At 39.7% G+C, this 144,179-nt stretch overlaps 3 protein-coding genes across 4 annotated transcripts in view; 1 reads left to right on the top strand and 2 right to left on the bottom strand.

The window, feature by feature from the left end:
- MRPL42 (mitochondrial ribosomal protein L42) overlaps nucleotides 1-12,267 on the bottom strand; it is a gene marked incomplete at both ends in the record, with an annotated part of 21,341 nt that extends 9,074 nt beyond the window's left edge. The window contains 4 exons of the mRNA XM_084255188.1: nucleotides 1,321-1,484; nucleotides 4,993-5,077; nucleotides 6,900-6,963; nucleotides 12,198-12,267. Of these exons, the coding sequence (XP_084111314.1) occupies nucleotides 1,321-1,484; nucleotides 4,993-5,077; nucleotides 6,900-6,963; nucleotides 12,198-12,267 (383 nt within the window). The remainder of the gene's footprint in view (nucleotides 1-1,320; nucleotides 1,485-4,992; nucleotides 5,078-6,899; nucleotides 6,964-12,197) is intronic.
- A 10,975-nt stretch (nucleotides 12,268-23,242) lies between these two features.
- On the top strand, nucleotides 23,243-51,307 carry UBE2N (ubiquitin conjugating enzyme E2 N; the record flags this gene model as incomplete). The annotated part of the gene is made up of 4 exons (XM_084255893.1): nucleotides 23,243-23,272; nucleotides 50,017-50,263; nucleotides 50,455-50,595; nucleotides 51,267-51,307. 4 exons carry the CDS (start codon nucleotides 23,243-23,245, stop codon nucleotides 51,305-51,307), a joined length of 459 nt encoding a protein of 152 aa, XP_084112019.1.
- Nucleotides 51,308-60,855: 9,548 nt separating this feature from the next.
- Nucleotides 60,856-72,374, bottom strand: NUDT4 (nudix hydrolase 4; the record flags this gene model as incomplete). Of its 2 annotated transcripts, none has more annotated exons than XM_084255096.1 (5): nucleotides 60,856-61,058; nucleotides 61,279-61,363; nucleotides 62,405-62,449; nucleotides 63,481-63,591; nucleotides 72,276-72,374. In XM_084255096.1, 5 exons carry the CDS (start codon nucleotides 72,372-72,374, stop codon nucleotides 60,856-60,858), a joined length of 543 nt encoding a protein of 180 aa, XP_084111222.1. The 2 variants fall into 2 exon arrangements, with proteins under 2 accessions (XP_084111222.1, XP_084111221.1); XM_084255095.1 differs by having other exon boundaries at nucleotides 61,279-61,366.
- Nucleotides 72,375-144,179: the final 71,805 nt, after the last annotated feature.

Raw genomic sequence — 144,179 nt, forward strand, 5'->3', positions numbered from 1 at the left:
TTTATTTTTAAGTTATATACATTTATACATATTCTGTATATATAGATAAAAGAAATTATTGAGGTAACACAAAAATAAATACAAAGTTCAAAAAAATATTTTAAAAATAAAGTCTCAGAATGAAATTCTGAATGTGATGTATGGACTGTGAAGCCGACCTCTGAGTAATGTCTTTTATAATTAAGGGAAAAATAACCTTCTAAAGGAAAACAATCGAGTTCCAGATCCAACTACCTACCTGCTTTCAGAACTGCATCCCACCAGATGATTCACAGATCTTCGGACTCAAAATAACCAACAATAGATTCACTTACCTTACTCCCAAACCTGTTTCCCCACTTGCATGAACAACACCATCCACCCAAACACCTGTCAGAAACTTGAGGAGCTTCATATGTCTTCCTATTAATACCCAGGCAGGTTACCTACTACTGCCTATTAAACACAGTCCCTACTTTTATATTTCCCTTTTCTATTCCTTCTGCTGATCCTTTCATTTTTCATCTGGATAGTCATAATAGTTTCCAGCATGTCTTCCTGACTGGAATCTTTCCATGTATGTATGACCTTATCCCAGATACAGGGTCTACTTGGTTTTCTTCTTGGCATTTTGCTTCTTAAAACTTGGTAAAATGAAAACAAAATCTAAACTCAACACAACATAAAACCCTCTGAAGACCCTTCCTACATCCCCACCTTTTATTCTGGGTTCTATCCAATCTGAACTAACTTTCTTCAGCATAATCTGTCTCAAATACTCTTCTACCTGGGGAGCCTTTTTGTCATCCCCATGGGTACCTCCTAACCATTCTTCAAACTTCAGTCATTTGATTTTGTTTTTTTACTCTATCTTTCTTCCTTAACTATTACCAACTTGCAAACAAGGATTATGCTTTTGATTGCCCAGCAGTTAATAAAGCAGCTTGATGAATGTATAGTCATTAATTCCATAAACATGTCCTACCACAAATGTACCAACCCAATGCAAGTTACTAGGTGACTAAGTGAATAAGAACAATGCATGCTCAAACATAAACAATTTTAAAAAGTTACCTCTTAGTTTTGATAAGGAAGTTATGAAAGAAAAGAATCAAAAGAAGAAAACAGCTTTGGTTAACTTCTGCCATTAAAACAAAGGAAAAGAGAAGTACTATTTCATTTTTGCTACATTATAAGTAGACTTCTACATACAATTTAGTAGATGACCATACTGGATATTAATTTCCCCATACAGAATATAACCTCAGAAGTTTGTTAATGCAAGAAAAGTTATGTGTTCTTCTACAATGTTTAGTGGGAGTTGAAGAAAAGAAAACTTACTGTCCACGAGGATACCAACGGTGCTTAGTAGTAAAGAACATTTTGCTAAGTTGTTCTATCATGGGTCCTTGCTCAAAGTGTTCACCTTTTTCTTCTAATCTGGTTTTTAGCACTTGATCATGTGTTTCTTCATTATTATGTACAGGGTCTGGTCGAGGGATAGGCTACAAAATAATCATCAATGAAAGGCATCAAAATGTAGGAATGTTGATCAGCCTTTGACTGAGTTTACATAATCATTACACGCAGTAATTGATTATGGTTCCTCAGGGTAGGTAAATGATCAGAGTTTCACTTAGTTATATTATTCATTAAAATCTCAGTAATATTTCCTTCTCATATCAAGTTTTGGGCTTCTTTTCCAACAATAAAGTTCTATTTAAAGGTATTTTCCCCCAATAATAAAGTATTTATTATTATAGTTTCTATTTCTCAAAATGATAAATTTTGCCCATTATTTTTTTCTAGTCTCTACCTTATATATCATTAAAGTTGAGATATAATGAAAAACCTTTTATTGAAAATGACATTTCTTACATTCAAGGAAGCAGGAAAAATTTCATTGTTTTCATTAAGTGAATGAAATGCCATCAAACGATAATTTTTTATAATTTCAGTAGTTTTTTTTCCCCCAACGACATTAATCTCATCTCTTCCCCAACACAGTGATATGGTATATTCCAATCAGTAACAGTAGCTCACGAAGCACTTGAAATCTGAATTTATAATCAGACTTTACATTCATATACTACTAATGATAATTACCACCTTCTACCACTATATTAAATGTTATAGTATATACTTCAGCTTATTACATGAAATAAAGACATCAGTTTTAAGAACAGCAGCTAAGTCACAGCCTTGTTAGAGTGCAGAAATGTGCTCTACAAGGATAACAAACATTGTGAGTAAAGAAGAAAACGTCAGATAACACAATAAAGAGGAATGGCGCAAAGGGTTAAGTCTCAGCACTATGAAGCTATTGGTAGCCACTGCAGCATGAGTTTGATCCCCAGCCAGGAAGCTAACCCACATGGCGCAGCAGACCTCTCCTGTCTCTCCTGTCTCGCCTGCTGCGCCCCTCAGCAGTGTATTTCAGTAGATCCGCCTGCTGTGTTTCCCACTGTCTCTGGTAAATCCTCTCACCTCCTCCATAGCTCTGGCCTACACCACAGCTCTTGGGATGCATAAATAAATAAATCTTTTTTAAAAAAATGGATCTTGAGAAACCAGATTATGAAAGGCCCTCAAAGTGAGAAGTAACAATTTGACATAAGTAAAAATAAGGAACCACTTACTGAGTATGGAAGAAGTAGAAGTATAATGAAGCATTTAAAAACTTAAATATTGACCTCTGATTCCAGCACTTACTCTGTATGCCCTTGGATAAGTTATATAAGTTTTTAATTTCCCTTTTTATAAAATGAGAGAAGTAATATCTACCTAATAGGGTAGGAAAAGGTTTGAGTGAAAGAATAATACACAGTTTGCTTAGCTACTTCTCATACTGCATGAGTTCAACAATGGTAGCTAGTTATTAATATTTCTTTTAAGGCGTCAAACAGGAAAAAAGTGATGTGAATTTATCTTAAAGAATAAATACTCCTTAGACATTTAAGTACTGTTAAAAGAACATCTCTGGTATGTAAGGTGAAATATTAATAAGTATCTTTGCAAGTTATTATTAGACCCTGAAGGGTGCCAGAAAATACAAGATTAGAGTCTATAGTTTTTTCTCTTTTATGTTAAAGATATGTTAAAGATCAAATGTTAAAGATCAAATGTTTTAAATATTATTTCAAAAGTTAATATTGTTAAAGATCAAATGTTTTAAATATTATTTCAAAAGTTAATATTGTCAAGTGTCTCTTGATTCTCTTCCCATTCCCAAGCAGACTCAATTCTAGTATATTACAAATTCTCCCTGTTTTTGTATGATTAAAAACATTATTCTTCCAGGCACATAGATAAAGACACTGGAATTAATGGATTCTTCAAATTCTGTACCAAGAATCTCTGGCGGACTCAAAATTGGTATTTAGATAGTATTTGATCTCCTTGATCAAACTTCAAAGAAAAGGTACATGAATGTAAAAGTTAAAAAGAAAAACTAAAATAAAACTAAAAAGTCAACTTTATAAAACATTAATAAACATCAGCCTAAATTGTATGCCATATGCTTAGTGTCTAGACAATCAAAAAGATCCATTAGAGACAGGACCTAATTCCAAATTGAGAAAAGAGGAAAGTCAAGTCTAAATTTTAAGTTATATTTGAGAATATTTATTTAATGCTATATACTATCTTCACAAGATTTATAAATTTGGTCAAAAAGAATGTTCTAACACTAACATGAGTTCAAGAATGTTGTTATGCAGCCCAATTTGTAATGTATTACTTGAGAAATAAAAAATCCTCTGCTTTCCCACATCAATGTCTCTTAGCCTTAAAACAGACTGAAACCAGTAAGCATGAAGCACAAGGAATAAACGTACTCATTTAATCAACAAATATTTACTGAGCACCTACCAAGAGCAATGTGTTCCAGATGCTATAGAAATAGCGGGGAACAAAACAGACAACAGAAGTGGTTTTTCCCTTTTTTCTATCTCCTACCACTAAAATATAAGCTTCATGAGGTTAAGGCTCTGTCTGTTTTGAGTAATATTTTTATGACACTGCCTCAAAATATTAAATCAAAGAGCACTGGATTATTGCCTGTGATACCTGGCTAGAACACAAAGCAGGAAGACAAAATGGTGAGGTTAAAAAGTGAGTAAAGATTAGCAAAATAACATTAATCTACTTTGACAAAGCAACCAGGACTCTGGCCTTAATGGTGATCTTTAAAAATGGTAATTCTAAATGCACTATATGATGACTTGATTCACTGAATAACTTTCTGTGCAAAAAACAAATCAAACATTACCAAATATATCAAAAGAAGGCTTAGAGAATAGAAGAAAGTATTTCAAATATAAAACAATAAACAAATTTAGGTAAAGCTAAAATAAATTAAAAAACCCTCCTTGATCTGGTACCTGGCTTTTGAAGAAATATGGAAAAAATTAAACGAGGACACTTAAAACCTATGCCCATATAGGCCCATTAGAAAAAGACTGACCTAAAAAAAAGAAAAAGAAAAAGAAAAATTTACTGAAGATTGAAAGGTTATCAGAACCAATATAACATAAAAGTTATAAAACAACACCTTAAGCAAAAGTTTTTCATTATTTATCAGATTATAAGAGAGTCTGAGACAATGTATTTGTAAGTTTATACTAGGTGTGTTTGATTCCCAAACAGAAATCTACCTAATTTTAGAACAGGAAAGTGACACTGTAATTGTGTTTAAATGGTTCATTTTGTATACTGAGAAAAGCCTTCAAAGAAAAACGATGAAAAAGAATTAAAAAAAATCAAAACAGTAACGGGCCTCCCCTGGTGGTGCAGCGGTTGAGCACTGGGTTGTGAGGCTGCCCGCAACCTCTGCAGCACCAGTTCGGTCCCCGGCAGCCGGCAAGGGTCCCACAAAAAAAAAATCAAAACAGTAAAATTCAAAAGTCAAAATAAGATCCAAAGCAAAAAGAGAAAACCAAACAAACCCCTCTTTGAAAACGGTAAGGAAGCACAAATATGTCTAACAACATTGTAAGATTTTCTCATACATACTTTTGTGTGTTCATATGGAATGTCCACAGATGGGTGGTAGCATACTATTGTCCTGTTGTCAGATGTCAAAGCCAGCTCTACTTTGCTATATTAAAAAAAGAAAGAAAGAAAAAACCTTTAGAAATGGTTATATTCAAGGCAAAATAATTATTCTTAGAGCTAAGATTAATTAATCATGAATCCCTGAAGAACAGATGCCACCTCATAGGGGACAACTCAGACCACCCCACAAAAAATGTCAGTTTAACCATCACAAAAAAACCCTACTGCACTACTCAGCATTTTATCTAAATTATTCTTCAAATTATTTGTTTTTAGACTACCCAAATATTTGGAAGAGACATTTATGCTTGCTTACCACTATTCTTAGAACTTCTTTTCCTTATCTAAAAACTACCTTCGAAAGTTGTACGGAGGGCATTGCTTGATTAAATTATTAAAGTTGAAGATCAAAGTACATAATCTTCTAGGTTAAGGATCACTTGAATTTCTAATCATGAAGATTGTGCTTGAGTACATTTTCTAGATCAGAATTTCTCCAAGTACCTTTGGCAGAACAGTACAACTATAAGCCTCCCATAAAAAGGGTTCTGTGTGGTGCACTTAGGAATTACTGAACATTATTCCTCCCTGCTCCCATTAATATTCCTCAGAAGAAGATATTTTGGGCAATATTGCTCTAAATACTTTTTCTAGGAATGCTCCAGCTGGATCTCATTTCTGTGGATATACTAAGCAAGCCTGTTTTTCAAATACTCTGTCAACTCCTATTGTTCTTAGATCCACATACATTCTAAGAAGCATGACTTTCAGATTTTATTAAATGTATATATTCTCCAGACGTCTAAAAACCTCACTTTCCAGGATTTTAACACCAACCACATTTGAATCAGACCAGCAATTAAACTATAAAGAATATTTAATCTAATACTGGATTACAGATTAGGTTGTTTCACCACAATTTTAAGCTTGACTACCATAACATGGCTATAATAAACATGTTATCAAATGATTTTTGATGAAGAATGGCACTTTACATATGCAAAACAGGTACAAGAATCAACCTTCTCAGGTTCCAAAGTGTTACCTATTACCTAGTCTAGTTTCATCACTCTCTTAGTACTTACTAAAGTACAACTAAAACTAGTGTCCAGAGGGAAGAATATATTATTTACTAAAATCTGCAATAAAAACAATGTAGCTTAAGAAGTTACATTGCAGTGTCTGCATATCAGACTCCACTACAGAGAAAAAAGAACATAATATTCATAAGCTGTTCTTAGTATAGTGATTAGACTTAAACAAGTATCAAATAAATTGTGGCTAAATTAAGTATTTGTAATTTAGGACTATTCAACATCAAACAAAAGATAAGTATGTAAGCAATAGATATGAACCCCAAGAGAAGACTATAAAAGCTAATTAACTTTCCCCAAAAAAACTAAAGAATGCTTTGGGAAGAAAACATGTACATTTCTATTAGTATATCTATCTTACAACAAATTAAATATTCACTGATTCACAATCACATTTTTTATTTTTATTTTTTGAAATTTTATGTTTATATTACCCATACAATTGCAACCCCCTTATTTTGACCCCAGTACCTCCTTCCCTATGCCCCCCCCCCCCAGTGTGTCTCTGGTTCATAGTTGTTTGTTGATTTTGATTTTTTCTTTCTTATAGTTATTCTTTTTCCTGGTCTCTTATTTAGGTTTTCTAGATTCCTGCTATGAGTTAGTTAAAACATTTACAAGCCCAGAACTGGGTAAATAATAACATTGAAATAATTCTTTAAAATTAAATTAAGAATAATCAGGGGGAAAAAGTAGAAAACATCAAAAAATAAAACATTTCAGATACAGCTAATAAAGTGTTACTTTTTTCAACCAAATTTTAATACATACCAATTATAGTCATCTGGAAGAGAAGAATATGTAGACTTACGACAAATACAATATAAAGCTCCATCTGCAAAAATCCCAAGCAGTAAAATAGATTTAGTTAATTTAAGCATAAGTTGTCACATAAATGTAAAGCTAGCTTCACACATTCAAACAATATTTAGAGCTTCTTCATTACTATGTTCCCTATTGCCTATTAACAAGAAAAATAATTACCAACCTGCCTTTAAAATGTTAATTTCTACAGAATTAATATTTTAAAAATATCTGACATTTTAGCAAGAGAAAGTTCTGGATATGAAAAGTATCAGAGATTCAAAACACGTTTTATTGCACTTTATTTTTTTTAAAGATTTATTTACTTAAGCATACAAGAATTGGGGTATAGGCCAAAGGTGAGGGGGGTGAGATGATTCACCAGAGACAAAGGAGGGAGCAGAACAGGCAGATCTACTGAAAAACACTGCTGAAGCGAGCAGTGGGCAAGACAGGAGAGATCTGATGTACCATGTGGGTTAGCTCTCTGGCAGGGGATTGAACTCAAGCTGCAGTGGGTGGCGATAACTTGACAGTGCTGAGACTTTAACCCCTGTGCCACCAGGTAGGCCCGCACTTTTTTTTTTTGTTGTTTAAGATTTATTTATTTATACAAGCACTGGGTACAGTCAGAAGCGCGGGAGGGTGAGAGAATTCATCAGAGCCAGAGCGGGGAACAGAACAGACAGACCGACAAAATACACTGCTGAGGGGAGCAGCGGGCGCGGCAGGAGGGTTCTGTGCGCCTTGTGGGACCCTTGCTGGTGGCCAGGGATAGAAAAGGCGCTGCAGAGGCTGCAGACGGCTTCGTAGCCCAGCACTCAACCGCTGCACCACCGAGGGAGGCCCACACTTTTTTTTTAATTGCCCTTCACAGATAATGTGTTTTTTACAAACTGAGGATTATGACAATTCTACTTCAAGCAAGTTTATCGGTGCCATTTTTCCCAACAATATATGCTTACTTCATGTCTCTGTGTCGCATTTTGGTAATTCTCATGATATTTCTAAGTTTTTCATTATTACATTAATATCTACTATGGAGGCCATATAAAACAAAAAATTTAACTGATAAATGTGTGTTCTGACCAGTCATTCCCCTGTCTCTCTTTCCCTTTGCCCAGGCTTCCTGGTTTCCCAAGACACAACAATACTGAAATTAGGCCACTTAATGCCTGACAATGGTTTCTAAGTATTTAATTTAGAGGAAGTCTCTCAAATTAAATCAAAAGTTGATTAAGCGTAGTGTGGAAGCCATGTCAAGAGCCAAAATAGGTGAAAAGTTAGACCTCTTGCATCTAACAGCTAACCATGTTTTAAATGCAAAGAAAAAGTTCTTGAAAAAAGAAAAATATAAAACAAACAATAAAAAATAACAACAAAAGGGGAAACGTTCTTGAAAGAAATTATAAGTGCTACTACAATGAACACATAAATGATAAAAAAGTGAAAGCTGTATTGCTGATATGGAGGAAAAGTTACTGGTTTGAATAGAAGATGAAACTAGCCTGAACATTACCTTAAGCTGAAGCCTAAGCCGCAGTAAGGCTGTAACTCTCTTCAATTCTATAGACTGAGAAAGGTGAAGAAACTGCTAAAGAAAAATTTGAGGTTGGTTCTTGAAGTTTAAGGAAAGAAGTGGCCTCCACAACATAAAAGTGCAAGATGAAGCAGCAAGTGCTAATGTAGAAGCTGCAGTGAGTTATTCAAAAAATCTAGTTAAGATAATTGATGAAGGTAGCTACACTGAATAAGAGATTTTCAATGCAGACATAATAGCCTTATATTGGATAAAGGTGCCATCCAGAACTGTCATAATTACAAAAAAGTCAGTGACTGGCTTCAAAGAACAGGCAGACTCTACTGTTAGAGGAGCTGATGCAGCTGGTGAACTCAACGCTTATTTATATTCCAAAAATCCTAGGGCCCTCAAGAATTATGCTAAATCTACTCTGTCCATGTTCTATAAAAGGAACAAAGTCTGAGTGACAGCTCATCTGTTTACAACATGGTTTCCTGAATATTTAAAGCCCACTATTAGGACCAACTATACAGAAAAAGAGATTCCTTTCAAAATACTGCTGCTTCTGGACAATGCATGTGGTCACAAAGGAGTTCTGATGGAGATGTGTAAATAGATTAAAGCTGTTTTCATGCCTGCTAACACAACATTCAACCTGCAGCCCATGGATCAAGGAGTAAACTTCCACTTACAAGTCTTATTATTTAAGAAATAGAATTTGTGGGAGTCCCCTGATGGCGCAGGCAGTTGAGCTCAACGCTGTGTAGCTGTCCGCAGCCTCTGCAACACTGGCTCGATCCCAGCTGGCTGGCGAGGGTCCCACATGGCATGGCAGACCTTTCCTGTCGCACCCGCTGCTCCCCTCAGCAATGTATTTCGTCAGTCTGCCTGTTCTGTTCCCCGCTCTGTCTCTGGTGAATCCTCTCACCCTCCCATGAATCTGGCCTGTACAATGGTTCTTATATAAATAAGTCTTTAAAAGAAATAGAATTTGTAAGGTTATAGCTGCCATAAAATAGAGGTTCCCCTGATGGATCTGGGCACAATCAATTAAAAATCTTCTGGAAAGGATTCACCATTCAAGATTCCATTAAGATCACACATGATTCATGGAAGGAGTCAAAATATCAACATTAACACAAAGTTGGAAAAAGTTGATTCCAACCATCACGGATAACTTTAAGGATTCAAGACTTAAGTAGAGGAAGTAATTGCAGAGGTAGTAGAAACAGCAAGAGAATAGAATTAGAAGTGGAGCATGCAAATGTGAATGAATTGCTGTAAGTTTATGATAAACCTCTGGTAAGGAGTTGCTTCTTATGGATGAGCAATGAAAGTCATTTCCTGAAATAGAACCTGCTCCTGATGAAGATGCTGTCAACACTGCTGAAATTATAAGAAAAGATTTAGAATATTATATAACTTTAGCTGATAAAGCAGCAGCAGCAGCGTTTCAGAGCACTGACTGATTTTGAAAATTCTACTATGAGTAAAAATGCTATCAAACATCACACGCTACAGAAAAAATTTCATGAAAGAGTTAGTCGATGTGTCAAACTTCATTGTGGTCTTATTTTCAGAAACTGCCATAGCCCCCAACCTTCAGCAACTACCAAGCATAACTTTTACATGACTCGCTTTATTTGCAATAGTCGCTTTACTGCGGCGGTATGGAACCAAATCTTCAATATCTCTAAAGTGTATCTGCAATTAGGACTGTTGCCAAAGTTAACATCGATCAATCCAAGGCAATTCAATCTGCCAAAAAGAATTTCAAAGCAGTTAGCTCTCCGTAACTAGTAAGCTACTCTTGTAACATATTTATATATGTACAGCCTGTAAGTTTTATGTATGTACGTATGTGTGTGTATATATATATGATTGCATTTTGATAAGATCTATAAAAGCTGATAGTCCCACTTAACTTTCAAATGCTCAGTATTTTAAGTTACTACATGAAAGGAGGTAAAAGAGAAAGTATATTGGACTAATTAACATGCAGAGCATCAGGTTCTGATCACAGCTCTCATTTACCAGATTTGCTACTTTGGGTAAGTTTCTAAGAGCCTGAGAACTCAAGTTCTTTCATCTTCAGAAAGAAATAATACCACATGGCTTACCACATATATTAATCAAAGTTATAAATATCAAATGGTTTAATATGCTTAAAAAACCACAATGTTCTACAATGCTAAGTTGACTATATGGAAAGTTTTAAATGCCTCTTCTGGAATATAGGCCTTTTTATTTTTGCTCAATGAACTCTCTCACTTAATCATGGTTTTAATTTGCCTCTAATCATGTCCTCCTTTTTCATTAAAAATAACAATAATGCTTTGCCTTCAATGAGAGGACTGACTAAATAAAAGAATAAGGGACGTCAGAATGCAAGAAGTTAGGTAGTTAGGAGAATTAAGTGATCATGTGATAATATAATAATTTTCTGGGATAATCTAAATTAATCCTTAGTTAACTAGATAGTTTGAAAACTATAATTCACTCAGATCATTTCAATAAACATTTATTTAGGGCCTCCCTGGTGGCACAGGGGTTAAAGACACAGCACTATCAAGCTATCACCAGCCACTGCAACATGAGTTCAATGCTCAGTCAGGGGGATAACACACATGATGCAAGAGACTTCTTTTGTCTTCTTCAATGCATGCCTCAGAAGGGAATTTCAGTACATTTGCCTGTTCTGCTCCCCACTCTATATCTCTGTTGAATCCTCTCCAACCCTAAGACCTCTGACCTATACCCCAGTTCTTGTATGCACAAATAAATATTTTTTAAAAAATTTATTTATAACCTCTCATATATGGGAATCACTGAAGAAACCAAAATAAGACACTGTAAAATTTGCAATTTCAAGGTAAAGTACATATAGACAATTTTTACTTATCCAGGGACAGATTAACAGATTTTCAAATTAACTTGAGGGAGAACTAATGGTTGTTTCAGGACACAGACTAGGTAAATGCTGATTAAGTCTGATTTCCCATCAGTCTTTGGGTTGGGTTCCTGCCAAGGCAAAGCGGAAGATAAGCAGCAGGGGTATCTCTCCTAAGTCTCAACAAAAATGCTCCTAGATAATCAAAAGCTGACTATAGTTTATTTTCACTCTGATTTCTTGTTTATATCTAAAGTCTCTTAGCAATCTCTTCTTCTCTTAGAAAATACTTTCACTTATATTCTTTACTTTAGTCTTCAAACACTTTCCCCCTTAAACAAACATTCAATTACAAATGGATAAACAGGAAACACGAAGGAAGAGATTAAGGTCACAAGCAGAGAAAGTTCATTATCACACACCTGCTCTCAGCTAAATCCCAGTTAGTCTACACAAATAAACTGTTTGATCCATACCACCTACCCTATATTTATACATATAAATACACACACACACACACACACACACACACACACACACGGTTGATCATCTTTTAAATGCATAAATGGAATCTTACAATAGATACTGTGCTGTGACATGCTTTTTACCACCTTCAATGTGAAGATTTTTGCATGTTGGTAATAGCTGTGAAAGTCATAGTAAAAATGTATCAAATTTATTCATTTTCTTGATAGACAGTGTAGTTTTCTCTCCTTTCCATAACTGCGAACATTCTTGCTATTAAGTATATACAATAATGAAATGCTTTACATTTTCTACAATAGACATGTACTTCTATAATATTTGAAAAACTTAAGTCTTATAAACATTTAAAAAAAAAAAACCCACTTACTTTGAATTGGAAATAAATGTTTCAAAATAGTTCTGTTTGATATGGCCCATTTTACTGCTGCTAGTGCCATGGTGAATCAAGAACCTATTTTCATCCCTGCTTAAGAGATAAAGAAACAAAAAATGACACCTCTGGTAAGTTAAAATGACACAATATATTGAATATTAAAAGAACACGATAGGAATTCTTACCTAGAACTACAGTCACATAAGTAAGACTTTTAAACAACTTTCCATTTTCATGCAATATAGGACAAAGAGCCAGCCCCATCGTCAACATACAAGATTACCAACAGGTCCTTTACCATTTCTCTTAAATGCAAACTTCTCAGCACCTAGCGCAGTTCTTTGCACCTAGAGTACTCACTCAGGGCCTCCCTGGTGGCACAAGGGGTTAAGACACAACCTGTGAAGCTTGCTGCAGCCACTGTAGCACAAGTTTGACCCTGGCTGGAGAGATACCCCACATGGCGCAGCAGACCTCTCCTGCTTCGCCTGCTGCTCCCCTGGCAGTGTACTTCGGTCCATCTGCCTGTTCTGCTCCCCACTCTGTCTCTGGTGGATCCTCTCATCCCCCGCATCTCTGGCCTATACCCCAGCTCTTGTATGCATAAATAAATAAATCTTAAAAAAAAAAAAAGAGTACTCAGTAAATATATAACTACCCTTAGAAATTGTTAGGCACACATATAGTACACAGAGTAACCTTCCATGTTAATATGTCTATGTACAAGCTCCCAGATACCAAACAAATCTTTCCACTGGAAACAAATCTTTCCAATGTACTTCACTTGAAGTACATTCTGTTTCTGATTAAACAAACATTCAACACGGTCATTCTTGGCCTATTAAATACAAATTTAGAGGACTGCATACAAACACTCTTAAGTCCCAAATAATATTTTACCACCTTATATAACTTTTAGATTTTTAACTTTCCAAGGTGCTTTCACTACCACTTCATTTTACTTTCATATTAACAATGTGAGGTATCTTTCATTCATGATGAAAGCAAAGTACAAAATTTCAAAGACTTGCTTCCAATAACTTCAGAGCCAGTCATTCACAAAATGCTCGGGGAAGTCAAACGATTTACTTGTCCACTAATAACAGCAAGGGTGGAACACAAGCCCATGCCTTCTGACCACAAGCTCAGGAACAAAACATTATGCACTCCTGGGAGAGAATTTCGGAGGGTTAAGTCCCTTGGCCTGGAATTCAACCTTGAAGCAAAAGCTGTGGCGAGCTTCGGAGGGCCTGAGGTTGAGGAACCTGGTACCAGAAGCACCAATCTAATAACCATGGGGAGACCTGAAAGACCCACCAAGAGCGGTCTCTGAGCCACAAGCTCCTTTAAGCTCTACTGGGCGTATGGCCGGAGCACGACGAGTCCCAAAGGAAGCGTGCGGCCAGGCGCCCGCCCTTCAGTTGGACACCAGCGGATTTCTCCGGGCGCGAAGGACAAATACATAACCTTAACACCTGCCGATAAACCTTCTGAGCCAACCCAACTTCTAAGGACTCCCTGACCGGAGGAAGAGAGGGTAGCGGTTACCTTGACAGCTGGTCACCGCGAGGCCGCCATCTTGCCCCAATCCGGGTGCTCCGAGACGCCTCTCTACGCGCCTTCCGGGCCCGGGAGGCACCCTGGGAAATGTAGTCTCCTCGGGGAAGAGCCCAGGGTGCAGCGCGGCCGTGAGGGTGTAGTCTATGCATTGGGGTGTTTAGTTTCTGCTCTCCGCTGCAAGTTTGCCGCGTTACTGCGTAACAAAATCACTGCCTCGCGCACACAAGCTTGGAAAGTAGCAAATGCATTTTAATTTTATACTAAAAAATAGAAGAGGGCCTCCCTGGTGGCGCAAGGGGTTAAGCACCGCACTATGAAGCTATCCGAGGTCACTGCAGCACGAGTTCGAGCCCCCACCAGGGAGATACCCACATGGCGCAGCAGACCTCTCCTGACTCCCCCGCTGCTCCCCTCAGCAGTGTATTTCAGTCATTCTGCCTGTTCTGTTCCCCACTGTGTCTCTGGTAAATCCTCTCACCCCATGCATCTCTGGCCTGTATCCCAGCTCTTGTATGCATAAATAAATAAATCTTTAAAAAAATTAAATTAAATTAAAAATAGAAGAACTCCCGATCTCTCCCTCCGTGGGTGAGTTAAGTTTTATTAAGGATAGAGGCATTTCAGAGAAGCACTGAAGGGTGTGGGGGTGGATTTGATGTTAGAAATGGGGAAGTGTGGATGCCCTCCAACCGGAAAGCCGGGCGTTGCATTCCCAGAACTGCGTTGGCTACTCATTATAGAAGGGAGAATTTGCAAAATTGGAGACCTTGACTTATTATCTTATGGGAAAGAAAAGGTCTCTGGGCTGTTGCACTCTCTTCTAGTTGTCATCAATACTTTTCTCTCACCTGTTGTGATCACTGCCTTACTTTTTACAGGTCTTGAGCAAATATCAACTATCATCTCAGAGAGGATTACATCATTAAAATAGTCTCTCAATGCCCTTCTTTATTTTTCTTCATAACATGTTCCATTACACGACATTATATTTTCATTCGTTTCCTTGGTTAATGTACAAATGTGTTGCTTTTTTACACTAAGAGGCAAGCTCCGCAGGAGCAGGGAACAAGTATCTACCATACTATATTCTTGACACAAACTCAACATCTGGAACTGTGCTTGTTTTTATTATAGGCCTTCAATAGTTATTGAATGAAATGCTTTAGATAGCTACAGACATCCAAGACAGTAGGTCCAGTAGGTCTAGAATACCTGGAAGGTGAGTTCCTGGCTCCCTTCAGTGCCCAGCTCCTGAATGTCAGCATCCTTCTGTGTTCAGAGCCTGGTGGGTAGCCTTTCCTGTGATCAGATGAACAGCCCCCCCCGCCCCCCCCAAAAAAAATTCCTTTTCCTTTTAAGTTAATCTCAGTTTCTAGGCCTGCAACCAGGAAACCTGACTAAAATAACATTCCTCATTTACAATAATTTTATTAATGTTTCTATCCACTCTTCTTGAGGATGATTCAATGTCTGATTTTGCTTCAGTTTTTACCAGCAGAATCTAGTATGGTGCTTGATGTGTAGAAGTCAATCATTAAATTGAATAATTGTGCAAAGCCTTTCCTGTATCTTATATTCTTCACGGTATCTTCTACACACCTACAGAATTTATCACATCAAATTATATACATTTGTTTAAATGTATGTTTCCCTTATTAGAAAGTAAGTTCAAGATCAGACATCCTACCTTGCTCATATTTAAAAGCCAGCTCCTATGGGGGATCTGGCATATAATAGGCAGACAATGAGTGAAGGCAGGAAGACAGGAAAGAGGGAATAGGTGCTAGGCATTATGTTATGAGTGAACACACAGCAAAGAACATGGTACTCCATGCCTTAGAGGGGGACACATGTGGTGAGGCCAATAGATAAACAGATCATTACTGTGAACATTTGTTAGAACATAATGTATAGGATGTTTTGAGAAATACAGAGAAAACTTCCCAGAGGATGGTGAAGACTTCCTGGATGAGAGAGAGTGACCAACAGGCAGACAAAGTAGGGAACCAAGGGTTAAAAAGCAACAAGAAGTGACTGAAAGGCAATAAGTTGTGAAAATGATGGTGTTAGAGAGTGTGGATGGGATCCATCATAGGCTACTCAAAGTAGCAATAAAATTGTCAGACTGTTGTCTGAGGTTGACTTTGGCAAGTTGTGATGGGAAGTAAGCAGTAGGTTAAAAAAATATATCAAGTGGTTTGGAATGAGAAAATAAGAGGAGGGCCTCCCTTGTGGTGCAAGGGGTTAAGTGTCAGCACTATGAAGCTATCTGCAGCCACTGCAGCACAAGTTCGAGCTCCGGCCAGGGAGCTAACCCACATGGCTGGCCGCCCTCTCCTGTCTCACCCGCTGATCCCCTTGGCAGTGTTTTTCAGTCAATCAAGCAGATTAGATAATATGGAAAAGCAACTCTCAAGCTTTGGGCCCTTCAATGGTCCTTAAGGACTTATTTCTTAAAGACACAGGCATGAGACTTGAACTCACAATATGTTGATGGTGAGTGGTTGTGGGATGAGGTTGGGGGTTGACCCTGCATCTTAAGTAGCCTCTGAAATGAGTTTTGAAAACTTTGCTCTAGAGTATGCTGGATGTCAAATCATCATACTCAGCAGAAAAACAAAGTTTTCAAAACATTCCTACTAGTGCCAGAACCAGGTGGACAGTTGTCTACAGAAACCAAGTGACACAACTAAGAGGCATATGAGAAATCAACAGGACTTGAGCTACATAGCTGATGGTGGGGGAAGAAGCAAGATGATGGGAGTGGAATGAAAAGAGTTCTGGGTGGGGTGCCCAGATGGAAAGAAATGGGGAAACCCTTTAGGCTGAGTAGGTCAAGTGAGCAATCACAGGCAGAGTCACAGCAATTGGAGGCGGAGGACATGGAATGCAATCAGTTCTCTTGGGAACCTGTAAGGGTGGCACACTGAGGCAGAGAGAAGAGCCTGGCTTCCAGAGTTCCTGTTCCAGCCAGGCATCTTGCCAAATGTCCTGAGTCACCATCTGCTGGAATCCTGCTTCCATTGGGAAATGGTCCAGTGAAAAGAATGTCCCCTCCTTTACCTTCATAGAAACAGCGTGGAGTCAATGAGGGCTGTCCAGAACCACTCAGTGGAGTGGTATATGCACTTAAGGGAGCGATAAGATTCCAAAATGCCTTGGAAAGCATAAATCATGAAACAAAGTAAACCTTACCACTCAAATTCCCTTGGGCTTCATCTTTTCCAAAGTCTTCTACCTGGAGAGAGTGTTCTTTGGCCCTGGATGATCGTACTCAGATCTACTTACGGCTGGGGTTGTGTTGGCAAAGTTTGTACATACTCAGCTATTTCTGTTGAAGACATGAATATGAGACAGCAGGCGTTTTTGCTTTCTTTTTAAAATCAGTGTACAGCCTTTTCTTCCTTCTCCACCCACTTCCTCCCTGAGTCAGTGTTCATGAACCCTCTTTGCACAGATACCTCTGTCTTGATCGCCCACGAAACAGTTTTCCTAGGCTCTAAAAAACAATAAGGGTACTTGCAAACAAATACTTCTGTCTGATGAGTGTTGCTCATGAATTGAAACAGGGCCCTTATTAAAGATGACTGATACACCTTTTTCAAACTGACTTACTCTGTTTTATCTCTGCAAAGACATTTTGTAGAAAAGCTTTGTTGCTCTCCAAGAAGTCAAGATGAAAAGTTTAGGGATGAATATAAACATACTGTGTTTTCTGGAAACACTCATGTATGGGGGAATTGGGCCAGACCATCCACAAACAGGTGTTTATTCCAGCCTGTGGTCACCGATTCATTCCCCTGACAAAAATATTTGAGAGCACTAATCTAGCAGACAATATGGTAGGCCCCACTGATACAGGGTGGCAAAGATGGAGGAGAGCCCTGACTTGGAGGAATTAATAAATGTCCTAAGATGGTAGCCACAAGATAAATCATACTTATGCATTTGCCGTTATAGCACCAAAGTAGCAAACCTGAAATATTTGGGTGTGGGGGTGGAGAAGGAGAAGGAGGCAATTAAATAGTGTTCTGAGAAGTGGAAGGTTCTCACAGAACAGGCATCCTCTAATTTCTCCAACATGATTTTGCTTGTTCTTTCCATATATCATAATGCAAAGGCACTGCAGCTTGAGTTCCAGAAGGAACAGATACTGGAAAAAAAACATGAATAAGAGCTTGATGAAGAGCCAAAGATTAATTAGGTCAGACTTCTGTGAGTGCCTTGCACTCACTGTTCAGCTTAGTGGAGCTATCTGGTCACTATAATAATTTTTTCAATAGCAAGGACCAACAACTTTTTGCTGAGTTTTGAGTATATGACATCATTCTTGGACAGCATTTAAAGAACTTTGAATGTTTCTTAGACTGTCGAAATTAGCAAATTGAATTCATATTTTATATTTTGCTTAAAGATTTATTCATGTATGCATACAAGAACTGGGTACAGGCCAGAAGTGCAGTGAGTGAGAGGATTTACAAGAGACAGTGTGGGGACAGAAAAGGAAGATTTACTGAAATGCTCTGCTGAGGGGAGCAGTGGGCGAGACAAGAGAGGTCTGCTGCGCCACGTGGGTCACCTCCCTGGCTGGGGATCGAACTCATGCTGCAGTTGCTGTGGATAGCTTCATAGTGCTGAGACTTAACCCCTTGTGCCACCAGGGAGGCCTTGGATTCTTATTTTATGTTTTGAATAGATAACATTTATACAGCTCAAAATCCAATAGATACAAGATTATGGAGTAAAAACTCTTCCTTTAATTTTTGTCCTCCAACTGCCTAATACTCCTCCCTGAAGGAAAGGATTCAATTAGTTTTGTGGATCCATATTTTATGGGTAGAGTAAGTAGAATTCTTAACTAGCTTTCTAACTTGAGAATAAGCCTTGTCTCAGCCTTGTAACAACCTGTCCTTCTAGAATATATCCTGTTCTACAAGACTTAGAGTGAATCAGAAGTTCAGGTTTTATTTTCCAGATGAGTATAGTATGAGCTGTTCACAAGGGGGGAAAGGATGAAAAAATAAAAACAAACAACTAGAAGAGACATGAAATGTATAATTTAATGTGTTACTATTCTGAGAATTTCATACTGGTTAACCAATCTTTGCTAAAAGTTAAATTGTCAATTTTTAAAATTTTGGTTTCCTAACGAGAGCTATGTCTGGTTCTATCAAGGTTACAAAAATAATAACCCTTGCTAACTGCTATATAGTGTTCTAAATAATTAATATATATATCATTGAAGCTTGAAAATAACCACACAGTGAAGAAAATAAACAACAGACAAGTCAAGTATATCACAAGTTTCCAAATCTAAATTAAAGCTCCAGAGTCCTCACCTGCCATCTGCCTGACATTAGCTACCCATCTGATAAAGAACCAAAAGAAGGTGTAATCCAGGCCAAATGGATAAATTGCTTTCAGGTCTTAAAGCATCCATAAGGGGGGAAAAACTTGTCTTTCTCTTTGAGACTTGTATTTACAGAGGAGTAACAACAACAACAACCTTGAGCTGAGCTCCAAGGCTCCCTAGGAATTGAAAATGCAGAGAAAAAGGGGGCTACCCAGAGGCAAGGCACCTGAAAAAAATGGCACCCTGCCACTAGGCTCCTGTTATAAACAGTGCTTTTATTGGTTTGGATGAATGAGACCCTTTCTCAGTCTCTGGTTACCGTTAACTATGTTTCTTTTGACCTATCACCCTTCTCTACTGAGTTATTTAGTTCCTCCTTATCTCTGAAAGACTGAAGTCATTAAAACTTCCAAATAATTTGAATTCAAAGGAATAAAGAATGGGATTATAACCCTGTGACATGACTATGTCTCAAGTTAACCAGGGGAAGATTTTGCACCTCTCTAGGTCCCCAGACCTTTTCCTATTCAGCTGGGAGTAGTTCCAGAAGACGGACATCTGCCGATTGCCTACCAAGAATGAGCCAGGAGGATGGAGACAGAGGAGGGAATTGCGGCAGCCTGGTAACCATAAATTCTTTGTCTTGTCCTGCTTCTCCTTGCTCTGCTCCTGTTTATCTTTTCTTGCAGACAAAACCAGAAAACCAGGTAAAACCCAGCTGAAAAACTAAGATGATGTTGAAAGTAAGACAAGGCTTAAGCCACAACCTCATGACGGTGGTAAAAAGTATGCCCACTGGCATCTTGACAGATCTGGTCAAGACCAAACTTGGAAGAAAAAGTGGTGTGAATGCAGTTGCTGGAAAACCCTACCTATTCCTCTGAAATCCTGCTGTTGCACACCCTTTTGCCTCTCCCATCCTTAGTTCTCCCCTATAAAAGTCCTGGCTTTTCCTCGGTGAAGGGAGATGGCCTTTTGGACAGTAGTCTGCCATGTCCTCATATTTGCTTGCACCTGATTAAACCTGGTGTCTTTTCACCAACCTTGTCTCTTGAGTTTTGCCTTCTGAGTAAGTAGAAGCCAGACACCCAAGAAGCTCCTATAACAAAGACACACAGTAACTTTTTAAAATACATTTTTGTTCTTAATTATTCAAATGTTTTTCAAATTTTATGATGTAACAAAATTATCCATTATGTTTAAAATGCAGATTCTCAGGCCTTGGAGACCTAGAAAATTAGAATCTCTGAGGGAAGGGTTTAGGAATCCTTACTTTACTCAGCCCGAGAAGTGATTCTAAAGCAGGTGACTTATAAGCATAATTGGACTAATATACCTGTAATACTTTGTGTTTTCCAAAGTTAGCACAATCATACCTTTCATCATACATACTCTGCAAGTTTCTTGAATCCTGATATTCCCCTATCAAGAGGTGGAGTCCAGGACTCCTACTTTTGTCACTAGGAGGGCTTTTTGTGACTAGTGGCCAATTGATTTTCAAGGCTAAGTCAAAAGAGGGGATTAAGCTTTTGCTTGCTAGAACATTCACTCTTGGAACCCAGGCACCATGCAGCAAGGAAGCCCAAGCTGCCCCAGGGACGCCCACTTGCAGAGGAACTAACAGTACCAACTTGTTAACTATGTGAACCATCTTTGAAGTTGATCTGGCCTCAGTCAAGCTGCTCAGGCTGACATAGCATGAAGCAGAGAGTGCTTCTTGTCAAAATTGCAGGTTAAAGAGCTAAATAAATGGCTTATTATGTTAAGCACTAAGTTTGAACTTGTTTGTTATGCAATATTAGATAACTTGACCAGTATTCTTCTAACCAATTGTCACTCTCTGCCTTCCTATAAGAGTGAATATCCTTGGGCCCTCTCTAAAATATTCTGAAAGTATCCCTGTCCAATGTCATTTACTTTCTCAGATTTTTCTAGTCATCAACTGCTCATTTCATATTTCTGGTTATTTTAAGTTCTCATTATTTATGCTAAGGTTGGTTTCTCATCTAAAAAAGGACTGGTTACAAGAGTTTACCCTATATACTTTATAATTATACCGCAATAACCCATGTGATCATTTAGCACTGTGCCCAGAACACTTTTTTAATTGTGCTTAGTAGGTTTCTTGCTCTCATAGTTTCTATTTCTTTCTTTCTTTCTTTTTTTTTTTAAAGATTTATTTATGCATACAAGAACTGGGGTGTAAGCCAGAGCGGGGTGTGTGTAGGGTGAAAGGATTCACCAGAGACAGAGTAGGGGGCAGAATAGGTGGATCTACTGAAATACACTGCTGAGGGGAGCAGCTGTGGAGGCAGGAGAGGTCTGCTGTGCCATGTGGGTGGAACTCTTGCTGCAGTGGTCAGCGGTGACAGTTTGATAGCGCTGTCTTTAACCCCTGCACCACCAGGGAGTCCCATGTAGTTTCTTTTTCTTTAATGCTCTTTCTTTTTCTTTTATAGCTCAATGCTATTTCCTATGCCTGGTGTGTTCTTCCTTGAAGAGTTAGTTTTACTCATTCTTTAGGACTCCACTTCTCTTTTGGAAAACCTTCTCTGACTTAAGCTATTTATGCCTCTTCCCTCAAAAGCACATTATAAGAATCTATGATCGTGCGTAACACACTGGATTGCAATTAATTGTCTCCATTTTTCACTAGACTTCCTGGAAGGGTGTCAACCTCTTTGTAATCTCACTCACTAACCTAGCACATGGAACACCTTCGTTCAATTCACCACATAGGAAACACTGTGGTTAAGCAGTTAAGGGGTCCATGTTTTGGCAGAACTACCTGGGGACAAAACAGTTCCACTTCCGCACAACTTTGAAAAAAGTCTCATTCGTAAAGTGGAGGCTAAAACCTTTCTATGATGAATGTGAAAACGAAGTAAAACAGTATCTGCAAGAAGCCTATCCCACAGCAGTCAAGCCTCAGGATGTCATGTAAAGCTCCCCCAACAACCTCACTTTTGCGCATCCTCACTGTAATCCTCCTTCAGGTAGGATAAGGTAGGGTAATTTTTCTTTCAAGGATGATTCTGGACTCCCTAGTTCTTTCTTAGGTCAATCCTCCAGCTAGCATCTCTGTGTCTTAACTACTAGGTTCTGACTTTCAAAAGTCACTTTTTTTTTTTTTTTAAAGATTTCTTCATTTATGCATACAAGAGCTGGGGTACAGGCCAGAGATGGGGTGGTGGTGGTGGTGAGAGGATTCACCAGAGACAGAGTGGGGAGCAGAAGTAGACTGACTGAAATACACCGTTGAGGGGAGCAGCGGGCGAGACAGGAGAGGTCTGCTGCGCCATGTGGGTATCTCCCTGGCGGGCCTGGGATCAAACTCGTGCTGCAGGCTTCGGATTGCTTCCTCGTGCGGTGCTTCTTCACCCCTTGAGCCACCAGGGAGCCCTCAAAAGTCATTCTTTTCCCTCGCCCCCAACATGCTACAAGTTCTTGAGTTTCTCGGGGTCTGTGGGGTGTGTCAAAGGCCCGATTCAAGCGAAATTTAAACATGGCAACTCTCAGGCTAGTGCTTTCCGGGGTAACTTTCGAGACCCCCAGTCAGGAGTTTTGCTACCCAGTCTCCGTCCTCCCCTCCCTCAGAGGAAGAAGTCGGCGCGTTCACCCGCCGAAGCCGTTCGCTGCCGCGCCCGGCCCGCGCGCAACGCGGTCAAGCAGCGCGAACGCCCGCCGCAACAAACGAACGGGCCGCGTCGGCGCCTGGGCCTCTGTTACGTCGCCCACCGGCGCGGGCGTGGCGCCCATAAGGGGCCCGCGAGGCGCCGGCCGGCCGCCCGGTCCCTCCCTCGCGCGGCAGGCTCGGCCACGGGCGCCGGAGCCCCCCGCCGCCCCGCGCCACCTCCCCCAAGTCCCTGCCCCGCCGCGGCGCGTCACTTCCGCCACCCCTGAGCGGGGCTGGGGCGGGGAGCGCGGGGGAGGGGGCCAGGTCCGAGGGAAGCCCGCCCGCGCCCGCGCCCGAGCAGGGACTACATTTCCCGAGGGGCCTCCGCGGCAGCAGCAGCAGCGGCGGGCGCGGCAACGTCCCCCGGAAGTGGAGCCCGGGACTTCCACTCGTGCGTGAGGCGAGCGGAGCCGGAGACAAGACCACAGGCCGAACTCGGGAGCTGACAAGATGGCCGGGCTGCCCCGCAGGATCATCAAGGTAACCGCCCAGGCCGGCCTCCCGCTCCCCGCTCTGCTCCGGCCCGGCCGGCGGCCCGGGCAGCGCGGCCTCTCGCTTCCTCCTCCCCCGCGGCCCGCGCTGGGAGGCCCGAGGCGGCGCGGAGAGGGTCTGGCCGCCGCGGCGAGGGAAGTCGGGCGCTGGGGAGGGGGCGCCGGGGAGACTTCCGGCCGCGGCGGGGCAGCCGGGCGGCGGGGACCCGGGGCTTCGCGGCGGCCGCCCGGCGCGCGGGCGGGCCTGGCCTGCGTTCTGTGGCGGGGTCGGGGCTGCGGGGCTGCGGGCTCTGGTCTTGGGCGCGGGCCAAGGCGGCCTCGCCGACCACCCTCGGGCGAAGGCCGCGGGCGCGCGGGAATCACGGGGCGACTCCGTCCCCGGCCCGGGGTAGTGGCCGGACGCGGCCCCTGCACCCCGGAGCCCCCCTTCTTGGCCCCGGCGGGAGCGCGGGGGTGCGACAGCCCTGCGATCAGAATGAATGAACCGGGAGGGTGAGGCCGGGCGGGGCCCTGGGGCCCGGGAGGGCCGCGAGCCCTGCGGCTGCCGGGGCAGCTTCAGCCCCTGAGCCCGGGGTGCAGGGACGTGGGGGGCGCAGGAACGTGGGGGGCTCCGCGCCCCGCTGCGCCCGCTTCCGCGACCTCCGATAAAGACGCTTCCGCTTGTTATCTGCGCGAAGTGATTTTAACTCTGGTCGGTAAACTCTTTCGGAACAGTTTCTGTTGGAAGGAAATAGTTTAGCACCCGACGAGGGTGGGAGGGCGCAGGTATGGGGTGTCTTGTGAAATCTTTTTGCCTCTAGATTTTGTGCGCTTTAATTATTAAACCGTCCTCTGGCTATGAATACTTTGGCGGGTACATATGGAACTCAGGAAAAAACTTAATTTTTTTAAACTGCTCCGATGTGAAGTTTGTTGCAGTCCACACCCCTCCCCCCAAAAAAACCTTGAGGGTTTTTGTCAGTTTTAGTGAAGGAAATAAGTGGAACCGCTGTTGCTCAATATGCGAGTTGAAGTCATTAAATTGCAGCATCGTTTTGTTTGCTATAAGCTGATGCACGTGTAATTAATAAAGTTCTGAAGTTTTGGTGGAGATGCATGCTAAGTGGAAGACTTGTTGGAGGATGATGTATTTTGCTTTTGTACAGTTGCTATTAAATAAGTATGAAACGGGAGGTGTCACTTACCTAAAGGTGCTGGATTTAGAGGAATAAGGCGTTTCATGAGGTAGAAATTCTTAGAAATTAGAAAAGTGGACCAGGTTTTCATTGTGTGCTGGAGTCTCTAATATGAAAGTTCACAGTGTGAAATTGGTGTTATGGGTTTGTCTCAGATTCTAAGGCTAAAGGCCTTGGAAGGCAGCCTTACAGTGTGGTTTTGTTATGATGCAGTCATGTGGCCTGGATGGTCATGTTTATTGAGGTCCCATTTGAAAATGAGGGGTGGATGAAAGGAGCTGGTCATCAGGTAGCCACAAATTTTTATTTACTCTTAGGTTATCAACATAACTACAAATTGATAATCGAGATAAGTCTAAATACGCAGAAAACGAAGATTTTAACTTTTTTTCTTGATTCTGGGATACTCTGCAGTAATATGAAAGCCTTGGGTGACCAATTTCTTGTGGAACCTTGTTTATAAACTTACAGAAATGATAGAGGGCAATAAATTGAAGTCCTCATAACACAATTCATATGGCGAACAGTAATTTAGTTTAAGTGTTTACTTTTTACCATTTAAACTAATATAGTGGTAACTCACAGAACTTGACAGTATCTCGATAGCATCTCTGTAATCAACAGTGCCTTGATTTGGGTTTTATCTGTAGAAAGTTAGGTGGTTTTACTTTAACACCATTTATAGCCTAAAAGAGCTATTTCTTCCACTAGGAATGAGAAGATTGTTTTTTTCTAGTGTCCCTGCTTTTGTATCATTTAGGTTTTTCCATAACAAGTGAAAATGAAGTGTGTCTCTTCTCTGTCAACCACAGTGCAAGTTCTGTGTGGAATGTCTTGGTAACTGACTCTACTGTGCTGAGTGATGGGAACATATCCTTCATTGAGCAACTATTGATATGGTTCTACCTCTAAATGGTCATCATTTACATTGCAAAATCTTCAACATTAGAGGCCTACAGTAATCTCGTGAAATAGAAAATATGTTTTATGATCTAAAACCCCACCAAACTACTTTCCTATTCCTAGGGTCTTAAAATTGGCAAGAGGCAGAACTTGGATCTTGACTCAGTGTGACCTTTCCCTGCCTCTTGTCATGAAAATGACGTGTATGTAAACGTGCCAGTGAACTGGAAAGAATTATAGTAGCATAAAATGATTTTTAAGACTTAGTATTCAACTAGCTGTCCCATTCAGGTAATTATGTACAATCCGGTAGCAAATTCTGTAGACTCGACTTAAAAGATAACCAGATAAGAATCAGACATATCCTTGCCTCCCCCTGTGCCCCAACCATTGTTCCATTCCATCATTTATTGCCAGTCCCACTGTCCTGCTTAGAAGGAAACTAATAGCAGCAGTGTTATGGGTTTGATATGATGTAGATCATATCACTCCCCTGCACAGAACTGTGCAAAGTTCTCCTTTACACTTAGGATAAAATTTTGACCTTTTCTCCTTTAGCTGCAAGACCTGGGATCTCCCTACCCTAGAGGTCAGCTCCTGCTCTTCTTGCTGTAACCTATAAGAGACTAACCTTATTCCAGCCATAGGGCTTCCTGCTGTGTATAGGATTACTTGCTTTGGCTTATTGTTCAGTTTTTGGCTCACATGTATTCTCAGAGTCTGTCTTAACTTTCCTAAAACACAAATTTCCCTTTCCTTGGCCTCCATAGTTTCTCTTTTTCTCCACGTTCCTTGCATTTTTATATAGGACTTATCACTACTCAGAGTGTATTATTTACTGTTTATCTCTTCTCTCACTAAAGTTCCATGAAGGCAAGGACTTTTGGAGTACTTGGACATTGTTCTAATTCCTAGAATGCATAGTAGGTACTGAAATATTGATTGAATGAATGAATGCGCTTTGGAAGAAAGCTTTAGGAGAGTTAGTTATTCTATGTCATATCTTCACTTTGTTTTTGCCCTGTAGAGTCATTTTGAACCCATGTCTGAGATGGAAGTTAGTCTTAATTCTACCCATAAATTCACTAAAAACCAAATCAATTTTATAGGTGAGGAGGAAAACCTTTGAAAGATTTTAAAGCTTACATAAAGAAAATTAATGGGCCTCCCCGGTGGCTCAGCGGGTTGAGCACAGTGCTGTGACGCTGCCCACAGCCTCTGTAGAGGGGGTTCGATCCCGGCTGGCCAGGCGAGACTCCTACAGGGCGCAGCAGACCTCTCTTGTCGTGCCCACTGCTCCCCTCAGCAGTGTATTTCGGTTGTCTGCCTGTTCTGTTCCCCACTCTGTCTCTGGTGAATCCTCTCACCCTCCCATGCCTCTGGCCTGTACCCCAGCTCTTGTATAAAAATAAATAAATCTTTTTAAAAAAAGAAGGGCCTCCCCTGGTGGCACAGGCGGTTGAGCACCACGCTGTGAAGCTGTTCACAGCCTCTGCAGCGCCGGTTTGATCCTGGCCCGCTGGCGAGGGTCCCACATGGTGCGCCCCCGCTGCTCCCCTCAGTGTATTTCGTCAGTCTGCCTGTTCTGTTCCCCGCTCTGTCTATGGTGAATCCTCTCACCCTCCCTCGCATCTGGCCTGTACCCCAGTTCTTGTACAAAAATAAATAAATAAATCTTTTAAAAAAGAAGAAGAAAATTAAGACCCATCTCTCCTTCTGCATTCCAGTTCCCTTCCCCCGACAACCATTATTTCTATAGAGTATCCTTCCAGAAAAGCCAGAGACTGGTGCGTGTATGTTAGGCCTATTCCTTTCTTCTCCATGCAAATACTGTGATTCCCCCACCCCACTCAACCTACAGTATATCTTTCAGGTGGCTCATTTTTTTTAGAAAGGTCTGTCTTGTGGAACCTGTGGTAGACCTTAATTTAACTAGTTGCTTATTGATGACTTAGATTGCTCCCACCATTTTGCTATATAAACAATGCTGTAATGAATAGTCACACACACACACATATATATATAGTAGTATACATGTGCAAGTTATACTGAATCTGTGCAGTCCAGATTTTTCCTTTTTCTCTCTTTCCTAGGCCAGAACTATTGTCTGAAAGTGACTGAGCAATTAGAGCTTAAAGTCACCTAGGTAAAAAGAATCTAAAATAGGAGGTCCTCCCTAATCCTCTGTAATAAAGAAGCAGCAGCTATTTTGGGAACAAATATAATGATATGGGTAACTGTGGCACTGGTCAAAATAAATTTATTTCAGCTTTATATGTTACATTGACAGTGATAATTGCTTTGCCTTCTCAAAATTAATAATGAAAACAATAAAATAAAGCCTTATCACACAGCACTTACCACAGGAATTGACTTACTTGATTAAAACCTAGCAGACCAATATGCTAAGATGAGAATTTTACCACTTTTTCCTAAATTTATTTTTCTATTTGGAAAGGCTTAACTTTAAATTCTTATAACATGACATGATCTGACTTTGCATTGAAACTTGAGTTATTTATTTTTCACTTTAATAATTTTGATTATTAAAAATACAGATACCACTTTTTCCCTATCATTATTTGAAAGTCACTCATTTAATGTATTCTAATAGATAAGGTAGTGTTTTTCCCCCTCATCAGAGCATGGCATTTTTATTAAGGAAAAGGGAAAGATACAGATGGGAAGTCTTAAAAGACATGATCTGCAGATAAGCTAGTTTTTAGGAAGAAAAGTGATTCAGAAAATTGGCCCATTTTTAGGTGCTGAAAATCTTTGACTAATGATTTTTTCCCCTATTTTTTGAAAAAAGGTATGAAAACGCCCATGATGAAGATGAACTTGTTATGGCTTTCATTTAAAACATCCTTAGGAAACAGATGAGCTTCTATAGTAAAAATTTGACTGGCAATAATGTGGTTCTTAACGCTTTTGTTTGTTCCAATTCAACAATTTTCTCACTTTCCTAGGACAGTAAGCCATAATTTTTGTTTATGACTTCTGGGTATTCAGGTTCTTGATGTAGCTTATATGTAAATTCCCTTCCTGTCTATGGATTCTGGGATAAGAATCCCTGGATTGCTTTGAGAGGTGATTAAACTTTGATGCTATAAAGATACTGTTTAATATGCTACCTAATGTTTTAATTTTGAAGTGTGGGCATAATTGAAAGTAAGTTAAAAATAGCAGTGAGTGTAGTGTTATTTTTTAAAGTTCCTGTGTCAGCCATTTTGTCCAGTCTAGATTGATTGACTCACAAAATAGAAACTTTTATCAAATTACCCAGCACTTTCTGAGTATCCCCCATGCTAGGTGATAATGATATTCATTTGCTTTGTGAATACCTGAGTCTTTTCCACACTTGTTACCACTTACAGCCATAGAGTTCTACTCTTTGGAAACACCATCATTTCCTCCTCTGATGAGACCATAGTTCAAAGAAGTTGGGTTATTAAAATTTCTGACTTGTAACTCAGTACCTTTGCCTTTCCCCCATATTGTGTAGATGGATTTTAAAAATAACTTAGCAGATTCAAGTAGTATGGATTCTGAACATACATTTAAATCTTTTATGAGGTATGATTGCATATGCACTTATAGTAATAAATTGTAGAAACATATTGATGAGCATCCAGCTTGGGGCTTTAAATGTTACAATTGTGCTCCTTAAGTTCTGATGTAGGTGATTAATCACTGTGTTACATAATTTTACTTTCTAAAAGCAAAAGGTATCTGAAAGGCATAGCATATGTAGTAATGTTATATCAAGAAATATTTTTTTTGTATGAAAAGTGAGTTGAACTGGTAATATTTTTATATGGTTGAAATTTTCTTTGCAAATATAGTACATTAGGGACATCATAGATATGTGGATTAGATGGACTAATAGGGAATCAGTTAATTCCAGCCAAAATCTTAGCAACTTTTAAAATGCTTACCAAGTGAAGTGTATTGGTTTTTTTTTTTTTGGTTAAATACAGTCATCTTTAATTTGTAGATTAGAGGCATGTAGTAGCATCACCGTAGTCTGAGAACGCAAGAGTAAGAACTGTGGTCCTTGTGGCTCCGGGGGCAGAAACCATTATTGTGTGGTTGGAAGAGCTGGATAACTGGTTAAGAGCCCTCAGAGAATAAACAGAAAGAATTCTTTATCCGGTCTTTCAAGAGCTACACCACACCATTCAGACACTTTATATTTGTTACAATCCTGGATGTAACTATTGTAAAATCCCCCAAGGGCACTTAGGAATAGAAAGTTTTATAGTTCTAAATTGGCCTGTAACTCAGAGGTTTCTAAATAGGATTTCAGTTATAATAAATATAAAGTATTTTTAGACATTGGTTTCAGAAATCTAGCGTTGACATGTTTTGCCTTTTTTAATTGGTTTTTTCCATCTTCAGATTTTCAAACTCCTTTAAATGCTATCATATTATTCATGACCCTTAAGGATAGTTGAGATTACATCTTCATCTCCTTCACCACCTTACTATGTGGCATAGGCAAAAGTGAGTTAGTTATGCTGATAAGAGCCCAAGACCAACTTTCAGTCTTCTATAACATTTTTTCTATTAAACATTCACGACATTTTTTTCCATTCAATTAAATGGACATTTATTGAATACGTGGTAAATAAGGGCTAAGCCACGTGCAACCTGATAGGCATCCCTGTCTAATGGAAAACATAGTAATAAAAGAGGAAAGTGCATTGAGATGTGCTATGAAAGAAGAGTTGTGTGGGATTTACCATAGACCAAGGATGAAGGAAAGGTTGAAGGAAACACATGTTGAAGGAAATTATTTTAAACTTAAAAGATGGACATTGGAATTGGGACAAATGGAATAGCAGGTATGAAAGCTGTAAGGGGAGAGAAAAGTAGCACCTATTCTGGAAATCCAGTGAGATGGATAGATAGTATCTTTTATTACTAGTGTTCTGTCAAGGACTGCGGTTAATTTTAAATTCAGAGAGTTGGCATCAAGAACTGTTGTTCAAATAAAACACTGTTAAATTTTGCATTGTTAAATCCAGGCTTAGTCTCTGAATCATAATTTACCACAATATGATGTGGCAGCCATTCTTCAGGTGTATTTTTAATTATCATACAATTTTTATACAGTTCCTATTACCTGAATATGGCATCTTATTGTGCACTTACTATGTACAAGTTAGTGTTTTAAGCTTGTTACATGTGCTAATTTGCTTAATTCTAGCAGCAATCCTGTGATGTGGATATTAGTATTTTCCTTAATCCTTGCACGGAGGGATTAAGTAGTTGGTGGAGCTGTTATAAACCCAGGCAGTGTGATTCTCTGAACGGAGGGCACTGTAGATGACATTCACCCAGGACATACCTGCCCTATATAATAGCTGACTGTGCATGTATTTTGTGTTTCATCATTTGGACAAAGAAGTGGAAACAGGTTCGTTTGTGGAGTAAATACTTAACTTTCTTGTTTTGTTTTATCAGTTCTCCTTATTGTAGTTTAATTAGAAGTTTTTGCACAAGTGAGTCCCTATTTAGTAATATAGTTTGCCCTAAAATGGAATGCCTCTGATCTGGGGTGGCATATAGCTCTTCTGCTCACCTGGGTCTCTGAATTGGGGAAATTTGGAGTTCTGGTAGAAGGGATTGATGATTAGCTATTTCTCTTTTTCTTAGTTATTAACAGCACAATACATTCGAGGTGTCACTGCATGAGACTATAATCTCTCTGTTAATTTTAAACAATACTTTAAAAAATTCTGTAAGCCACAAAGTAGATTTAGTCTTCCATTCATTTATATATGAAGTTGAATTTTGTGGTTTTTATTCGAGGAGGATATCTGTACCTGACTTAATATTCTCCCATTTGAACAGAAGGAAAGTGCTTTTCCAGTGTGACTCTTAGACCTGCCCATGTTATAATTCTTGGTTTGGCTTTAAGGAAAAACAAACAAACAAACCACCAAGCAGTCATTTCTTTTCATAGTTGAAGTCACAGTGATTTACAGCTATGTAGCTTGAAGTTTCTTACCTTTACCTGTAAAAAAGCCATTTCCTTTAAGTAACATCAAAACAAAACAAAAACACTGTCCACCCAGTTTTTGTTGTTGCTTTTGTCATCTTTGTTCAGGTAGAGTTTAAATTACAAGTGTGGCAAGCTCTTCTGTTCCTGCTACTGTGATTAGAGATCTGTGAATACTTGGTCAAACCATGCTTATTTCTTATGAGAACCTCCTTCCATGTAATTTTTTATTTTGGAGAATAGAACATACAGATTTATTCTGTAGTGGGCAAGACAGAGTTCTGCTGCCTCTCCTTCCATTTTAATTGGGAGGGCTAGTGATGTGTTGCCTGAGAGAGGTAGCAACTAGAAGATATTTTTGTGAACGGTTGTGCACCACAATTATCTGGAGTGTTTATACATCTGACATTTTAACAATTGTTAATCCCAACTTTCTAAAAAAAATTTTTACCATCTCCAGATGATTTTAGTGTGCACATTGCGGAAATACTGCCTTTGTGTGTACTTGACTTCAGTGCAAAGGCACATGGAATATCGAGGATGCAAGTAAAATCCTAACAACCAGCGCCTTGTGTAGAAAACAGTATCCAGTGGAAACACCAAAGATAGGACAGTCTCGGTGGGGAAACTCTCAAGATTGGTTTAGGGAAAGAATTTTTGAGGGGAGACATCTGAGCTGAACTTTGAAGGAGATAAGTAGAAGAATGGGGTCGGAGAAGAGGAATGTCAGTCACTGCAGGTTAGACTCATGGAACGAGGAAGATGCTGGAGCAGGGCGAGACCACTCCGTGAGTCAGCACTTCTTTGCTGGGCCATAAATACTGCAGACGTAGTCTATTAATTTGAAACTTTTTTTTTCAGAAGTGTAGTTCATGTATATATGTATTTGTTAGTAGAAATTCAATTATTATATTAAATACATGTAAAAACAAGTTATAGACAGTTTCCCCTTCTCTTTGTTTTGTTATTCCAGTCTTCAATTTATAGATACAATTTGAAAGTCTTAGCAAATGTGGAAGGGAAACCTAAATATTTTTTTTTGAAATATAATTCATGTATCATAAAATCTCCCCTTTAAAAATGTACGATTTATTGGGGCCTCCCTGATGGTGCAGGGATTAAATTATCAGCACTATGAATCTGTCATCAGCCACTGCAGCGTGAGTTCTATCCCCAGCCAGGGAGCTGACCCACAAGGTGTATCAGACCTCTCCTGTCTCGCCTGCTGCTCCCCTCAGCAGTGTATTTCAGTGGATCTGCCTGTTCTGCTCCCTACTCTCTCTGGTGAATCCTCTCACTCCCTGTACCTCTGGCCTACACCCCATTTCTTGTATGCATAAATAAATCTTTTTTAAAAAAGGTAGAGTACAACTTTGTTCAACCATCACCGCTGATTCCACAACATTTTTATCATCTCAGAAAAGAAACTACCCATTAACAGTTACTCTTCACCCCTGCTCCCTCAAATCCCTGGCATCCACTTAATTCCTTGCTGTCTTTATGGATATTCACCTACTCAGGACACCTCATATCAATGAAATCATATGACTTATTGTGTCTTATTTAACATGTATTCAAGGTTCATCTATACTGTAGCATGTGTCAGTACTTTGTTCCCATTTAACATTTCATTTGAAGTTGTTTAAGTAAATGCTTTTGAGAAATGAAAATGCCAAATGAAACAAAGTGGAAGTTTTAGCTGGTTAATAATCTGTATTGCTTCCCATAAAGCTAGTCACTTTTGAAACTTGCACTGCTTTAGACCATTTAAGAAATACGTTTCAGTCTTGTAAATTTTTTTTTAATTGTCAGAAATAGTAAATCTTTAAAAATAAAATTTGATTGCTGAACACTATGAGAAATTTGAACCAATTCTGGTGAATAGTTGGTAGGAATCAACCTTGACTTTTATCTAAAGGATTGAGAAACTTTGTTACCTTTGCCAAATCACTTTCCTTGGGCTTCATTTATTTCTCATTTTTAAAGGTTGATTATATGATCCCTCTGGGCAGAATTTAAAACAAGAAGTTTTAATCATATAATCCTTGAACTGATTTTTCCTTTTGGCTTTTAAACTGACTCTTAGGTAATTAAAAAAAAAAAGTGCTGATGTGAGTAGTAGCAGTATTCTGGAATATGCTTTCCAGTGTAACTGATACAAACATCTATATTCTATCTGCTATGATATTTTTAAAATTCATGTTCTCCTTGGGCCCAGACCTTGGTCCTCTTGTCACTGTGTATTCTTCTGAACACATTTATTCACTTAACATATTCAGTCCGTATTGATCAGGAATTCCGAAATCTAGCAGTTGATTTCAGCTCTCTCTGGTTGCCTGCCTTTCATCTCCACTTAGGTGTCTTGCGTTTAAGGTCAGCCTTTTTTTAAACAGTGGAATGTAGTCATTTACATCAGCTCTTGTAGTGTTTCTTCTTTTAACTAACACCAAGCACATCAGCGTTAACTGAGTTGCCTGAAATGTCTTCCGGCACCTCCTCCCCAGTGCCCTCATGCACCTTCAGTTTGTTAATAACCAGGTTCTCCTCTAGAAATGACTCTTTTCCTAACTCATTCCTGTCTTCCCTCTTCCCAATAACCTTTGTCGTGGTGGCTCTTACCCGCCTAGATTTTTTGGGTGATAATCTCAGAATGCGTCTCCCTGTCTTCATGGTTTTATATGCATTCTCTTTCCCACCGTTTCCCACATGACCACATTATCCTAAAAACACAGATGTGGTCTTATGTGACTCCACTGTATACCGAATGGATTTCAAACTACTTAATTGGGCATACGAGGTTTTTTAAAAACCTGACCTTTTCATCTTGGGTATTTCATTGACACCTCCTTCCTTGACTCCCCTCTCCTGTACAACCTCTGAAACTGATACTGCTTACCAGTGAAAATGATGTGTTTCCCAGCCTCTCAGTTATACCATTGACCGTGAGAGACCATCCCCATGTGACTGCCCAGCAGTCTGCTACTTAGGTTAGTTTTCTCTGTGTCCTTGGGAGAACCTTCACTGATTCTTGACTGTCGTCATCTTATTTAGATCCCTGATAGCAAGTAGATTGCGGTTTAGGAACTCTATTTCTGGATGTACCATGAAAAGGAATAAAATTTGAGTCACTTTATTTTCTGGGATTCTGTTAAGGCACTCTGGGAAACAAATGTTGATCCCGTTGTTAATTGAATCAGTGGAAAAATTCCTTTCTAAAAAAATTATTTCGGTAAATAAAAATTACGTATATTAAAAGTGTATAATGCACTGTTTCTGATGTATGTACACATTATGAAGTGATTACCAGAAACTAACAGCCATCATTTCCCATAGTTTAACTTTTTGTTGAGGTGGTCAGAAGCTTAAGATTTACTTGTCAGCATGTGAATAGCTGTAATCACTGTGCTGTACATTATTGGGTTTCTCGAATGTATTCACCTTTTAATTGAAAGTTTCTACCCTTTGACCGGTATTTTCCCTTTCCTTTTACCTCCCAGCTACTAGTAATTACCCTTCTACTCTTACTGTGAGTTTGACTATTTTTTTAGATTCCACAGACACATGAGATAATGCATATTTAAGTGTCTTTCTATGTCTTGTATACTTCACTTAGCATAATTTTCTTGAAGTTTCCTTTTAAAGCTTATGAAAAAATAAGTTTGCTCTTTGTAGACATTGGAAAATATAAAATACAATTAACCTTTGAGAAACTGAGCTAGTCTACGTATACATGGATTTTTTTCTTTTCTTTCTTTCTTTTTTTAAAAGGATTTATTTATTTATGCATACAAGAGCTGGGGTACAGGCCAGTGGCTGGTGAGAGGATTCACTAGAGACAGAGTGGGGAACAAAACAGACAGATTGACTAAAATACACTGCTGAGGGGAATAGCAGGCGAGACGGGAGAGGTCTGCTGTGCCAAGTAAGTAGCTCCTTGGCCAGGGATCGAACTCTTGCTTCAATGGCTGTGGGTAGCTTCATAAGGCTGGGTCTTAACCCCTTGCGCCACCAGGGAGGCCCTACATGGATTTTTTTCTACCTCGGTTTTGCATTCATGGATTCAGTCAACCGAGGACCATATGTAATTCGTGTGTGTGTGTTTTTTAAGATTTATTTATTTATGCATACAAGAGCTGGGGTATAAGCCAGAGATGTGGGAGGTGAGAGGATTCACCAGAGAAAGCGTGGGGAACAGAACAGGCAGATCGACTAAAGTTCACTGCTAAGGGGAGCAGCCAGCGAGACAGGAGATGTCTGCTGTGCCATGTGGGTTGCTCTCTGGCAGACTGGGGATCGAACTCGTGCTGCAGAGTCTGAGGCTTGCTTCATAGTGTGGTGCTTAACCCCCTGCGCCACCAGGGAGGCCCCCATATGTAATTTGAACATTTGTGAATTTTGGTATAAAAGTGTGAATGTTCCTGAAAGCAATTCCTGGTGTTTTATGGGGATTTTCTACTCTATGAATGTCAGCCCACCTTACCCTGCCCCTTATTCAAGGGTCAAGTGCTTTTGACAAGGTCAAATACACATATATACTTGTTCTCATGGTTTACACATATAACAGCCTTTTGTTTTCTACTGTTTGATTGATAATATTAGATTAGTCATAATGGGTCCATGAACAAAGGTGTTGGAGGACTCCTAGTGTCATCCTCCTTTGCTGTAGACATTGTATCAGCAAATTTTCCTGTACCACGTTGCAACAGACTCTGACAGCCAGAAACCCAGTCCTGGTTGTTAGTGAGCAGGCATTTACTTGCTGTGCCTCACAGGGTGTGTATTAAGGAATATTTAGGTCTACTCTCAATGAAAAGGAAGAAAATCAAGCATGTTCCCTTTTATGAGTAGCCAAATTACAGCAATGTTAATATGCTCAGAATGCACACAAGTACCTCTTCACTTCAAAGTGCTACTTTATTTTTTGAATTGACTCATCAGGCCAATTATGGTTTAAGAAAAAATGTTGTATCTTCTTAAAGCACCAACAAATGATGCATTTCAATTCCAAAGATGCGCTTTACAATTATAAAATTATACATGTCGTTCCTTTTTTTATATTAGTCATACAACTGATGTTGGGTAGCAAGTGCTTTGAAAAATGTGGTAACTTGTCAACAACAGAAATATTGCCCATTTTGCTCCTCAATTCTTGTCACATTTCTATTGAAAAAATTTTGTAGTGGAAGTAAGAAAGAAGATTTCTATATTCTGGAGGGATGATCCCAGATAATGTCTTCTTCCTTAATCTTGATTTTTCCAGCCTACATTTTAGATTTATTGACTTCCAGCTATGGGAAGGTATTACCTCAAAGTATTACCTAAGTTGTGTGAAGAATTGCTGGACCCTAAATCTTTCATCAAGGATACTAGAGAAGGGTGATTGGGAGAAATTGTTTGTATGATGGTTGGGAGTCTCAAAAATTTTCCTGGATTATGAAATTCTATTTGTGTTATTTACACTTGGGTGTCGCTTAATTGAAGCATATTATCTGTTCTAGCTGAAGTTTGCTGCTTTGATAGGTGAAGAAAGAGTGGTATTGGGTTAGGCCTGACTTCTGTGAAATTTACTGATACCAATAAACTACCTTTGAGGTTCTGAATTTGCTTATTTTCTAGTTTTGGATAAGGTCAGTATGGCTTTGCCTATTTCAAGTAAAGGGATTTCCAGACAGTTGGGGACCCTTGTGTACTTGCATGGCAACCTCTAGGGTTGGCATTTTCTTAACTGGCACATCTGCCTTTCCACTACCCAACAGTCCTTTGTATCCTCTACTGAATGGAGGCCAAGAGGAAAGTAAGGTAGTAGGTGGTGTGCAGGCAGCTGGGCTTATCCTTACTCTGGCAGCTTTTTGAACAGAACGGAGCTGTCATGTACAAAGTTGTACTTAGGTGACCGAAGGGGTAAAAACAGAACTTTGAATTATTGTGGACATGTAACTCTGAGAAGAAACTACAACTCCTAATTCGGGGCCAGTGGGCGGGGAGGACAGATTAAAATTACTAAATATTAGACACTGGGGAGGATTCCCAGATGGGATATAGACTTTTTTTTTTTTAAAGCATTTTTTTTATGCACACAAGAACTGGGGTACAGGCCAGAGGTATGGGGGGTGAGAGGATTCACCAGAGACAGAGTGGGGAGCAGAACAGGTGGATTTACTGAAATATACTGCTGAGGGGAGCAGTGGGCAAGTCAGGAGAGGTCTGCTGCGCTATGTAGGTAGCTCTCTGACTGGAGATTGAACTCACGCTGCAGTGGCTGTGGGTAGCTTCATAGGTTGTGTGTGTTTTTTTTAAAAATATTTATTTATGCAAGCACTGGGTACAATCAGAAGCGGGGGAGGTGAGAGAATTCACCAGAGCCAGAGCGGGGAGCAGAACAGGCAGAAGGACCGAAGTACACTGCTGAGGGGAGCAGCGGGCGGCAGGAGAGGTCTGCGCGCCATGTGGGACCCTCCCCAGCAGCCGGGGATCCAACCAGCGCTGCAGAGGCTGCTGGCAGCTTCGCAGCCCAGCACTCAACCGCTGTGCCACCAGGGAGGCCTCATAGGTTGTGTCTTAACTCCTTGAGCCACCAGGGCGGCCCTGGGATATAGACTTTGGAAGAGAGTCTGGCTCTCCCTGGAAAGATGTGATTGAGCTGCTTCTTTCAGTGTTGGCTAAATTGCAGATTGGAAGAATGTGCTATCGGAAGCTGGGATGCTCATAGGCACCTTAAATAGACTAGAATACCAGGAAGAGGCCGGTCCTCTCTTGAAGTTTCCCATTAGCACCCCGACATCTGCAGAGTTTTAACAGGAAATCTCTGGGAAAGAAGAAATGTGGTTTGCAGCATCCCACCTCCAGAGTCACAGAGTATAAAAGGGCTGAGTGAGAGACTATATCTGGCATACCAGTTTTCCGGTGTAGAGACTTTAAAGATAGAAAGCTGCCTCACCTCTGGCCCAGCCTAGGATAGATAGGGAAGGGCAAGAAGCCCTTGAGATGTGGCAGTACTTGACTTCAGTCCTGTAGAATGAGGGATTTTATAAGGTCTTTAAAAAAATGTTTTTGATTTGATTAAGCTCAGGGACAGGACTCCCATTCCTCTTTTTGACTGTCAGGTTATTTTTTAAGTAAGCATTCCATACTGTGGCGAATACTTGTGCCCCACGTCAGTTGATTTTTTCCGGTTTTATTGTGCCATCCCTTCCCTCCAGTGCTCAGGGAAATCAGAACTGTGCCAGGTTTGCTAGGGGACAGATTCGAGCGAGAACATGCCCAGGAAGACAGGCAAATGGTAACTGAAGAGTTTACTTTTTCCCTTATCCTTGGAGCCTCTCTTTGCATCAGCTTTGAGGACACCTTCAGATCTTCATATATTATGGGAACAAATTCAGAAACGTTTTCCATTTTTAACTCTGATACACCTTTGGTTAGAACTCTTTGTCATTTGTCTAACATGAATGCATAGGTGTAAAGTGCTGCAGGACGCTGAGGATTCCAAGTTCTAGCTGTGAGGTGTGAAAGAGCCCTTGACTGGAGAGTGGGCTCCTATGTTCTGGCACTTGATAGGTTTCTCTGCACGTTTCTGTAAAATGTTTTCAGATGTGGTTCTGGGGATTAAATGGAACAGTGATGTGAAAATCCAAGGCAGCTTTAAGGATTCAGTGTTGATCCCTGTATCTTGAAGTTCTAATTAAATTTATCATAACTTTCCAATCCCTTAACTTCTGAAAGTTCAATGTCTTGCCCAGGGTTCAGCCATTTATCACTTTAAAGTGTTGGGGTTTCCTTTTGTCTGGGCTTCCAGGTTGTCATGCTGTTTATAGCTCGGCCCTTTGAAGAGTTTCCACAAAAGAACCCCACTAATTGAAGCATTTTGCAAGCTTAAGTGATTTTTATCAGGAGTTTACTGCCAATTCTTACTTCTTTATTCCTGTTTTGCTCCATTTCTCACATTCTCTGATGCCTGGTCAACCAGTGTAACTCCTGGCCCCAAATTTCAAGTACCCAAGGTGAATAAAGTGTCCTGACTCTGGAAATTGACTCAATTCCTGACTCGAGTAAGCTCAAGATGTGCATTATACATTTTTTTTAACCTTTTAATTTTATAAGGTTTATGGCTTATGTACTGTCAAGTACAGCATTTTAAGTGTACAATTTAAATTTTGGTAGATGTATACAATGGCTTATGTACTGTCAAGTACAGCATTTTAAGTGTACAATTTAAATTTTGGTAGATGTATACAGCTGTGAAAATACCATCTCAGTTTTAGAACATTCCATCTCCTCAGCCCAACACTTAATTAAAATATACTGGTGTTTTTGCTTTATATAGAAGAAATATTTTTCTATGGTGTTTTTTCCCCCTGTAGACCGATGTGATCATCTACTTTTGAGCACATCCACAGTTTTTCCTTAGGATGAATTCCAGGAGGTGGAATTGTTAGAGGTTGGACGAGTTTGTAGTTCCCCCAGCCAAATATGAGAGCCAGTTTTCTCTACCACACTTAATACCTTTTTTTTTTTTTTAAAGATTTGTTTATTTATTTATTTATACATGCACTGGGTACAGTCAGAAGCGCGGGAGGGCGAGAGAATTCACCAGAGCCAGAGCGGGGAGCAGAGCAGGCAGAAGGACCGAAGTACACTGCTGAGGGGAGCAGCGGGCGACAGGAGAGGTCTGCGCGCCATGTGGGACCCTCCGTCGGTGGCCGGGGAGCAGCCGGGGATCGAACCGGCGCTGCAGAGGCTGCGGGCACTTCGCAACCCAGCGCTCAACTGCTGCGCCACTGGGGAGGCCCCACACTTAATACCTTTTTTAAAAATCTTTGTCTCTTCTAAATTTTAAGGAATGTCTTAAAAGTAAGATACTGTCACTTTTAAAATTGGGTTTTCCTAATGTTTATTCAGTTTCCTTTAGTGATTTTATTTAAAACACATTTTTTCTTCTATTTTGGTTAAATGCTACTTGCAAATGTTATAAATTCAGCAAAAGCATACTCACTGACAAATGTCATACAAATATAGAGATTTATTTTTATTAATTCATGCACACAAGAACTAGGGTATAGGTCAGAGGTGCAGGGGGTGAGGATTCACCAGAGGCAGAGTGGGGAACAGAACAGGCAGACTGACTGAAACACACTGCTGAGGGGAGCAGCAGGCAAGAAGGAGAGGTCTGCTGCGCCATGTGGGTTAGCTCCCTGACCTGGGATAAAACTCATGCTGTAGTGGCTGGTGATAGCTTCATAGTGCTGAGATCTTAATCCCTGTGCCACCAGGGAGTCCCCAAAATAAATATATTAAAAAAAAAAAAAAAGTGAGGCCTGCTACCACTGTGGTTAGTACTTACTTGATCCTTGTAGAGAAAGTTTGAGCCTACATATGAGTGTGAAAATTTTGGGCTTGGAATTTTAAAAGGCCTATTTATCCTGCCATGTACCGCCATTATCTGACTCCTGAAAGCCTTAAGCCTAACATTTGGAAGTTCTCAGTGTATTTCTTTCCTCTGTGGAGTTGAACTCAGTAGAAGTTAGATCTGTTTGTTAACTGGTTTGGAATGTGAGACACTCGGTGGTGCTCAGTGTTAAGGCTGCAAACATTAGACTGGGGCCTTGACCTCTAGGATCCACTGTGGTTGGAAAGATAGGTGGTGAGTGCCTCCCTACTTTCTAACAATCTTCAGTAGCATCTAGTCAGTTGCTTACCTCTAAATTGACTTAACTTTCATCGTAGTAGCAATTCTCCTTTTAGGACCAAAATAATGTTTGTTGCTTAAATGACTTAGCTCTGCTTTCTAGTTCTCAAGATCAAAATGATGTGATCTTTCAATGAGGCATGTGTGGTATAAGCATAGAATCTGTGACCAGGTTCTCTGGACTTCATTGCTAACTCTGGCAATACTAGCTTGACAACCTCATTTGGCCTCTTTGCCTGTTTATCTGCTTCATATACTAGCTCTAGGGTTGTTGGGAGGGTCAGAGTGCAGAGAACAGAGCTAAACATAATACCGAGCCTTATTTTGTGTTAATACTGTTTTTTCATTTTTGTGAGAAAACATACTTCATACTCATTCACCATAAATCTAAAAAGAATGAATGTCTTTCCAGTAAGAAACTATTTTCATTTATGTATTAGTCCCACAAAATAGATAACATTAAATGTAATCCTCTGAAGTGGGGGATATTTTAAAGCACATTAGGAAAATGGATGGAATGTTCTGACTAGGTCACTCGCATGTACTAGAGTGCATGGCTGCTCGCCATAACTAGAGTTATGACTGCTAACCTCTTGTTCTTTAATCCAAATTACTTGGGGTCTTGCATTACATAATTTCCAGGGATGCCATTCAGACCAAAGATGATGTCAGTAATCATCTCCTAGAGTTGTGGAATGTGGCAGACTTGTTCAAGGATGCTTATTGCGGGCAGGGGACGAGAACGGCTGTCTGTGAGTGTATATACAATATGTGAAAAAAACTAATTTTTCCTTTCCGGTGTTGCAGATTTTGGGCAAAATTATGTCAGTGGCACAATTTGGTTGAAAACGCAAATCTGAACCAACTGTAGCTTGTTTTTATTTGTGCCTCATCAAAAATTTCAGCTGCTGTGCTTCCATCTGTCTCGTCTGTTTCTGTAAGCATGGGCCTTCCCTATGAGAATGGGGTCCTTGGGCATTTAACACTTACATTTCTTGTGATTGCCTCATTCGGAATTTGAAGAAACTGGTGATCTAGGAAAACAGTTGAGTAAGTCACATATAGTAGTGGCCGACACTCTAGCTTGCAGGTTAGGACTGTTTGATGGATCTTTGTAAACAGTGCTCTAAGGATCATGGCACAACAGCAGTTTCAGTAAAGTGTTGCTAAGCCAGATCTTCATCCTGGGTTCTGAGGCATAACTATCAGATCATACAAGATTCAGAATTCATTAGGACAGAAAGACAGTGACATTATTCTAATAACTATAGACTTGTTTTTTTAAGTTTTGTGAGTCTGTGCTGAGGAAAGTCCAGGCAGTGAGGTATTAATTCATCCACGAAATCAGAAACCGAGAGAAAATGGAGTCTTAGCTGCCGTGACCCTGCTAATTACAGCCCTAGGTATTCAGAGGACATTTTTACCCCTAAGAACTTTAGGAGTGTTTTATGAAGGTGTAGTTGACACTGTCTTGAACTGTGATGCCAACATTTAGAAATCTTTCCAAAAACAGAGGGAAAAAAATGGAGACATAAAGCTCTCATCTTTCCAATGAACCTTTAAAATGTCTTCGGAAATGAACATATCATGCCCGCATTCTAATTTCATTGTTCAGGTGGTATCCTTGACTCAACACCTGTCTTCTGTAAGACCTAGACAGACCTGTTCTCAAATACATCTTTCAAAAACAGACTTTTTTAATGTTTTATATTCAAAGTAAGTTCCTAGCAGGGCACTCTGTTTTACTCTTCCTCTTAGTTGGTTGATACCATGATGCCATGTACAAAATAAGCAAACCATTGCTAGTATATTCATATTTCTAAGTTACAACATTTCAGAGTGATAGTTTCATGCACTATCAACAATAGGCAGAAGGGTTTATAGTGTAATAGGTAATTCCAGGTTTACTATACAGCAAGTTTTCAATCCAGTAAAGCAGGTTTTTCCTACTTTATTTAGCAACTAAGACTATACTTATTCAGATGTCAGTCCCCCCCCCCAAAAAAAAAAAGACATTATGGCTTACATTTGTCTTGTTCTTGAAGCATTTTTTTATGAATATGGTGGACTGAAGATAGCCCTTCTTTAACTTCTGTACTATTTACTGTTCTGCCAAACACTTGACATTTACTGCTCATATTGTTAATTGTCTTTCTATATACTATTGAGATTAAGTAAACAAATTCTGCAGCTAGACTGATTAGGGAGCCCAGCAGCCTGGATTTATATTTTGACTTTACCACTTACTGGCTTTGGTTATACTGTAAGTGGTCACCGTTGGTCCCTTTTCCTTACTTGTAAAATGGGTCTGAAGATTAAATGAGCTAATAGACCTAGAGCACTTACATCAGTATTTGATGATTATTGATAATTTTTAATTTTACTCGACCTTTTCTTGGTTCTTTGCCTATCTGGGAACAGTGGTCGATAATTGCATAAAGTCCTTGCTTTATGGGGCTTACAGGCCTGCTGTGATTAATGAAGCAAAGGAATGGTGATAAACAAGGAAATCATAGCATTCAGCCTAACAGTTTCCTCGATGGAGGGGACAGTTTGTTGTTAGGGTTTTAAGATTTTTGTCTATTGTCAGTGAGAAGAATAATCTTAAATGCTGTTCCTGAGAGTGGAAGTTGCTAACACAGCAGGTATAGTAATCCTTATCGGCTTTGTGTGGTACATGTATTAGATTAATTCACTAAACAAGCATGTTTTTAGCACTTACCACCACCACTTGCTAGCTGGAATGCCTATCTTCAAATAGTTTAAGATCTGAGAAGTAAAACCAACAGTTAACTGCTAATAATAGTAGAGAAGTGGTGGGTAGTACACAGGGGACTTTCAGATTAATTCAGACCTAGAGAAAGTTTGGTCAAGTACATTTGACCTTTTAGAAGTCCCTCTCTGGCTCCCAAGTTTCCATTCTTTTCACCAAATTTACAGAAGTATTGATCTGGTCTTGGGTTGTGGGGGAAAATTAGAATTTTAGGGATTTCCATCCCAGATCATCCCATCTCATCTCTTGCAGATTATTTGAAATGGAGTACAGAGTGCTTTTTCTGTTATCAGTCTAACTGGAAATAAAACTTTTTAGGCTGAAATCTTCTAAGATTTAGTCGTTGATATTTGGAGCCTTTGAAACAGCTTCCTCTATTTTTCCTTCTCTGAATCTGACCCCTAAGAAATCTTGAGGGTTAAGTGTGTGGGCAGTAGAGGGAGGAAAAGAGGAAGGAATCTGCTTCGAGAGTCGGTTTTCTCATCTGACTTTACAATAAGCAATCTTTTTAAAACTTAGCAAATTAGGATAAAATTAATAACTTTTTGTGAGTGACTAGTTTTTCATTTGTAAAGGAAAAGGAATTAAAATAAGTGGATATTTCTCTTGTCCACTAGGGGGTGTTGTAGACTGTAAAGGTCATAATCTTGTGACTTGCAAACAACACTTCCTGTCATTGAGTCCAGGTATCTCATGTTACTTTTTGTATAGAATTCTAAAAGGGGAAAATAATGATGTTGTAAAGTTTCTCTATCAAATTTAACTCACATTATAAAATAAGTTAGATTCTTTTTTTTTGCCAGAGGTGCAGTGGGAGGAGGGGAGAAGATGAGAGGATTCATCAGAGACAGAGTGGGGAGCAGAACAGGTGGATTGACTGAAATACACTGCTGAGCGGAGCAGCCAGCAAGACAGGAGAGGTCTGCTGCACCATGTGGGTTAGCTTCCTGTCTGGGATCGAGGTCATGCTGCAGTGGCTGCTGACAGCTTCATAGTGCTGACTTAACCCCTTTTGTAATTGGGAGGCTCCAAGTTGGATTATTCTTTAATGACCTGTAAATAACATCATTATAGCAGGGTTGTTTTGTGTTACAGCATCCCATGTGGTTGGTACTGGCCTCACATGGCTGTCAAAAGCAGTTGAAATGTGACTAGTTTGAATAGCTGTCAATGTAAATTACACACTGGATTTTGAGGACTTAGTATGAAAAAAAATTGTGAATAATTTTTATATTGGCCACATGATGAAATGATACTAGCTCAGTTAAATATTGAAATTAATCTGACCTGTTTCTTTTTACATTTTACTGTAGCTACTAGAAAGTTTAAAATTACGTATGTGCCACAAATAGCACTAGCATAGTTAGGAAGAAGAGCATTCATTGATCATTTTTGTCATGGTCTACCTTTAGCTGACCTTATGATTTCTAAGGTTTAGTAGTAAGGACATTGAGTACAACTTCAATTCTGTTTCTAACCACAGCTAGAATACATACAGTCAGGCCTGTGAGAAATATATACATTCCTAAAATTCATTGTTATGCAAAATTGTATAGTAAAAACCACATAGTTCTTGGATAAAATGGTTTTGGGGTATGACACTCAAATTTCATTGGTAATATTTTGAAAAAGAATTGATACTTGCTTTTTTACTAATAGAAAGGAAGGAATATTTTGTTAATATTTTAAAATCACTTAAAGATGTGAGGGGTAGGTGTAGCTGGCATATACATCTTTGAGGCATCTATCAATTTCATGACTTATTTTTGTGATAGCAAAACTGATGAGATTTGAGTATAACCAGATAGGCAACTCTTGGGAAGATGAGCTAAAAAATCCATCCTGGCATTATTATTCACTGTAATTTCATATTTCAGAGAGGATTCTAAGTGGGGAAAACCTAATGGCTATAGGTATGATGCGTTAAGATAAGTATATATATATATATATATGTCGATAATTACTAGTTGGACTAACTTTTCTCACATACAAATTGCCACTCGTTTGCTGAGAGTACTGTTTATTATTTAAATTGTTGCTGTATACAGTATAATCATTACTTCATAGAATGTGTATATCGTCTTAGCTTGCTTCATAGTGAGCACAGGTGATTATTAAAATTACAAATGGGGAAAGTCCTGATTGATAGAGTTAAGTTCTCAGAATTTTTTTTTTTATTTTAAAGATTTATTTATTTATACAAGAACTAGGGTACAGTCAAGAGGCATGGGAGGGTGAGAGAATTCACCAGAGCCGGGAGCAGAACAGGCAGACGGTCCGACGACACTGCTGAAGGGAGCAGTGGGTGAGGCAGGAGAGGTCTGCCACGCCATGTGGGTTTCTCCCTGGCTGGCTGGGAATTGAACCCATGCTACAAAGTCTTCAGACAGCTTCACAGCACTGCGCTCAACCCGCTGCGCCACCGGGGAGGCCCAACTTCACAGAATGTTAAGTGTTACAGTTTACCTTGGTGTAATTCTGGGATGTGCTGAAGTCCCAGTAGCTCTTTTGAGGATCACAACAAATCATTGTGTTCATGTAGCATGAACTATTACACACATTCTGTAAAATAAGTTTCCTTGACACCTAAATTTCTTGCAGTGTAAATATCTATATTCATTTTGAGTTGACTGTATATGACTATGGCCTCAGACAATGTTTTTTCTCAAGTCTTTTCACAATGCTATGTGATGTTCAGAGTAACTCTAGTGAGAAATAATATTAACTATATAGAGGAGGAAACAGGCTCAGCACAATGTAAGTTACTTCCTCAAACAGCATGGTTAACTGAGTAATGCAGTGGGAATTTGAACCTACTTTACTTCTAGACTTGAAGAAATCACACTTTACTTTTCTGTCTGCGAAAGAGTAGTAGAAAATATAAAACTGGAAGGTGTTTGTTTTACAGTTAACCATGTTAGTGGTAGCAGGATTTTATTTCCTACACAGATTTTGCCTTTTTAGGGAAAGGAATTAACACAAACTTTTGTGACTAAGACTTTTACTCGCTAATATCAGAGACTTGTTCATGGCTTTTATTTTTTACTTCATAATTGTCTAACACAGTGTAGTTAGACGTTTAGCATATGTTCATTGTCTCAAAACCCATTAAAACTTGAAAACATGTAAAAATTATTTCAAAAAAGTTTCTACACCTAGAGGCTTTTTCTAGAGTGTGTTCTGATTAAGTCTTTCAATTGATCAGGCCACATGTACATTCTTTAACATGTACATTCAATTTAACATGTACATTCTTGGTTTTGAGGATGAATTGAAGAATGAGAAAATACATTATCTGTCTCACTAGGAGTGGCTTTGCAGCTGCTTGGGGATATGATCTTGGAGGCCCTTCTGGAAGCTTTTTATAGCTTTGGATAGAGCTGCTACTGTTTTGTGTAACTAGGGTGTTTGTTTGTGGCTGTTGGACCCCAGCATTCTCTCCCTCCCCTTCTCCCTCTTTATGGCTTTCTAAAAATATGAAGACCTTTCTAAAAATATGAAGGAAAAGGAGGATAGAGGTGAGGAGAGGTCAGAGTTCAGGGAATATTACCTTTCAGTACATTTCTCATTCCTTTACTCTTACCTTTTCATCCTTAATTTCTCTTCTTTTCCCTCTAAAGGGGAGGACCAACCTCTTTTGTCCTAATTACATTTTGAAGGACTTTCTATGACGGAAGACTTCATTGTTACTCATGAGCACACTAAACTCTAAAAATGTTTTTATTTTGAACCTAAAGAAGTTTGCTAAGAGAAGTTTACAGCATTTCAATTTCTTATTTGTCCTCTTGCACTGCCACTGTTAAAACAAAGCAAAAGTGAACCTCACAGTGTTGAAGGCATTTCAGTGGCTATGGTTTTAACACATAAACTTATTGACTAAGCAGTGCTTACTTAAAATGTTGAACATGTGTTACTAATATATAAAACTACGCATACTATCATCAGTTTGTATATTGAATATTAACTTTTTTTCTGGTTAAAAATAAATTATTTATAGATATAAGTTAGATCATTCTTTCCCAAACCTGAATGGATCCTTTTATTTTCTGCTTCTAATGTGCACATCCTAACTCTGAATAACATTGCTTTAATGATGTTGAAGATGAAATTCTTATAGTTCTTGTTTTTTATAACATCAGATGGATTCATAATTCCATGAGTAGTGAATATCTACTGTAGTACCCGACATAGTTCCAAATGCTGAGGACATGGCACACTCAAATCGATCCTTTATGGATCTTCCATTCTGCAAATTGCAAATCAAATAAGTGAGATTTGCCATACTTTAGTGCTGTAGAGAGAAGTCAGTGAGGAATATGGAGTTTGTGGGGTAGAATGGAAATGGGATTTGCAGTTTCAAGTTGTGGAGGCTTCACTTAGAAAACAAAATTGAATAAATGTTTTAGGAACTGAGGAAGAGAGCCATATAGAAATTTGGAGAAAGAAGAGCCGGTGCAAAACCCCTGAGGTAGAAATATGTCTCTCAGGTGGAGGAACTACAGACAAATTACTTTGACAGGAACAAAGTGGTCAGGGTGGGGTATGGTGATAGGAATTTAGGGAGGCTTCAGCATATACAGAGTATATTTATTTGCGGCAGGGGTAAGAGGGCTCACCAGAGAAGGGAGCACAACAGGCAGATCTACTGAAATACACTGCAGAGGGGAGCGACGGGTGAGACAGGAGAGGTCTGCTGCCCCATGTGGTTTGCTCCTGGCCGGGGAGAGAACTCCTGCTGCAGTGGCTGGTGATAGGTTGATAGTGCTGAGACTTTAACCCCTGTGCCACTAGGAAGGCCCCAGGGTATATTTAGTACTTAAATTCATTGAACTGGATGAGATCACTGTGGAGGTGTGGAGACAGAGACAAGAGTCCTGGTACTGGGGAAGAGGGAACTCGCAAGGAGACTGCTGCCAGGCAAGTAGGAAGAGAGCCAGAGAGTGTGGCTATAGGAAGCTGGATGAGGCCTTGTAAGGAAGGCAGACCAGCTGCATTTAGGTCAAGTAAGATGAAGATGAAGCGCTGGCCGTTTGATTTAATAATGTGGAAATCATTGGTGACCTCCACAGACAGGTTAGTGGTGAGGGCTTGATTGAACAGTTTTGTTCAAGATAGGAAGGGGGGAGGAGACATTGGCGGTAAGGAAGCATAGATAACTTTCAAAGAGGAGGCAAGTTTGGGAGCAGTAGCTCATTGGAGAGAGTGAGTTCAAAGTCTATTTCTCCCCTTACTAGGAATACTTAAAGCAAGTTTGGACAGTTTGGGGAGAGGCTCAGTAAGGGGAGGAAACTGATGATTCAGGAGAGGAAAGAAATTTGACGGCCGTGCCCTTGAGTGGGTGAGGAGCAGATGAGATCTAGTGCTGAAGAGGAGAGCTTAGTCTTGAGCAAAGGAGGACATTTCATCCGTAGTAACAGCAGAGAAGGCAGACAGATGCGGGCGTGGGAGCTTCCTCCCATGGGAGCTTATGAAGTTTCTGTTTCCTCAAGGAATAGGAAGCAGAGTCATCAGCCAAGCGTGAGGATAGAGATGTTGGTGGTTGGAAGAGAGAGAAGAGGAAGAATGTTATTTGGAAGAGAAGGAGACTCTTTCCTAAAGAGAACTAGTGAAATGATCATTGGGGAGCATCAGTAAAGGTCTTCGAGATTTACTGTCAATTTTAGAAACTAATCCTAATCAGCGTGGTTAGATGTTTCTCTAGCCCTGTTTTAGTGTTTAAGCATTTGTTATTTGTCCTTCATGCCATTGTATTTTTCAGAGGGGAGATTTTCAGTGAATTTAAGAACTATCAATAGTTAATTTTACTTTCTAAACAGTCTGAATAGAAGAGTTTAAATTAGCAAGTTGATTTACTGAGGTGCTGATCCTAGTGTTGTTTTCTTTCTTTCTTCCTTCGCTACCTTGTCATTTTTTCTTTAATGGAGTGTAGAATCAATTTCATTACCCTTATTTTATCATACCATTTAGAGATATTTGTGCCTGGAATGGGTGTAAGTCATCAGTATTTGCCTGTAGTCGCACTTAGCTGATTGTGATTAAATGGTCGTCTTTGAGCTCTGCATTTTTAAAATAAAAACACATTAAGAAATTAGAGGTTCTCTTATGTCCAGTTTCAGGAGATGAAATTTGTAATTATTTAGTGTTTTAACAAAATGACGTTGTTTCACAGATGTGTTATGTTTTTCTGTTGTAGGAAACCCAGCGTTTGCTGGCAGAACCAGTCCCCGGCATTAAAGCAGAACCAGATGAAAGCAACGCCCGTTATTTTCATGTGGTCATTGCTGGCCCCCAGGATTCCCCCTTTGAGGGAGGGACTTTTAAACTTGAACTATTCCTTCCAGAAGAATACCCAATGGCAGCCCCTAAAGTACGTTTCATGACCAAAATTTATCATCCTAATGTAGACAAGTTGGGAAGAATATGTTTAGATATTTTGAAAGGTAAGTGTTCTCTTTATCACTGTATGCTTATTACAATTTCTCCTTTTTCTCTTAAGCATTCCATATTGAGAATCTGAACATTGTGATCTTGCCTTATATAAAAAACCTCTGAGGGAAATAGGAGGGAGGGAAATCAACACTTCTAGGCTATATTTTCATGCTTTATCATTTTGGGCCCGTTGCCTTCATAGATAAGTGGTCTCCAGCACTGCAGATCCGCACAGTTCTGCTATCGATCCAGGCTTTGTTAAGTGCTCCCAATCCAGATGATCCATTAGCAAATGATGTAGCGGAGCAGTGGAAGACCAACGAAGCCCAAGCCATAGAAACAGGTACTCAATATTCATTTCTTCTGTTCCACCTCCACTTTTAAAATAAATTTGTACTACTTTTAGAAAAACTTCTTTCAAAAGTCTTAACAAAAAGGGAACATATATATCAGAAGGAGTAATTGACATCTTGCTTTCGTTGTGTGTAAATTTCTCATAATAAAAAATATTCGATCTCAGTTAATGGCCTGTTACCTCTAAAATTTAGACAACCTGTGATTGAGAGATTTTAGGCTCTGGTGTGAACTATGTTTGATTAGCAAATATGGGCCGCCTCTTATTCATCTAGCAATGTGTAAAGTAATGGAAAACCTTTGAACTCTTTTGAGATGTTTTCATAATCCTTTCAATTAAAGTATGTATCAGTTTATGGCTGTAGGACTGGGAATCAATAAACTTCCTGCTACAGATTTTAACAGAATTAGTGGGAGCATTATGTATCTAGACAATTCTTCATCCTGTTGAATTTTATAGAACTTCTGAATTTCATTCAACTGTTTGGTAATTAGTCTTTCACCTCTGATCCACATTATTGAAAATGCATGCATTTAAGAGATTATAATAGCATGTCATTTCCATAATTGACTTAATAGTGTTTGTTTACATTTTACAGAGTTTGAAAAGTAATGGTGAACTAAGTAAGATAGTAATTGCATGTTTGTTTTTGTCTACAGCTAGAGCATGGACTAGGCTATATGCCATGAATAATATTTAAACCGATCTGATCATCAAGTGTGCATCACTTCTCCTGTTCTGCCAAGACTTCTTCCTTTTTTGTTTGCATTTAATGGACACAGTCTTAGAAACATTACAGAATAAAGCCCAGACATCTTCAGTCCTTTGGTGATTAAATGCACATTAGCAAATCTATGTCTTGTCCTGATTCACTGTTGTAAAGCATGAGCAGAGGCTAGAAGTATCATCTGGATTGTTGTGAAACGTTTAAAAGCAGTGGCCCCTTTCTGCTTTTATTCATTTCCCCCATCATGGTTTAAGTATAAAGCACTGTGAATGAAGGTAGTTGTCAGGGTTAGCTGCGGGGGTGTGGGTGTTTTCTTTATTTTATTATTTTTTTGAGGGGGGGTAGTTTTATTTTAATTTTATGGGTTCCTTTCCCCCTTTTTAAGGTGATCTAATTGCATTGGTTTAAAGCAGCTAACCAGTTCTTTAGAATATCCTCTCTAGCCAAGTCTAACTTTAGACGCTGTAGATGGACAAGCTTGATTGTTTGAACCAAAATGGGAACATTAAACATCACAGCCCTCACTAATAACATTGTGACTTTGCTGTCAAGTGTAGAATCCTCCCTTCAAGAAAAAGCTTGTGACCATTTTGTATGGCTTGTCTGGAAACTTCTGTAAATCTTATGTTTTAGTAAAATATTTTTTGTTATTCTACTTTGCCTTTGTACAGTTTATTTTACTGTGTTTATTTCATTTTCCCAATGTGACAATCGTATTTAAAAGTTAAAACTGATGGTAACATTCTGTTTTGATCTTCGCCATCTGACAAGTTGAATGGCAAGAGGTGGATTTTGCCAGTTTCTTTTCACTGATGCAAATTTGTTTAAAGATATCACTAAATGGAGTATTTAAAAGCTGGCTCTGAGCATGCACACAGCATCAGTACCTGACATTTTTTTACCTCTTAGAAATTTGAAGTAAATGTTTCTGTCTTGTCTTACCGTTAGATGATCATTGGTGTCTTGCCACAATGTTTGAAAATTACTGTACAGGAGAGTCACAGCAAAGCAGCAGCTGTGACAGACTTTGTGTAGGACTTTCATATGTGCCACATTTGTGTCTGGCATTTGGGTTACGACCTTTTTCTTAATTCTTGTTTGCAAACTCCACTGGTGTGTGTTATTAGGAAACACCAATCTGATAATCATTTGGGATTTGCTGAGGCATTTATGAGTCTTTCTTATAGACCTGATGAGCAAATCTCAAGCAACCAGCTTGCGTAAGTGTCATCGGAAAGGTTTCTTCGAGCGATCACATCCTCAGTTATTCTTACTTTCATCCCTCTTGTATTTGTGATGAGAGCTCCTTTTATTCTTTGATATTCAGTAATTTTCTCCATTAACAGAGTTCTTCCTCCCACAAAACTATTCTTTCCCATCCCTCTCCATATCTGATTGCTGAGTCTTCCTATTACTGTCATCACTGTAACCAGCCATAAGTATGTAAATGTTAGCTTGGTTGGCACCTTTGTCTCTTGCAGTTGAAGGTAATGGATGTTGTAGCTCACCGAATTTTCCCCACTCTTATTCTCGTAACTTCTGGAGTTTCTTCAGAATGTGGTGTATTGTGCTCTTATGTAAGTTGAAGAAATTATCTATTAAAATTACATTTTCAACATATAAAAGTTTTTTGATGACTGGTAACTGGTATCCTTCCAAATGTTTGCTTGGTAACAAATGTTTAATTCAGAATAAAATTGTTCATAACTAATCCTAATATTGTAAATTTAAAACTATTAATAGAAGTTATTTATAACAATTCTTAGATTGTTTAGAGGATATTTTGCATCTAAGGAAACTGAATTTTATTTTGGGGCCAAAATGAACTGAAGCAGCTAAAACTCAGCTACATTTATTGCAACGACACTGTTCTGCAGAAGATGGTAGTGGATTTACATGGTATGAAATTCCAGATCTATTGCACTACAAATACCTAAAATAGGGCTTTGATGTTTCCTGAGTTTGTGAGTTATAGAAGTAAAGAAATGGAGTAAGTTTTTATTTCAAATATATGAGTTCCTTATTTCAAGGCATCTTGATTTTTTTCTTTGTAATTTTGGTAAGTCCCCATTGTTCTGGCAAAACTTCCTTTCTCAACCCAAAGGTATGAAACCAGAGCCAGTGTGCTTTCTTAGGATTTCAGGGAGACGGAAGATCAAAGCAGAGGTCAAAAACTGGCAGCTACATCTGGCTTTGGGCCTGCTTTCCTTGGCGGACACACTGTGGTTGGTTAAAACATTGTGAATTTAATGCCAGTATTTTTAAAACTTAGGAAGATCACATGAGAATCAAGAAATCTGCTAACTAGAATGGATGATCTGAAGGTCTGACAGCAGATGTTACCCACCATTGTGTGTGCCACCCAGTGGCAGGAGCTGAGCAGCAGCCCTCAATAGTTGTCATTGTCTTCTTGTCCAGTTACTTTCCTATGGACTAGCATCCCCTCCAACCCTACCTGCTCCTTTAGTCCTGTTTCCTTGTAAACCTTTGTTTTTGTAACTTCTAAGTTAAAGAAAACAGTTTGACAGAAATATTTACTATATGCCCAACACTGTACTACTTGTTGGGAATGATAAGGTGAATGAGACTGGCACAAGGCTTTCCCTGTGAACCTTATAATGAGCGAGGGGACACAGACAAATAGTTACAACTCTGCATGGCAAAAGGAAATACTTGGCAGGGGCTGCTATTCTGGATTCAAGCCAGATGGACACCTCTGGCAGGGGTAACAGCATGTGCTAAACCCTGGGATAGGAATCTAAGAAGTGACTTCTCACAAATCAACTCTGCACCTTCAGGATCTTCTCTGAAACCCCGAGGCATTGATAAAAGCTTTATGTTTATTTTTTTAAATGTTGTTTACTTTGTTGTTATTTGCTTCTACACTACTTGTCATTGGTCCTCTCAGAGGCTAAGATATTAGATCTGAAGTATGTAGAGCTTACACCCTGCTCTAGATCAAGAACATACTTGTAACAAAATTTCAGAAATGTTTAAAAATAAGTTGAAATACAAATTAATATATAAAAGCCACAGGTGCTATGGTTTAGCACTGTTAAAGTAGCATGTGGAGAGGAAAGCTGGTATCCTATAAGTCATTATAAACACAATTTTAGCTAAATGGAACTAAATGGTGCCATGAAAATGTTAAGAATTGGTTTTATTTTTCTATCTGATAGGTTCAGGAAATTTTTGACTACTTTAATCACATCTGTTTTTGTTGCAAATGTTTAAAAATACAGCCTTACTTAGAAAAGCTGGCCAAAAGTTAAAATGCCATAATTAAAGGACACCTAATTCATCAGTCTATTTAAGAAAAATGTAATATTTCATTGAAGTAATGTATTTTGGGGCTGGGGGCAACATTTCATTTAGCTATTTAGCATGCTACCTAGTTTAAGGAATTATATCAGGGTTTATTTTTTAACTGACAATGATCACAAAAGCAAAAATATGTTGAATGTAAGAACTTGAAAGAAATACAAAGAATAAACTTCTGTAATCCACCACCCAGACTGGTGATATTTTGTCTGTTTCCTTAACTATACCCTACCCCTTCACTAATTTATTACTGAAGCTGGGAATTGGGAAGATTTGTTCTAAGAGTTGACTTTGCTATGGCCTTATCTCACAATTCTGGCAAGTTCCTATTGGTCTCAGATCTGGGAATCAGATTACAAGCATTCCTGTTAAGAGTAGAACATAACATGAAGTGTTTGGGTCATTCTTCCTTCCCCTTAGTTGTACCTTTACCACCTTTCAGCTGATTTCAGATGTGTTTGAGGGTGTGGCATTTCGAGTATATGATGTAGGCTTGATTATAGAGCTGAATACTGACTTCTTGTGGTTGGTTCAGATTCTGATGTAGAAGCAAATAGTAACTGTTTAGACCTTGCTTATTGTCTCCTGTAGCAGAGCAATAACTGACTGTTATCCCATGAAAGTGCATTTAACGGTGTTCTTTAACGAGCTTTAACATTTCTGCTAATCATACCTATGGACCAAAAAATAGGAGTTAGGGAAGAATAACCTCATTCCTACTATCTAGAATAATTAGTGTTTCCTCTTTACGTTACCTCTTCTTACCACATGACTCCTTTTAAAATAACTTACAAATTGGGTGATTTTAGATCTAGATTAATCCCAGTATTTAATTTTCATAGCAAGTTTATGAAATATTCTGGTTTAAATTTAAGAGTATTCAGGACAATCTTTCAAAAGCCTCTTTAAGACAGAGATTGGCTGCACTAGGTTTGAACTTGGTGCTATTTTCTGTCAGTTTTGGCATGAGGTGTTAGGACTGAGTAACCAAGGGAATAGGGCCAAATTTTTTGTAGTCAGTGTTTTTTCCTTCTAAAGCAGGTGTGTTGGGTTTTGTGGGTCACAGGTCTGTCTCAGCTACTCGGCCATTGTAGTGAGAAAGCATCTAGACAATTTGTAAATGAATGGGCATGATGTGATCTGGTAAAATTTAATTTTTACATGCCCCAAGGTTTTTCAAACAAGATGTAAAAAAGCATTCTAAGTTTGTGGGCTGTACACAAACAGGCCATGGGCTTGGTTTTGCCTGTAGGCTGAGTTTTACCCCACCCTCCACCTGTTTAAAAAGCAAAATTACTGTTATAGTCCAATAGCAATTAGCGAAAAGATTTGTGATGTAGTTTTATTTTTCCCTTTCTTTTTTTTTAAAGATTGATTTATTTATACAAGGACTGGGGTACAGGCCAGATACGCGGGAGGGTAAGAGGATCCAACAGAGACAGAGCAGGGAACAGAACAGGCAGACTGACGAAATACACTGCTGAGGGGAGCAGCGGGCGAGACAGGAGAGGTCTGCTCGCCATGTGGGACCCTCACTGGCTGGCCGGGATTGAACCCGTGCTGCAGATGCTGCGGACAGCTTCACAGTGTGACGCTTAACTACCTGCACCACCAGGGGAGGCCCTATTTTTCCCTTTTGATGTATATACATTAATTAGTTATGTACAGATTGAGCATCTATTACACAATTGTTTCATGTATGAGATATACAAATTTGTTTTGAAATTACAATGTTTAAAAATCAGAGCTATACAGCCTCCTTTAAAGTGACCTTCAGATAGAACCAAACCAGTAACAAACCCTAAAACAGAACTGAAGCTATCAGACGTGAACAGGGGAGGTTTGGAGAAAAGGGTGTGGAGGGGCCCCAGTGGACATTAGTGCAAGACTGAGTGTCTTGGTGGTGGGTAGAGTGTGGTAACATACATATGAAGAAGATAGTGTTGTAAACCAATGTTACTTTAAAAAAAAAATGTGACAATAGGTAATGCTGTGCTCTGTTCTGCTTTCCTCAGTGTTACTGAAAGCCCCTTACTACCTGTGGCTGTATAGCTTTCTGGTAGCATAAAATGTCTGTTGACTTTAGTCCTTTTGTACATTAAATTAATGGCAGAATAAATTCTGCAATCAATACAATTTTTGGAACATACTTAGATTGTGCAACTTGTCCAAGTATTTCTCTTGACTAATTTCCCAGAAGTGAAATTATTGGGTGAAAGGGTTGTTTATATTTTACTTTTTGGTAACTACTCAGTTGATTTCTCAAAGATTATACTAGTTTAAGTGACCAGAGCCTTGCTTGAGTATAATTTTTTTATTCCATTATAGGATACAAGTTAACCATTGTTTATTTAGGTCTGGGCGTTTTAGTCCCATGTCCTACACATTTTTGTTGCCTGATGTTGCTACATAAACCTTTGTCCACATTCCTAGAGATTAGTTGGATTCCTATTATAATTACTTGATCAAAAGGCATGTTTATTTTTAAGGTACTTGGATACACATTGATGGCCAAATAAAACATTTTTCACTAATTTAAGGACTAAATATGAGTAAAAACTTAGAAAATGGGAAGATTTTACATATTGGCACTGGTGTTTGCTAAGAACCAGGAAATGTGATGTCATGAGGACAGTATTCCACATTTTGGGAAGTGTCAGTTGTTAAAATGCAGAAGAGCAACTTTAGGATCATTTGTTAATCACTCAAAGTAGAGAAATTTAAGACTAATTTCTGAGAAGACATGGTGCCATGAGACACACAGTAAATTTGGATCTTTGCTTTATTAAACTAGGCCTAGGTGTCCCTTTCCCGTTAACTGCTAAAATTCACCTAATGACACTAGCCAGGAAATTATTAAAGGGTTAGTAGCACCAAGGATGATATCACATCAGCCTGTCTCTAGTTCCATGTTTTTACATAAAATTGTTTGAAGATGGTGTGAATTTAAAAAAGAACCCATACACCTATAACATCTTGAAGGACACTTCAGGAATTTACTAAACACACTGGCTGATGCGCTACCTACCTCTATGGCATATATACATACACTCCTTGGGGGCAGAAATGTTATAGCGCCAGCCAATGCTGAGCATAAAACAGCTATTACTGTGTATCTCCCAGAAAAATTATTTATATGTGAAAGTATTAGCTGAAACCTTGAGGCAGAACCAACTACAAGGCAACATACTATCCATGACATTGTTAATTAAGATCACTTCAGTAAACTCAAATGCTGTTTAACTAGTCTTGTGACACTTGTCTACAAAATTCTGCCTATTCTGCCTAAAGAGGCCTGTAGAAAATTCTTACATTCTTATGTGAAGATAGTGGAAAATGCCAGGCTTTCTCCAATTTAACAATCAAAAAAACCCAAATGAGATTAGAATGGGACATTCATGTGAGGATCCTGAAATTGGTGTCTCAGGGAAGTAGTATTTTGGTGGAACACAGGTGAGCAGGGTGCCTAGCAGTGACTCTTTTAAAACAGAGCTGTGGTAAAGTGGTAGCAGTATAGAATGTACTGGCAAGATACTGCAATTACAGAGTAAGAGCTTGAAAAAGAACTGTAACAAAACCCTTTCAGGGAGAGAGCAGTAAGATGACACAGTACACCCACCATTAGACTGGTGCCTAAGATGAGAAGTTTATCTGTTGGGGGAAGTGGCAATAACACCTTACTGGTGAGCAGAGTTCCTCCAAACCCATTGGATCACACTAGGAAAGGTCATGGGAAATACATAAATGTGCTACTAAAATACTGTATGTGATCATCCGTGGAAGAACAGTTAAGCAGAACAACAGGCAAAATTTCAACTTGAACAATGTCCAATTATGTCAGGAAAAGACAAAGAATTTATTTCCATTTTTATTCGATGTTTTCAAATATATAAAAAAGTCAAGATTCTTACACCAATCATCTCAAATGAGACCATGCAAAGCAATGTCAAGTGTATACAACAGTCCTTCTTTCCCCCCACCCCCCTTCTTCAGCTTTTGTTGCTTTATACAACTGTGATCGACAGAAAATTGAATGGCATGTGTTTGGGTGGAAATTTTTCACCTATTTAAAAATAGACCCAAAAATAGACACACAGTATAGTTACTACTTTGTGTCTGAAAGTCAATTTACTGTACGTTTGTTTATTTAGGAGGCATATGGGACTGAAAAATTTAGCTACCCAATTTTATCTGACTACCCACCAAAAGTACAGCTGACAGTCCCAGCACGCTAAACTTGGGAGAGTTGAGATAGCACATACTTTGTTATCCCGGAGTAGATTCAAACTGTTGAGTCTCTTAATAGAAATAAATCTTGAGGTCCTTCCTCTACTTTTGGAAGTTGCTAGTTGCATAGACTAAAGAAAGGTGTTTGCTAAATGGCAAAGAAGAAAATCCTGACAAAGCGGCACTACTGAGTCCGTATGTTTCTGACCAAAGAAAATTATACAACAATATTTATAGGTTCACTTTTGAGAGATGGCTGACATTAATACTGTACATATTTTACAAGTAAAATACATAGTCCAAGTTTATAAAATAAGTTCATGCATTACCTCTAAGAATATCATGTACAAGATAACCAACGCTCCCTCCCCCCAGTACTTGTGACAGCATTTTAGGCAGACGCAGTCTTATATACAAAAACAATCCAGTTTCTCTGTTGCGTTAAATATATAATTTAAAGAAACCTCAGAGTTTACTGAGAAAAAAGAATCTTAGTCTATTGAAGAGTGATAGAAATTGTCAATTTGTGGGATCTAAAATGTTTTCTTTTTAAAAAACACCCAGAATAACCTCTGTAAAAAGAAAAATATAAAAATCCTGGATGATCATGTTTGATCACATTACATAATTTAGAACAAAATGTCACTGGCTAAAAGTTTTCTATTTTACTCATTCCTTTGACACCATCAATTTGTGAACTAATGGTAATATTTAGTTCAGCTGCATTTATGGCACAAGATCTCATTTTCAAAACAATGGCACCAATTTTCCTTAAGTGTAACAGTACTCTACGTTTAGCAGCAATTATACTTTTAAAAGGTTGACAATTTGTAGAATATATAACTACATTTATTTTCTACGTTACACTCACCAGCCACAGTATTTACAACCCCAGCCCCACTTTATTTTCAAGGGTTTTTCCTCCCACCTCATTTCTGATCTGGATGGGGAGAATGGGAGTTTCAGTTAAGGTATGCATGTGCTTTAGATGGGATTCTTGCTTTTGAGTGAGTATAAAGTCAAGTGTAAGACAAAATTTTTCTTCGTTCAGGTATGTTTTAATGCCTGTGATAAACAGTAACTATTGAAACCTATAAAAGATGAGACATTCTGAGAGAGAATGTGGATAGAGGGAATTGGCAACTGAACATGCTAACTCAAAATCCATGAATATAGTTTTCATGATAAGATATATCTACTACATGCATTTTGCTTACAATACCACCCCCTAAAAAAAAAAATCACCAACTGTAGAGTTTTACTGTGTTAAAAGGACTATTGAGTTATAGAGGAAATAGCCTTATCAAGTACCGTGTGACATTATATATCACTTGTCAAAACAGACAAAATTTGTAGTGAGGCGCCTAATAAAAGGGTGTTGAGTATTAAAAAAATTGAGACAATCAGTTGACAGATGCCTATAAATAGAAAATTAAGACTCTTGTCTGGAAAGAGTTATTGGGTCATACAGAAATAGCCAAAATCTGGAATTCACAAATTAAAATTTTGACCCCATGGAACAACTTCTGGATGGATGGATTTAATACCAAGAATTATTTTATAAATTCCCACAACAGGAGCATTTCTTGAATATGTTAATGAGGTGAATAAGAAAACAATTTAGTGGGCAAATAAGCCCACAAGCAAATTGATCTGACAAAAACCAGAATGTCAAATAGACAGAAACCTTGAAAAGCTGCTGCGAATAACCGATGGCTGAAATAACATGGGAGGTGGGAAGGAGGACAGAGTTAAGGCATCTAAAAAAAATCCCACATGGCTTTGGCTTATTAAAATATTTTACACTATTTAAAAAAAAAAAAGATTTGAAAGCATCTGAAATACAGGCAAATTGTTTGAAAACCCTGCATGGCAAATTCATACAGTTTGCAAGCGTCATTCAGATGTTTGCCAAGGAAAATAAGGCTCTCCCACAAGATTGTACTTGGTAGGAGAGATCCTCCCTGTTCATTCTATCTTATACTAGATGGCAACCCAGAGGTCTGTGCAGCGGTTACAAACAAGGAGTTATTATCTGGAAGGGAGGGGACTGTGGGGTTTCCGTTGGTTGGAGAACAACCCAGCTTTAGTTTTTCCAGATACTCTGCATGTACAGGCTTATGACATTGAAGAACTTTGATGGCATCTTCTACTTTGAACCACTCTCTCTTCCTTCCTAGAAAATAGTACGTCATTGTTTACAAGAGTAGTAGTAAAAACAACACAATCAACACTAATAATTAACCATAATGATGGCTGGTGCTCCTCCCCCACAATGACTTTTTTAGAAAAGGCTTAGATAACATGTTGGGGAAGAGTTTTAAGGTAATTCATATGTGTACTGATAATCTCTCAGTAATCAATGATTTAAGATGTTAAAAGGAAAGATAACTTACCTATATTAACGGAATCTTCCCAATCCTCTAATATTTCAGTGACAGTAAGAACATAAACATATGTTCTGTGCTTTCGGTCTTGGTTCTGCTTGAATATAAAAAGAAAAGCATTTTAATCTACATGCTGAGGTTCATAAAGTCACAGAAATCACCAGGGTGAATGGTGGACAATTCTATTTTTCTCTTATGTTTTCTAAAGGGAAAGATAACATTATTTTCCACTCAGATCTATGAAATTTAAGTATTTGTAAATGTTTGTAAAGCACTTATTACTATACCCTTCCCATGGTAGATAGCTTTAAGTGAGTTAACAGAAAACCCTCAACATGTTTTTTGATTTAACCAGGAGATGGTGCTATTGAACTGGGTAAAGCAAGTGCTGAATTCTGGCAATGTTTAACAACTTCAATTATTATCTTCTGGAACTCAATCCGATGAAGTGCTGAATAGAGTTTTTTTCCTGAATTCCCGTAAAAAGGCTTAAAGACACATCATTACCAGAAGGACTGAGCTTAACCCTTCCATAGTGTCTTGGAGGAGAGTCATAGTGTGTCTGTTATGCCATGTAAGTAGGTCTAAATCTGGGGCTCAAATGTATTTCAGAATGGCTTGGGTCTCATGTCTTGATCTCACTTCTCCCTGCTTCCCATAGAATTCCTATCACTTTCAAATTCCCTTCTCCACAAATTCCATCTGCCTTCAGTAATAGGGATTAAATTGGAGAAAATTCTATTCTTTTAGGCTGTAGTCTGCATATCCCAAGTTTTGTATCCTCACACAGTCCTGTAAGGATAAAGTTACTGTTATGTATTACCATTTAAAGTAAGAGGTACATTTCCAGAAAGCATCTATAGCAGTCCCAAGCCCTTAAGTTAAAATTAAGAATACTGTGCCTCCTAAAAGAAAATCTAAACCCAACCAGCACAGTAAAGCCAGAGAAAAGCCTTTCTGTATCCGCTCCATTGTTCTGCAACAGAGGTAATTACTACTGTAATAATGTTGTATAAAACTTACGGTATAGGAAAATTAAGTAGCTTTACTTCATTCCCTCCTAATACTTATAATTTACTTGGTCCAGTGATATTTAATTCTATTATCAGCAGAGAGAATTATCTTTGTAACTCACCTCAAATATGCCCAGGAGTCGGCCTAATTTTCCTTTGACTCCAGCCTATTAAAAAGATGAAATGTAAAATTTTTACCTTTCATAATGTAATTGATATGAAAGCTATTTTCTGGAAGTTTCAATTTTTGAATCTAAACACAGGAGCCCTCCCATACCAAGCCTGTTCCTGTGGAGCTCTTTTTGGCTGTGCTGAAATCCATGTCCTATGCTTTGCTGTAAGACATGGCTTAAATTTGTTTCACATTCACCTTTCTATTGATCAGATCTATTGTCCTTTATAAGAAAAGGCAAGGACTGAACTAAACTAGACGTTCTACCAATTTGGGACAAATTTCCATCAATGAAAACAGACTTTTCTGTGTGAACTGATCTCCTTTCTTTGCCTCATAAAGTTGTTTATGCTTCAAGATCTGTCTCTATTAAGCCCTTCCAACTATACACCAAGACCCACTGAGAGAACTTTAGCATCTGTTTCCCATTTATGCCATCACTGCTGTTCAATAAATTTTTATGGCACTTAATCTATGCTGTTTTGCCTGTGAGTAAGAGCAAATTCTCTCTCTCTTAAACTGTATGTTAAGAAGACAAAGGGGCCATGTATGCTTTTGTGCATGTGTGCACACATATTTTACTAAACTTTAAGACCAAACAAAAAACAATTTGCTTCTTTCTCACTCATTTGAAAAAAGAATTAGAGCATATTATTAAAGCCTGTGTGTTCCTGCTCAATGTAACAAGACTGCTCTGGGGTAAAGCCATCATGTTCTATATTGCTCAGCAATCAGTTAAGTTTGATAACAGAAGTTGTACATTATACAATTCTGGAAGACATTGAATTTAGCTCATTTTTACAAGGTAGAAAATGAATCTGCTTAGCAAAATGCTACCTATATAGTCACATGTTTAAAAATGCAGAACTAAGTAAACAGCAAAATACTGGTGTGGCCTGCCTGTCTTTTCACCTGCTCTTCAGTGTTATGCAGCAAAGTGCCCTGTTTGTGGCCCTCACACAGAAAACTGCCTTGTCAGTTCCCTAAGCACAGTTAATGTGAAAGGAGAACTAATATTCCTCTCACCTCTTCATAGACTTCTCTCTCAGCAGCACCACCAGGCTCCTCCTCAGGTTCCATTCCTCCTCCTGGGACAATCCATTGGTCTGGGTACCGACTACTGCTCACCAGCAGCACCTGCAAGACAACCATCACTGCTTACTCCCTGCCAAAGCAGCACCATGGATATAAGAAACAGCATAATTTTACATTGTTGTAAGTCTCCTCCACATTAATCCATTTTAAATTTCATTAAAGTTATGAAGGGCACACACATTATAAAAGAGGAATCGCTGAGAACCTCTGTAAATACTGTGTAATTCTAAATTCAGAAAGGTAGTAACATGACCACGTTAAATCATTCTGCACCTACTGATGTCATTTTAAATGACCAGACTGGAGAATAAAACTGCTATTCTTAAATACTAACAAAGGATAAAAGCAGACACTTGGTTTACTAGTCACAGAGCTTTGTGCACTGAACTTTATTACATCAGTGGTTCTTTAGTTATAGACTTTTTATTCTTCTAAAAAGAAGTATGACGCCACAGGTGCTCATCCCATAGCACAAAGCAGTTTTCTGATATGCCTATCCCCACTCATGAAGCCACCTATACATTTCAACAACATCCTCAGTCTTCTAGAGCTATATTATATAGCTTTAGCATAGTAATTAATCTATAAAATGTAAGAATAATTAAAGATAAGAGGGGCTATGAGAAAGGAATAAGGAAATTCATGTAAAGCTGTAGCTTGGTATAGGGAGTACTTATTTTTACACTAACAACTAGGTGGAAAGAGGCACACTTCATACTCCAATCCTATATAAATGAGCAAAAGTTGCTCCATTTGGTAATAGGAAGTTATAATTTATGATCTTGAACAGGGCTGGCAAGTGATAGCCCATTGCCTTTTCTTGTACAGGCTGTGGGCTAAAAATGGCGTCTATTTTAAATTTTTATGAAATTCAAATTTCATATATGTTCATAAATAACATTTCATGAGAATTCAGTCACACTCATTTTTTACATATGTCTATGGCTGCTTTAGTGCTACAACAGCAGAGTTGAGTGGTTGCAACAGAGACTATACGGCATACGAACCTAAAACATTATCTGGCCCTTCGCAGGAAATGTCTGCAATCTGTGATCTACAACAGCCTGAAGTGTGCAAACATTAAAAAAAAATCAAATTATTGTCAAAGAATATCCTGGAGATTAACTATTTCAATAACACCGCAAATAATTACTACACATCTATTTTATAAATTAAAGTTTTTGGCCAAGATAGACTGAAATTCACCTAAAAGTTTTTGGAAAAAAGCTATAATAAATAACCAAATAGTGGTTTTTTATAGATGGTAACTGATATCTTAACCAACTCTAACACAAATGTTTACAAAATTACCTTGGTGCATTGCCTTGATATAAATGTAAACAGTTCTCACCAGAAAAAGTAATCGATTCAGAGCAAAGTTTAATCCCAGTGTAGGTAATAACTTTTTGACTTGCATTATACTAGTTCCATCTGCCTAGCTTCCTCCCTCCCTCCTGGAGGAGGAACTGCTGGACCTTCCTAGTTCAAAACCAGCATAGGATTCACCTCAAGGGAAGCAACAGGAACTCAACCTCCTCAGTCCAAAAGTTCCAGGCTGACAGTATTGACAGTCATTCAGCAATTCCCAGTTTCCCCCCAAGTTCTGAAACTCTAAGATCTAAGGCAATAGCTAGTCAGGCACGTTAACTCCATCAATTTGAAGGGGAAAAGGTAGCACATCTTTGCCTGTGGGCACACCTTCACTACAGAGTAGGGATCACTTAATGCTCAAGGTATGTGAGGACTGCACTGCTCTTCTATGTGAGTAACTGGTGGGACAGTGGCAAACCCAGGACAATGCTGTAAATTAACATTAATTCACTAAATCTTAGCTAAAAGACTAAGGTATTAATGAGATTACTACCAAGTCCAAGCATAACGATTTTGATAAAATAAAATGTAAGAGCCTTAAATTTAAGATTTAGGTTACTAGCAAAGAGTTATGTATCAAAATTAAAAACTAAAGAGCCAGAATAAGCAAATCTGGCAAGAAATGACTAACAGTTTGGATGTGAAGGTGTTTGTATCAAAGATCATAACCTAGAAGTGTTTCATTCTTTGATGCACAATCATGGACTAATAATCTACCTCTCAAAGCACCAATTTCCCTGTCTATAAAAAGTATACTTGTAAAATTGTTCAGTGTTAATGACTATTAAACATCTTAGATCCTGTATAAGTAAGCGCTCACTCAGTAAGTGCTAGCTCTTCCACATCCTCGCCAATGGAATTGCATCAGCTTTTCAGAAACCAGGCTTCTTCCAAAAATTTGCCAGCTGCATTTGTTTTATCATTTTATTAGAGTTAATGGTGAAATGATGCAGGCCAAGAATTACCAAAAAGATTGCAAATATTCATTAAAAAAGCGTGTTACTGAAAATTGCTGTCTTTTTTTTTTGTGGGGATGAGACTACTATAAAAGACTGTAAAAAGGGAATTTCAAAATCCAGAAAGTGCTGCAATGGCGTAAACTTAAATTCTACTTTAAACAAGGTGAAAACTGCAAATCAGATTTCACCTTTGTGTTTTGTTCAAAAAGAATGCTTACCACGGATCTGTGGTATTAGGATCTATGGTATTCAGACATTGTGGCCTCAGACTGAAACCAGCAAATGAACACAAACTGTTACGTTAAAACAAACAAAAAAAAAAAATCGTTATTTTTTTTTAAGATTTATTTATTTATACAAGAACCGGGTTCAGGCCAGATGCGCGTGAGGCTGAGAGGATTCACCATAGACAGAGTGAGGAACAGAGCAGGTAGACTGATGAAATATACAGCTGAGGGGAGCAGCAGGCAAGACAGGAGAGGTCTGCTGCACCATGTGGGACCCTCGCCAGGATCAAACTGGCGCTGCCCAGGCTGCAGACAGCTTCATAGTGCTGCGCTCAACCGCCTGCGCCACCAGGGGAGGCCCCCAATCGTTATGTTTAAGGTACAAAAGCATTATCTTGTATCAAAGGAAAAAATAGATGGTAACCTGCCTCACCTGTGGAATTAGAGGTCTCTTTTCATAAGCACTACTGTAGATTGAGGATAATCTGGTTTCTATTACCTGGATGAAATTCTTACTACTCAATTTTATGCTCTCCAAGCAACTTCCTTGATTACCTTCCTAATGGGACAGGAAGGTGGCTTAAGTACTGCCCTGTTGAGTAAATAGCAGTTTCAAAACCATTGATATTTATAAATCTGAGTCCTGAAAAAATGAAATTCAGTGTCACTTATCTAGGTCAATGACTATTATGTTCCCAATTCTCCAAGATAGCCTTTCCGAGCTAAATTACGTAAGGTTAATAATGTAGAAAAACCCTTTAGAATAGCCTGTGCCTGCTTTTCTTAACACATAAGCTGCTCTTCCAAAAGCCAGTGATCAGGGACCCCCGCATGGTTTAACATCTCCCTTCATATATTACATTTTAGAAAGCCTCATGAAAACAGATCTATGTAAGTATCGTACAAATGACTTAGCTGAAAACAACTTACTGTGCAAGAGTCCTCAATTTTCCAAAATGCTTAAATTTGGGCAAACCATTAATTTCAAATGTACCTTTCAAAAAAGGACCAATTTAAATTTGTGATTAATACTTGTGATATGGTAATGACTGGCATCTAAGCTTCTAGCTTAGGTGATTTTGAAAATGAACCTTTGTATACAATTGAAAACCAGTGTTTCATTAACTATGTCTACTCATCTTCAGTACTTCATTCAGAGTTCAAATGAGGTCAAAGTCACATTTGTTAGGGGGATGGTGACAAAGAGCAAGATCTAAGGGATTTACTTAGGCAAGAGTAGATAGAATTATGGCACAGATCTGCCAGGGTGGAAGAAATGAATATGAAATGGCATAAGCAGATGCTGGGATAATTAAAACCCCTCCTACACATCTGAAGACTCTAAACCTAAAGAAGCAAAGCACATAGCACTATTTTTCTATATGTCTATCTCCCTAAACATTTCCACGACATCTTCAATCTTCTATATTATATAGCTTTAGCATGCTAATTAATACTTTAAAAATGATATTACGGAATTAACAAAGTTATAAAAACTTATTCAGTAAGAAGATAGAGTAACAGCTGACAGATCCATACATGGTCATTCATAGATTTTAAATTCCTTTTCAATTATCTTTCCGGGTATATGGTGTATCCAAGAAGCTAGCTGGATGACAAGGGACAAGATGAAAGAGATGGAAGTAGACAATCCTTCCAAATAAGACAGAGCTGAGACCAAAGGAAAGATTTATATAAGGACCAGTCAACCAACCAGGCTGCAGAATTTACACTTGAATCACACTCAAACCCCAACCCTAATGCAGTGAAGACATTTCTTCCTCAATTCAAGCTGACTACCTTCAGTCCTGAGTCTTACATGATGAAGCTTTGACTGTGAATTGGAATGATCTATTGGATAGACTCTCTACCCTCTATCACCCAACAAGGCCTCTTCATTGGGAAACTACTAAGAGCATAAGAGCATGTAAACTGAAAAAATGCTGTTGCTGTTTTAGGTCTGTTTTAGGTCTGCCTTCAGAGGCTGAAGGCACATGGGACAGTTAATCCCCTACACCAGAGGGCCCCAAATCCCCTTTTGTCTTTCAGCTTTTTACCCTGAGAACTGCTGTGGTCATGGCCTGTCTCTGAAAACTAGTGACTTTGAATTACCACAGGTTTTCCCTGGGAAAACAAAAATATTAAGAGAAATCTTTAGGTGATCCCAATATCTAAAAATGAAGAGTTTTGTGAATTGTAGCTATTTAGAAGCAGTTTGGGGTTTGTCTTTTCTCCTCCCACGTTATCAAGAGTCAGGATAGCATGAATGATTAAAATTACCTCTACCATACTTAATTTTTCATAGTCATTTAACCAAAACCAGGCTAACAGTATACTAGGAACACCCACTATGCACTTGTGATTTTTAAAAACGTCTAAGTTACAACAATGGTGGTTATATATACTAACCAGTTACGTTCATCCATTAAGCAAATCAGTAATACTTTTGGACCACAGAGGTACCATGCTACAGGAGAATCAGAAGTAACAGTTCATGCTGTGAAAATGTGCCAATCCAAATTAGATTATGGAACTAATATGTCCATAATGGTAGATTGGATTGGTTATGATGTTTTCTCCCAGTATGCCATTTTTTTGAAGTGATAGGGTAAGTTTTTACACTATTAGAGAAAACCTTGTGGAGTACCAAGACACTAAGGGGAAAAAAACAATACAGAAGTGCTTTCCCTTGAAGAAAGTGGCTGACTTAGTAGCCCACAAAGCCATTCTTTAGAGCTGGGATTGCTGTAGCACAGCTGAAGACGCTGGTGACATTTCCCTAGGTTTAGAAAGGATGACCTTGGGACAGTTGTTTAATTTTGATACGTCTCCTTAAGAAACAAGTATCTTCAAGGACTTGAATCTCAGCAAGTATGAGCCCCCAAAGTGGACCGCCTGGTGATTCTAAGCATAAAAATGCTAGTGGAGATTTAACTGTACTGCTATTTCTTAGGATTGTTTTGTAGACTCAAGTCTTAGAGTTTTATAGATTTTTGTGATTGTTTTTCCACCAAGTCTAAGTTCCTTTATATACCAATTTCTTAGCCTTACATTTAAAGTGCTCTGGTTTTAGACCAGTATTTGTTCTAGCCTATCCTAAGCTGCAGCCAAAATGGTCCCAAAGTATTGCTCTGATCTGTGATATTTGGTCCTTCCTTTCCCACTCACTGAAATCCAACTTGAAATGACTCACACTGGCTCTAAACCACCGGATGGCACTTTACTTCACACTTCCCTTTATACCAGCCATTCCTCTGACCTCCTGCTACAGAATGTTACTTAGGAGCTGACCCTTTTCATCTTTGTATCCTTGTTCAAACTGTCATATCTCTAAGTAAGCTCAATGGAATCTGTTTTTGGTGACCTGTTGTGAATGTATCCCACTTCCTCTATGGCACTGTATCTGTGGTCTTGTCTGGAACGCCAATTGCCAAAAGTAAGGGTGGTTCCCCACAAAAAGAACTAGATGGAAGGAAGATCAAATGGACATGAGATTTAGAAATAAAAGCCCTAGGTTCAAAGCAACCTGCCTGCTTCTGTGACCTTGGGATAAGTTACTTCTGCTGCCTGATTTCTTCTTATTTAACTCACAGGACAGAAAGAGACAAAACTGGAAAAAATATAAAACTACCCCCCAAAGCATATACTATTGTTAGAAATGCCTTTACTAGAATAACCTGTTCTAAAATAAGGGCTACTGAGAACTCCTTCAGTCCAGGGAGAGCCAGATAGAGCACTACATAGCTTTCTGGGGTCAAACAGCAATCATTTTATTTCACCTTATCCTCATTTCTCTTTAGCTAATGCTAAAGTGATGTGGGCTCAGTTTGATTTGTAGCTTATCCTTGGAAGGCTAGCACTATATTTTCAACAGAGTAGCAACAAATTTATTGGCAAACAGCAAAACTAATAGCATTTATCCTGTAATTATCATATAATAGAGCCCCAAATATATACACAACTACAGAAATGAAAGTCCCTAAAGAGCTACGCCAGATGTTAAAGTTGGCTGTACATTTTACTTAGGGAATTCCAGAGTCTTCTCTCGGAGCATATTCTCTAAGAAACTATCTTCACTTAGTTTCTCAACCCACTAGTCGCTTGACTCAACTAGAGACTAGGAATTGAGCATTTATTACAGTAGAAACAATTTCCAAGCAAGTAGTAGCTCATTCATTTGGAAATGTAATTTCTGATGCTCTCCTCAGACGTTGCTTGCACATTCACAAAATTTCTTTCCATTTCCATTTTCTCCTGGGAACTTATATATTGTTACAAAGCTGGCTTCCAAGTTCGTGTTATGGCAAGACTTCAAAGTCACCACTTTCAGAAAGGTTTCCAAGCTCAGTATCACAAATCTCACACATTCAGCAACCAGCCAGTACCCAATTGCTAAGGGCTAGGCCCCTTGCCAAGAGCCCAGCATCAGAAGCAGGGCTGGATCCTCAATTCCCACTCTCCCACTTGTAATTATGTCATTTTGGTTACATACTTAAACTCTGTAGCTTCCTCCTCACCTATAAACTGGGAATACCAGCACTAAAAGGATTAAATGTAACCTAAAGGTCTTTAGGCAACACCTGATATATCTTAAGCACTCAAATAAGATCAAGATTACACAAAGCAAATCAGAACTATCTTGATCAATTTTGATCAAGATTCTTTCATATCAAAGTTTTCTGTGTCCTAATGTGGCCCTTCTCTCAAGGACCTTCGAAACTTTAAAAACAGAATGCACTTAATGGTTGCCAGCGACTCTGTGAATGTTAAAAACCTACCTCTTTCTAGTCTTTCTAGTGTACTGCTTGCTCTCAGTAAGCGCCTCTGCCTCACACTGCACAACTCTGAAAATTCCTTCAGAATTTAGATTTCAGCCCTCAAAGGCAACCCAACTAAGCACTGATCACACTAAACATATAGGTTTCTTCTTCAAAAAACAAAAATCAAAACCTGAGTATAAAGAGATCTGTTTTGAAGCACTTTGACTTTTGTTAGCAGAGTCACGGAGTGAGTGTAACTATGTCAATACTCATCCTAACTACCAGGACTAGCAAATCAGGAACCCATTAAATTCCATCGCCAGCTATGGCCTGGTATTTTATTGGGCATAGCTGGTGATGGAAGCAGAACTCTAGAATGTTAATTCCCCCACCCCCACCTAATCATTTCAGAAGTGGCCAGGTTAAAGATCTGTAGCAACTACCAACTGCTATTGCCCGAAGCAAATTTAAAAGTGAGCCAGTTTTAACTAAATTAACTGAAACAAGTAAAAACCCCTCTCCAGGGAAACCTCAGGGGCCTCACTCTCATATCCCACGCGGTGCAGTAAATGACAGAAGCCTGACTGCTGCCTCTTCCAACAAGAAAGGCTCCTGTCCATATGTTAAGCAAAACGAGCAAAGCAAAGCTGCGCGGGTCACTATGTTCACAGCTTAGAGAGAACCCTAAAAATGGCAGTTTTGTCCACCTCGAGCCCATCTGCTCCCTCCTGGCATTATATCCCCCACTAACCATCTTCCTGCAGTCCCCCCCCAAAAAAAACTTTAAAAAAAGAGAGCAACCTGCCCCCTCCCTTAAATCACGTGTAATTATGCCGCGTGCTTGTGAGTGACAAGACCCACCCAGGCCTGGGACTGCCAGAACTCCCCCAAATGGGATCAGATTGGAAAGCGCAGCGCCTGGCGACTCGGCGGGCATGCCTGGATTTCCTCCTCAACCGCAAACTGCAGCAACATGGAAGGAACACGGAACAGAGGCAGAGAGAGGGAGGCTTGGGCAGCAAAGCAACCCTCACGCCATTTCCACCCCCTTATCACAACTCGAGGCTGGCTCGGCTTTAAGATGGTGACTCCGCTAGGCGCGACCTGCGCGGCCGGGGGTGGGGGTGGGGGGGTGGGGGACCGGGGGTTCCTGGGGCGCCTCGGCCCGCGGTCCTCGGACAGCCGAGCCGGAGAACGGGGGGGGGGGGGCTGGGCGCGCCCCTTTGTCTCCTCCAGCAACTCGGGCCAGGCCGGCGGGCGGGAGGAAGGAGGGGGGCGCTCATCTCCGCCGGCCCCGGGGCCACACGCAGGCTCGGCGGGCGACCCGCCAGGCCCAGGCGCCCCCCCCCCGGCCCGCCGGCCCCCCCGCTCCCCGCCCCGGCCCGCCCGGGACCCCGCGGGGCGCTCACCTCGTCCTCCTGCTCGCTCCGGAAGCACAGGCACGCCGCCCGCTTCTTGAAGCCCTCGCGGTCGTAGGTCCGCGTCTGGTTGGGCTTGAACTTCATCATAGAGGCGGGTTCCTGCTCCTGCTGCTGCTGCCGCCGCCGCGGGGGGCCGGCCGCCGCCACCCCGCCGGGGTGTGGGGGCGAGGGCGAGTCGGGGCGCAGGGGCGCCGGGGCCGAGGCGGCTGCGCGGGGAGGACGGCGAGGCCGGTCAGGGCCGGGGCCGGCGCCCGCTCCGCCGAGGGACGAGGCGCGAGCGCGGGTCACTGGGGCCCGGATGCCGGGGAGGAAGCGCCGCCTCTGCCCGGGCGTCCGCCGCTCTCCATGGAGCCCGCCGCCCGCTCGCCTCAGCCGCCGCCGCCACGCCGGGGGGTGGGAAGAGCGAGGCTGGAGGCTCGCGCCGCGCGGAGACAGTTGCGGGAACTCGCGCCGACTGGGCAGGCAGCGCCGCGGCGGCCCCGTACCGCCCCCTCCGCCCGTATTTAAGGGGCCCCGAAGCCCCGCCCCCGGCGCGCCCCGCCCAGCGCGCCACTGCGCCTGCGCGGCGGGGCCGAGGTGGCGGGAGTCGGGCCTCTGCCGCCTGGCGGGTGCGTGCCGCGGGCGGGGGCGCTGGTCCCTCGGCGGGCGCGGGAGAAACGCGCGCACTACGCGCCCGGGGAGAGGGGAGACGTCGCTCTTGTCCTGTCTGTAAATCCCGCGACGTTCCCCTTGAGCCTTTAAAAGGCCAGCCCCGGCAGGGGAGGTGTAACTGCTCAGGCCCCAGCGAAGTTGCCCTGGGGTCGGGAAGGGCGGGAGGCCTTGCTGTGCCCCTTTCTAGACGCTTCCAGAGTTCGCCCCTGTAGCGCGAGGAGAGAAGGCCTAGAAAGGTGAAGACCAAGAGGGTTTTCTTAGTTTACGTTTGTTTTCCACAAGAAAGGGAGAAAGCCGATTTCCTTTTTGTGTAAATCTTGGGGTGAGGGAGTGATGGGTTGGGGGGCAGGTACTTGTATTCTTCCCAGGGTCGCCCGAAGCTTTACCTTTGAAACCGTGGCTAACACCCCCCTCCACGCCCCCCAGGATATTCGTTAATACTGGCAATGACTGATTTTTATGGAGTGTTTGTCTTATGCATCACGTGCTGAGTAGCCGGATAGCTAGGGGCTCGGCCCCCAATACTAAATATATTGGAAACGCCACCCTGTGGGAGTTTCTGCTCACTGGAGCTCACTGTTTCTCAGAGACTTGGGACAGATACCTCTCAGAGTGTCCTTGCAGGAGGCCTGGTGTTCTGGAAGTTGGGAAGAAGCTCTCTGCCACTCCCTCCTGCTCCCTCCACAGAGGCCCGGGTTGCTTAGGTCAAACTTCAGACCATTTGTTATTCTTTCCTGGAAGGCCTACTGTGTGCCAGGCACTGGCATCTAAACCGGCTCCTGCCCTTCCAGGAACTTAAGCACCTGAAAGCAGACTGTCAAATATTAAGCAATCACACCTATCCTTGTAAAAGTACCGGTGTGATAGGGCCTAAGGTGGTAGAGGCCTTTGGAGGGAGATTTGATCAGATCTGCAAGTCAGAAAGGGCTTGGGGGCTGTGTGGGGCTGGAGGCTCGGCAGGGCTGAGCTGAGTGTTGAAGGAAGAGGAGGAGGAACTCGTTAGATGGGGAGCTGGTGAACTTTCGAGGCTGAGGGAACTGGTACATGTGCAATGGCCAGTGTGGACAGGAGGGAGGAGAGTTCAGGAAATGAGAGAAAAAGGCCAATGTGGCTGGAACTGGAGTCCGGGGGAGCTGGATTCCACCTCTGGCCTGATGGCCCTGAAGCTTGACCATTCAGATGTGGGGTCCTTGGAGAGCCCAGAGCATTAGTCTTCCAGTTCTAGACTGACTTCTTTGTTGTTTGGTACTGGTGTATCTTACTCAGCTTCTTACTCCCAGAACCCAGCAGATGCAAGTTTGTAGATGAGTTCGTATTAAATACGTGATTTAAGAAAAGAGACTTAGCACAATTGGGAATCTTATCAGGTCTGTGCAGAGAGACATGTTCAAAGTCTCAGCTTTCTTTTAAAAGCCACTTGAAGTTTACTTCCAGATTTACAAATTGGGCAGAAAATATTTAGCGAGGGGGCTCCTAGCTAGTGGTGAATATTACTAGTAGTGAATAGTATTTTTAGATAATTGGTTCAAATTGATAAAATGATTCCTCTCACCTTAGACTTTTTAAATGACAAAGAATAAGCTTCCCTCTGCTTAAAACTGCTCAAAGATCTGACTTCAAGTTGGTATTCAATAAACACTAGTTGATTTATATGTTATTATTATGTATCATATTGTTATATTATTATAATAAACACTAGTTCTTTCAAGCCTTTCCCTTTTAGTAATTACTTGAGGTGAGGCATGAATCAGAATTAACTGAGGAGTAAAGAGCAAGATGCCTGTAAACCAACTCACAGAAGGGGGAATTGAGTTCAAGTCTCAAATGTCCCAACCGCTATATATAGCTTTTTCTCAACTTTCAAATGAACTAAGTGATCACAATGAAACTGAAAGTGCTTTAAAACTATGAAGCGTTTAAAGAAGAGTAAGCTGTGTGAACATGAATATTTAGAACCCTATTCAAATGAGGTCAGGAGGTTAGAAGGAGAGCGTCTACACAGACGTAAACCACAAACTACAGGACATAACATGCCTTGCATCTCCCATGAGAAATAATGCTGTTTTCCCCTCCTGTGGAACTGAGGGGGTGGTCCCCTAGCGATTGTGTAGGGATTGTTAGTCTTGGACCTGTGAAGTGCATGTGTGTCTCACCACCAACTACCCACCAGCCTGCCCTCTCTTCTGTCGTTTCATTCTGAATAAACCAGCTTGTGGTTGGAATAAAGGATTGCTTTTGTTTGGGGTCTACAGAAGTTATTGACTTAAGCAGAAGAATGCTTTGATAGGATGAGTAACCATCTTCCCCTTTTTAAAGCTCATTCATTAATTAGATTTTTGCAATTATTTGATAAAGTCCTAAGGAAAAAGGAAATTGGTATGACTAAGATGAGAGACTGGAGAAAGACCAAATTACAAATACCATCTTGTTTATCAGTTCCTATGTCAGGTCCTCAATATTGGGACGCACACCCCAGCTCAGCCCTCCCTGCTTAGTACAGACTAAAGTGAACTATGCATCAGAAATGCACTTAGGCACTAGTGGAAGTTAGTTCATAGCCAGCCATATCACAGTTGAGATAGATACAAGCTTGTTTTTCCTCTGCAAGGCCAGTAAAGACAGGGCAACACCCGCAATGCCCTTGGGGATCAGAGTCCAATTTCAGGTTAATCTGTTTAGTTCACTTACCACAGTATTGTTTTACTAAGAACTTACATATACAGAGTCATTTCTTGTACTATTTTCAAATATTGGAAACTCCAGAGAAGCGAACAGTTTAACGTTGACCTCTGCAGGGCATTTCTTTTCCTTGTGTCTTTTTCACTATGTATCCTGGAGAGGGTATGACCCATAAGTTTGAAGAGAAGGGCTTAGGACAGGGAGCTTCCTATCTTGTCTTATAACTGACTTACAATGTTTCCATAAAGAAAGTGCCTTCTCTTTTGGTAAAACTGATCTTGTCAATCCCTTCCTCTCTCTTTCTAAGGATAATGACAGCTCGTTTTCACTGTGTGTGAGCTAGTGCTGGGTGCTTTTGCTGATCTCATTTGAAAGATCCTAGCAGTAGACCTGTGAGGTATTTATTGTTCCCATTTTACAGGCAAAAATGCAGGATAGCATTCTCCTTTTGCTTGTTCTGCTTCTGTTACATGGTAATTATAATTTTTTTCATCTGTGTTGTATTTTAACACAGCAGCTTCTTTTCCATTTTAAAATCAAAAAGGAACTTAGATTAAGGTAGAATCTGGAAGAGAAGCCCTTACAGTGAGAAACAGAAGTGGAAATCATGGTTACAAATTCATGTCATAGAAAGGATTTTTTTTTCTTTTACAAAAGGGACAGACTAGAATGGAGAAAGCAAAGCCTGAAAGATAATTCTTTTTTTTTTATAAATTAATATTTTATTTTATATAATTCTTACATCATTTTTCATTTTTGCACAATGTTAGCATTATCATTTTGGTTATATTCCCCATACAATTTCACCCCCCCCCTTATTTTGATCCTAGTCCTTCCTTGAAAGTTAATTCTTAATATAAAGTAAAGCCTTGAATTAAAAATCTTAAAAAATAATCATCCAGCATTTACAAAGTTTTAAAAGAAGCCTGTCTCGGTTGACTATTTTTAAACCTCTGTTGTTGAAATAAAGCTATAAATGGTTTTCAGATTTGCAGCTCATTTTCTCTCTCTTCCATTCCAATGTTGCTTCCATACCATGTTGCTGCACAAGTATCATCTCTATATGAGTTCTCTGTGACTAATAAAAATGTTTGCCTGGAGTAAGAACTATATAAAATAAAATATTAAAAAAAATGTTTGCCTAGAAGCTCAGTTCTTCCTTCCCTTCTTTATCACTGAGGGAAAGGTATATGCCAAGTGCTTATCTCCTCAGCAAAGGCAATGACTTGACGTTTTCATCCACCTCTTCAGGACAGCATCTTGAACTTCATTCAGAACGGTTGCTTTTGCTACATCAACAGCTCTACAATTTCTCAGAATAAATGGTAGGAAAAACACAGTGTCCACAAGAGACATGGTAACTAAGTCCAATGCAGCAACCTCATTTTGATCTAGATTCACAATTTTTTAAGGACTTTTTTTTTAAAGATTTATTTATTTATGCAATAACTAGAGTACAGGCCAGAAGCACAGGAGAGTGAGAGAATTTACCAGAGACAGAGTGGGGAGCAGAACAGGCAGATGATCGAAAACACTGCTGAGGAGAGCAGCGGGTGAGACAGGAGAGGTCTGCTGCGCCATGTGGGTATCTTCTTGCCAGTCGGGAATCAAACTGGCTGCAGAGGTTGTGGACAGCTTCACAGTGTTGTGCTCAAACCGCTGCACACCGGGGAGCTCCTTAAGGACTTTGTAAGACAATCAGGGGGTGTGAACTTGGATGGAATATTTTACATCAAGAAACTATTGTTACTTTAGCAGCTGTGATATGTTTGAAAAAGGGAATCTTTACCCCTTAGATATATTATATACTGAAACATTCAACGCTGAAGTGATATAACATCTGGGATTTCCTTCAAAATTATCTGGGTTGTTGGAACAGTGAAAATGGGTAGGAGTATGAAAGAAACTAAATAGGCTATGAGTGGATTATTGTGGAAGTTGAGATATGGGTGCTAGGAATACATTGTACTATTTGGGTATTTCTTTAAAATTTCTGATAATGAAAATATTTTTAAATAAAAAAGTGTAAGCCATTAGGAAAATTGGAGAGAAGATGGAGAGGGAAAAGAGAAATGTTCCATAATTCATAGGGGCTTGGAAATTAATTTCCACACTCTTAGAACATAAATTGTACACAGTCAAAAGTTTGAAGATCTAGAAGGTTGAAATAACCAAAAATGCAGTTTGAAATTATATGATGTTTTTATAATATATGATGTAAAATATTGCTCGCCTATGTCAGAAGTTTTAACATAACAGTCTGTGAATCAAAATTTTCTTGAGTCTTTTCTATGTGAAAATTTAATGATGATTGATTTAGTTTCCAGTGGTCATCCTTGCCTGGTGAAACACGGTTTTCATTTAGTAACTAGACTGCAAGCCCCCAGGAGGATAGAGACCTGGCGATCTGGGGACACTTTTGTGCTCCCTCTAGGTTCTAGACTGTGAGGCACTTCTTAGATATTTATCACTCATTTTTTTTTTCTCCTGGCATAGTTACTCAGAACCCCACTTGTCCAGAATTAAAAAAGGACTTGTGTCTGCCTTCCCCCCCCCCAGATGCCGTTTAGGGGGAGTTTTCCTTCTGTGTTAGGAAGTGAAATGGGACCTTATACATAGGTCAAAGAGGCAGGTTCTCCCTGTTGAGGGCTAGGCAGCAGTATACATAGCAAAATGGACTTAAAAATAAAAAGCAACAGGGATAGATCTTGAGACAATTCTTTAAGAAAGTCTAAGAAGGAAAACAAGATATATAGTTATCATTTGCATAAGTTAAAAATGCATCCACATAAATTGTAACCACATTCAGAGTCTAGCTGAGGGCTCTTGGAAATTGCTCTGCAGCAAGTAGCTTTCAATATCACTTTTCTTTTCAGTTCTAAAAAGAAAATCTCAAAAAAAGGAAATCTATAATACATTAAAATATGATATGTAGAAGATGTGTTCTATTTGTGTTGTATGTTTTCTCATAGTCTTTTACAATCCAGCTTTACTGAGAAGTCACATTATTTAAAAAGGGAAACATTCACGCATGGATGCATTTTCTACTGATGAATTGTTTAGGATGAGCCATTATATTTCCAGTCATTAAGAAAAAGTATTGTTTTACTTTAGTTGACAGAGTTTGATATTGTGAAGATAAATTTTCATTTATTTAATTTAAACCACAGTAGTGTAGATTTTTCTGCATTTCAGAGATACATTTACATTTTCTAATTTGGTTTGCTATTTAAATCTCAACCATAGTTTTCCCAATATATTTCTGGACATAAAAATTTGTCTTTATCCCTTTTAGGTATGTGGAAGAATGAATGCTAAAATTATCTTCGATTCCTACTTTTATATAGGTTAATTAGATAGGAATTTTTAAAATCCTCATTTGCAAGGGCTTGGAGATGCTTTAAAAACAGAATATATCAATGTATGCTTGAGGAATATACTCAGGGTTTATGTGCCAGGTATGAGACTGAAGTACAAACTGCTGTGAGATATTTGATCACAGAAGTGCACAAGTCCTGTCTCCACAGGTTCTCTAGCAATGTCCAGGCAGGCCCCTGCGACAGTGTATTTTGTGAAGTCACAACAGGCAAAATACACTAAACATCTGGGTTCTGGTGGCAGCATTTAAGTTTTTATTTTAAAAAATTTTCATTGAAGTAAATTGGTTTATAACATTGTATATAGTTTTTAAATATACATCATGATAAATCAATATCTGTATATGCTATATTAAGTTTACCAGGCAGTACTTTTACTCTGTTTCCTTTTCTCTGATGGAGATAATAATGCCTATCCCACTTGTGATGATAAATGATTGGAAATTCTGGCAAAATGTGGAACAAATTCAAATTTTAAAGATATTTTTCTAAGAAAAATAATCAATTTATGGAAATCAAATGTGTACTGATACATTGCATTTTGTTTTCCCCAGATTGCCACTGAAGTCCAAGGAAATTGGATTTTAGGAAGACTCTAGATCATGTATCACCTTAAAAGCACTCCCACGGTAGGGACACCAGCTACTAGGACTCCGTGAAATGACATCTGGCCACCTACTTTCTTGCTGGTAAAGTCTAAAGGGCATGGGAAAAGATGAATGATTTGGTGGAACGATACTTAGGGGAGGTACGAGATTGCTGTTAACAAAAGGTTGTTAAAGTTCTTTGTTTAAGAAAGTGTTCCACTGAGATTTAAGTATTTGTGGCAAGCTTATCAGTCAGTACAATGGCCCTCAAAGGCAGCAGTAGAAGGAAGGCTGCCAGGTGTGACATAACAGTCTGTGTTTTCTCTATTCCCTTACAACTTCATGTCTTTATACCACCTCTCATACATTTGTGCTCCTTATTCAACATTCCTCACTTGCCTCAAAGCCTCCATAGAACTAGTCCTGCCGGTCCATAGAGGCTTAAGAAATACATTGTTCTTGAGGAAATTTTAGAGTATTTCATGTTTTTGTTCATAATTCAGTAATATTTACTGCACTTGTTTTCCTCAGGAAAAGGAAACCAATAACTGAAATGCCTCCTAAACTTTTCTCCTACTGCAGCCAATACCTTCTTTTGAAGAGTTCTCATTTACTCATTGCTAGTATTGAAAGCTTTTAAAAAAGGTTAAATTCTGTCTTAATATTCTAAAGTGTTACATGAAGCCTAAGTGTGGAGAGATAGTTATATAAATTATAATATAGCCACAGCAAAGATTATGACGCAGCAGTCAAAAACAATGCATAGTTTAGAAAATAAGGCAACATTTTGTTACCAAGTTTGGTTTTTAAGTGTAAAAAGTAAACACAATTCAGTTAAAATTATCTAAAGATCATAATAGAAGAATTAGAAATGTAGTTAATATTTATTTTGGATAGAGTTGTGGATATTATGATTTATAAGACAAATATTTGGTCATTCACATAACCAAGATGTATTTCTCATACACATTTGGTCTTCACACACAGTTCTTGACTCACAGCTTCCAAAACCCTTGACATTTTGTGAGTGTTGAGAGAGATAGGGGTATCTTTTATTGTGTCAGTGAGATGACTTAGGAAAACATCTAAGGTCTGTAGCTCTTTGCTTAGAGAACCAACCAGTGATTAGCTTGTTGGAAGTTCCAGTACTGCCCCCTGTTCCCCACCCCCACCTCTGAGAAGGGGAGAGGGACTGGAGATTGAGCTCTGTTACCAGTGTCCCATGATTTCATCAACCATGCCTGGATAATGAAGCCTCCATAAAAATCTAAGAGGATGGGGCCCAGAAAACTTCCAGGGTGGAGGACACGTGAAGGGCCTGGGGGAGAGGCGCCTGGAACTCCATGTCCTTTTCCAGTACCTTGCTAGATGCATCTCTTCCAATTGGCTGTTCCTAAATAATAAATGTCCTTTGTAATAAATTGGTGATCTAGTGAGTAAATGAGTTTCCTGAGCTCTGTGACTGATAGGCTATCAGAAGCACAGGTAATAACCTGGGCTTGCCTCTGGCACCTGAAGTCTAAAGAGAAATTGTGGGGACTTCCAATCTGTGAGTGGTTGCTCAGAAGCTCAGGTAACAACAACCAGGACTTGCAACTGGCCTCTGAAGTGAAGGGCAATCCTTTTCCTGTGGAATCTAATGCTGTCTCTGGGTAGATGGTGTCAAAATTGAGATGAATTTAGTTACTCTCAGATAAACTTTTGGTGTCTGAGAATTTCTTGTTGGTTTGGCAAAGTCTCCACACACATGTTGGAATTTGGTCCAGGAAGCCTATTTCTTTTTTCTTTATACTTTCCTGTCTGTATTTTTCCAATTTTTTTTTTTTTATCATGAGATGTTCATTTGAAACTCACAATAGATTCTCTTTATGGATTTTTTCAATCAAGTGTTAAGTCAGTTGCTTCATATTGGTTAATGAGAGAAAAAAGCACGTATCATCCCAACAATAATGATAAATATACTATTTATGACAAGATTCTGAGAGGAACTTGCACATAAATAATGCGTTGAAGTCAGGCCACTCAAATTTTAAAGTCAGATGTGCAACTCGGTCTGTTTGCACAGTAGGAAGTGGTAAGGTTACTGTAGCTTTGTGGTGGACTTCATTGAACCTCAGCTACTACAGGCCCAGATACCTCGAAAGTCCCCATTACTGCCCTCCCCTTCAGCCTTCACTCTCTTCCCCTTCCAACTTCCCCTTTACCCCTCCATACCTCACTCATCAATGGACAGGAAGGGAGAAAAATGAGGCAGGTCAAACTTAAAGGTATACGAAAAATTCTTTTTTCCTTCTATCTCTGCAGGCAGGCGAGGTCCCTTTGGACAAGTTCTGAGAAATAGAATTATTTCATGTGACTGAGCACTCAAACTACTTCAGCCAATGGAGCTTGTGACCCAGTTGTGGGAGTGGAGTTGGATTCCCTTTTATATTTTAGAGTGACTTTTTGAAAGGCACTGGAGCATATAACACTTTCTTTTGAATGCTAAACAATCATAATGATTAATATTGCCCCATTAACATTTTGTGGAATTGACTAAGGCCTAAAAGCAACTTTTCTAGCATAAGAGTATTGCAATATCATATTCAATATTTAGTGGGCAAACACCGTCTAAGGGCGTAGAGTAGTGCGTATTTGGAAGCCTCCCTAAAATGTCCATTAGCTCCCCAAGGATATGCACAATTTTTTAAAAGTTGTATTCTGTGATGCAAACAATATTTTCTGAGTCTTATTTAAAATATAGGGGAGGAAAACTGTCTCTAGGGAATTATGTCTTTGCTATTTATTTTGTAACCTAATTTGTGCAGTTATAAGGTAAGTCCCCAAAGTACTATCTAGTAGAGGTGAAACATTTGCAAGCTGAGAAGGAAAAGCAGTAACAGATGTATGTCTGGAGTACTACCCTTCCTGGGGCTCTGGGGTGTCTGGTATTGAAGGTCTTGAACTGAGAGTTTCCAGCAAGGTAAGGAAAAAGAGGAAACCAGATTAAAGGAGTATTTATTCATTTAGCCAGTTCCTACTGATAGGAATTTTATTTCTTTAAACCCCCCTCTCCCTTCCTGCCTAGCTATTATAAATAACACTCTTATCAGAATCATTATAGGTATGCATTGTAGGTGTGCACATGAAGCAATTCCAAGTAACCGGGCTAAGGGAAGATCTTGTTCAAAGGCACTGCTGTGTGAAAGAGAATCTTCAGCATAACAGAAACTACTTCCTGAGAATAACTGAAGATGAAGCCAAAGTAGTAGGCATCTGCTACACTGTAAACTTAGAAGTAGGCTAAGGAATTTGCACAGTTACACTGTCAACTATTGACAGAAGTATCAGCATCACCTCAGAAAGAGTTTTACCAGGCCAGTGCAATTGTTTTTAAATAGTTTTAGGCTTGCATGTTTTAAAGTGGACCAGGTATTCTCTGAGTTCACACAGCCTCCTACTCTGCTATATTAAGCCCTATGACTTACTATAGTTAAGTACCTGGTGATGAAATCATTTGAAATTGTCTCATGAAACTTCTGGGTAAACATGTAGAACCACAGAAGGACTAGAACATGCCAATGGCATGATCAGATTTGCAATTTAGGAAGGTCATTCAGAATTTGTGGCTGCAGGAACTGGAGGGAAGAACTGATCAGAAAGATATTTAGGAGGTGGAGCCGGCATGATTTGGTAACTGATCATATGTGAAAGATGAAGGAGGAGGTGCTGTACAATGGCTTCTAGAGTATAGGGATAGATTGGGGTGTCATTCACTGGGATGGGGACCTTTCAGAAAAAAACAGTAGCACTGTAGGGGCTGTGAAGGGATGTCCAGATTGAAACCAGTTAAGTGTGGTGCCCTGTGGGACGCATTTGGCAGGCTGTCCAGTGGGCTAGCGATACAGATCCGTGGGCATTTGGCTTAACCCTGCTCCAGGTCCAAGCCAGGTGTTGAATCTGAGTTTCTCTTTGCACTGTTTGTTCACCAGCTTTTTTGGCTGCTTTCCCAAGGAAGAGCTGAATATCTGTTCTCACTTGTCCCCACCTACCTCAGTTCCCAATTTGTATCCTTCCTGCAGGGGTTTTAAGGAGGAGGAATGTAATTATGTTTCATCTTCTTATGACTACTCCCTCCCTCTCCCACCCTTCAACTGACTGCCCCAAGGTTGTTTGCGCTGTTATTGTTAGTAGGTAATTGTGCCTGCTTGGTTAACCAACCACCCAGCAGCCCTTGCTGAGATTTGTGAGCTGCATGTGACTTGAACTGCACCAGCAAGAGGTGTAGACCCTAGCCCTGGCCATGAGTACACCTGGCAGAGAAGGCTTCCCTGTCTCATGAAGAGTGGCTGAATTATCTGTAACAGACCTCATACAGGGGGAAGGCTCAGGCTGGATGGTTTATGGTGCTGTAACTAATGGCAAAAGCTTTCTTCCATGCTCGGCAGGACACGGGCGAAGGAACAGCTATTTCTCCCACCACAGAGCATTTGCATTGCCTTCAGTAATTAAAAACTTTATCCTCTGGACCTGAAAGGGGTTTGGTTTCTGCAAATAAAATTTACTTAAAGTATACCTCAAAAGGACCAAATTCTTGGTTTAACTTTGGCATTTGAAGTTGTCTGAAAGATGGAACAAATGATCAGCAAGTGCTGATCATAAGGGACCTTCACAAAAGGTAGGGCCCCAGTGTTATCCCTCTATGGAAATGTAGGGCACACAACTCTGGGGTCACTCTGTGATGCTTTGGGTAAGCTACATTCTACCTTTTGAGGAAGTGGGAGGGAATATCCAAATTAAGTGTGTGAAAGTCTCATTGAAGCATATTTGGACACATTTGTATATTTGAGTTTAATTGTTATATCTCATTGATAATTGTTTAAATAAAAAAAGCCCATAACCCTACCACTCCAAAATTCACTCCAAATCCTTTTTTTCTGCACATGTACATTGTTTTCATTGTAACTTTGAGGTGGTGTTTGTTAAAAGAAGAAACAGCTGACCCAAAATAGTGTCATTTATGTTAAGTCCCACTGAGACTTAATACCTGACCTAAGTGCAGTTTCAGCCTCTACTAAAAGAGAACTTTAGAACAAACCAAACCTCTGTAGTTTATTGGTCAGTACTGGTAAGGTCATCTGCCTTCAACCTAGTGACATATGAATGATTTCCATTTCCATAATTTTTATTCACATCCCTTTTAATGAAAAAATAGCATTTCTTTTTATGGATCACCAACACCATGTTTATTAACTTAACCAGCTCCTATTGTTGGACATTTTGATTTCGTTAATTCCCTCCCTCTCCTATACATCACCCCATCAACCTTTAGAATTTGGGGGGAAAGTCTTGGATATTAGAAATTTCATGGCATTAACATAACATCTCGTTTAATCTATATTTCTTTTATTATTAATATATTGGAGATATTTTCTTCTGAGGACGATTTCATTTTGTCATTTGTACAAAACCATTAAAAATAAATGGTTTTCTCTTAAAAAGTAAAATTTTCAAATGATTGATACACTGGTCATGGTAAAAGTGATACACTGAAGATGGGAGAATAAAAAATAAAGCAATGAAAAAGCTACACGATGAATTTTCTGTTTCAGTTTCAGACAATGGCCTTATTTTGTAATGATTTACGTTGGCCTTAATCTAAAATTTATTTTGACTGGTTTTTGTTTTTCAGGTAATGTTTATTTTTGATTACTTTTAGGAAGAGTTTACTTCTGCTTGAAGAGAAAATAAATTCAGTTTTGGAAGACTAAGTTCTTAATAAAAATTATTCTGCTAAAGATACCTCTAAACCAAACATGCCTTTGGTATTTTAAGAATGATTATTGGGGAATCAAAGAGCGTTGAGGAAGTCATTTGCTTTACACCATATTGTCCAGGTAACAAAGTAAGTGAGATCTGAAACATTCCAATCATTTGTGTCAGATCCTAAGATAGGCTGATACCATCTTGTACTATATCATTGTTTTTTTTTTTTTGATTGATTGATTGATTTATACAAGCACTGGGTACAGTCAGAAGCACGGGAGGGTGAGAGACTTCACCAGAGCCAGAGCGGGGAACAGAACATGTAGACTGACGAAGTACACTGCTGAGGGGAGCAGTGGGCGGCAGGAGAGGTCTGCGCACCATGTGGGCAGGAGAGGTCTGTGCACCATGTGGGCAGGAGAGGTCTGCACACCATGTGGGACCCTCGTGCCGTGCTGGCAGCCTGGAATGGAACCGGTGCTGCAGAGGCTGCGGGCAGCTTCACAACCTAGCGCTCAACCGCTGCGCCACCAGGGGAGGCCCCTATATCTTTGTTTTCTTTTAAACTGCATTTATTATCACCAACAACAGTTGTCTAATGTTTTAGGGACAACTACTGGTGTTTTAGTTATGGCACAGTTGAATTTGGGATAATTTATGTAGGGGAGCAGAAATCTGCCACTCCAAAATATGTCTCTTTGACAAAGGTTGATTTCATGAGAGGGGCTATGAAGGCTGGGGAGGTTGCTTTTTTTTTTTTTTTTTTTTTGGTTAAGAATGCGGTTTTTATTTGTGTCACTAACAAGGGGGCAACTCCTGCTCTCATGAGTGCAGGGCCCGCCACTTGTCCAGGGGGCCTCGATTTGGGATGTATTTGACACCACAGCCATCTGGGATGAGCCGTTTTTCAGCTATCATGTCTTCAAACTCATCTGCATTAAACTTGGTAAAGCCCCACTTCTTGGAAATATGGATTTTCTGGCGGCCAGGGAACTTGAACTTGGCCCTACGCAGAGCCTCGATGACATGCTCCTTGTTCTGCAGCTTGGTGCGGATGGACATGATGACGTGGCCAATGTGGACCCTGGCCACGGTGCCCTGAGGCTTCCCAAAGGCACCTGGGGAGGTTGCTTTTTAAAAAGACATTTATACATAAACTTCTCTCTGAAAGGGATTATCTCTCATTGTTCTGGGAATACCTAATCTAATCTCTTATTTTCAGTGAAGAGGCAGAATTTAAATCTGCATACCCCTGTTAATTGTGCCTCCCTTGGTGAACCCTATAACTGACCTTCCCCTTTTCTCTGCCCCCTCCAACCTTCTTTGTCTTAGCTAAGTTATTTAAGGTGGTGTCTGGTGCCAAGTGGGTCACTCAGTGATGCTGGGTGGGTGTCTTCCATATTTACAAGAGGCATACATGTTATTATTAAACTTCCTTTCAACTTTTTTTTCTTATCAGTCTGATGCTTGTTTGGTTATATGCTAGCTTAGAAGAACCCAGAAATACACAGGATAATTTTCTTTGTGCCTGATACTTCCTTATTTGCAGAATTTTGCAGGAAGTTGATTAAATTTACCTCAAAAATGCCTTTGAGTCCAAAAATTCTTAAGATTGAGAAATTAGCACTTTTATAGTAAATGTTAGTATTTGTTATGATAATAATAGAGACTACTAAAAATACAGCGCTTTGACAAATTCTTGTTTGGGGATGTCAACACAGTCAGAGATTCAAAAAGTATGTAGGTGGCAGGAAAGAATGCAAGCTCTGCAGTTGTCGGCAACTAGTTGTGGGTTATAGGTTCTGGATCTGAAACCCAGCTTCACTGCTTACTGTTGGTATAACCTTCAGCTAATTACTTAATCTCTCAGTTTCTTAGTTTGTGCCTTTGTGAAGCAGGCACAATAATATTGTCTACCTCATGGGTTGTTGCACAAATGAAAAATTAAGCACTTAAACCTTTGCCTGGCACATCAGAAATACTCAGGATATGGTAGCTGCCATTATCATGATCCTCATCACAATCAGGGACATGTAGATAGAGTCAAATCAAAGAAGTCATCACTCTATTAATCTGTTCTAATTTATATTTGAAGTTCCTAGACTAGTTATTACTCATTATCAAATAGATAATGAATCCTAATCCTCATCCCATCTGGAAGAATATATTAACAGAAAACATTGTCTGCTCCCTTGTAGGTCCCTTCTAACTAAACAGCCCTCTTGAGTTTTTGTGGAATTGTAATCTTTCATCTGATCTGGAAAAAGACCTGGAACCCCCCTGTGATCTGACTGTCCTCACTTCCCAGTCCACTCCTCTTGTGAGTCCCTGCCAGAGTGACTATGGAGGGACCACCCCAGAGGTGTACCGAGGAGGTCCCCTCAGTCTATAGAGAGCCCCGTATGAATCACTCCTATGTTCCTCTAACTTCCCAGCCATGTCTGTCTACTAAGCCCTCTGTGACCATATGTGACTCAAGTTGAAATGACCAGAGCTACAGCACCTGTGCCTCACAGTAATAAGAAGTTATATGTAAGTCTGTCTTCCTGGCTGGCCTTGCTGAGAAGCTCAGGAAATGTGTACTTGACAGATAAATAAATGCACAAAACAATTTCCGTCTTTAATATCGATGTTCAGAACTGACCCAAGACAGTTTGCAGATATATTTCCTTTCACTCCTTCAAACTTTGGAATCTGTCCTGTTTCCCCCACCAGGAGGGTTGCTTCATGCCTACCTTTCTTTGTCATGGACTCTTGCCTAAGCTCCACATGTGTTATCTTTGCTACACCCCTCAAGGATGGTTTTACTTTCCTCATTCTGTGGATGAACACATCTGTGGCTTACAGAGACATAAAGCAACTAGCATAGGATTCAATGTTAGCAAATGGGTTGGAATCTAGGTTTGTCTTGACTCCAAAGCCCAAAGCTCTTTCCTCCATGCTGCATTGTCTCCAGAATGAGGAGTGGCAAGTAGTGAGGTCTGTTCGCCAGTTGCCCTATGGCCTCAGGTGTGCGTAGGTGGGACTCCAAATCTTCAGCAGTAGATAATACTGTTTTGAGGCAGCAGAGAAGGTGGATGGTAGAGTCTGTTTTGAATATGGCAGAAGAGCTTCAGTTGTCACCACCTGGTTGTCATTGATATTTAAGTCTCTTTTGGCTCAGGGGATTATTCCCTATTAAATCAATCAAATCTATCTGGGAGAAGCAGTATCTGTAATATTTTATATACTTTAGCAGTTCAAACCCAAATGTTGTAGACTGACACTTCAACAACATGGGTTTGAAATATGCTGGTCCACTAGCATGCAGATTTTCTTACAAACAGATGTTGTAAACTCACAGTATTACACAGCACAGTACTGCAAATATATTTTCTCTTTCTTATGATTTTCCTAACATTACTTTATTTTAAAATATATGTTGAGGGCCTCCCCTGGTGGCGCAGTGGTTGAGCGCTGGGCTGCAAGGCTGCCCGCAGCCTCTGCAGCGCCGGTTCGTTCCCCGGCTGCTGGCGAGTGTCCCACCAAAAAAAAAAATATATATATGTATATATATATCTATAGATATAAATATACATAGATATATATAGATATATAAAAAATATCTATATATATATATGTATGTTGAAGGGCCTCCCTGATGGCACAAGGGGTTAAGTTGCAGCACTGTGAAGCTATCCACAGCCATTGCAGAACAAATTAGATCCCCGGCCAGGGAGCTGACCCACAGGGCACAGCAGACCTCTCCTGACTCACCAACTGCTCCCCTCAGCAGTGTATTTCAGTCAATCTGCTTGTTCTATTCCCCACTATGTCTCTGGTGAATCCTCTCATCCTCCACACCCCTGCCCGCCTGTTCTTGTGTGCATAAATAAATCTTTTAAAAAAAATATATGTTGATCAGCTATTTCTGTTATTGGTAAGGCTTCTGGTTAACAGCAGGTATTATTAGTAGATAGGTTTTGGGGAGTCATAAATTATACACAGAATTTTAACTGTATTGCCCATAACCCCCACATTGTTCAAAGTTTACCTATATATGTTTGCATGCATGTATGTGTATATTTTATCCAAAGGTGTGTTAAATTCATTTTTTGGGGGGGTCTTTGGGATAAATTTTAATTTTTCTTGTGTCAACTTTTAGATATGACATTACTATATGAAAGAATTCAAAGAAGAATTTTAGTATTTAAATTTTCTAGAAGATTAATCTGGTAGATATATGTTTTGGTATTTTTTGTGTGGATTGCTCTTGTATATTATACTAGCTTGTTTTTTATTCTAAAGTGATAATTAGTATTAAATCAAAACAATGAGATTTCAGACTTTTCCTTTTTTGCCGCTTTAGAACTGTCAAAGTAGGCTCAATGGGATATTTTCAGAAAGATGTAAATACCATATTGAATCTTTCTTTGTATTATCAAGGTTTTAGAGTTTTTTTGGACAAAAAGATTAAGAGCAAGATTAAGCTTATGTTTATGGGGAGAGTTAGTTTCTTGTTATAAAGGAGTTAATGACTGGGTTTAGTGCATCAAGCCTCCAAAAGGAAGTATTTTTTAAAATCAGAAATAACTGACAAGAAAGCAATGCACACCATTAGATGAAATTGCTGCATAAACGGTCTTTTTGTTTTAGCGAGTGCAGTTTATAGTAATTGGCAAAAAAAATCCCATGTGCCATTTTCATTGTTTGCTCCATTTGTTTGCTTTCTGTGTAATTGAATTTCACACAAGGGAGAAATGAAAATGATTTTCAGGTGCATCATTGTATTTTCAACAGATTTTTAAATTTCTTTAGAGTTTAGCTCTTGTTAAGTATTCTCCAGCTTGTGTGTATGTGTGTGTGTGTGCTATAAGATTCAGAATAGAACTGTATTTCTTTTGAAACCAACATCTGATTTGATTGAATGTTACATTTTTTTTTTTTTTTTTTTTCTGGGGTTATAGGTAAAAGTAAGTGGTGGAAAACTATTTTTTTGATCATCCTGTCATGGCTCATAATGGAATTCCAGAATTAGTTTCTGAGGACTGGAGGTGGGAATAGGCTAGCCGTGAGATCGACAAGACAAGCATAGAGGAAAGTCCCTTTTCTTTATCTAATTTGGGCCAACACTACTATCCTTACCTATCTCTGGATAGAGGCAGCAAAGAAGAAAAAGAAGAGTTAAAACGGGTGTTACTGACTGTCTTTCTCTATGCTTAGAGCTGTAGTAAACATACTTTCACTCGGTGAAAAGAAGAATAATTAATTCTGCTTTTTTTAGGTAAATGGGTTTATTCCCATGTAAGCTGGGACTTCTCAGATTCAGGATCTAGCTGAATTGCTTGTCATTCATCTGTGCATGAATTTTACAAGATGGCAAAAGTCACTTTTTTTTTTTTTTTTTTTTTTTGTAAAGTGGTTACCATCCTAGATTTTTTTATTTATTTATTTATTTATTTTTTTTTTTTTATAAATTTTATTGTTATATTCCCCATACAATTGCAGCCCCCCATTCTGACCCCAATCCCTCCCCTCCCGCCCCCGCCCCCCTAAAAGTGTCTCTGGTTCATAGTTTTTTGTTGATTTTGATTTTCACTTTCTTATAGTTATTCATTTTCCTGGTCCATTATTTAAGTTTTCTAGATTCCTGCTATGAGTGAGACCATCCGGTATTTTTCTTTTTCTTTTTGGCTTATTTCGCTGAGCATGATCCCTTCCAGCACCATCCATGTTGCAGCAAATTGCATGTGTTTATCTTTTTTGAATGCTGAGTAATATTCCATGGTATATATGTACCACATCTTCTTGATCCAGTCATCTATTTTTGGGCATTTGGGTTGTTTCCAAAGCTTAGCTATTGTAAACAGTGCTGCTATAAACATAGGGGTGCAGGTGTTCTTTGGAATTGATGTTTCTGTGTCCTTTGGGTACATACCTAGGAGTGGAATTGCTGGGTCATATGGAAGCTCTATGTTTAGTAGGTCCAGAAATCTCCACACAGCTTTCCACAGTGGTTGGACCAGTTTGCACTCCCACTAACAGTGCAGAAGAGTTCCTTTTTCTCCACACCCTCGCCAGAATGTTACATTTTTTAAACAGCAAAAAATTGGCTTTCAATCACATTTGGGTTTATTTCTAGCCATTTGCCATAGCAAGTTTACTGAAATTAGGAGACATAATAATATTTCACATTCCTTAGGGCTATGTTTCCAAAACACAGAAACACAGATATATAGGCCTTGGTCACACAAACATTATGAAAAGCAATATATGAGATGTAGTTCTCAATCATACCACATTTTCCTGTGTCTTTTTGTCAGTGTTTGGTGTTTATACATGGGTAAAATGAATTTAGGGGAAAATCAGTATGCTCTGGGGCCTCCCTGGTGGCACAGCGGTTGAGCGCTGGGTTGCGAAGCTGCCCGCGGCCTCTGCTGCGCCGCCGGTTTGATCCCCAGCTGCTCCCCGGCCACCAGAGGAGGGTCCCACATGGCGCGCAGACCTCTCCTGCCGCCCGCTGCTCCCCTCAGCAGTGTACTTCGGTCCTTCTGCCTGCTCTGCTCCCCGCTCTGGCTCTGGTGAATTCTCTCACCCTCCCGCGCTTCTGACTGTACCCAGTGCATGTATAAACAAAACAAACAAACAAACAAATAAATAAATAAATAAAACATGCCTCTATTAAAAAAAAAAAAAAATCAGTATGCTCTGGTTTTGAAACAGTAAATCTTTGCTACTGCTTCATTTTATGAATGGTGTGTATAATTGGTAAGTGAGAGTAAATGGGAAAACTGTAAGATTTAGATAAAGTAACATTCAAAGGCTTTAAGGGACAAAGACAATGCACAGAGTTTAACTATAAATCTGGGGACGCAGAGAACAGAATTGTTTGTCTTTAAGCTTAATTGGTTGTTTCATTTTTTTGTAACTCGGGGCCCTAGAATCATGGCCTTCTCCTCAACTCTGTCTCTCATGTCATCAGAGATGACACCTTACTATGGTCTTCTATTGTCTCCTTCGTCCAACCTAAACACTCATTCCTTAAGATTTTAGTACCAGATCCTCTTTCCCATACTCCTTCTTTTAGATTTCTTGAGAATTGTTTTATCCTCATGGGTTAATTTTTCTATATGCAGTCTTGGCTTTCTTTTCCCCAGCCACCTTACCCCAATCCTACATAATATCTCTGACTTCAGTAATCAGTCCTCAGACTCGGTCATTACTAATAACTCCAATGTGTCCTTCAATCTCAATCTAAGACGCTAGTTATTATTGCCACTATTTTTATTTTTATAGAATTTATTGAATTGGACTACTGTTGGGTTACTACAGCAAATGAATCATATTCTGGCACCCCTTGCTCTATCCAGGGGTTGGTGTGTGGGTGAGATAAGATCAGATATTGCCAATAGCATATTGGAGAAGGGAAGCAAAAGGAATTGAGCAATGAAGGGATCAAGGGCCTTGAATTAAGTCCCAAAGAGAGAAGGAAAACTTGGGGTGAGGTTGGCAGGGGAGTGTAGAACAATATTCCATTCTGAAAGAAAGAGGAGGCAGACCTGCTTATCAGAAGGTGGGACAATGACCAAGGAATAGTAAATAGATTGTAAATGACAGATGTACAGCACCAACAAGGATGGACTGTGAGATTAAAGGCAGTCCAGGGATGCAGGGAGAAGAAAATGTTCCAGGCACTCAATAGGGGCTGGATAAATATTTGTTGAATAAATGAATAAATTATATAACTCCAGGCTTAGGGCTTTGTTGTTTTCTCAACTGCTTTTGAGCTAAGAAGTGCAAGGGTTGTCACATTTCATGCAGGTCTGGAGTGGGAATGGGCAAGGCTGATGGCTGGCATATTTCTTGTGCAAATTAGAAGTGGCTCCAGGTCTGAGCAGATGGATTGAAAAAGAGCTTCCACTTCTCAAGGTTCTGAGCAACTTTGTGTCAGCAATGTGGGCTCAGGATTTTGGCACCCTTATGTTTGTGCCTAGGTTGGGGGCAGGTAGATAGCATAACCATGTGGTAAGGAAGATGTAAACTCTTGGAAGTTAGACATTATATATATATTTTTTCACTACTGTGTCCTTCTCAGAGTTTAGCATCATCCTGGACACTAAAAATGCTAAATAAAGTTCTGTACAGTTGAATTGAATGTGGATGAACAAGGACTATTGACTGATAGCTTCCCCCTCTCCCTGGAGTCATTCCCCCCTGGGCATCAGTCTTCAGAGACTATCTTCATAATTTGCCCCTTTCACATTCCCATGCTAAGGAATGCTGTTCATCTTGGAACTCTGCCTAGTCCAGTGGCTGTGGTCATTTGACCCAAAGGGAGATCTGGAAAAACTCTTTTACAGGAGCTGACAATTTCCCTTACCATCACTGCTTGCTTTTATTGGGTTCTTATATCCAGAGGTGTGTCCAAATCTTAAGAAAGGTAATTTTCAGTCCTTTTGCTGTTGATCTCAGTATAGCACTGTATAGCCTGGATATTTTCAAATTATTTGTTTAAATTCAGTCCAACAATTCTCAAATATTTAATAAACAATTGTTTTCAAACTCAAAAAAATTTTCAACCCACTCCCTGATATTAACTTTCTTTAGGTTTTCAAGCTCACCCAAGCCAGAGGGTTAGTAAATGTCAAGGTTGAGATTTGGAAATCTTTCACCTTTGGATTTGAATTGTGACTCTGTTGTTTACAATCTGGGTCAGTTTCCTTGCCTCTATAAAAATGTGCCTTTACTAGATTCCAGTCACAATTCTAAAGGCTTTTGACATTATAAATTGTGACAATAACAACACCTATATAATTTTTAAGTATTGTCTTGACAACAACTGTTGGGCATGTGTGTGACGTCCTTTGGATGAAATCTCAGAAGTGCTTAATAATATTGGTCATTGTGATTGTCATTAATAATAATCCTATCTGCCAAGAAACATGACCACTCACAGATACACAGTGGTCCTCACACCATTTTCATTTTAAGTGATACTGTTCTGAAGAACTTTTGTAAACATGTCACAAATACTCCTTTTTATTTCTAAAAGATAGTAAAATAACCATTTTTATTTAGAATAATTTCATTTTTAAGAGTTCCTCTGTGTCTCTCACCTGCATCTCATATTACTAGGGGATCACAATATCACAACTAAGAACCTGACATTGGTACATTGTTATTAATTCAATCCCAGACTATTTCAGATTTCACCAACATCCTTTTCTTTTCCAGGAGCCAATGTAGGGAGCACATTGCATTTGGCAAATGCCCCTTTCTCCGCTAAGCAATTGCTTCTTTTGTTAGACTTATCCCTGTGCTCTGCTCATAAGAAATGCCACAACAAACCATCTTGCAGGCTCTTATTCTGGCACTTGGTCCTTTTCACTTTTTATGACCAATCACTTGCCTCCATTTGGCAGATCTACAGGTCTGGTCCAGAACAGTGTTACTAGCTGCGTGACCTAACTTAAGTAATCCTTAGTTTTCTCACCTCTAAAATAATTGTTCCTAAAGGCCCTGGCACACAGTAGCTCCTTATCAAAAAACATTAATTGTTCTTTTGTTACATCATTGTGCTTTACTCTTCAGATCATAAAGCAGCTCAGCTGCTAATTCTGTTTTTACTTTTCAATCTCTTCTGTTATGTCAAATTTATCAGATGAGTTTGCTGACTTGAAGGCTGCTTCATTGCTAGAGAAGTTAAAGTACTTCTTTTTAAATGTTTTTCTACTTTCCTTCCTGTATAGAAAAATTTGGGAAGCATATACAGGAGAGAATCAGAAATACCATACTCCCAAGCTTTCTTCCAAATCCTCTCCTCCTCTTTATTTTGGTCTTTCTTTGTCCTGGAACTCCCACCTTACTGCCTGCAAATAGGAAAGACCAAAACACCCATCTACTAAGGCGGGAACAGAATTGGCAGCTGTGGCCTAGGATAAGTGACTTTGAATATTCAAACCATTTTCTGTGGGCTGTGCTTGGGTCACATGGCCTAATCAGGGAGTTTCATGCAATCTGACATTTTCCATCAGGGTTGCTTTTGAAACTGAGGAAGACTCTGGCTCTGAATGGCAGGACAACAAATTAGGCAGCCCTCATGCTAGCCATCTGCTTTAAGTAAATTAAGAGCTGAAGCCATGTGGGATTTATCTAAAATAGTGAATCTCATTTTTTTCCTCTTTTCATTTTTACTCCTCTTTATCTCAACTCTTAAAGTGGGTTTAACTTAGATAGACTATCCCAGCTGTCTCAGCCTGAGTCTCTCACCCATCTCTTCCCCATTTAGGCAACCACCCTCAGAGTGTCTTTAGCCTACTAACGAGGTCCTCTCTGATATCTGATGATTGTAATATTTTTTGAGAATTGCCTGATTAGAGAGAGTGCATTTTGGCTGGGTTTTCCTTAGCTATGCCTCTGCAGTGGTGTCTCCAACCGCTGCAGGTGTTCATAAATTCCTGAATAAATGAATGAATGAATGAACTGCTTTGGCATTATCAAGGAGAAGAAATTTTTTCCAACCTCTGTGGATTCTTCTCAGGATGGTGGAGTAATCAAATTAGCATCAGACAGATTAGTGGGAGACAAAAATAAATTATTTTTTTAAAGATTTATTTATTTATGCATACAAGAACTGGGGTACAGGTCATAGGGGCAGGGGGTGAGCAGATTCATCAGAGACAGGGTTGGGAGCAGAACAGGTGGATTGACTGAAATACACTGCTGAGGGGAGCAGCGAGCGAGACAGGTGAGGTCTACTGTGCCATGTGGGTCAGCTCCCTGGCCAGGAATTAAACTGATGCTGCATTGGCTGCTGATAGTGTCATAGTGCTGAGACTTAGTCCCTTGTACCACCAGGGAGGCCCCCAAAACAAATTTAATGACATACCGATGGGAATTGATATAGACCAGAGGTTTCCAGAGACACTGAGATAAAACGGGAGTATGTTATCCTGAGCCAAGGAATGGTATAGGGGCATGGGATTCAAGGGGAGAGGAGGCAGCTCCAATCAAGTGACCAGGAGAAATCGACTCACATGATGAAGACCAGATTCTCTGTAATTACGTGTACCCTGCCATTTAGATACGTGTTTCAGATGGAAAGATTAATTTTGGTAATAATCCTAATTGTGGGTAAGACTTCCAGTTTCATTCTTCTGGGAAGTTAAGGGAGGGTTAAGTTTTCTCAGGTGCCTGCAGGGTATTGGTTAGCCTCTGCTTGAAAAAATGTGCATGCCTAAGTCACATGTCTGAGGAAGGCCTGTCCTTCATCATGGTTATGCTCCTGGTGGTATGAGACAAACATTTAAGGCAATTAAATACATAAGTCAGGTGGTGATAAGTGCTATGAGAAGAATTAAGTGAAGTGAAAAGGGTGGTTGCAAATGTAAATAGGATAGTCAGGAAAGGCTTCCCTGGAAATAACATGTGGGAAAGGTGTCATAGTGGTGAATCTGAATTCTTTAAAGCAGAGTTTTGATATTAAAAAAAATAATCCCTTCCAGGGTATAGCACTGTAACATGCGCTTTTTAAAAAAGATTTATTTTTATTTATTTATGCATATAAGAACTGGGGTATAGGCCACTCCAAATGCCTGCAATGTGGAAAAAGAGTCTATGACATTCCATTTGTTTAGAATAGATATGGTTAAAGAAACAAGAGAACATTAAAGATAATGCTTAAGTAAAAATTAAATGGAATGTGGGCCTCCCTGGTGGTGCAAAGGGTTAAGTCTCAGCACTATGAAGCTATTTATCAGCAGCCACTGTAGCACCAGTTCGATCTCTGGTCAGGGAGCTGATGTACAAGGCACAGCAGACCTTTCCTGTCTAGCCTGCTGCTTCTCTCAGCAATGTATTTCTGTCAGTTTGCCTGTTCTACTCCTTACTCTGTCTCTGGTGAATCCTCTCACTCCCCGCACCTCTGCCTACACCCCAGCTCTTGTATGCATAAATCAATAAAATAAATCTTTAAAAATAATTAAATGGAATGCAATACCAATGATTAGATCTCTTGCTCCAGCCTTTGTGGAGAGCCAGAACAATTGAGTGGAGCTTAACCCAACATGTCCAAGCCAAGGGTGGCCCAAGGATACTGCAGAAAAGAGATTTTTCTGGAGCAGAGGGGACTATGGGACCACAGCCCACCTAAGAAGGTTGGCCTTCAGTAGATGAGAAGCAGCTGCCTGCAGGCTGCCAGAGAGCTCTCAGAAGCTTGTGTTTCCATGTGAAGAATCACTTCCATCTGGAAAGTTCATCAGCTTTGAATGACACCAGGAATCCTTCTCTTTCACCTGTTAATCTCACAGGTAGGAAACCAAGCTAAGGAAAGCCTCAGGGATGCAAATATAGGGTTATGTGCAGAGTGTTCAGTTCAGCATTATTCCACAACACAGGATTTGTGCATTCATAGAAAATTGCTTTTAAAATGCACCTAATATATTGAGCAAAATCTTAAAAAGTAAAATTTCAATTGTTTTTAATTCTAAGTGGGTGTAACTAAAATCATATTGTTATTCACCAAACATATGTTAGTACATAGATGCTGAATAGAGAATTTATATGTATATCTGTGTTCAAAGAAAAAAAGACAAGAGTGAAATACCCTCAAGTGATTGCTTTGCTGTAATTTTAACTTTATTCTTTGCATTTCTCTGATTTCCTTATTTATGGCAGCGTGTATACATGATTTTTTTTTTTAAAAGATTTATTTATTTATTTATACAAGCACTGGGTACAGTCAGAAGCGCAGGAGGGTGAGAGAAGTCACCAGAGCCAGAGAGAGGAACAGAACAGGCAGACCGACGAAATACACTGCTGAGGGGAGCAGCGGGCACGGCAGGAGAGGTCTGCACACCTTGTGGGAACCTCGCCAGCTGCCGGGGATCGAACCAGTGCTGCAGAGGCTGTGGACAGCTTCGCAGCCCAGCACCGCTGTGCCACCAGGGGAGACCCTGTGTATACATGATTATAAATATTGGGACACAAACTTCGGGTTCCCAGGTCAAAAAAACTCATGAGGATACTGTTGTGAACAGTAAGGTACAAAGCAACCTTAGACTGAGTTTCTCTGCTGATGGTTCATTAAAGACCAGCTGTGTACTCTCCTCCCCCCACCAGTGTCTCAATATTTCTCCTTTCTGGAAGACTCAAGCATAAACCAGAAGAGCAGGTTTGCGACGGTGAGGCACAGAGTGAGTGGATCAGAGCAGATCTGAAGCTAGGATTAGTATGCTTGCAGGTGGAGGAACAGAAAGCTTCAGCAGCCTCCTGCGTGCCTGCCCTAGGACGGTCTGTGGTTCCGAGTCATAAGAGGACACGGAATCTGACACCCAGGGTGGAAACAAAGCAATGTGGAAAGAAAAGATGCTTTTGTGTCAAACATGGTTTCTAGGCAACAACTGAATTAACTACTTCAGCGTCCCTCATCATTCAGCTTTGCTGACCTTTAGAACCTGTCTGATAAACTCATCAGATTTCCGCAATGAAAGGGCTGACATATGCAGATGAGGTAGGTCAGCATGTAGCTCCTGCCTCACTTTCCAGCTTCCTCCACCATCACTCCTTGCTGTATTCCTGACCTACCTTCTGCCCATGCTGGCCCTTCCGTCTGGACACCTTTTCTGGGTCTGACAACAGATACCAGATTCAGTTCAAGTTTCACTTCCTTTGGGACACTTTATTGTGATTCTCCTGGTGTTTTCAGGGAACAATTTTGTTGGATCCTGACAATGTGATAACAACTGGGGACATGGAATAGAAGGTTATCAAGTCAGCAGGATGGTCTTAGCCTGTGTGACAAAAGAGCATTCTATACAAGAAATTTATTGCCTCACCATTTTGGAGGCAAGAAATCTGAAAGCAAGGTGTAGTAGGCAGGGTGGGTTCCTTGGAGCTTTGTGAGGGAGAATTAGTTCTGAGCCTCTCCTATTTTCCTGAACCCTCAGATATGCATTGGCTTGTAGCTGGCACCTCCTTGTACTTCATGTTGTCTTTGCTCTGCATCTATCTCCAATTTCCCCTTTTATAAGCACACTAGTTTTATCAGATAAGGACTCAACTTAACTGACCTCATTTTAACCTTGATTATCAATAAGGAACCTATTTTCAAATAAGGTTGCATTCATAGGACTTCAGTAACATTTTTGAGGGGGACAGATTTCAGCCTGTAATAGGGCGGGGGTGGAAGTAAAGGGTAGCTTGGCGAATTTCTAGAATAGCTCAGGGACTTTTTAATAGAACCTCTGCAGACTCAGCCAGTATTGGAGAGGGAGAGGGGAACTGCTTAGCTAGCAACGAAATTGAAAAAAATAAATTCTCTTGAGTGACTAGAGTTTTGGGGAAAGAAAATAGGATGGCCATAATAATGCCTCATATCTGAAAAAAAAAAAATGGATGTGATATCCAAAAATGGATGTGATATCCAAAAAAAAAATGGATATTTATCTAAATAAATCATCAGAGGTAATTTGGCGATATTAAAATTCAACTGAGTAAATTTAGAGAGTTCATTGCCTTCATTAAACAATTTTTTTGTTTTGTTTTTAGATTTTTATTGGAAACTTAGGTGATAGTGAGGCGACTACACCAAGCTTCATGTAAGGCGACTTTAATACTGAATAGTAGACTTCTATTTCAAAGACACAAAAACCCCAAATACATTAGTCTTTCCAACCACTCAAAAAAAAAAAAAAAATCTAGTTGCCTGTTGTATTTGCTTTTCCCTCTGCCCACCATCGTGTTTTGACTGGGGCAGTATCCCAGGTAGCCGTTAAAGGGCTCTTTAAGGAGTTGTACAAAATCAAAGGCTTTTATAGTTTGAAAGAGGGCAGGACTGGTAATTTGCAAAAGGAATGTATTAGGTGTAGTTGGCCTATTTTAGGATAAGGCAGTGGGGAGGGGAAAAGAGTCTCATGCAGATGATCTCACTGGTGTAGACCAGGGAACTCTAGATTGATTGGTTTAAAATTTCACTTCTGGGAGGGGCTGAAGCTCCATTTAGGTCAGGTAATGAGTGTTGGCAGGGTTTGGCACGCATGACTCCATTTGGGGCATCTTGTCTCTTTTTCAGCAGTGTCTTGAGAAGAGTATTGTCTCACAGTGGGTCCCATGCCACTTCTTTAGTACTGGCTGTTTGACCTTGTTTAACCTCTCAGAGCCTGATTTTCCTCACCTGGAAGATGAGACCAGTCAACTTAAATTCAGAAATGTGAAGATTACATGAAATTAGATGTGAAAAGCACCAGCTCTCAGAAAGGGCTCAACAAAAGTCACCTCCCCATTTTCCCTCTATCTAGAGAGAATTTCTGTTTAAGAAAATAGTTTCTTTATTCAAAACTGCATGGTAAAAAAAACTAGCAACAACAAATGTTGGCGAGGTTGTGGAGAAAAAGGAACTCTCCTGCACTGTTGGTGGGAATGCAAACTGGTCCAACCACTATGGAGAGCTGTGTGGAGATTTCTGGACCTACTAAACATAGAGCTTCCATATGATCCAGCAATTCCACTCCTAGGTATTTACCCAAAGGACACAGAAACATCAATTCCAAAGAGCACCTGCACTCCTATGTTTATAGCAGCACTGTTTACAATAGCTAAGCTTTGGAAACAACCCAAATGCCCAAAAATAGATGACTGGATCAAGAAGATGTGGTACATATATACCATGGAATATTACTCAGCATTCAAAAAAGATAAACACATGCAATATGCAGCAACATGGATGGCGCTGGAAGGGATCATGCTCAGCGAAATAAGCCAGAAAGAAAAAGAAAAATACTGGATGGTCTCACTCATAGCAGGAATCTAGAAAACTCAAATAAGGGATCAGGAAAATGAATAACTATAAGAAAGTGAAAATCAAAATCAACAACAAACTATGAACCAGAGACACTCTATGGGGGGTAGGAGGCGGGAGGGGAGGGATTGGGGTCAAGATAAGGGGGTTGCAATTGTATGGGGAATATAAAAATAAAATTAAAAAAAAAGAAAATAGTTTCTTTATTTCATTATAATGTTAGAGTACAAAATCCCTTAGAAATATATGTTAACGAACATCTAAATGCCTTCTAGTTGGTAAGATTCTCCTACCTGATTCAGGATGTTAAAGTGATAAATTGAAAATGTGGCTAGCACCATCTCTTATTACTCTAGTCTTTAGGGGCGGAGGCCATTAGGATGGGCCTACAGAGTCTTCCTGGTGTGTTACTACAGTCCCCTTTTTATGTACTGCTGCTTTGCATTCTGAGAAATGTTTTGTGGGTGATTTCATTGTCACATGCACATCTTAGGGTGTAATTACCCAAACACAGGAGGCCCAGCCTGCTACCCACATAGGCTGAAGCGTTCAGCCTATTGGGACCACTGTCCTGTATGTGGTCTGCTGTTGCTCAAAATCATGAGGCATGCAGGATTGTATTTTCAGATGGTATCTTTGAATAATTCAACATACAGTAGAAAATCCCTGTCAGACCATAGACCAATAACCAATAACTTGAGAAACAAGCTCTGTAAAAGCTTGTCATCATAAATATGATACTAACAAGCCTTAAGTATTTTTATACAATTCCAATATAGAATGCTGATTCATTTGTCTAGTTTGGTTTCAGCCTCCAGTTTAAGGTTTTGTTGATTCAAGTTCTACTTTGTCTCCTTTCTACAAACTGTTTCCGTAAAGCATCATTCATATTTTCCAGTCTTGAGTGCAGAAGCTTACTTAGAAGATTTTTCTCACCCCTCCAACTTTTAAATGATTTATCAATTTTTCCAAATATTTTCATCTTAGCTTTCACAACTGTTGTTTTCCATCCCTATTTCTTTGGCTTATACAATATTTAATTATATTGCAAAACTATAATAACAATTACAGTGGACATAAGTGGAAGTGAGAACCAAGGCAGCTAAGTTCTGGGAAGCAAACAGCTCCATTGGTGGCAGTCAAGGCACTGAGTTGCTTAAATGAAGATTTGGGGTTGAAATATTTTCACTGCTTGAGCTGTTAATGGAAACAACAATGAATTGTTCAACCAATTGTTCAACCGTTGACAGATTTTTGTATCTCTGTGATAGGATAGAAATTCCACCATCGTAGCAACAATACATCGCAGACATCAGAATAATCTTACCTCAAACCTTTAGATCTCTATCATACATATAAATGGGTATCATTTTTATTGAGGGCTAGCCTCTGTATGATGTCAAGAACAGGCCTTATAGAATTCAGATTCACCACTATGACACCTTTCCCACATGTTATTTCCAGGGAAGCCTTTCCTGACTATCCTATTTACATTTGACTTATGTATTGTACTTATTTGCCTTCAAGGTTTGTCTCAGACCACCAGGAGCATAACCATGATGAAGGACAGGCCTTCTTCAGACATGTGACTTAGGCATGCACATTTTTTCAAGCAGAGGCTAACCAATGCCCTGCAGGCACCTGAGAAAACTTAACGTTCCTTTAACTACCCAGAAGAATGAAAACTGGAAGTCTTACCCACAATTAGGATTATTACCAAAATTAATCTTTCCATCTGAAACACCTATCTAAATGGCAGGGCACACATGTAATTATAGAGCATCTGGTCTTCATCATATGAGTCGATTTCTTCTGGTCACTTGATTGGAGCTGCCTCCTCTCCCCTTGAATCCCATGCCCCTATCTCATTCCTTAGCTCAGGATAACATACTCCCATTTTGTCTCAGTGTCTTTGGAATCCTCTGGTCTATATAAATTCCCATTGGTATGTCAATAATTTGTTTTTGTCTCCCACTAATCTGTCTGATGCTAATTTGATTATTCCACCATCCTGAGAAGAATCCAGAGGGGCTGGAAATTCCTTTTCCTTCTAGACAACATCTAAACATCTTTTATTTTGCTCCTAATTCAACTTACTTGTTCAACTCTCTAAGAATCATGTATGGAGCACCAGCTATTGGTGTGGTCTAGTGGGGCAGTCAGGTCAATAAATGGGTAATTCCCAAGCAGGTGGTTAGCATGATGGGGAAGCCAAGAGAGCAGCATTCTACATTCTACACTGGAGTCTACTATTCTGAGGTTCAGTGGAAAGCGTGAGTTCAGTGATTAACAAACACCTGTGGAGTACCTTTGGCACACCAAGTTCTGTTTTAGGCACCAGGACTGGAAAGATAAGCAATTCACAATTCCTTATTCAAGAAATCCTCATAGGCAATTCTATTACTGTGTAATGAGTGTTATCTTTGGGATAATTACTGGGTCTTTAGCCAGCATCTGGAAGAGATAGGGAATAAAGAGAAGCTTCCTGCGGGAGCTGAAGCTCCTCTAGGCTGGAAGCACCTGGAGGACAGGGGCCTGACTTGTCTTGTGCTTTGTTTTGCTGCCCCCTACCTCTGCTTAACCCCTCCCCCCCACAACCAGCAGTTGCTGGGACAATGCCTTGAATGTGTTGTGTGCTCAATCAGCATTCAAATGAGTGATTGAACTGCTGGATGATTAGGAGTTAACTAGGGGCCAGGCTTTATTCTAGGTGCTGTAAAAACATGAAGAGTGAGACTTAGCCTTTGCCCTGATCTCGGAGATTACATCAAGTTTCTTTTCTGGCAGGATCATGATAATGTATCAGGCAATAAAAATTAAAAAGCTTGCACACCTGAACATGCCTTTCTAATTAGTGGTGCTTCACCCTGGGCCATTTACTGGCTATAGCAAACTCTTGTCAAACTTATCTTCTGAGTTTATTCCTGGGCAGACTGTAGATGATTAAGGAAGCAGGAGATGGAGCATGTTCAGCTCCAGCCCAGGTATTAAAAAGCCATCATTCAGACCCTGTTGAATCATGGTTGTGTCAAAAAATAATTGATCCTCAACCCTAGAGTGTGAATAAATACAAATGTAGCAGGTCGTTGGATGAGATGGGCAGTTGCATCTGAAGAGCCTCCAAAAGTTTTTTCAGATATTGATTGCCCTTTCAAACTGTCATCTGCACCACACCATGCCCTAGCCATGAGCAAAGTGGTAAGTGACAGTTCTTGTAGTGACATCAAACATGATTAGAGTCTGAGTTGCTGACTGGTCTTAGGCTCCGGGTGACCAGCAATCAGGCTGGTCTCTGGGAACTAACTCATGAGTTTGATTCAGGTCCTTCAGTTTATTACAATTGCTCTGCCTCTGGTCTAGCCCACCAAACTCACAATTCCAGAACCACCAGCTGAAGATGGCTGAGGTGCTGACAGAGTAGGGACATCAGCCAAATAGGGTGGAAGGGATATGTGAATTATGTCAGTTAGGTTGTAACTAAGTACCGTAACAAACAAGACAAAAGAACTCCATTTCTAGGTAATCTTTTCTCAATATTATGAAAAGACAGCTGAGGTTATGAGAGGTACAGGGCACACAGCAGGCAAGGGGCAGAATGCTCCGCGTCTCAAGTAATCACCAAATCAGATTGCAAAGCTGTGTCAAAAAAAGAAATGCCAACCACTTTTTGAAGTTGGACTTCTTCACATTTTTGCCATGTCTTCTTAAGGATGTTCCTTGTTTTTCCTCCTAATATAATGATCATTCCTCAGTTCTGATTGCCATATGTATTCTTGAGAATCCACATGTCAGATCCAAGCAGAAATACAGCTCTAATATGCCATTCATTTCCCCCATATGCCCTCAGTTCTGTCCTGCTGAAGGGTCACATTCCATTTCAAAAATAACATCAAAGAGAAGTCATTTTGGGGTAGAGAGCAGTAGTGTAATTGGAAATTGAGGCCCTCCAAGCAATGACTAATGGGCAGACAGGCTTCTCTTTGTCTATTGTTAAGTGATAATGAATAGATCTCCAACCCTCTATTTCTACCTCTAGAGAAATGAGGAGACAGTGGGCAGAGAAAGTTTCTTGCAGCCTGGTTCTGCCTTGAATTACTGCCTTTAAAAGTTTTTTTTCCAGCTTTATTGAGGTTTAACTGTCAAATAAAACGGCATGATATTTAAAGTGTCCAATGTGATGATTTGACATATGTATACATTATGAAAGGGTTCCTTCTATCTAGTTATTAGCACATACATACCTCACATATTTATGTGTGAGAACACTTTGAGCCAGTGCCTTTTGCACTTTCCCTCACAAATCATCAAGTCCAGTCATGAATTTTTAGCAAATTGGAACCTCTTACAAATCAGAGGTTTTGGCTCTGTTGAGTCTTCTAAGAAATGTCCCATAGGTTTGTGAGCGAGAGGACTTCAGGTCTAATTCTCAGATTTGCAGAGCTGTGTGTAGCTGCGGGCATGCTAACATCGTGATTTCAGTTTTGGTTTCCTCTTCTGCAAGAAGAGGGGTTGTCCCCATATCAAGTCACCAAATGGAGGTCTCTGGACCATTCACTGCTTCAAAGCATGTACTTTGTATATTTTTTTTGAACAAAATTTCAGTTGGTGTCCATCATTTAAAAATGGACTTAATAACATCAAATATGATTTTAAAAAATGAGCAAATGAGTTGAATAGACATTTCTCTTAAGAAGACAAATAGCCAAAAATTTATGAAACGATACTACTCAGCATCACTCATCATTAGTAAAACACAAATCAAACCCACAATGAGATATAGCCTCACACGGTTTAGGCTGGTTTCTATTAAAGGAACAGAGAACAATAAGTGCTGGTGAGGATGTGGAGAAATGAGAACCCTTGTGTTACTGTGGGTAAAAATGTAAAATGGTAGAGCTGCTATGGAAAACATGGGGGTTCCTTAAAAAAATTGATGTGATAATTGCCATATGAGCTGATAATCCCATTTGTGAGTATTTTTCCAAAAATTTGAAAGCAGAGTCTTGAAGAAATGTTTGTATACCCATGTTCTTAGCAGCATTATTCACATTAGCCAGAAGGTAGAAACAACTAAAGTGTCCATCGATAGATGAATGGGTTAATATATATATATATATATAGATAGATAGATAGATAGATAGATAGATGAGACATATGTCTAGATGGAATTTTATCCAGCCTTTAAAAGGAAGTTCTGACATAGTCTAAACTTGGATGACATTATGCTAAATGAAATTAGCCAACCATCAATTTATGATTCCATATGTATAAGGCACCTAGAGTAGTCCCATTCATAGAGACAGAGAGTAGAATGGTGGTTTCCAGGGGCTGGGGGGAATGGGGTGTAGTGAGTTGTTGTTTAATGGGCATCAAGTGTTAGTTTTGCAAGATGAAGAGTTTGGGAGACTGGTTGTGCAATAAGATGAATGTTAATTAACACTACTGAACTGTATACTTAAAATGGTGAAGTTTATGTTGGTTAAAAAAATGAGAGATAGCTCATGAAAATCTGAATTGTCATTTTTGGAAAAAATATTGATTTAGGTACATGGGCCTTGGATAACAATTGGCAACAGCCAGATCAAACCGAGTATCTACTCTTTCTATTTGTTTTTCTTCCCTGGCCCCACCTCACAGTCTTCAGTGGTCCCCCATGTTTTCCATAGCAGTTCTACCATTTTACATTTTTAACCACAGTACACAGGGGTTCTCATTTCTTCACATCCTCACCAGCACTTATTCATATGACCTGTCTGATTGCAGTGGACATTTGAGTTTGAAACCACTGGATTAAACTCTCTGTATGGTCCTCTTAGCATTAATATCTATGATTCTAGAATCTTAGTTATTGTGAACACTCTCTAAGTAAACAAGGTTAGTGAAGAAGTAGGCAGAGTGACATTCAGGTAAAGAGGTAGGCAGAGTCTCCTCTTTCAGGTCTGTGGGAGGGTTAACACCCATACCCTAACGGGCTGTGAAACAACTGGTGAGAACATTAGTTAAGTTGCTCCTGACCTTTGGATAGCACAAGTGTAGGGCTGGGGTTTATGCACTGAGCCTGAGCCTTTAGCATTACCCAGGTCATTGTGACTTACTGAAAATTTTCATCCAAGGGAAACTAGTACTGATACCCAAGATAGATGAAATTCTTAAATGCTACAAAGTAGATGCACCTAATTCATGAGAAAATTAGGAGATAAATAACTAAGACAACCGGAAACTTTGCTCCTAGAGAAAGAAAGATGCTTTATAATTTTCTAAAAAAAAATACATCTATTCCTTAAACAACACTCATACACTCATAGTTTGATATCAGTGTGCTCTGTGTGATATGATATGCAACTCTATTTTTGATCTTGACAAAGAGCTACTTGATTCTTGAAGATAGGGTAAGGTAAATTTGAACTTCACTCCCTTTGTGTGGACGGAAATGAGATCAGTCGAATAATATCAGTTGGACTCATTTTATGAAGATTATCCCTGTCTTAGTGCCTCATTCATTCACTGATCCAATGGAAACATCCATTTATTCAATCAAATATTGATTTAGCTCCTATTAGTGCCAGTTCCTGGCTAATAAGAAAGACAGTTAAGATTTCTGTCCTTACAGATTTAGGTAGTGGGAGAAGGCAGACCACTAAAGAATAGTTTGCTGACATCTCACCAATACTTACCTAGCAGATATTATTTGCTCTCTTTTCCCCACTCGGTATGTACTTTGACAGTTGCTATGAGGTCAACTTAGAGGAAAGGGAAACATTAAACAAAAATGATAACATAAGATTTTGTAGTTTTTATTTATTCTGGTTACAGAGTAGCTGGGGCACTGCTACAGAAGAGGTATTGATGTCTGGCTTTGAAGGTTATCTATATGTTTCACTAAGAGAGGCTGGGAGATTTATCCCAGGCAGATAGCAGAATGTAGCCAGATGCAAGAAGTATTGAATGGGAAGGACATTTTTGAGGAACAAGACTTTCTGTGGAGCTAGCTGAGCTGTTTCTTCCAGGGACCCTGAATATATTGCACTGAGATATAACGATATAGAGGGTCATTTCTAAGGTAACCAGTCATTATTACTATTATTCCTCAGTGCCTGCAGACCTGCCTATGAAAAGTGTCCATAATCTGAAAGAGTTTCAGTCTGAAAATATTTTGTATTTAATAGTTTGTTTACTATTGTGGGTTGATAGGCTTAGTGTGTAGATGACGGAATTGAAACTTCAACACATTGCTTGTACCCATTCCTGGGCTGCAGTTTATGTATTTAAAACTTAAGATTATATTAAGCCATTTTATGAGAAATACTTCATAAATTCATGAAAAACTATACACAAATAGATATAATTTGTAAAAATATCTGCTGACCTTAACCAAGAGAAACTGTTCTAAAAATTTACAGTTCTTATACTTGGAAAGTATATAAGATGTATTAAAAAAGATCAAGTGTGCTGGGAGCCATTTAGAACAGCTAATGGAAGAAAGTCTTGTGTGACCACTTTGCACACATACACTTTACATATATGTATAGTATTAATAATAACTAACACTTACTGAGTTCTTACCATGTGCTAGGCCCTGTTCTAAGTAATTTCTTCTCAAATGACTGTCCAATAACTCTGTAGATACTATTGGTATACTCATTTTATAGATGAAGAATTATGATAGATGAAGTTAGGTAACTTGCCCAAGATAATCTGGTTAGTAAAGGGTAGGGCTGGAGTTTGGACTCAGGCCTGAGTCCAGATTTTGTGCTATATGTATGACTGCTGAAAAGCAAATGGAAAACAAAAACAAACCTAGAAAATGGTAGCCCTTGGCAGTGATATTGGAGTTAGAAAGTGGGTTGTCTTGGATTTTACATTGGTCTAGTATTTACTGAGCATATTTACATTGTGCCAAGAACTGTGTAGGTGCTGAGGACGGAGAGTTATACAAAGTAGACAAAAACCCAGTCTTTGGGATGCTTCTGTCCTAGTATTTCCATGCTTTTGAATATAAACACATTGATTCTCTATTTGAGTGCTTCTAAACCTGTGTTTAAGCACCCTTTTTAAAAAATTTTCCAATTTGTCACTGACAGATATTTTAGTAAAATAAAATAAAAACCAAGTCCTAGAAAAATGAGGGTAAAAAACCCCAAAGACTTACACAACACAGCCCAATTTTTAGTATCAGACAACAGATATAAAATTACTCTGTTAATTTCCCAGAAGTTTCTAAAGTTCATTGTCAACTTCTATACTTATCTCTTTATTGATCATGGCAGTTTACCAACTGGCAACAGTTTAAGGCCCCCACACTTGGGGATGCTACAATATGCTTTATCTTTGCCAACTATTTGGACAGTTACTGCTGTGCCAGTTGATCTGAAAAATAAAGATGGATTGGATTGACAATATGATGAACTTTATATAAAGGCTAGTAAATATAGTAAATATTTTAGGCTCTGTGTTCAACACAATCTCTGTCATAATTATTTAACTTTGCTGATGTAGCCTGAAAGGAATCAGATGATCCATAAATGAAGTGTGAGAATATGTTTCAATATAAGCTATAGATATGTATTATCAATGATTTCGAATTTTATATAAACGTTATCTGTCACAAAATATTATTTTTGATTTTTTCCAACCATTTATAAATGTAAAAGATATTCTTAGCATGTGCATCTACAAAAACCCATGATGGGCTGGATTTGGTCCAGGTGTTGTAGTTTTAGGACATCAGCAATAAATCATACAGAAATATCCTGGAATATCTAATGTCCTTGAATTTGCTAAGAAGTAAATATAAGCTACCATATTTTGGTATGATTTGTAATGAATACTAATGGTATTCATAAATACCATTTGGTATTAATAAACACCAACGTCAAACATGTAAATGAAAATAAAAATTCACTCATAAAATGGTACAGCCATTTTGGGAAACAATCTGGTAGTTCCTACAAGGGTTAAGCATAGAGTTGCAGAGTTACTATATACTAATAATTTCACTCCTATATATACACAAGAGAATAGAAAACATAAGTTCAAATAAAAATGTGTACATGAAGGTTCATAGCAGCATAGTGCACAATAACCAAAAAGTAGAAATTATCTTAAGGTCTGCCAGCTGATAGATAAACAAGATATGTCATATCTATGTAATGGAGTATTATTTGGCTATGAAAAGGAATGGAATATTGATACTTTACAACAACATGGATGAACTTAGAAAACATTATACTGAGAGAAAAAAGACAGACACCAATGATCACATATTGTCCAAGTCCCATTTATATGAAATGGTTGGCAAATCCATAAAGACAGAAAATAGACTATTGGTTGTCAGAAGCAAGGGACATGGAAAGAGGTATGGGGAGTATCTCTTCGGAGTGATGAAAATGTCTGGAATTTGATGGTGGTGATGGGTGAATTACCCTGTGAATAAAAACCAGTAACTTGTATACTTTAAAGGAATAAACTTTTTATAAAATAAATATCAAAATATTAAAAAAAGTCATTATATATATCTTTAAATTGATAAAAGAATCAAATATTGTAAACAACATTTGGTCTAAAAAATTTGATCTTAGTGAAAATTACAGTCAACTTTGAAAAAAACTTTAAATGATAAAATTTTATTTGGACAAAACATGGACCGATGAATCTTTATTGTGAAATATTGATAAAAATGGATTCAATAAAGATGCCTTCAGTTGGACAAAATTTAACAGGAAAAAACTGGGAATAGTTTAAAGCTGACTTCCATAGAAAATGAACCAAGAAATTAAATTGACTTAATGAAATTCACCCCCAAATTACTTCTTATGCAAAATTAATACATTTTGTTACCATTTTAATTAAGATATTTGTATTAAAAATTCAGAATCAAAGAACACCTGCACCCCTATGTTTATAGCAGCACTGTTTACAATAGCTAAGCTTTGGAAACAACCCAAATGCCCAAAAATAGATGACTGGATCAAGAAGATGTGGTACATATATACCATGGAATATTACTCAGCATTCAAAAAAGATAAACACATGCAATTTGCAGCAACATGGATGGCGCTGGAAGGGATCATGCTCAGCGAAATAAGCCAAAAAGAAAAAGAAAAATACCGGATGGTCTCACTCATAGCAGGAATCTAGAAAACTTAAATAAGGGACCAGGAAAATGAATAACTATAAGATAGTGAAAATCAAAATCAACAAAAAACTATGAACCAGAGACACTTTTAGGGGGGCGGGAGGGGAGGGATTGGGGTCAGAATGGGGGGGCTGCAATTGTATGGGGAATATAACAATAAAATTTATTTAAAAAAAAAAAAAATTCAGAATCAAAGCATCGTTAGTCAAAATGGCAGATAAAGCACATTATGCTCTGGGATACTAACACTGCTCTAATATTTAATCATTTGTCACATTAGTTTGCTAGGTCTGCCATAATAAAATAGCAGAGTGGGTGCTCGAACAACAGAAATTTATTCTTTTATGGTCTGGAAGCTGAAAGTGTGGGAGGAATAGATCTCTGTCCTTGACTTGCAAATGATCCTCTGTCCTTACATGGTGTTTCCTCTCTGTGTCTTTTCAAATTTCCTCTTCTTGTAAGGGCAATAGTCAGATTGGATTAACGTTGACCCTAATATCCTCATCTTAACTTCATCATCCCTTTAAATGTTCTGTCTCCAAATATAGTTGCATTCTGAGGTACTGAAAGTTAGGACTGCAACATAGGAATTTGGGGGAGAGAAACTGATTTGCTCCTATGATTCTGAGGTGCTCTGAGAGGACTATATTGTGCCCCAGCCAGCACCAGGGGCTTCAGAGTCAGACTGTTTGGATTTGAAGCATCACTGAACTGCTTCCCAACCTCATTACCTAATCTTTGTATTTCAGCACCCTCCATCTATAAATGTGGCTAAGATAGCTCCTACCTCAAAGGGCTATTGTGAAAATGAAATAAGATAATATGCCTGAATTGCTCTAACGTAATGCCTACAACATAATAAATTCTTAAAAATTGTAACATTAATAAAATCCTTAGTGCAAAGCTCCATCAAATATTATCACCCCCTTTGCTCTAAGCAAAGCACCCCCTAGCACCCCCTTTACTGAAGATTTTGTACCCTTCACATCTTGAGTCTGGATTTCAAAATAATAGTAGGAATTATTCTAATTGCTTTATGACACATGCTTGGAATTATGGTCTTGACTGTTAGTGTGCCACAAATGCTTTGAGCCAAGAGTCGGGGACATTTATGCATGTGAGTCATGGAGTGGTATGTAAATCCAGTCTGTTGTAGAGAACTTCCTGTTGGCCAGTAGCTGCAGGGGCTGGGATGGTCTCCAATAGAGTCATGCTTTGGTCACCCAACCACTGCCCAAGAAAGTTCAGGGAAGCCAGCCCAGCCTTTGTGTCCTGTTCATTAAGGAGCCAAATTGCAAATCAACCTTTGTATGTGTAGTCTCTGGGTGGGGAGTTGATTTAGGTGCTTCTTTGCACTCTGTTTTATTTCCTTCCCTGGTAAGCTAGTGATGATTCCCTGATCTGGTGATTGGTATAAGGGGTAGGCTTACATAATATTGTTAGAACACTAGCTGATAATAAATACACCCTTTTTCCCTCCCCGCTCCCAGGCTCTCCAAGAAAATGGTAAATCTGGTTATCTTTATGTATGAACTTAATGTGGAACATGTTAAGGAAACAAATGGTTTATAACTTCATAAGTACTTATAACATGGTATATATTTTTTTTGCTTATGAATATTCTATACTATAACCATTGTTTCTGTAGTTTAATGAAACCATTTTCTTGGTATTAATATTGTTCCAACAGTGTAAGAACAGTTAATCAATTTAGTCTTTAACTCAATAAGTATTTGCTGATGCTGTATTAAGAATGAGATATAAAGATGGCTGTACATGATCCCAACCTGTGAGAGGCAAGACCAACATGTCTACTAATAATTGGAGCAATGCAGTAAATGCTAAAGTAGAGTTTACTGAGATGCTACAAGATAATAGAAGGAAAACCCCTGATCTTGCTAATGGTTATGATGATTAATTGTACATGACAGTGTGGCCAGGCAATGGTGCCCAAATATGTGGTCAAACATTATTGTGTTTGTTTCTGTGAGGGTGTTGGTTGAGGTTGACTTTTAAATCAGTACACTATGAGCAAAGCAGATTGCTCTCTATAATGTGAGCAGGACTTGTCCAATCAGTTGAACACATGACTAGAGCAAAAGACTGATCTCCCCCCCCCCCCCCCCCCGTAGGAGGTAGTTTTGCAGCAGGCACCCTTCAGGATTGAACTGTAACAGACTTTTCTGGGGTCTCCATCCCGACAGCCTCTGTACTTGAAGAATAACATCTGCTCTTCCCTGGAGCCTGCTGGCCTACCCAACAGATTTTGGACTTGCCAGATTCCATAACTGCATGAAACAATTCCTTAAAATATCTTTCTCCCTCTATACATAGCCACCTATACTCTCCCATTTTTTTTGGAAAGACCTGAATAATACAAGGGAAGTTAGGGAAAGCTTTATACACAGGTAATACTTGTGCTGAATCTTCTAAAAGATGAATCAGAGAGGTCCATATAGGGCTAGGTAAAAAATGTTCTAGGCAGAGAGAACTTCAAGCACAAAGGCAGGGGGACTTTCAAGAGCATGGAGCTTTGGAGAACTGTCAGTCGCTCAGGTTTCTTGAAATTAGCTTGTTTGGGAGGTAGGGAGGGAGATGAGGATGGGGAAGTGGGTAAACTGTGAAAGGTGAATATGTATAGTGTGGTGACTATGCAAACAGGCACTTAGTTTATAGAGACTAGAGAAGAATGTTCAGCAAGAACTGGAGGTGGGGCAAGATCTTAATGGGAAAGATTCAGGCAAGAGTTGACAAGGTCAAGGGGCTAAATGAGGTGATGGTATGAGTAAGGAGCAGAAAGATATATGATAATTATTTCAAACATAGAATTGATGGGACTTTATTGATTAGGCCAGGGGTAGGGATAATGAGAGAAAGGGTGGAGTAAAGGATAACGCCTAGTTTCTGGTTGAGACCTATTGGTTGGGTGGTGGCAGGATGACTCATATGTTACAGACCTTATAATATGAGGTTGGATTATCCTGGACAACTTCCAAAAGGGTTTAATTAACAAAGTGCTAAAAAGGAACTAAACCACCACAGCAAGACTGGCAGGCTTGTGAACTTCCAGCAAAAAGGAGAAATAGAACATACCTCATAGATCCACAGCTTTGAGCAGTTTCACTATAAGCTGAAGGTAGGTAATTCCCTGCTCAATGTGGAGGCTGTGAATTCTAAGAGGGAAACCTGAGCTTAAAGTAAAGTAATTCTGATGCCAGCTCTGGACTCCATGCATATGGTTGCCCACCTTGTCTATGCAACAGCATAGCATGGACTTCCATAATGTTCTGGAAATAAAAGTGGCAGTTCTGGTGGGATGCGCTGGTAAGACTAATTTCCCTGCAATGCTCTCTCTTCCCTATTCATTCCACCTAAGAAATTCCTCAGTGTGATTCAAGACCCAGCTTAATTCCTGCCTTCAGGCACCTGCCCCATGTGATGTCAGTCTGCATTTAGCATGATTGCCCCATTGTAGCAACTTGTGGCTTATAATGAACAGCTTTAAATAACACATTTTCATATTCTTTGAGTCTCCAAATCTCATCTTACCTCCTTACGATAGTTTTCTTGAAGTTTCAAGTTTCTAATCTCTACTTTTAATGTTAGTTACTCATACATTTGCGGAAAGCAGTGTTGAAGTACATGCACTTGCCCTTAGAGTTAACATGTGCCCAGTCATTCATCCAACAAATGTTTATTGAGTATATACTATGTGCCAAGCATGTGATCCAGTCCCAATCCACGTCCACTTCATCTTCCCCTCACTTGCTCAGTTCCAACCATAAGGACTTGTTGCCTTGGGGCCTTTCCATCTGCTCTTCTGGCTGCTTGGACTGCCCCTCTCCCAGAACCTCCCCATGTTCCAGTTTTCTTTTTTGTGGGATAAACTTGACATGTAACATGGTGTAAATTTAAGGTGTATGGTATGTTACTTTGATGCATTTGTATATTGTAACATAATTGTGATATTTATCATGTTACATACTTAGAGTGTGTTATTGTCTATGTTCAATATGCTATACTTTAAGCCTCTAAGGCTATTTTGGTACTTGTTACAACTCTACCCCAATGCCCTTGTTGCCACCATTTTCCACTCCCCCCCCCATGCTTTGATTTCTTTTAGATTGCACATGTAAGTGATATCAATACAGTAAGTGTCTGAATTATCTCCACATCATGGGTTCATGGTCCATCCATATTGTTGCAAATAGCAGGATATCCTACTTTCTCATGGGCAAGTAATATTCCACTGAATGTATATGTGTGTGTGTGTGTGTGTGTGTGTATCTATCTCCCACATCTTTTTTTTTTTAAAGATTTATTTATTTATTTATACAAGCACTGGGTACAGTCAGAAGCGTGGGAGGGTGAGAGAATTCACCAGAGCCAGGGAGGGGAACAGAACAGGCAGAATGACGAAATACACTGTTGAGGGGAGCAGCGAGCGTGGCAGGAGAGGTCTGCATACCATATGGGACCCTCGCTGGCAGCTGGGGATCCAACCGGTGCTGCAGAGGCTGTGGGCAGCTTCGCAGCCAAGTGCTCAACCGCTGCGCCACAGGGGAGGACCTATCTCCCACATCTTTTTTTTAAATCCCTTCATATGTTAATGGGTATTTAGGTTATTTCCATGTCCTGGCTATTGTGATTAATACTGCGATAAACATGAGGGGCATATATATCACTGAGCTCCTGTTTTCATCTGAGTATCCAATATTCAGGTTTTCTCTGTCTTATAACTTCAGAGAGACTTCCTTTGACTAGCCTCCCATACATTGCTTTCTATCCCATTATCCTTAACTCTGGGTGGAGCACATATTATTATCCAAAAATTGACTTGTTTCATTGTTTATGGTTGATATCCTCCTATTTAGATGTAAGCTACACTGGGACAGCATTGTCTTGTTCTCTGCTGTAACCTCTGCACCTAGCAAAGTGCCTAGGTCTTGGTAGGTGCTCTTAGTACTGTTTGAAACAGAAAATGAGCTGTTTTAGGCAAATGAGCAATTCTACTGGTAGAGTCTTCATGGACACCGACATGCATTGAACATAACACATGAACTGTGTATGGAAGAATGGTAACTTACAACAGGGACAGTCAATTTTGACTGTGATTCAGAGGAAGTCCTCCTTGAATCCAGTGAAGTTTAAGTGGAGACTTAAAAGATTTCACAACCTCTTTTACACATGACTGAATATTTCTCAATTTTCTTATGCATCACTCTACCCAGAAGTTCCTTTGGCTTTAACTCCTAAAATATGACCTTTGATTATTGATGGGGGAAGGAGGTAATGGACCTTTCTAGCTATTTTAAGGTGCTCATTATTTTTAAGATATAGCATAAACAAACAGTCCATTTTAGTACATAATAAATAATAACGCTCCACTCCACTCCTTTTCACCGTCATATTTATTAATGGGATTCAGTGTCACAGCTGTTTATGTATTCATTTAACTACCATGAATGTTAAGCCGATGCCAACATATACTTGACAAATCTTCTCCATCTCTTCTTTTATGCAGAGGCAGTTAACCTTCCTCCTGTCTGTGGTTGTTTATTTCTCACTAAACCACTGACGTGTTAACATTTAATTGAAAGAATTTTTCTCTTCTACACACTGCGACATTGCTAGTGAAGCATTCTCTAGTATGAATTTTGGGTTGCTTCACTGATGATCTGTTTTTTTAAAAGGGTCTCTTTGGATATTATTACCTTGATCTTGCCCTTGATTTAAAAAAATGTCACTGCCACATGGTTGATGGATAAATGTTTCATTGCTGCAAGCGGAGCCACATAAACACTTAATCACTGCTTTCCCTTTCTCTGTTTTATAACCCACCATAACCATAATTATTTCCCCATATATTTATTTCATTGCTGCAAAAATTGATGTTTGTTGATTGAGTGGCTAGTCAGGACTTATTTCTACAGTCAACTTAAAAGGGTCTTTGTGTTTGAGAAAACAAACAATAATTTCAGCTGGTTTCTCTATCTCTTGAGCAGGAAAATGGGTGTGTGATCAGAATGTACAATAGATAATTAGGTAGAAGATGAAACTCCATTTTTGCAAAGCTGCAACCAGGTCCTGGAAGATGAGAATGGGAGAGAATGGGTATTATTGGAGTCCTGTCTTCTGGACATAATTTTCTCTATCTGTATGACCCTGGACAAATCTCACCTCTCTGTGCTGCAGTTTCTTCCCCTGTGAAATCACAAGGTTGGATTGGATTGTTTGTGGACTCCCCTTGGATGGCAGTCAGAGGATTTATTGACAAGGTTGTAGGAATCTCTTGGTATGGAACATCTCTATTTGGTAGGGTTCCTGGAGGCTCAGTTAGGGGAAGGTGACTTCATGGCCTCTGGTTGCCTCTTCTAGCTTTTGGCTTCTTTGAAACTAGCTGAAGGGAGAGCGAGCGAGCAAGCAGAAAATTGTGCTTATGATGTAGTTATTAATGCTATCAATTTCTACTTCATTGACTTATAATGGAAATAAGAATTTCATTCAGACATGCAAATACAGTGATTCTAATCTTTGTACACAATCTCTTAGTCACCATGGCACTGACATTATGTAATTTGCTCTGTGAACTTGGACACATAAAAAAATCACCTTATTCACCAACAGTCATGACACCATTGAGACCAAACAAGAATAATAGGTATTTGAAAGGGGACATACTGAGTATTGCACTATTTTGAGGCAAAAACAGAGAGTTAAATGCAATGACCTCGGATTGACTTTGCAGAGCAACTGACTGAAAATTGACACGGCTGCTCCGCAAATGGTGGCCAAGTTTTGAGGTGGCTCTGAAGGAACTGCCTTGAAATTAGACAGAAATGGAAACAAAGGCTCTTTGGCCTGGAAGAAAGCTATTGGATCACGCCTTCAACTCTGTCACTCACTTCCACTCTGCCAGAAATATAGCCTTCTTAGGACTTTCTTTGACTAAAATATGTGCAGTTCAATATGGCAACCACCAGCCACATGTGGCTGCTGAGCACTTGAAATGTGGTTAGAGGGCCTCACTGGTGGCTCAGTACTATGACACTATCGCCAGCCACTGCAGGGATGAGTTCAATCCCTGGCCAGGAACTAACCCACCAGGAACTAATCTGCCATGTGGAACTAACCCACATGGTGCAACAGACCTGTCCTGTCTCACCCACTGTTCCCCTCAGCAATGTATTTCAGTAGATCTGCATGTTCTGTTCCCCACTCTGTCTCTGGTGAATCCTTACCTCCCGCACCTCTGGCCTATACCCTAGTTCTTGTATGCATAAATAAAAAAAAAAAAGAAATGTGGCTAGAGCAACTGAGATGAGTTGCATAAAGCATAGTGGGTTGCAACGAGTTTTTGTACAAAAATCCAAAATAGTTTATTAATAATTTTGTATTGACTGTTGACAATATTTTGGCCACATTGAGGTAAAAAATGTAATATTCAAAAAATTCTCTTAATTCTTTGACTTTTTAAAAATGTAAAATCTAAAGTTATATAAGGCTCACATTTTATTTTTATCAGCTACCACTAGTCTACAGAAATCAGATGCTTGTTTACGCTAGTTGCTAAGATTCTACTTTGTTTTTCTTGCTCTCTTTATAAACTCAAGTTCCTTTAAAGATTCTTCATATTGATAGGAGGAATCTGTTTCCTCATTAGTATTTGGGTGCAGACTTCCTCCCATCAGCCTGCTCACCTGTCTGCCTGGAACCTCTGTCATAACTCCTGGTGCAGATGGCTTGGGTGAAACATGTTTCCCTAGTTGCAAAGAAGACACTGTTTCCAAGAACACCTCTCTCAGAGCTCTAGATGAACTGTGACTCATGGCGGTCATTGGAGTGTAAACCTGACACAGGCTTAACCTTATGATAGGGTTTGGTTTTTGTCCTAGAAAAACTATGGAGGTGAAAACAGCAGCATTTCCAGGACAGTATGTGGTTTAAAGAGAAGCAGGATTCTGTTAAAAGATATGGTGGCCCACTAATCATCTGTGCTTCATTGAAACAAATAATTACATCTGATCCTTACTTTGTCTGAGGTCTGTAAACTTGTACTCAACAAAGTGTATTTCAGGGCATTGCTGAAATATCAAATCAGATAATATATAAGAAAATACTTGTGAATCCCAAAGCCCTGGTTTATGGCCAAAGGGGCAGGTCCTGTGGGCAGATTGTTTTATTTGGCCAGAAAAGCATGTTTTGTTTAGTCGAATGGAAGTGGCTATGATGGTATAGGAAGGGCACTCCCCAGTTTATTCCAGACTTTGCCACTCTTACTATCTTAATTCACCTGGTTTGTGTCACCTGCCTGGCTGCTGAAAAGGATGTGTCTGAAAGAAGAAAGCTATTGGACCTTGCTAAAAGGGAGGGGCAACATTTAGTAACACAGCCATGCCCTGCCTGACATGGTTCCTGTCCCTGGAAACTATGGTAAGCACATAAGTTATATAACATAACCAAGTCTGGAGGAAGAGACTTTTACCAAGCACCTGATCACTGCTCTAAATTCCAGGGATAAAAGGAACAAATCAATTATGGGTACAACAAAAAGTCCAGGCAACTAACTCTCTGTGGGGAAGAATTTTTAAGAAGAGGAAGAAACGTAACATTTTTTAGCTGAGACTGGGCTATATACATAAGATTAGACACTTGTCATACACTGTTTATGTGCCAAAACAGAGCTTGATATTGTTATCCTCATTTTGCAGACTAGGGTAGGTGGCTCATGAAACCTGCCAAAGGTAACATACAATGGACAGAGCTAGTATTTGAATCCAGACCCTGCTGAGTGAATCCAAGTTCTCAGTGTGTTTACTGTGCTTTTCTGGAGGATTAATGAAAGCATGATTTAGAGTAATTGCTTTGTTTTTGTGTATCCATCCTTCCCTCCTACTAGCCCCTTATCCACCTTTTAAGTATTTTTTAATTTTATTTTTATTTTTAAAAGGATTTTATTTTTTATTTATTTTTTAAAATATTTATTTATTTATTTATTTTATTTATACAAGCACTGGGTACAGTCAGAAGTGCAGGAGGGTAAGAGAATTCACCAGAGCTAGAGTGGGGAACAGAACAGGCAGAGTGATGAAATACACTGCTAAGGGCAGCAGCGGGCACGGCAGGAGAGGTCTGCATGCCATGTGGGACCCTTGCCAGGGGCCGGGGATCAAGCTGGCACTGCAGAGGCTGCAGGCAGCTTTGCAGCCCAGTGCTTAACTGTTGTGCCACCAGGGGAGGCCCTTAAGTTTTTTTTTTTAAATCCCCAAGCATTTATTTATTAAAATTACAATAAAATGGGCCTCCCCAAGGGGTTAAGTCTCAGCACTATCAAGCTATCACCAGCCACTGCAGCTTGAGTTCCATTCCCCGCCAGAGAGGTAACCCATATGGCACAGCAGACCCTCTCCTGTGTCGCCTGCTGCTCCCCTCAACAACAGTGTATTTTAGTACATCTGCCAGTTCTGCTCCCCATTCTGTCTCTGGTGAACCCTCTCATTCCACCCCCCCCCGGCCTAGCCCCCAGTTCTTGTATGCGTAAGTAAAATAAATCTTAAAAAAATAGTTACAATAAAGTACTTTTAAATGCATATACAATTGCAAAATAATGCCTTTTTTTTCCTCAACAGAGATATCAGATATATTGGACAAGATAAATCTGTCTAGTGACCTTTGTTCTGTTCTGAAGTCATCATGATATAAATATTTGTACATATAGGAAATGTACCAGTGGAGCGCTTTTCCACTGGTGTGTATGTTTTCATTGGTCTCATGCAAGTGACTCTTCTACTTTGACTAGAATCCGAAGACGTTTGCAAGATGGCCCTAGGAGTTCACAAAGCATTGCTGAATCGCCTAAGAGGGAATGAACACAAAGGTCAAAAAAGATGAAAAAAAAGGGCCTCCCCGGTGGCACAGTGGTTGAGCGCTGGGTTGCGAAGCTGCCCGCAGCCTCTGCGGCACCGGTTCGATCCCCGGCTGCTCCCTGGCCACCAGAGGAGGGTCCCACATGGCGTGCAGACCTCTCCTGCTGCCCGCTGCTCCCCTTAGCAGTGTATTTCTTCATCAGTCTGCCTGCTCTGCTCCCTGCTCTGGCTCTGGTGAATTCTCTCATGCTCCCGCGTTTCTGACTGTACCCAGTGCTTGTATAAATAAATAAATAAATCTTTAAAAAAAAAAAAAAGATGCAAAAAAAAATGTCGGGTGCTAAATCCAGCATTCCTTGCTAGTTCATCTCCTAACAAACTCTGGCAGGAAGGGTCTCTGTTCCTGAATCCTGTCTTTCCCTTAGCTTGTTGGTAATGCTTATGGCTATTCTAAGCTTGTTCCCGGGGCTGGGTGGTGGGGGGGTTAGGCCAACCTGCTGGTCATTGATTCCAGCAGTGAGAAGGGTTGCTGGTTACAGAACCACCGGCCACTGGTTCTTGACTCTAGTTAGCCTTTAGCATTAATTTCCTAGTGATAAGCAGTCCCACCCTCTGCTGCACCTTCAGGTAAATTGTTTTGACCCCTTTCCGTTTGTTTTTCCAACCGGAAGTCTTTTGCCCTGCCCATTTACCCCAGGCTACCTTGGGATTGGCTCTTCTAGTGAGCTGAGGTCAGGATTGGAGGTTTGCAACTGAGCAAGCCCAGGGCGGTGGCCCTGGTTTGGGATTTATCTGGCATTGACCTAGACAATTGCTTTTATCAGCCAATGTTTGACTTTCCTCCCACAAGTTGGGTAAAGGGCACCAGGGCTCATTCAGAGCCCAGCCTCTGGAGTCTGGCAAACCTGTTTGAATCCTTACCAAAATTCTGGGTGGTCATCTGGGGTAAATTGACTTAATTGTCTAAATTCCATTTCCTCCTGTGTAAAAATGTGTAATAACAACAGGGTGGTTGTGAGGTTTTTAGTAACAGCAAGCAAGCACTTCCATTGCGCTTACCAAGGGCTTGACACTGTCCTGGGTATTTTCATATACTAATCCAGTTAAACCCACATCAACCTGTGAGGCAGGTACAATTGTTCCCATTTTACAGGCGAGGAAGCTAAAGTAAAGCATGGAGAGGTCAAGCAACTTTCCCAGTGTTCCCAAACTAGTAAGCGCATCCTTTAGGAATGCAGTGTGAGCCGAGTCAGCTCCCAAGCACTAGCTTCATATTACATATAAATCTGGGGCACGGTAGTTGAATAAATTCCATCCATTAATCCAATTATTGTTTTTAATGGTTCTGGATGTCACGGTTTCTTCCATGAGGCACTTTAGAAGTAGAGCAAAACCTGAGGTGTTTTTGTGGGATTCTGACTTTGTTTTTCATATTTTTGAGCTTGGGTGAGGGTATTTTGTCTGAATTCTGTCCCTTCTGTCTTTTAACGCTAACTCATTAAGTCTTAGTATTTTTCATCCTTATTTACATTTGACATTGTACTTATGATGAACATTACCATCTTTGCAGAGGCTTCTCAGAAGCTACAGCAAGCTAATATATGTAAAGTACTTAGTGCTTGGCACTGAGTATGTGCAATATAAGGGAACTATATTTGGAGGAGCCTGAATATATGAATATGATTTCACCTGATCCTCCCCTGTGCTCTTACCTTAGTGGGGATGCATCAGTTCCCAAGTTGCCTTGGACCAACGGAGACAGTATACAGTTGTTGTACAAGGTGTTGCCAACTGCTAGGTCTGGAGCTCTTTGAGACCAGAGATATAGTTCGATTCATTCCTAATGTCTGATGCCCATCACATTGGTGCTCTTAAAGAAAGCATGAAATTGGCAAGAAACTGAATGACACTTTTTTTTGGTGCCAAACCCAATAAGGAAGAAAGCAATAAGAAACATGTCTTCACTTCCCAAACTTGCTACTCCATCAATTAGGTCCTTGATTAAAATTATTTCATGACAAAAAGCTACTAACCGCAACCTTCTGGTAACTCAATAATTAAGCCAACATTCCCCTTATGCATATTGACAGATGTGAGAAATATGTCACATTTCATGGAAAACAGAGAAGACTTTTTTTTTATAAACTGATGTTGTTTCTGAAACTGTGAAGATTTTCTGGATACATTTTTTTTTGTATATGCATATATTTCCATATTATATATAGCATTTGTTGAGATCCGACTATGTGCCAGACATTGTTTAAAAAAATCTTATGTATATTAACTCATTTAATACTCCTGATTGCCCCATGTGGTAGATAATTTTATCATCCCCATTTTAGGGATAAGAAGGAGACTGTAGTATGGAGAGGTTAAGTGGGCTGCCCAAGGCCACATAGCTGGTAAGTGGTGGAGGCAGGATTTGAAATCAGGAGTCAGGCTTTGGTATCTTACTTATCGTACATAACAGCTGATTCTTTATTTTGATCAAGTTCTTCCAATTTCTTATTTGTGATTAACGTGTAAAACCCTGTGGTAGCTATATTAAATAACACATTGCAGACATTCTAAGAGACTTGCAAACCCCTCTGAGTGAGCCCCCAGAAAGCTGCCTCTCCTGGGTTGTTGACAATTACTCTGGCTCTTGTGAATTTTCTCTTTAAGGGTAAAGGGCAGGGAGGAAAAAAACTGACAAATTCTGCTACTTCTGCTAAGTGGCCTTTACTCTGCTAGAGGTGGCACCCTTCCAGGAGATCCATCAGAGCAATCTCCCTTCATCTGCTGCTCCCATGTCTGCTCAAGGACCTGCCCTGGGAAGTGAATCACCTCAAAGTCTGATATTTCTATTCTCACTTGCCTTAGCTGGGGCTGCTCTAACAAAATACTAAGGCTAGGTGCCTAACCAACCTTCATTTCTCACAGTGGTTAGGCTGGGCAGTTCAAGATCAGAGTTCAGGCAGATTCAGTTCTTGGTGAGGTTTCTGCTCCTGGTTTGCAATTGGCCACCTTCTTGCATTGTGTTCATACCACCTCCTCTTTATGCATTCGAGGAGCTCTAGTCTCTCTTCCTCCTCTTTTAAGGAGCACTAGTCCTATCATGAAGCCTCACCCTCAAGGCCTCATCTAAACCTGTCTCCCAAAGCCTCATCTTCAAATGCTGTCATATTGCAGGTAGGTTAAAACTTCAATTATGAATTTGCAGGGAGACACAAACATTTAGCTTCCTTTCCCTGTAGACGGTGAGCCCCAGAACTGTGGATCCCAGTACAAAGTGAGACGTTGGGTAAATTCTCAATAAGTACTTGTTGGAACTGAAAGGAGTTTAATGATCTCTTGGCATTGTAGCATCTCCGAGGACTAGGGCTTTCTTCTCTGTCCAGAAGCAGGACTGAGGAAAGAGATGGTATCAGAATGAGGAAGGCTCAGGTTTGGGCTTGGTGCTGCAGTGGAGAGACTGTGTGATCTGGGCAAGTCTCCTAACACCCTTAATCTCATGGAAGTGCTGGGAGGAGGCGGAAGAACAGCATGTATACCTCACTCCTGCCTCAGAGAAGGTGCCAGAAAAGGTTTCCTCTTCTTAAATTAACCCTTTAGGCATGCCAAATGAAGCTTTCTTTTGGATGTGGGATCCAGAGAACGGATATGGGAGTGCTTATATGCAAACAGATCACACATGCTCATAGAATCTAAAGTTGGTAGATACTCTAAAAGGGATATGTCATGGGAACCAAATAAAATATTTATCTGGGAGGCCACCCAGGAAGTCAGAGATTACCTATTAGCCTAACCATAAGCTCTTGGGTGTGTCTTATGGGGAGGGAAGGAGAGAAATGAAGAAAACTTTGCAGGGGAAATTTCCACGTAACCCTCAAAACCCCAATTCTTCAGAAATTTTAAAGGGACTGGGAGTAGTCAGGAAAGGAAAACAGTTTACAGAAAAAGCCAGACTATTTTCTACTGTCAGGAAGAAAGGGTAACACAAAGCAAGTATTTGGAAGCTAGGAAAACTTGATTTACTGAAATTGGAGCAAAACTCACCCACCTGGTTAATCTTGTGTGTGACAAGTCTTGTGTGTGACAAGTCCAGGCTCTCTGTGTTCCTCTCTCCTCCTTCATCACTTTCCTGGGAGGTCCAGCTAGCTTCCTCCACCACCAGCTTTGAGTGGTTTATTTATTCTCCCTGTGACCCCCCATTCTCATCATAAAGTCCAGGCCTTGCCCGAGGGGACAGGGCACCCCAGGGCAGTGGGTTTAGAATGGAGGGTTGATTTCCCTTCTTGAAGTGACTAAGAACATGGGCTCCAGAATCAGACTCCTCTGGGTTGTGAACAACAGGTTCCACTGCTTACAGGTTGGGTGTCCTTGGATAAATTTCTTAAGTCTTCAAGCCTCATTTCTTCATCTATAAAATGGACATCTTAATAGTATCTATCTTATATGGGTGAGTGAATTTAGAAATGGTAAAATGATCCCCTCCACTCATTCTGATGTGGAAGGATATATCATTATGTGTGTGTGTATATATGTGTGTGTGTGTGTGTGTGTATTTATGTATTTCTGCAGCGTTGAACTTTGTCCCAACAAAATTCATATGCGGAAGTCCTAATCCTCAGTACCTCAGGATATGACTGTCTTTAAAGAGGTAATTAAGGTGAAATGAGGTCCTATGTGTAGGCTGTAATCTAATATGACTGGTGTCCTTTTAAGAAAGGGAGACTAGGGCACAGACATGCACAGAGAGAAAGGCATGTGAGGACACAGGGGAAGATGGCCATCTGCAAGCCAAGGGGAGAGGCTTAGAAGAGACCTTCCCTGCCTGCACCTTCATGGTGGGTGTCTACCTTCCAGCATTGAGATAGTTCAATTCTGTGGTTTAAGATCCCTGCCTCCCCTCACCACCCCAACCCGGTTTGTGGCATTTGTTATGGCAGCTCTCGCAGACTAAGGCAGCCCTAGTGGAGCCCTGAGCAGAGATTGAGCTTTGCCAAGTCGAGCTGGAGGCTGCAGTCTGCAAGGCTAGGACGTGAGTGTGGTTTCGAGAGCTGTGGATCCCCTTCAGGACTGCAAGGGGAAGTTGTTTTTAGATGCCTCACTTGATGGAAATGTTCAATAGGTGTAGTGATTGCTTGCTTTAAAAAGAATTTCTTACTTTACAAGTGATTCACTTGTCCCAAGAGATAGATTAGAAGTGAAGATAAAAACTGTGGAGTCAGAGTGCAAATCAGTGGGAAAGTATTATTTGTTCTACAAACATCTTGCTCACTGAAAACTTTTTAGGAATGTGTTTCCCTCAGGAAGCAGACACCCAGGACCTTGTACAAGGATTAGACAAAGTCTCTTGAAGAAAGTGGTTGGATGGGCCGAAAGATTATGGCCATTTGTAGCCTATGGGAGGGAGCAAGTATACTATAGTTGTTCCTAAGGGCAAAAGATATACAGGCTCTTGGTGAGCTTATTGTTTCTTGCTAAATGCATTTACTCGCCCTATCTTTGAATTTCACCTGGATTTAAATTCTCTTCCTCAATCCTCTCAACCCCCTCACCCCCACCCTGGGATTTAGGTTTGTCAAGGTTCCATTGTGGGTTTGGTAAACCTGGAGCTGGGCTGGTGTGTGAGGCCAGGGGGTTTGAGACAATACCTAAAATAGCTTCAGCCATCTAGCCACCTTCTCTAGGGTGTGACCACTGCTGTCATATCAGCAGACAGACCCATGTGTGCATAGAACTTGCTTTCATGGGGCTTTTTCTGAAGTCTTTATCTTAGGGTAGACATTTCACAGGTCAGCATTTTATCTGTCCACTTTTGGAAACTGCTTATGAGAAACAAGCCGTATTCCTTTCTTCTTTCTCCTCACCCCCACCCCTGTGCCACTGCATAGCCCCCTTCAAATTTTTAGTATAAGTTAAAAAATTGTATCAAAAATAATCATATTATAATTGGGCAGAAAATTGAATTTCCTTATTTCCTTGATCCTGGTTGAGTTTTCAGGGAAGAGTCACATGGTATTGTTTATTTTTTTAAACAGTTAATAAGGGATGCAAAAGGTCTTTCAGGCCCTAATGATATCTTTCTTCTTTCCATTGGAAAATTAGGGAGTCTCATATTATGATCACTGCATTATTAGAACAACCGTTTCACCTTTGAGCTCAGGTGAAAGGCCATTCTCCAAGACATGTCTGTTGTAAAGATTTGCATGTAAAACTTTTCTTTCTCTGTACATTCTGTTGTTTGGCATTCATGAAAAACTAATGGGTTGAAGGGGTCTGCTCAGGGAAGGGAGAATGGAAGAAATGTGGCCAGGTGCCAGTCTCAATAATGACCTCTGGTCAAGCCCTGGAGCTTCCTGGAACAGAAGGGACTTTTTTTTCTTTTATCAAGGGAGGAATGTGTGTGTGGGGATGTGGGGGAGGGGGAGGAAATGTACCAGAGACCAGTAGAGGTGGAAGGAGGAGCAACGTGGGTGCCATGAGGGTTGTGGTAGGTGGCCTGAGTTGTAAATGAACACTTGTGAGCTGCTTCTTTCCTGATGCCCTCCCAGACCCAGGAGAGAGGTGCAGAAATACTCAAGGAGGATTTTATAGGGGTCTGGAAATTTGTGAGAACAGATGTCAGTAAGAACCAATGAAATTTGAACAGCTGCTGTTACCAATTAACACTGACTGAACATCTACTGTGCCCTGGTGTCATGCTAAACTTAAGGTCCTTAGTTCCATTAATCCTTCAGCCACTACCCAATGAGTGGAACAAATGAGGGAACTTAAATGAGGCTTAAAGAAGTTAAATAACTTCCTCCAAAAATGGTGAAATGCAAATTATTTTGCAATTTTGGAAAATTCTATTGACTCTTTTTTCTTAAATGGAAGCACTTATGAAGGTAAAATCTTGAGTTCTGAAGACAAATTTGGGTTTCTTTCATGCCTTTGCCAATATTCACGGTGCGGTCTTACACACATTGTACAACCCCTGTGAGCCTGACAGAGTTGTTGGAAGGGTTGGAGACAAGAGTCACAAGGAGAAGTACTCAGTTAATGGTAGTATTCTTCTTATATATTATTCCATCTCAAACTCTAGCTAGTGACTCTAAATTCATTGATGAATTTACTGCTCTATATTTTTCATCCAGAATATGACAATAAACTATGACCATAGGCTTTGACACTTGATAGATTACATATGCAAGCAAATCTTTTTTCTGTATTCTTTAACTGTTAACATGGTGGTTCATTTTCTTTGTGAATTTTGTTCGCTGGGCCTTGGGATGCACAGATATTTGGTCAAACATTCTGGGTGTTTCTTTGAGTGGTATCAGATGAGATAAATATTTAAATTGGTTGACAGATTAAAGCAGACTGTCCCTCCTTATGTGGGTGGACCGCATTTAATCTGTTGAAGGACTGATTAAACCGAAGACATCTGCCCCTTCTGTTTTCAGACTGGGATGCTGCCTTTTTCTTGTCTTCAGACTTGAACTGAAACATTGACTCTCCCTGGGTCTTGCACCTACTGGCCATCAGACTGAGATTGGCACTACCCTGTCAACTCTCCTGGGTCCCTAGTTTGCCAACCAGCACTGAAGGTGTTGGGATTGGTGTCTCCATAATCACCTGAACCAATTCATTATAGTAAATCTCTCTATGTTTGTATATATGTATGTATACATGTATATGTGTGTACATGTGTATGCATAAATATATCCTGTTTCTCTGCAGGACTCTGCATGTGTACTCACGCAATAAATATTGATCTAATGATACCTGAATCCCCGGGCTTTAAGTCAGAGATAGAGAGTGTGAATAAGGCAGTCTGGTTTCTTGCCCTCATATAGCTTACAGTTTACAGTCTAGACCAGACTGAGAGGAAGACCTTAGAAATAAATAATAATTTACATAACTAATAATTTTTTAGTCTGCTGAGTAATTTAGGTTGCAAACAACCAGCATCACAGCATGTGTCACAGAGATAGCATTTCAGGGGATATGAGTGCATGACGGGGCCCTCCCCATGTTGGGCTTCTCTGAGGAAGTAAACTGTGAGCTGAGTAAGATGAGATCGGAGAGGTGAGTGGCAATGACTCTAGCGAAAGAACATGATTTGGAAGTGCCCTGGGCAGAGACTGCTGCAGGGGTTCATTCTTTCCTAAGTAGGGAAAGTACCTGTTATGTTCCAGAACTGAAAGAAAAGAGCTGTGTTGGAACAGAGAGGCCAGCTTAAGCTAACAAGTAACCTGTTTATTATCTCCACTTCTGGTTTTTGGGAAGAGACTGTATAGACTACATCTACAAGGTGGTCCCATTAGACTACACCATAAAGCCTAGGGTGTCTACACTGACTGTCTAGGTTTGTGTAACTGTAGTCTCTGATGAGATCACCTGATAATCATTGAGAAGAATGATGATAACAACGGTAATATAAATGAACATTTACAGACTATCTTATAATGAACCAGGCACTATAGTAAACTTTTTATAGTAATAACTTTCCCAGTTTACAGATGAATAAACAGAGGCTTGGGGAGGTCAACTGGAATGATTAGGAAGCAGTGTGCTTGAAGTCTCACAGCAAGCAAACAGGAGGTGGGGAGTGGGGAGCTGATTCTCTCTGACACGGTACCCCACACTATAGCACCATCTGATAGAAATGGAGCCACATGTATCATTTAAAATGTTCTAGTACATCAATTCCAAAGAACACCTGCACCCCTATGTTTATAGCAGCACTATTTACAATAGCTAAGCTTTGGAAACAGCCCAAATGCCCAAAAATAGATGACTGGATCAAGAAGATGTGGTACATATACACGATGGAATATTACTCAGCATTCAAAAAAGATAAACACATGCAATTTGCAGCAACATGGATGGCGCTGGAAGGGATCATGCTCAGTGAAATAAGCCAGAAAGAAAAAGAAAAATACCAGATGGTCTCACGCATAGCAGGAATCTAGAAAACTTAAATAAGGGACCAGGGAAATGAATAACTATAAGAAAGTGAAAATCAAAATCAACAAAAAACTATGAACCAGAGACACTTTTGGGGGGGGGTGGAGGGAGGGGAGGAATTGGGGTCAAAATGGGGGGGTTGCAATTGTATGGGGAATATAAAAATAAAATTTATTATTTAAAAAAAAATAAAATGTTCTAGTAGCCATGTTGAAAAAGGACACATATAAGATTGATTTTTGTAATAGATATTATTCAACCCATTATAGCCAAAATATTATCCTTTCAACATGCAAGTGATATAAAATTATTGATGAGACATTTTTGTAGTACTGTCTTCAAAATCTGCTGTTTGCTTAACACATAACACATGTCAGTTTAGAGATTAAATTTTCATTGGAAACACTTGATGTGCATTTAGATTTCAAAAAATTTACAGTTGAAAAAGCAGATTCACTTACCAAAGTTGTTCCAGACTTACTTCTAAGTTCATCAATAACAAATTCTATAGAGGTTTTTTTTTTTAAAAAAAGAAACAGGTTTTCTTTATAAATACTCTAAAAAATCAAATTCTGTCACACTTTAAAGTTAATATTTAAAGAAACTGAAATAAAATTCAATTGAAAATAGAGTTTCTCGGTCACTGCAGCCATATTTGAAGCATCGGGCTATCATGAAAGAGCTCTGTATATCATGCTGTTACTCTACCTGAACTCAGCTTTCCATTGAAGGCTGAATCTCAAGGGGATCAAAACCTATGCCATAGACAGAAAGAGGGAGAAAATTCATGGAAGTGAATGAAAGGATTAGCCAAGGGTCAAGAGAAAAGACCTTCCTGTTGGCTGCAGTGGAGGTTACAGTAAGTTCTAGAGTTTTAGGTAACTAAGAAGGAAGTAAATTCTCCTCTTACCCCTCATTTTCTGAGAATTTGTCACATGTTCTTTCTGTTAAATCTGACTTTTTAAAGAGGACTATTTCTTGATCTATGAAGGATTAAAGCTAGATGAAAATAGTATTGAGTTTTTGACAAGGTGCTCACCTCTGTGCTGGATAGTTCACACAGGGAAGGGACCTTGGTCAAAGCCAAACCCACCACCACAAACTTTGGAATGGAAAAGTTCCCAGATTTTTTTCTTGCTGTAGTTGTTTGCGGAGGTCTCTGGCTTATAAAACATGTCCTGATGCCACATCTTGATGCCAAGCAGTAGTCTCCGACCTATTAAAGTTCAAACCCACTTCACAGTATTGTACTAATTTCATGAACCCTCTTTGGAATTAAAAAAAAAAAATCATCAGATTACTTTCACAAAGTAATTAGAAAGTAATGATGTAGCAGGAGTAACTTTAAGTTAAAAATCAATTTGAGAAGAATATTATTAAAAATTATATTAAAATGTATTCTATAATGTATTTATAGACTATCTAAAGATCAATTTGATCTTTTTTCCTATTTAACAAGTGGCAGATGCTGTTTGTTGTACTCTTAAATCAATTATTTAAAATAGCATGATGGGCCTCCCCGGTGGCGCAGCTGTTGAGCGCTGGGTTGCGAAGCTGCCCGCGGCCTTGGCGGCGCCGGTTCGATCCCCGGCTGCTCCCCGGCCACCAGAGGAGGGTCCCACATGGCGCGCAGACCTCTCCTGCCGCCCGCTGCTCCCCTCAGCAGTGTACTTCGGTCCCTCTGCCTGCTCTGCTCCCCGCTCTGGCTCTGGTGAATTCTCTCGCCCTCCCGCGCTTCTGACTGTACCCAGTGCTTGTATAAATAAATAAATAAATAAATAAATAAATCTTTAAAAAAAAAAAAAAATAGCATGATTTGACAAATGAATGAAAAATAACATTGTTTGCTTTGGAGACCAGATGTATATTAAAATATAGATTGAGATTTAGTTGTGTTAAATCATCGACGGTAACAGCATTCATGATTTGATGATTGTAATTCTTGCGTCTTGTGTGCTTAGATAATCAAGCCATCACTTTATTTTGGGGAGCTACTGTTTCTACAAGAAGAGATAGGACGAGGCCTCTGGGTCCTCACTAAATGGCAAATATACATCCATTTTCACAGAGGTTGACAGCGTGGCATTTGTGGCTGAGCCTGACACTGCCACTTAACCAGCTTGGGAACTTAAGGAAGTTATTTAAACTCCCCGTGTCTTATTTTCCTTCTCTATAACAATAATCTACTTCCTGGGGTCCACTTTGAGGGTTAAACTAGTTCACACACATAGGGTACTCAGAATACATTTTGGCCCACGGGTTAGGCTCAGTGGATATTTATTTTTTGTTTTTTATTTTAACACTTACTAATTTTTAATGGTTTCATTACACCTGGATGTTCCATGTCCAAAGTTATACTTATTACTTTCCCTTCTAGACTTGTTCTTAATGTATATTTTATATAATTTGGTGTTATTATCAAGCACTTTATCACCTGTGAGCCCATGATTCAATTTCTCTGCTACATACTTCCCTCATGTAATCACTTGCCATGTGCTCTCTGTTTTAGCTCTGATTTTCCCAAGTCATTTGCTTTTCTCCCTTTCTAAAATCATTGGCTCTTCTTTGGTCTTTTCTGTGTCATTTCTTGTGCACCTGAATTAATTTTCCATACAGCAAGGCATTTAGCTGCAACCCAAGTCTGAGTACACTTTTCTCCGTTCAGTGATTGTCTATATCCTATAAGACAAACCCAAGTTTCTTAGCACAGAGTGAGTGTAAGGTCCTCTATGATCTCTTTGTGTCTACTTTTCATTCATTCATCCATCCATCCATTCAACAAATGAATGAGTACTTCCTATGTGTTCTTCTAAAATCTTGCCATCTCTGCCTGCTGCTTTTAGCATATACCATGCTATTTATAGTTTCTTGAACGCAAATGCTATTTCTTGTCTCTCCAGGATGGCTCACCAGTTACTCTCTGCTTGGAATGCCATTTCCCAGAGTCACTGAGTGTCTGAGCCAGGACTTGGATTCATATTTCCCAACTCTTCACCCAGTCCTCTCTGTCTGCCACACCACAGTTCAAGACCAAGTACCTCTCCTGCATTCACCATGAGGTAGAGTGTACCTCCTAAATAAACACTCCCTTAAACAATGAATGCTATCTACAAAAATAATTGGACCAATCCTTAGAGCATTGTTACTAGTTCTTTTGAAGTTATGGTATATCATATTCTTACCTCTCTACCCTTTAGTGGCTTTCAGCTTCTTTAAGCTTAATATGTCCTAGGATTTTTTATTATATTATAAGTTTATATTAATATAAATAAATTTATTATATTAATTAATATATATAATTATATATTATATTAATTAATATATATAATTTTATATTATATTATATATTATTTTATATTATAAAGATATAATAAAACATAATAAAACATAAGAGGAGAGATACTATGTCTCATCTTGGTCTAATATACAAGTCTAGACAAAGGGGTTCTAAAAAACCTGGATGTGCCTTCTGTGCCCTCACATTTCACTGGGGTTGAGGAAGGGTAAGAATAATTTTCTGTGTGATCAGCACCCTGTCTTCTCTGTCTTGATCCTGTCATGGCCCTTCTAGCTTAAGTAACCATTTTATATTGATGATTAAATCAACAAATCTTCATTAGTGTCCATTTGAAACAAATATTTTCCAGAACTTCCTCATATGTCCCTACAGGCTCTTGCTTCATATTCCCTTTCTTCACTCCCTCCACCACCACCCAATGGTTGCACCTGTGGAGTGTGGGTTTGTTGCCTCCTTCTCCCAGGGCCTGTCTTTGTCTGCCACTGTCATCTGTCATCCTCTCGCTGTCGTATCCCTATTCTCTTGCCCTCCTGTCTTCAGACTGATTTGAGGTCTAAAGAGGCTTTGTAACTTCTTCCTGTTCCCTTTGTTGGTAAATATAGAAAATTTCCAGGACATCTCTCCTGAGCACTTGGAGCACAGATGGTACAGTGTGTATTTGGGGGGTGGGGTGGGGTCAGGAGGGTTGTGGTGGTGGTAAGAATATCAGAATAGAATTTAGGGTTTTATTTAGAAGTTAATTTGACCAAATATTTAACTAGAACACATTGAGAGAAACAGGAGAGACAGCATGGCATGAAATAAATTCTGTGAGCATTTTAAAAATCCCCTAATTATTATTTTTAATTTTTGTATATATATTTTTACATCATTGTTCATTTTTAAACAATGTTTGCTTTTTTAAAAAAAATCCCCTCATAATTAGATATCAAGCTAGGTAAAAAAACAAAAGCAAACTAGTCTTGGCTTATAAGAATATATCATGTGTGCCATCCTGCTGCTTGGCAAAGATTTTGCTTGGGAAACACTATGCCTGGTGTAAGAGGCAGCAGATTTAAATTTGCAGGGCACCATTGTCTTTTTTCTAAGAACAATTACTCTTTTGTCTCTTGTCTCATCTCCAAAAGCCACCTGTGACAGTGATGGTTGAAATCAAAAGTACAAGAAGTCTCATTATTTAAATTCTTTTGTTTCTGAGAGCGATCATTTTACAGTTAGCTTCTCCCTAGTTTACAGAGGAAAATGTTATTCTAAGAAAAGCTTTGAGCTGTTTTGGCTTTCCCCAAAAAACTGTCCAAGCTAGAGTGGAAAGATAATGGCCTGGGTGTCTAGACTGGCATGGAGGGACACTCTAGCTGTGTCATTTGTTTCAGCTCCCTCTCTACCTCAGACCTCTCCCTTCCCCACCTTTATTCCTTCTTTAGGGTCCAGGATGAATAATTAAGCTACACTGATTGTATATGTACTTTACATATAAAATGTAACCATTTCAGCATTTTTAAAAATATTTATTTATTCATGCCTACAAGAACTGGGGTACAGGCCAGATGTGTGGGAGGGTGAGAGGATTTACCAGAGAGAGAGTGGGGAACAGAACAGACAGATTGACTGAAATGCACTGCTGAGGGGAGCAGTGGGCGAAAAAGGAGAGGTCTGCCGCGCCATGTGGGTATCTCCCCTGCCGGCCAGGATCAACCCTACACTGCAGAGGCTGTGGATAGCTTCACAGCGCTGTGCTCAATCATTTATCTTGATGAAATTTGACCAATTTCCATGCCCATGTAACCACCAACACAACTTAGATCTTACTCCCTCAAAGTTCCCTTGTGTCCTTTCCTGGTTGGTCCTTCTTTGACACATCCCCAGGTTCCTGTCCCATTATTGTGTGTAGCCCATTCCTTTAACTTCTGAGTAAGCTATACATACACTGGGGCAGATTTTTCTTACCCACTGCCTGTCAGTGTTCTTTTATTTTCACAGTGTCTTGGGCCTGTCCATTTTCCTTCATCTCCAATAATCACTGTAGCCAAAGAAAACCAGTATCTCTTGCGTAGATGACTGTGATTACCTTTTAAGTTGATATCCCAGCCTTTCTTCCACCCCCACGAACTTATTCCCCATGCAGGTGGAGTGACCTTTGGGGTACAAATCTAATCAAGAATCATCAATTCAGGCCTCCCTGGTAGTGCAAGGGGTTAAGACACAACCTATGAAGCAGTCTGCAGCTACTGCAACATGAGTTCGATTCCCCGGATGGCCAGGGAGCAACCCACATGGCATAGCAGACCTCTCCTGATTCGCCCGCTGCTCCCCTCAGCAGTGTATTTCAGTCAATCTACCTGTTCTGTTCCCCACTCTGTCTCTGGTGAATCCTCTCACCATCCACACCTCTAGCCTGTACCCCAGTTCTTGTATGCATAAATAAATAAATCTTAAAAAAAAATCATCAATTCTCCTTAAAACTCTTCACCTTGAAATAAAGAGCAAAATGTACTTTTGCCAGCAAGGCCCAGTGTGGCTCAGTTCCTTCCTACCTGCACCATTTATCTACTTCCTACTTACACTTTGAAAGTTTCCTTGACCCCTAGCATCTCTGTATCTCTTTAGATGTCTCCTTGTGCATGCTGCTCACTCTCAAAAACTTTAAGGTGTTTGTAGTACAGTTTCCTTTATCTGAAACTCTCTCTTCTCCCCAAACCCTCTTGGTCACTCTGCTTTCCCATTTAATGCCTACTACTCTCCTCATTTCTTCAGGGATGCCATCTTAATTTTCCTAGTTGTGTCAACTCATTAGTTTTCTCAAAAAATTATATCACTTTTTTCCCTCAGGTACCTTTCTCAGTTTGTTTTTACCTTCTCTAGTGGGATGGCAGTAAATGGTCAATGGTCATTTCACAGCACACAGAGGTCTCAGCAGCGTAGAGTCCCTGACTTTTTCAGCAGACTCACAGAGCTCACGAGCTCAGCGCTGGCAGGTAATAGACAATGAATAAGTGGAAGTTAAATGAATGAATGAATGTAGTGACCCTTAGGCACATGTAAATGCTGTGGGGAGGTAAAACTGTCATTGGTTATATTTTTGGAGGAGTTTTAATTTTTTATTTTTGTGCTAGAATAGGTGATTGTCTCACTGTTGGTATTTGGGAGAAATAAGGATGTACCTACCTGTGTGTCTGGAACTTTAGAAAGGAGATTGCCTTCTAAGAGAGATAAATTGTGAGACAAGTGAAAGAATCAGATTGTATAGGTAAGTTACCTGAAAAGATGGAATAACTTCTTGGTCCCAAAGTCTTGACTCAAAAAGGGGGTTCATCTGCCTTGGAAGGTAAACTAAATCATGTCTTGGAGGGGCTATCTGCAGAGCAAAGGACTGGCCCCACCTGGCCCTATTACAAACTCTTCAACTCTTATAACTCTGGAAATGGTAGAATCCACCTTCTTCCTGGTTCTACATTCCCCATGTAGCTTTTTAATGATCTCATTCCCCATGCAGACTGGTGTGCAGGCAATGAATGCAGCCATCAGCTCCCCTACTCTAGGCCCTGCTTGGTGTGCTATATCCCTTTGTACTCAGTTATTCTGCCTTCTGATTTCATGCATGGGTCTTGGTGCTGAACTTGGGCAAAAAAAGAGTCTTTTCCTAAGAGATGGCACTGTGCTCAGTACCAAACTTCCAAGATGACCAGCCAGTGGGCCAGAACCTGGACTGTACAGAATCTGCCCTGAAAGTGCCCTGCTCTGGGAGCCAGTTTGGGTTGCCCCGGGTTAGTAAACTGATCATTATTAGAAAGGTGTTTTACTATAATAGTTACTACAGAATGTAGGTCTCCATTCACTCTGCATAGTTTACTGACATACTCTGCCTTTATGAGAAGGACTGCAAGAAAAAGATGATAATTGACAGATAATTAAATGCTGTATATTAGAAAGCTTCACTTTCTAATTGAACCAAGCTCACAGTTTTGAACAATGAAAGAAGAGTTGTTTTTACTGTCATCTCTGTTTACTACAGATTGAAAAACTATCATGTATGAAGTATTTACCAAGCACCAGATATTATAGTTTCATTAGTTAGATATTAATTGCTGTATCTTTAGTGAACAGTCTTTCTGTGTCCCTTTCTTTAATGTAAATTAGGAGTAAGAATAGCAAGTTTTATTATTTTCTTTACTGGGGCCACAGCTCCTTGAATGTATGTCAACACAGCACACCCACCACCAAAGCACCCATAATCCTTTAGCATGTGCCATTGGCCCCCCCCCACCTCTTTCTTCCTGTTCACACCCTCCCTTTCCCTCTACTAGTGTCAAGTCAGATTTCTAGGGTTTTTAAAGTTCAATTTTGTCAGTTCCTTTTTCCCACTCTGTATTCCACATGAGAGTGAAATAATTCTATATGTGTCTTTCTCCTTCTGAAGAAGAGCAAACATTAATTGAGTATCTACTTTGTGCCAAACTTGCACTGTTCTAAGTGTTTAGCCTTGTAAACTATCCTAAGCAATCTAGGATGTAGATGCCATTGTATGATGATTACACAGAAAAGAAACCTACCCAAAATCACATGGCTAGTAAACAGGAGAGAGTTTTGAAACCATGCAGGGTAGTTTCAGAACCTATCCTTTAAACACTTCTCTGCCTCATAGAATGAAGTAAGTTTATATACCTAAAATGCCTTGAACAGTGTGTCATTCACTTTAAGCTTCAATAACTTTTAGCTAATATTATATATTTTTTTTATTGTTCAAATTTCTCAGCTTGGAAGAAGGAACCTGGATTAAAAACCCTTTGTGTCCAAGTCCCCAAGACCTTTCCATTATCCTTTCATTTATTTATTTATTTTTAATAGAGGCATGTTTATTTATTTATTTATTTGTTTGTTTGTTTGTTTTGTTTTTATACATGCACTGGGTACAGTCAGAAGCACGGGAGGGTGAGAGAATTCACCAGAGCCAGAGCGGGGAGCAGAGCAGGCAGAAGGACCGAAGCACACTGCTGAGGGGAGCAGCAGGCGGCAGGAGAGGTCTGCGCGCCATGTGGGACCCTCCTCCGGTGGCCGGGGAGCAGCCAGGGATCGAACCGGCACTGCAGAGGTCACGGGCAGCTTCGCAACCCAGTGCTCAACCGCTGCGCCACCGGGGAGGCCCCTCCATTATCCTTTGCTTTTGTGCATTTTTCCCTAGGGAGACCCAAAGGCAAAAAATATTTCAGCTTGAATTACTGAATCTGAAATTGCCTGCAAAACAAAAAATCACGTTATAAAACCTAAATTTTTTTTTTCTTGATGATTCTGCTTTACCTCTATTGCTCTGAATCGTTCCTCTTTATTCCTGTTGTGCTTTAAGAATTGCTTTGCCTCCTAACTATATGAAAAGCTTTCCAACCACAGTGACTGGGTATTTTGAATTTGTGCCAGCTTTGTCCAAAGCTTGAGGACATTTATACATAGTACTTTTATTGCTTATAATATATAAGAAAATTGAAAAGTTTAATCTGTTGGGAAAGACAAGATTTATAAGACTATTTGCAGTCCTAGGAGTCATGTTCACTGTTAGTTTGGACTCAGAAGGTTGTTTAAGATCAGGGGAGACAATTTTATTATTTATTTGTTCCACAAGCCAAAGAGGAATAAGGTTCTTTAGCTTATAGCTGATGCCTGAAATGGTTTGTATCTATAATAACAAGCCAGTCACAGACTTATATTTCCTCCAAAGGAATTATCATCCTGAGCTCTTAAAAAGGAAAACTATTTTTCATGGAAAATAAGGTTAGGGCTTGAAACCAGATTGGAAACTAACTTTCAATTTTGTTGCCCATATATGTGAGAGCCTTCTGTGGAAGATGCAAAGTTTTTTGTTTTTTTTTTTTTTTCATAGCATTGATATTATTGGAAGTATATTGAATCAGAAACCTGCTTTTTTTTTCAGGAGAGTTTTTTTCTTCATTAGTTAATCAATTGATCATCTACATTAGAAACTATTTAGCTACAACATCATTCTTTTTTGTAGAAGCTTTATGTTTTGCCAGGGAAGCGTTTAATTTGCCCTTACGAAGTAATTCTGTGGCATATTAATCTTACTTTGTAGAGTACGGTTGCTTGAAATTTTCTGGCATTCTCCTAAGTGAGTTCTTAAGGGTTTCTAATAGATAAGAATTAAATAATCTTGACTTTGATATAGACTTGGAGATTTAAAAATTTACCTTTAAAAACCACTGAGTGAAAAAATCAAGAAGAAGCCAATAGTTGTGCACAATAAAGCTCATCTTTCTTCCCTCTACTAATTCCTTTCAGTTTTGAATATTTGAAAATGCAATTAATGTGTCTGCATGTCTTCTAAAGATGCTGACAGTACTTCAGTGTGTAGAACAATGGAGAAGTTTGTTTTAATACCAAAGCACAGTGAAGGAAACACCCCCTTTGTTCTTTGGCCTATAAACATTCTGTGGCTTCCTTCATTTACTCTCAGTAGATTATTCCCCTCCCTAGTTTCCAAAGCAAACATGGATCTGAGAATGAGAGCCAGGCATGACAAGTCAGATGATGATTTAAAACTTTCCATGGGCTCTAGACCCCTTTATAAAGGCATTGCTTATTTATTTTTGAATCCTGCAGGAAGAACTGTTATCACAGATTAATGATAAGAGAATGGAAAGATCTATGAATTGTGATTCAGGTATATAGGTCTTTACGGGAAGGGGAAAGAATGTGGGCTTGGGATCTTTGAATCCTGGTGACATCACTCATTAACTGTGTGACCTTGGGCAAGTAATTTGACCTTTTTGAACCTGATTCTCATCTGTTAAATATTTCCATGGCACATTTTTTAAACATGAGATTTAAATCAACTAATGAACATAAAGAACCCAAATAGTGCCAAATACTTATATAAATTATATGTTGGATTTGTGTTTGATTTTTCTGTAATACCTTTGTAGAATGACTGAAAAGAGGAGGGATTATGTTAAGATGTGCTTAATGCTTGACTGGAGCATTAAGCTGTGACTGAACTTACACAGTTCAAATATGTCATTTGAACACTTATATTTCTGCAAAATGGTCCACTACACCTGAAATGAAACCCACAGTGCAGAACAGCTAGGTCACGCTTAAACAAATGTCTTATAAATGAGACATTTTACAAATGGGAAAATATGTGGATCTTAAACAATTAAGTGAGTTTGGACTAATGATGACACTCATGTAACTATCGCTCAAATCAAGATATAATATTTCTCTCACCTGTAAAGTTCTTTTGTGTCCCTTTCTGGTCAATACCTGTCCTTTGTAGAGGCAACCATTCTTGCGATTTCTTTCACTACAGTTTAGTTCTGCCTTTTCTGAATTTTCTATACTTGGAATAATGTATTCTTTTTGTTTCTGGGTTCTTTCATTCAAGGTGATGCTTTTGAGATGAGTCCTTGTATAGATAAGTAGTTTGCTGCTTTTTGTTGTTGAGTATCAGTCCCACTGTATGAGCCTATCATACTTTTTTATTCCTTCTCTTGTTGATGGACGTTTGGGTTTGTCATTTCCAGTTTAGGGTTATTATGAGTAGATTTGTTATAAACGTTCTTGTGCAAGTCCTTTCCTTGACAATGGTTTCCTTTCTCTTGGGTCAATACTAGTTTCCTGCCAGCAATATGTGTCAGTTCTGACTGCTCCACCTCTTTACTAACACTTGGCATTGTCAGTCTTTAATTTTAGTCGTTCTGACAACAGAAATCTTTACCCCTGTTTAGGTCATGTGATGTATAGCAGTAAGTTGTAATCTGAGTGTCTTGACACAGTGTTTGGTCTCGATTGGTATAGACTCGGATTGGGTATGTGATATCATGAGGAATTTGTTTAAAAACAGTAGCAGTAATAGTTTAAAGCACTCAAACTTACACAGTTTTTTTTATATAGTGAAGAGGATTCAAGAATGTCACCAAAGTAGCATGACTCTGAATTACAGAGATAATGATGTATATTTTATTTCTAACAGGGATAAAAGAGAGAGTGAATACTACAAAAATTATATGTTACAGACTCTTAAGTATGCTTTGATCTGCAGTAAGTGAAATTCTAGCTGCACTCTAAATGTCGGTAGCAATTATGAATTACTGTAAGATAGGATGAGAAACTTGTAAAAAGCCAGGGACTAAGGAGCAAAAAATTTGTGCAAACTAATAAAGCAGTGGGTGGTTTCTATTTAGGTATTTTCATCTACCCCTCCATTCACCCATCTAGCTATTCATTCAACAAATATTCACAGAGTACCTAACATATGCCAGTGACTGGGATAGCTGCTGGGAATATAAGAATGACAAAAGTACAAGGAATTTTCGAGTCCAGTGGCCTAACTTATACAGACATAGTGATTATGCGACAGATTGTACCTAAAACAAAGAGATTAGGATTGTAAGTTTAATATAATATATTTTAATTTTATATATTTTTTACATCATTTTTCATTTTTGCACAATGTATGCATTTTCATCTTGCTTATAGTCCCCATACAATTCCCACCACCCTTATTTTGATCCTACTCCCTTCCCCCCTCTCCCTTCCCTGTAGTGTGTCTCTGGTTTATAGTTGCTTGTTGATCATGCTCAGTGAAATAAGCCAGAAAGAAAAAGAAAAATACCGGATGGTCTCACTCATAGCAGGAATTTAGAAAACTTAAATAAGGGATCAGGAAAAAGACTGATTATAATAAAGTTTAATATAATTTTTAGAGATGTCACAAGAGAACCCCAGGATAAGCTAATGACATTACTTATTAATTTGTTCAACAATGTTTGTTAAGCTCCCTCTAGGTGTTGGGGACAAAATGAGAAAACAAAATGAAAACAAAAATGAGAAAACAGATTTTGTAAAGTAGTTTTCAAATGTTGGCGCACATAAAAAAAGAATGAGCTTGTTACAAAGTGCAGAATTCTCTATTGAATAGATCAGTGGTGGCTTGGAATCTGAATTCTTATCAGGCATTCCTGGAAATTTTGATAACCATGGTCCATGGGCAACCTATTGAAAAGCATTCTAAAATCTATTGGAGAAGCAAGCAGTAATGAGAAATAATGAGCAAGACTTGGAAATCTGCTACAGGTGATTAAATCCACCTCTACCTCCAGGAAAATAAAATCTCTTGTCCTTGTTGTGTAAACATGTTGGAAGGTGGTCAAGTGATTAGCACCACTTTTGCATAGTTACCATCAACAGATGCTTGCAGCCTTGCTGAATTCAGACTCCAGTTGGGAACATTAACTATTACCAGAATTTCCAGCCTGCCCTATGCCAGCCCCTGTAGTCTGTGAGCCAATTCCTTAAATAAAGCTCACTCTATTTTTAAAGAATGGATCCAGCAACACATACTCTGCTTCTCTATAGCAACAGTTGACTGTGGTTGACTAGCAGCTGTCCCACTTCCTTGGGGAATTTGTGTTCAGGTTTGCCACGCCCCCAGCTGGCACGGATGCTCAGTTATCCAATCTGCCTGACCTCTGTAAGCATTTGGGTTTTTGATCCTCAATCTAGAGAGATTTAGAATTAGGTGTTATTGGTACTTAATGGGCCAGTTCAGGTTATGTGCTTTGGGGGGGCCAGCATGAGACAGAGTATGGTCCCTCTCTTCTTCCTCCCCTTCTCCCCCTTGCCTCTGTTTATTTAAAACCAAAACCAACAGTAAGCCATATAAAAGTATAGACTAGTTAAGGAAAGTTCTGATTTTATTCTGACTTCTTTGGTGCTTTTTGGGGAAATAATAAATTCTTCCCAAAGTAAATGTTTGAGGGCCTCCCCGGTGGCGCAGCGGTTGAGCGCTGGGTTGCGAAGCTGCCCGCAGCCCCTGCAGCGCCGGTTCGCTCCCCAGCTGCTCCCAGGCCACCGGAGGAGGGTCCCACATGGCGCGCAGACCTCTCCTGCCACCCGGTGCTCCCCTCAGCAGTGTACTTCGGTCCTTCTGCCTGCTCTGCTCCCCGCTCTGGCTCTGGTGAAATCTCTCACCCTCCCGTGCTTCTGACTGTACCCAGTGCTTGTATAAATAAATAAATAAATCTTTAAAAAAAAAAAAGTGCAAAGTAAATGTTTGAATGCTATCACATGGCTGGTGTCTAACTATAGACTTGGTCTGTCTCTGGGAGAACCCTGGGCACTGGGTGGCCTCTAATCTGCAACATTTCCCTTTCCCCAGGTTTCCCTGAACTCCTTCTTACACCCCCAGTCTGGAGTGTAACCCAGCCCCAGCTTCGGTGACCACATCTGGGATAATCCCTATCTCTCCTCTGTCCCAGGTCTGTTCTCCCAAACCCTCTGCAGCACTCGGGGCCTGCAGAGAGAAGTACTCGGGTTTCTAGGGCAGAGGGGCCAGGCTTGGCTGTGTCACTGTCAGTCCAGAGCTGAGCTGTATGGGTGGGTATGTGGAAATCGGCGGTGACTGTCTATGAGTGTTCCATTTTGGGTCATGCCTCCCTAGAGCCTGTGCCTGTGTTATCAAATCATTCCCATTCACAGATCAAGTTGTTACTACTGAACTTTCATGAAGTGCTGCTCTGCCTTTGAACCCAGATCTGCGAGACTAGTTCTGATACTTTGTCTGGGGCATGGAAGGTGGCATCACTCTTACCCCCTAGAGAATGAGTGGGAGCAGGGAAACATGCATATTTAGTCAGTACAGTGGAGTTAGGAACATGAGTCCTTTGGGCTGTTATAAGGAAGAGGACATTTAAGGGCAGTAGGTAAGATCTCTAGGTGCTTCTTTGCTGCTCTGTCCTTTGAATTCTATTGTGAGGCATATCGTCAGATCAGGTTCCCTTTCTGTTTTGTATTTTTAACCTGGATTCTTGAGGTGAGAAGTATACAAAA

This window comes from Talpa europaea (genome assembly GCF_964194135.1).
Source record: "Talpa europaea genome assembly, chromosome: 15".
Taxonomy (NCBI): domain Eukaryota; kingdom Metazoa; phylum Chordata; class Mammalia; order Eulipotyphla; family Talpidae; genus Talpa; species Talpa europaea.